The 114,560-nt window shown below is 42.3% G+C and overlaps 2 protein-coding genes across 4 annotated transcripts; both read left to right on the top strand.

Moving 5' to 3' along the window:
* Positions 1-6,821: 6,821 nt before the first annotated feature.
* Positions 6,822-76,460, top strand: PARVB (parvin beta). 3 transcript variants are annotated; one of them, XM_082076405.1, is made up of 13 exons: positions 6,822-7,289; positions 33,190-33,279; positions 36,146-36,216; positions 45,815-45,917; positions 48,966-49,106; positions 49,976-50,091; positions 56,167-56,225; positions 57,956-57,975; positions 59,682-59,743; positions 60,824-60,892; positions 63,077-63,178; positions 66,528-66,600; positions 71,535-76,460. In XM_082076405.1, exons 1-13 carry the CDS (start codon positions 7,175-7,177, stop codon positions 71,609-71,611), a joined length of 1,098 nt encoding a protein of 365 aa, XP_081932531.1. In that variant the 5' UTR covers positions 6,822-7,174; the 3' UTR covers positions 71,612-76,460. The 3 variants fall into 3 exon arrangements, with proteins under 3 accessions (XP_081932531.1, XP_081932533.1, XP_081932532.1); XM_082076407.1 differs by lacking the exon at positions 6,822-7,289 and adding an exon at positions 22,041-22,178; XM_082076406.1 differs by lacking the exon at positions 6,822-7,289 and adding an exon at positions 30,444-30,575.
* A 2,613-nt stretch (positions 76,461-79,073) lies between these two features.
* On the top strand, positions 79,074-104,177 carry PARVG (parvin gamma). The gene is made up of 13 exons (XM_082043063.1): positions 79,074-79,250; positions 84,135-84,236; positions 84,744-84,808; positions 87,901-88,003; positions 89,083-89,223; positions 89,619-89,734; positions 92,160-92,215; positions 93,104-93,126; positions 95,113-95,174; positions 95,279-95,347; positions 96,483-96,584; positions 100,450-100,522; positions 102,469-104,177. The coding sequence occupies exons 2-13, from the start codon at positions 84,158-84,160 to the stop codon at positions 102,546-102,548; spliced, it is 969 nt and encodes a 322-aa protein (XP_081899189.1). The 5' UTR covers positions 79,074-79,250; positions 84,135-84,157; the 3' UTR covers positions 102,549-104,177.
* The last annotated feature ends 10,383 nt before the right edge of the window (positions 104,178-114,560 follow it).

Here is a 114,560-nt window from a genome sequence, read left to right as displayed (position 1 = left end):
AGCAACTGGTGTTTGATAATACTACTGTTCCAAAATACCTGTTGGTTTTGTCGAAATTGCTGTCCACGTTGTGCCCTTTGAAGGAAGCATTCAGGGTCTTCCTCTCAGATGGGCGATAAAACGTACAGACCCACAGAGAAGTAAGCAGGGGTCAGGTTGGCTCTGCCTTCTCTGGGGTGTGTGAGCAGTTACTCAAATTAAAAAGTATAAATTTTTACTGTGATGTTACAGAGAAAAAGAATTATTCCTTCGTGGGAATATTAAGGAGTTGGTCAGAAGTCTGGGAGATTATCCTGAACTTTGTATGGGATAACATAAGAAAATAATTCTGAAATTATAGAATCTGAGTGTATGGGATTGTAGGTTTGTTGTACCGTTCTTGTCTTTAGAAGGGCTGGAGCCTGGTGGCTACAGCAGTGGTGGATCCTTTTCAGAAGGGCTTTTACACAGTCTCTCCACCATGGAAAGGTTTTTGAAATAATGTAATTGAAGGCATGTTTGATGACAGCAGTGCTAAATCGCTGTTAGCAACTGCAGTGCTCTTAGATGATTTAAACTTAATTGGGACAGGACTTTATGCTGGATGTATTCTGTGCAAGCTGGAGCATTTGGCATTCTTCCATCGTTAAGCAAAAAATGCAGCCCGGTCTGCAGCTGGTAGAGCCAATGTCTGCACAGAATAAATGGTATTTTTAAAAGTTTTTCAGCTAAATAAATTATTCTGAAGCAAATTAGTAGCATCAGGTAAGTGGTACATTTCTACCTCAGTACTCTATAAGTAATATTATATAAAACAAAACACCAACCCCCCCAACACATTTTCACTCATTTGGTAGATCAGGAAGAAAAATCAACTGTAACAATGTCTTGTGACAATAAGGTATCTATCATCTTAGAAAAATCAGTAAAGGTATTATAATATTAGAACAGGACTGTATGTAATGATTTTCTAGTTTAAAAAGTGGGTTGTTTTGCTTTGCTGCAATATGTGAAGAAGAGACCATACATTCAACGTCACCGTTATTTTGTGATGCATCTAATTACACTTATTTCGTGAAGTCTAAATTTTGAATACAGTAAAATTATTATAAGGCTGAAGTAGGAGAAACAGAAAACCTTTATAAAAAAGAAGGCGAGCAATATCAAAAGGAGCAAATGTGAATTCAGACTTAAAAATGTTCAGCTAAATATTAAAGCTAACAGTTTAGGGCTGAAATTAAAAACAGATTTTGAACTAGTTTTAGTCTTTCCAGTGTAATTCTCTGTTTCTGAGAAGGCATGCTTATGTGCTCTGATAGGTTTCTTAATGAGCATACACTCACAGGAATCTCATCCCTGATGAGAGGTGGGATACCAGAGAGAATTTTCTGGGATGGAAGGTGCTGGTATGGAAGGTTTAAAGGACTAACGCAGCTGGCCACCTTCAGGCTTGTCTTTAGACAGAATACGCACTTCAAACCAAAGGCCATTCAACTCATGCGGCAGCAGCTGTGTCACTTTCAATGGCCATCAGCCAGTTAAGTTATTAAAGACTAACACACATTTGATGGAAGTACTGATACGAGCTCTTCATTTCCTACTTTGAAGAGCACTGTTTGTTTGAACCACTGTGATGTGGCTCAGAATGTCTCCAGGTTTTGTTTTGTTTTTTTTGAAGTGTAATTTTATTTTCTTTTGCCATAGGCTCCTTCTTCTTCTCTCAAACAACCCAGCCGCCTTCTGCTTTGCAATACGCTGACATGCTTTTTCTACTTAGGCTACAAATTTAAGCATTTCTTTATAAATACATAGGACATCAAAGTTAGAGGTGAATGGATCTATCTGTGTGGTTTTATTTCAATTATTAAAGGATACTTGCTTGTAAGTCATTACATATCGAGTGCTGTACTTCAGTCAGTGAAGCTTTATATGCTGTTTGGACTGTGTGATAGCTTGTGAACCAATTTCTGTGTGTTCTTGCTTGAAGATTGTACTCATGGATTTTCTGATTACAATTTCATAAAAAATTCAGGTATGAGGATTGATTTTACTTTTTTCCACAGAGGTTGGATAAAATACTTTTTCCACACTGGCTTAAGGCTAAATGTAATCTAAGAGTTCAGTATGAATTTTATGAAATGAAAACACCCACCCTGCCAGTTCCTGTTGCAGATCAACATCTATGTGTGCTTTAGTGTTACTAGTGTTTTTCATACAGATTCAGGTTATTTTTGATGCATTTAAAATGGAGCTTTGAATTTCTAAAGTCTCTCATTTGGCTTGTGCCAGCAGAATGCAGTTGATGTCCTTGCTAATTATTTAATTTTGCAAAAATGTATAATAACGTTAAATGAAACGGGCAGTTTAACCAATTAAAGTCTTTCTGTGTACTACTTCAGCATAATTAAAGCTATTCCTTTGTTATTTATTTATTCCTATTTTCCTGACATATTGATTGTAATGTTAACTTAAAGCGTAGAACGAATTGCAGGGAGTGCTGTTCTCTGTAGATGGAAAGCGTGTCTCATCTTTATCTGCGCACATTTGCTGCATGGGAGTTGATTTTGTCATCAGTGTTTGTATTGTACACACAAGACTCACACGTTATAAGTTCCTGTCTATGAAGATTTTAATAGCATTCCTCCAACAAGGTGGAGGAGCTGTATTTGAATTAAATTACTTAAGAAATGATGCAACTTTTTAACATTTGCAGTACTGGCACTCCTGCTGTTAAATGCTGCAACAACACACTTGACTAACAAACCCGGTACTGGAGCAGCATGACAGCTGTGGTGCTGGACATGTAGACACAGAACTGTGTGAAAGATGCAGGTATTCATACCATATGTGCCTCTGTATGGCACATGGGGTGTGCATCTCATTAGCAACCCGTGAGGCTGCACCTCGAATCCTGTGTTCAGTTTTGGGCCCCTCACTACAGGAAAGACATTGAGGTGCTGTAGGGAGTGCAGAGAAGGGCAACGAAGCTGGTGAGGGGCCTGGAGCACAAGTCTGATGAGGAGCGGCTGAGGGAACTGGGGCTGTTTAGCCTGGAGAAAAGGAGGCTGAGGGGAGACCTGATCACTGTCCACAACTCCCTGAGAGGGGGTTGTAGCATGGAGGGAGTTGGTCTCTTCTCCCAAGTAGCAAGTGATAGAACAAGAGCAAATGGCCATGAGTTCCACCAGGGGAGGTTTAGATTGGATATCAGGAAAATTTATTCACAGAAAGGGTTGTCAGGCACTGGAACAGGCTGCCCAGGGAAGTGGTGGAGTCACCGTCCCTGGAGATGTTCAAAAGACATGTAGATGATGCTCTTAGGGACATGGTTTAGTGCCAGTGTTGGGTTAATGGTTGGACTTGCTGATCTTTAAAGGTCTCTTCCAACCGAAAACAATTATATGATTCTATTAAATATTCACTAGAAAAATGTGTAATAGTTGAAGTGTAGGTATTTGAATAAAGTAGAATAGCTAACATTTTTTGTATGCTAATCCATTTTTTCCACCAGCAAGAGCCCATGGAAGAACCCTCTCCTGTGCAGGAAATCAACATAAAACATAATTAGGTATAGCCTGAAACCTCAAAATCATTTAAGTGAGAGGCGGATTTGTAACTGGTATTGATCCCAGCCTCAGTAAGTTCTCACAGTCTAAAAGCTTTTGCACATTGTTGTTTCAGGAAATAGAATTCTTCCAAAGAAGCAGTTTCAATAACAAGTAATCATCATCATTGCCTTTATGGACAAACACAGGGCAGGCTTATTTTGCTGTGAGGTATAAAGATCCAGTATTTGCAGGGAGGAGGTTATTTGATTAAAGCTGGGACAGTAGGCTGTCTCATTAAGAGTGAAGGTTTTAGGTTTACTGCACCCTCCAAAATCAGCACAGCATAAAGTTCACTGCTTTTTAAAGGCAGTGGTATCTATGAGCTAAGGCAAACATTTCTGCAACAAAGCAAGACACACGTGTCCTAGTGCAGCAGTAACCTGTAAGGAAAATCTATGGTGGTTAGGGAAGAGGTGAGCACATGAGAAGAACATCATTGTGGCCAGTACACAGGAACATGGAGCTGGGATGATGCAGAACAAGACAGTGTTCTCGGGGCTCCTGAATGGAGGTCAGCAGGGCAGGATCACCACTTGGCACCCTGGCTGGTGGGGCAGACCACAAGAAACATGGCTTGTAGGAACTGTTTGCGCAGCCAGTGGGAGTGACCATTCTGTTAAAATCCACAGTACATATTATTTTGTGAGATATTTAAATGATGTGGTAACACATAATGTAATGGTAGTATGGGGTTGGAGGAGATGATGGACAGGGCAATGCTGCTCATTAATCTGATGAGAAATTCTGGTCTGAGCTGCCATCAACGCAGGACTTCTGAGACACAGAAACAGCACTCCCATTTCTTTGTTGCTTTTGCCAGTGATGCACAGCAGTGCTGCAGGTGACTTCAGACCTCACTATGCTGAAGCAGTAGGCAGCTTGAGCACAGGAACATTACAAACTTGACATCTAATCCATTAAATGTGAATATTAAAAACAGCTGCAGGTCCTCCTCCAAACCTGTGACTGACTACCCCTCAGTTCTGTGCTTTGAAATAGTATTTGTCTGTTCACCACTCTGCTGTGGATTTGCAAAACACAACAGCAGGAGCAGAGCCTGTTAGGCAAACCAATGGTTCACATGCAAAAAGAAAACCAAATAGAGAAACACATGAGCAAACATTGTTTTCTTGAATCTTTCATTAGCTGTAGTGTTAAGTATTGCTTTCAATGGGGAAAAGCAAAATATTTTTATACAGGAATTTACAGATTTTATACAAAAATATACAGATTTTAAAATGCAACACAGATAAATTAACAGTATTTCTATATTTAGAAACTACTCTGTATTCCGTTAACTAGAGTTATGAGAGAAACGCAAAACTCTCAGTCTCTTAGAAACACTTTCAGGCAAAATCAAACTGTATTCTGCACCATGTTCCTCTTTGGAAAAAAGCCACATTCCTGTTCAAACACCCTCCTGTTTTGGGTTTGTGCTCTGAAGAATTATCCACAGCTTCTGTCTCATGCAAGGAAAAGCCATTTTCATTAAATGTTGAGTGTTGTGCAGCGTTTCTTTCCTTGCAGTTAAGGGCAGCTCTGTCCTGTTTTGAGTAGTATCATATTCTCAGCAGACATGGTGGGATAGCTGCTGGGTGCAGTGAGTCCCTTGGGCCTGTGACTGCAGGATGAGTTCCAGGCTCTTGATCAAAGCTCCCTGCCGTGCCTCGAGAGGTGGGCTGCACTGCCCACTCCTGAAATGCATAGTTCTTATTAAAAAGCATTTGAACTTCCCCCGTCCGCTGTTTGGCCACTGGCAGCAGCAACATCCCTCCTGTTCTTTGGTACTCTCTTTATAATTGCAAAGCTGGATTAATATGTGTTAGTCCAGTTTGGCACCTTCTTCTGAAAGCACTAACGTTAAAAAAGCAAAATAAAATACAATTTTTGAAAAGTTAGTATTCACTCTGGAAAATATTCAGAGTTGGATCTCCAAAGAATTAATGTCTACTCAGAATAAGTCATCATTCCGTCATATATCTAGCTGCAAGTTATTGACAATCTTTAGTTCATAGAAGCCTGTGCTGCCATTTGAAAGGGCCTTCCCAGCCCCAGTCATATGTTACTACCACTTCCTTTCTGTGGGCACTTGCACTTGGGTGACTTTATGCTCAGCCACACCAAAAACTAGGCAAAGTGATTTTTTTTTAATTATTTTTTTAAATTATTAGTTACCTAAGTGCTTGTAGAAAAGCAACAAGCAGCTGGAGGTGAGGGACAAGAGTAGGTCTTCATGACAGAAAGGATTAGCTCTGGTTAGATCTCAGGTTAAACTACACACTCAGAAGGATGTGTCCCTGCTGCTGTCTTACGCTCTGGATGTGTTTTGTAGTGTTACTTCTGTGTCAGGTCAAGCATTAAAATCTGTCCTGTGAGTGTGGTGTTCGGCTCCTGTGCCAAGTCGTGTTGATCTAAATGCGGTTCTTTGTTGGGGCAAGGGCTGCTGACAGGAACCACTTGCAGAAGCACGGCCAAAGGCCTGTGAATGACTTCAAGTCCCCAATAGTCTCATTAAAGCCAATGGGACCACCTCAGGGGCTTCAAGTTAGGTATGTGTGTAAGACTTTGCAGGGTCAGAGCTTAACGCTATAAACTCTCCAGGATCTGTTTTTAAAGCGTATTCCCCAAGTGCCTTATCACACTCCCAGCTGCTGTAAAATGATAAGTAATAAGAAATTCTCTCTGTGGGATCAAAACCAACTTTCTGGTTTGGGCTGATTTTGTGTTCATACACACCATGCTTATGGTGGCAGCTGTGCTTAAGACCTGGGAGTTGGCGGCTTACCTCTCAGAGGTGCCTCCGAGCTTCAGTACGCATCAGCTTGGCAAACATGGAGCCTCTGGTCCCCTTCTCCTCAACCTCGCTGCAAGGGACTTGCCAAACCCAACAGTACGAGGAAGACGGGGCAGCCCATTCTGATAGAAGAGGTGCTTGGCTGTAAAATTAGGAAGCAAATCTCAATGTATGCAGCAAGTAAGTGCTAAGCAGAGACTTGACAAACCACACACGCTCAGTTTGCCATCCTCTGCTCTGACCGTGCTGGGACTCTGAGCTTTGCTTTTCTGCAATATTTTTTACCCACTTTTTTTCCACCCTCGTGGGTCCAGCCCACCCGGTGGGCTCCGTGCTCACACAGCTGCGGCCCCTCCGCCCCCTTTCCTCATCGGTCGCAGCCGAGAAGGAACCGCACGTCTCCCCGCAGGTGACACCTTCCCGTTCGGCCGCGGCCCGGCGGCTGGCCCTGGGCCCGGGCTTGGCCTCGGGCGGCTGCCCCGGCCGGGTCCCGCCCCGCAGCCCCTCGGCGGGCGCGGGATGGCGCCGCCGGCCCGCCCCCGCCTCCCGCGGACTTCCAGGCCGTGGCAGGGCGCTGTGGCCGCCGGCAGCGGCTCCCAGCCCGCCCCCTGCCCTCCGTGCGGCTCCGGCTCGCACACCCCCCGCCTCCCGCTGCCGGCTCTCCCCGCTCGGTCGCGAGTTCGGTCGATTCACCCGCTGCCGGGCTTTGTTGGGCTCGGCGAGCCGCTCCAGCCGCCGGGCAGGGCAGAGCAGGGATCGGGCAGCCTCCCCCCGTGGCCCCCAGGCAAAGCCCATGTCCGCCGCGCCCGTCCGATCCCCGACGCTGCGGCCCCACAGGATGAAGAAAGACGAGTCGTTCCTGGGCAAGCTAGGCGGGACCCTGGCGAGGAAGAAGAAAGCCAAGGAGGGTGAGTTCGCCCGCGCGGAGGGGAGGCAGGAAAGCGCATCCGACCGGCGTGACTTGCAGCGGCTCCCCCGTCCCGTCCCTCCGCGGGGCAGCCTGCGGGCAGAAACCCCTTTTGTTCGCCAGCCCCCGCGACTGAGGAGGGGGCCGCAGGGGGGGCGGCGTGCCTGCTGTCTGCCCCGGGGCGGTGGGGCACGGGGGCCTCGCCCACCCCGGCTGGACCGGGCAGGGGGGCGGTGGGTGGGCGTTCCGTGCGCCCTGCAGGGCCCCAGGCGCCGCGGGTGGGTGCTTGGGGGCGCTTGGCCGCGGGGGAGCTGCAGGGAGGTCCCGGCACCCGGGAGGTGCCGCCGCCACACGCCGGTGCGGGGTGGCCATTCATCGGGCGCGCCCCACGGCCGCTGCGGGCTTGGCCGCTGGCACCGCCGGCTCCCGGCTCCCCTTCTCCTACATCTGCCCGCTGGTGGGAAGGGAACCCCCATACCCACTGTGAAATAAACTTCTGGTGACCAAGGAGACTGTGGATGTCGTTTTTTTTCCAGTCTGAGGGTTGGGGAAATCACAAGGGAATTATTAAATCCACCCGTGTTTCATTCCAGGGCCGCTTCATTCATTGGCTTCATGTTGGCGTAGGTACTTTGCCCAGAGTATTTTTCATAACCAAATATCCTCAGCAAAACCACCTAGCCTGTGAACACCAGGATCTGGCATGGCTACACTTAAACCGGGTATACCGAGTTCATTTGGGTTGTCACCGCTGGCACCAGCTGCGGAGGGAGGTGTTAGCCCCTTCTTCAGAGCTGGAAGGCTGGAGAAACTTTCTCAGCCCGAGCACAATGGACCAGCACCTGCATTGGGGTGTCTCATCCTCCTTCATGCATCCACCCCTGCTGCTGTGTGGGGCAGGTGCCTCTGCCCTGATCTGCCTTGGCGCTGCCTCCCTGGTGCTGCCTGCTCGTGTGGGCAACGCGTGCGAGGTGTTCTCACAGCCATCTGCTTACACCAGGGGCTGTGCAGAGACAGCACTGTTTACTCTCAGGCAAAGTGACTTTGTTGTTGTTGTAGATAAGGGGACAGTGTCCTGCCGCTAGACTTGATAAAGACGGTCCGGCCCTGTATACACAAAGTGCACCTTTCTCCTGAGTGTTGTCTCCTCCCAGGGTGTCGTCCTGTGCTTTTTTGACTGACCAAATACCAACTTCTGTGGAGAAACTCTTCCTCCACATTATCCACAAACTGCTGCTGTCTGCTAGCAGGAAAATTGGGTGTCCTTGTCTTACGCTTCAAGGCAATTTCGACTTTCTGGCCTTGGTTTTGTTCCTGTGTCTGATGGGTGTAGGGTAGGGATGTAATGTGAGCTTCAGTCTCCTTTCGTCAGGCTGTTGAGTGAGCACATGTTTTACCCATATTGAATCTGTTAATTGCCAGCAACATTTAGAAGGCAGCTTTTTAATATTTAAAAATAAAATATTTGGCCTCAAAACCTGGCTCAAGGAAATTGCTTCCTTTTCCTTCTCCTGGCTGTTTTGGTGTGTCTTACTGGTATTTCCTTTATTATCTATTTTTAATCAAGTTTCTCCAACATAGTTCTGCTGAGGAGCAGCAGAAGCATTTGTGCCTTCCTGATGATCTCATTTGCTTCTGAAGGAAGGTGATGGAGAAAACTCAACTCCAGTAGGGGATGGACCAGCCACCCTTCAAGAGTGTATTTACTTCAAAGGTGACTTCTAAGCTTAAACAGATTGGCAGTGTCCCATCTTAAAATGACAAATTTTGATACCACTAGATGATGTTTGTGAGACAGCCGCTTTTGGCTGGGGCCACCCAGTCATTTTGCTGAGTTTGCCCATTACGTGCCTACTCTTGTGGCCACAGCTTCTCGTGGTGATGGAAGGGCCTGTTGCGGTTACTGCCCTCGGTACTTAGTGGGGAACCGCCGCTGTGGTAATGTAAAGCATGACAGTCACGCTTCTGTCAGCGGGATGGGGAGGAAACTGAAACATGTGACTCGGCTTTTAATTTGGGCTTGAAAATGCAAAGAAAGGACAGTCTGCAAGAAAGGAGTGTTGGGTGTGATGTGCCTGCACACCGCGCTGTGGGGCCGCAGGCAGCTGAGGCCCTTCCTTGTCAGGGGAAACAGCTTATTTACCCTGTTAAGTTTTCTTTGGTTGGAAGTTTTAAGACCTGAGGAAGGCACGTGTCGCACTCTATCAAGTGGGACAGCTCTGAAGCGCAGGCTCTCCAGACCATGGCTGTGAAACTGGAGGGGGGGCCTGGGGCTAAGCAGTGACCATGTGTTGTGGTGAGGTCCACACCAGGGGGAGAGAGGCCGTTTGGTGGCTTGTGGTAGGACCTGGGCAGCTGCTGGAGCACATTTCAGGGCTAGAAACTAAATCTTTATACGTGCGTTGAAGCAGAAGTTAATTGGAAGCTTGAGTGGCATTCCTTCAATGAATTGACAGAACATATAGGAGCCATAGTCAACTTTTCTTGGGTGCTTTGGAATGGCTCTGCCCTTGGGGGATTCCCTGCCTCCCTCCCTTCAGGCAGTTTCTGCTGTTTTTTTCAGAGGGGACCAGCAGAGGTCAGAGTGATCTTCCCAGAGTAAACACGGCCCTCTCCAACAACTGCTGTCCACGATAGCAAATGAAAATTCTGGCTGCAGATTTGCCACAATAAAAAAATCATTCTTGTCTCCTCTGCCTCTGACAGCATGAAAAGTAAGCAAGCCAGAGGGCTCTTCATACGTAACTTTTTGCTTTCACTGCCTGTCTTTTGTATCATAGCATAAATGCAGGCCTGCTATCACCATCTCAGCTGTATTCATATAAAGAATTGCAATCCATTTATATTAATCCTTTTCGTCTTTGCGCACAACTTAGAAGACATGCAGCACAGAGATCCTTATATTGACACTGAAAAAGTTTTTCTTGGTTACTTACGCAGTTTTCTTTTTCTATTCATTGGTGACAGCCATGTCATAAATAAAGATAATGTGTGGCTACAAACCCACAAGCAACTACATTTAAATATTTTTTTGGCTGACTACTTTATAACATGCTGCAACCTATTTTTAGAGAAGCTATGTTGGGAGAGGAGTGTTCATTAGGCTTATCAAGGCGGCCAGCGCAAGCTCATACCATTGCTTTGTGACGAAAGGATAAATAAGGTTCCTAGGTATGCTGGCGATAGTCACTACAGCAGTATTCGAAGTATTTACCATAGCATGTAAACAGCTTTGCTGCTGCTTTTGCTTTAGCAGTATGGCGTGACATGGTGCTTTGCAAGTGAGTGCCGATGGGTGAGGCAGCGTTAAGATTTCAGGTCAAGTTCTTCAGTGTTTTAAGTCAAATTCCCTAAGTTGCTTTACTGTTTGAGGAAGCCTTTAAATTTCTACCTTGAACCTCTGCTTTACACCATTACAGCTTATGTTTCTGAATTTTTATGGCTGAACTGACTTATTAGGCAGCTCTGACTGAAAAGAAGCAGCAGCCACCGTTGTTCATGGGGGAGCTGTTTTTACCCTGGTTTCCTATGGAAGTAAGGGGTGGGTGATCACCCTGTCTGTTTTGGCTCCTCCCTTCCTCTTCCTTCCCAGAAACAGTTTTAACCCATAGTTTGGCTAAATATGCCCCTGAGAGAAAACTACCCATTTTAAGGATTATCAAATGACTGCAGATTATGTTGAAGTGGGTGACCCATGTCAGTATAGGAAGATCTCCATGGAGTCTCACTGCAGGAGAACCTGCAAATGAACTCAGCCCTTAAGTGCTAGCAGGGAGCCCAGCTGGGAGGGAAGCAGCTGGAGAAAGGATGTGTCTACAGGAAGAGCACCGTGTTCTTAAATGTTACAGTCAGTCATGACACATCTTCAGAAAAGCGGGATGTGTTTGTTCCAGTGCTCGTGCAACCCCTTAGTTTATACCCACTGCCCTCACATTAGGCTATGTGGAAATCTGCAAAAATCTAAGTTTGCTTGATGTTACTGTGACATAGAATCATAGAATAGTTTGGCTTGGAAGGGACCTTCAAAGGTAATCTAGTCCAACCCCCTGCAATGAGCAGAGATGTCTTCAACAAGATTCTGTCCTTGTTGCATCTTGGGCTTTCAGGATGTGCCAGATCTGTAATGTGGTTACTAAACTTTAGCACATCAGTTCAGGAGCTCCAAAATCTGCTTTAAATACCCTAGGAAGTTATTGGGGTGTTGGCAGGGCCCATAGCAGGATACAGTTTGTAAGCTAAATGACCCCTTATCTTCCTTTCAGACCTTGTAAAACATATGGTTTCAGATAGTGCTGTGTTTCATCTCCATCTGGAAAAGGAATTAAAAAAAAAAAAAAAATAAAAATCTCCCGTTTTCCTGTCAGTCAGGTGGTGTCTTTGTACCAAAATAAAGGGGGGGGTTGCTGCAGGCTTTGCTACTTGCCCATTTGCAAAGCTTTGCTTGCTTTTCCTCCTAACACACTGTATGAGAGATCCAGGCAACAGGTGTTTGGCTAAATAAACCTCCTATTGTTCTATCTGTGTATTTGTATGTATATATATATAGCCTGTATGGAGGAGTCAAGTGAGAAAAATACAACAGACTTGCTTGCTTAGTGTTGTTTCCCAGTGACACAGTTGAGGGTGTGCACAGGGGTAAGGGAACCACTCCAGAAAAGAGCAATTTATTGTTTCTGATGAAGTCAAGGAGTTGGGGGGATGTGGGAAGATGGCAGGAGATTACACTTTCACAGAGGGCAGAATTATTGTGACAGCAGTTGAATAATATGAAGGTTTTATGCATATCAAGGGAGATTTAAGTGTTGTTCTTGGGGTCTGTGGCTCAGCATAACAGTGAGATGGCGTGGCTGTGAGAAGTTTGCTGTTGTGTTTGCCTGCGGGCACACCAGTTTGGTCAATAGCTTGGTGGCAAGGTTTTTCTCCCAGAGAAAGGTGGCACTTGTTGCTTCTCTTTCACAGGGAGAAAAACTGGAGGGTGAGGAAGCAAAGTGGTTTCTTCAAAGTCATCTGTCAAGCCAGTGGCAAAGTCAGGGAAAGAAACTATATGTCCTGAGGCCTCTCTAGTGCTGTGATCCTTAGTCAAAGGCGCTGCACAATCTGTGCATTTCCCACAGCACTACATATGCTAAAGCCTATTTCCAAACTGTTTAAGTTGGGCTGCTCGTACTGCCTGATCCACTTTGGTTTTCTGGAGGGAAGAACATGAGGAAATAAGCTCAACAGCAGAATTAAATTGGAGGAAACAGTCTCTGTATCATTCCTTTGAAACTGATGGGACTGCTTGTGCAGATGATTGCTCTCTGGAGGGAAAAGAGGTTCAAAACCAGCTCCACTTCATTGCCTTTGTGTTGATGGGCACATCTCAAGTCTGTAAGGCATCCCCTTGAACACAACAGGATAGGAGAATTGGACTTGCTTAGAAAATGTATTTCATCTTTCATTTGAACATAATATACTGAAAATAGTTAAAATATCTTTTTAACGCTGTCTGTTATACAGTCCCCAGAGTTCTATCTGTGTAAACAGACTGCAAAAAATGTAATGTCTCTGTCTCAGTGTGCTGCACCTTTGCTTTGGCCACTGCCTGGTGGCTGCTTGGGACTGCTAACAAATGTATTTAGCTACAAAATAATGCTGGAAGATGCCTGTTCACTAGGTCCTAAAAAGATGTTAAGCTGTAAGACATGCTTAACTCAATCTTCATGCGCCTTGCAAGTGGCACTCATGTTGCTGGTATTATTCATGGCCAGGATTTGTCCCAGTCACAACTATTCTTGGCCATTGCAGATTGTGTTTCGTGCTAGCTGTGCCCATGTATCCTAGTTAATGAACTGGTACGGGTGGCATAATTGCTCTGATCTCTCTGTTGCGGAAGTGGGACTTGGGCATTCACCTGGTGCCTAGAAAGGTCAGGACAGAGGTGTGCTACTGATGCGGTGCCTGCGTTCCTGTGTTCGTCCTGAGGCATGTCCGCATTTCGGCGTAGCGGTGAGGTGCCAGGTAGCCTGCAGGGTGCAGGTCAGTCTTGTGGCATTTCTCACCCAACAGGAAGCTTCATGAGCAAATCTGCCTCTCACAGTTCCTTGAGGTGCAATCTGAGATAAACTTCAACTGGTTGCTTCTTACTGTCTCCTAACCTGACACTTGATTTATTTTTTAAGGCTCTTCCTTTCAGTATACTGGTGTTGGAGCACACTCCCATCTTAACTTACTTGCCATGCTCATAGTATGTGGCAGTGAGTTCTTAGTTAGATGATGAGACAAATCCAAAGTATTTAGGGTCTGATCTGTTGTCCTGGTTCAAAGATGCGTGTTTGCTGCAGCCTGACAGGATAGTTGCCTGGGGAAGTGTGTTTGTGCATCATAATGGGCTACTGCTGCTGAAATACCCAAACAGAAGATGGGATGGGTGCTGGTTAAGCAGAATTACTTGCTTTTTAAGAGAGGAATTTGCATATAATTGTATTGAAGCTACACACTGTTCTAGACATGCATAAATCCATAGACTGTGTGCAGACGTGCAAGTTCAGGTTCAATTTATTATCCTTTCTACTAGTAAATTAAACACAGAGAGATGTAAATTTCCAGTTGGAACTTGAGTAGCCAAATTGCTGAGTTTCTCCTGTGGGGCTCAGGCGTACCTCTGACCAAGTCTGGTTTCAGTCTTTTCTTGCTAGAGCAGTGCCAGTTTGGGTTCTGACACTGTTCTATTCTGGCAAAAGATTTGCTGTGGATATAGTTTGTGTCAGTGTCTCACTTTACATGCACAGGAATCACCCTTTTAATCATGTCATAAATCCCATGTTTTTCTCCTGTAGCTACAGCTGGGTTAGAATGGTTCACCCAACGCAGCTTTAGGCACAGTCTCTCGGTGAGACAATAGAGTTTTGAATTACAGCTGAAAGTTTTCTTCCAGACAGGATGCAGCAAGATATGTGAAATAGCTCTGTAGTTCTTCAGTAGTGGATTGAAAAAAGTGACTTGCTTTTATTTAAGAAAAACAGACATTTTAGAGTTGTTTTATTTTCAGAGTTGCAGTCATTAATGTAAGATGCATTGTAAGGACGTTGTTATGTTGCATCGTAAAACCTTAGCATGGTGGTTATCAACACTTTTAATTTTCAAAGACCCGATTTTAGATTTGTTTAAAAGTACTAATGCAAAGATTTGGAAATGGACTCCCTTTTCTCCTTATAAACGAGTCTGCCATTAGTTTCAGGCACTTATTCAGTGATACCTGTTTATTTTAGTTTCTGCTAAAGGATTTATTTAAATACTAATGTCTTGGGAGAGACTTCTAGGTGTTGGCATCTGGCCCTTTGTTTTGAGGAGTGTGTGGGTGAGCCCTGGGAGACTTTGATGTATGGAGGGCTGCACGTGGATCTGGTATGAATGGGGAGGGCTGCAATGTCATGACTCCATACAAGGCCTGTACAGGTGTTCTCTGCTGGACTGTGTGAAGGGGAGATTCTTGGTCCCACTGGTGGATCTGTGCAGGGAGATCAGGCTGCATTCTGCAATAGATTGTATCATACTGACTTAAATACTTGTGTTTTTATTTTTGAGTTATATTATTTAAGATCTTTATTAATATAAATGCATCGTACTGATTTGTACTTCACCAATACAGCAGTCCAGAAGCTTTAGTGTAGTTATGCATGACAGTGCTAAACGTCTTTTTATGTGCTTTAAGAGCTGCTACAGGCCAGTTGATCAAAAAATGCATGGAGATGATGGAGTTTTCCAATGCATAGCTTTGGGCTTTAGATCATACTTTGCTGTTAGGAGATTTGGGCGATTAGCTGGCAAGCTCTTTCCATTGTGAAAGCATGTTAGAACAACTTGTTGCTAAGGGATCCAGGGTTATGTGGTCTGTGGCAAGACCAGCTCGATGTAGAGTCTGCTGTTTGCAGGAATTGGTGTTTCAGCAGTTACAGCTTTGCTGTTCAACTGGGAAGGAAATTTAATGTCTGTACCTTATGCATCCAGGTGTCATGGACACAACTGAGGAGAGTTTGTAGCAGTAGAACTGCCCATGTAGCTGATACTTCAAAGCTTATAGTGAGGGATTTAGATGCCAGAATGCTGTTAGATTTCAAAGGGAGTTGAGTGTACAAATAAATCTCTTGAGCACCACTGGAAATCTTGGCCTGCAAGTATGCGCCTGTGTCAGGGTTCCTGGTGTCTTAACAGGGACACAAGACTGTACAGAGACACTCACATGTATCATAAGCAGGAGGAGCTTTCTGCTTGTGTTGTAACATCATCTGTTTGTGATCCTTGTCACCCTTGCTGCTGGTGATGAAGGAGGCTCTGTGCTTGCCTCCCTAACCCTGGAGTCTTGTTCTATTTTCAGCATTTTCCACCTGTCCATGATCTTACGGCAGTGGGGCAGGGTCTTCATTGCAGCATCAGACTAACTCCTCACAGTAATTTCAGGAGACCTGAAGGCCAGCAAGAAGGGAGGAAGGGGAGGCCTGTTTCCTGGAGGATTTTCCTTGTGCTGACCTGTGCTCGTTATAGCAATCATGACTTCAGCAAACCCTCAGGTTTCTTGAACTAATGGGATCTGGGTATTTCTTGCGAAAGTGAGCAACTTGGAAGTCAGCCAGGTGGCTCCAGAGAAGGATCTGACCTGTGCCAGTTTCTGGACATGACTGATCGCACAGGCTCTATTCTGGTTATCTGTCCTGGTGTCCACATGCCTTGCTCTGCACAGCCCTCTGATTGAGCTCTTCTGCATGGTGACTTTGGTAGTTCGTAGAATAATAGAATCATTTTGGTTGGAAGAGAGCCTTAAGATCATAAGGTCCAACAATTAACCTAACACTGGCACTAAACCATGTCCCTAAGAGCCTCATTTATATGTCTTTTGAACACCTCCAGGGATGGTGACTCCACCACTTCCCTGGGCAGCCTGTTCCAGTGCCTGACAACCCCTTCTGTGAATAATTTTTCCGTAGTATCCAATCTGAACCTTCCGTGGTGCAACTTAGGGCCATTTCCTCTTGTTATATCTCTTGCTACCTGGGAGAAGAGACCAACATCCTCCACGCTACAACCTCCTTTCAGGTAGTTGTAGACAGCCATAAGGTCTGCCCACAGCCTCCTTTTCTCTGGGCTAAACAACCCCAATTCCCTCAGCCGTTCCTCATCAGACTTGTGCTCCAGGCCCCTCACCAGCTTTGTTGCCCTTCTCTGCACAGTTCCTCAGTGTCCTTCTTGTAGTGAGTGTCCAAAAACTGAACTTGTCCCTTCCCTCATATATCCTCTGCCTGATCTATGAAACATGTTTTATATTGTCACTTTGTTTTTTTTTCCTCAGGGCACAGTGAGATCATCTGATGCAGTTGTCAGTGTTGTTTACTGTAACTTGCAAAGTATGCACGTCTCTGGCAGGTTTTCCCCTGGGGCGTGTATGACATACGCGGACTGGCCCTTGCTTTACGTGCAGTCCCGGCGGCTGCGGTGTACCTGCCTCTTGGTTGTTGTCGTAGGCTCCATCAGCACTTCTTGCCCTGGGCTGTGGGAAGGAGGCATGTGCTGTGCTGAGGAGGAGGGAAGCAGAATGGAAGGAGGGGCAGGGTGAGCAATGGGAGAGCCCTGATTTTCAGGGGGCTCTTCCAGGCTACCCTCAGGATGAGGGCTGGATCTTGGGACCTCTGCTACAGGACAGGCTGCTCAGTGGTGATGCACGCTGTCCCCATCATCGCTGTGTGCAGGGGTTCTAATCCAGCAGTTCCCACGTGAGTGGCAGTGATCCCCAGTTTTCTTTGGGAGTGGGCTGAGCATGGAGGGGTTTTGGGAACAGAAACCTCTGTGTTGCACAACTAGTGGGTCAGTGGCCAAGGGTGAAGCGTGTCCAGTCTGCTTAGGTGTAGATTTCCTAATTTGGCTTCTTCTGTTGTCCAAGTAGAAAGCTGCAACCAGAAATTCGTTACTTCTGTTGTGTATATCTAGTTTAGCTGGAAAAAGTATTATGGCTAACATATGTGGTTTCAGGGTTTTGCGATTTGAATCTGGTTAAGTCTTAGCTTGGAAGCCAGATGTGGAGAGAACATGCACACCTGGCAGCGTCTGCTGGCCTAGAGCAGTGACCACGTACTCTTCTGGCCCTTAAATCACTCTCACTTCCTCATGGAAGAACATATATCCGCACAAAACTTCTAATTATGAATCCTGTACGCACAATTTGTTTCTGTGCACCCGCTGCAGACCCCTCTCCAGAGCCCTTAGGCTGAGAGGGGAGGCCATGGGACAGGATTTGCTAGTGGTGAGCAACAGGATCTTTGGGAATTCTGTTTTACCTCTCAGTGACTGTTTCTCCAGGTTAAAAAAGGCTTCTTTATAATCCCTGAGACCTGTCTGGCAACCATTTATAAACTCTTATAAAATCTCTTTGCAATGTACGCTGCATTTTGGTTATAAAATAAGCAAGCTGTTCTGGCTCCTGAATTCTAGTTCCTCCTTTAGTACTTCTTTCATTGTGTGGTTGAACCATAATGAAATTCACTGTAAAAAGAAATAGTGTATTTTCCATTATAGCTGCCATATGGCCTTATTGCTAATTTTTAATTAGCTGAGATGGTTGCATACACAATTTATCTGGAGTAAGGAAGGAGACCGTGAGAGCTGGATGAGGAGGAAAGCTATTGTGATGTCTACAGAGAGGCACAGTGTCTTGTTTGCTGTCTTTAAATAGAAAAATGTGTAACCCTCAGAAAGTGTCTTTCCACTAGGTCTGCTTGGCAGATGTATGCACGTATGTTACTAAACAGATGCAGACACTTCTGTCATTTTAAAATAGAATAGTGTTTGCTCTGTGGCTTTTCTAGTCCAGCAGATGGATTTAGAGGCTTTAGAGAATCGACAGGATTTTCTTCAGAAATGGTAGAATAGGAGAAAGTACCAGGGCATCCAGGCTTGCATCTTCTGCTTAATATTCCTCCTCAGGAGTAGGGTTAGAAAATTGTCCCTTGGGATTACTGTTTGCCTTCTTCCCTGTGTATGGCGCTCAGTATTTTTACAGTGAATTGATTCTGTTGGAAAATCAGGCAGGCTGTAAGAATGCTAACACTATAGATATATCTTGGATCTGTACTGAATTTGGTCTGACAGGCATCTTAACTCTCTAATTATAATAGGTAATTAAATAAGCATGTGTAATGGAGACCTGTCACTGGGAAACTGGACTTTAATTTGGGACAGGATGTTGTGCTCCCAATGGTCCTGCAGAGCCGGCAGCAAACCAGATCTGCTGCCTCTGTAGCAGACGTGATGCTGTGTGACACACAAACTGATGGGGATTTTTTTGCATGTGGAAAGGGAGAAGCAGCCATGACTGACCTCATCTAATATGGCAGTTGTCCAGCTTCAAGCTGGACCTTCGCAGGTCCTTCCAAGCAACATTTCACTGACAGGGCAGAGGGACTGGTGTTGGAATCCACTATCTGCTGTATGGTTGAAGGCGAAAGGTATATATTTGTTTCCATGGCATGTCTGGGATAACTGGGTTGCTCGTGAGGTTCTTCTCTGGCTGCTCACACAGATTCAGACTAATAGTTTCCCTCTGGACCACACATGATGTGCTTAATTAGACTGCTGTCTCGAAAATGCCCACTTTTACTGCAGCACTGCAGCTGTAGCTGCATTAACACAGTGAGGGGCCGTAGTTCAAATCATCACCTTGGATCCTCAGTATCATTTGGCTTCATATCATTTAGTTTAAAAAACCAAACTGTGGTGGCTGTTGCTCTGCCGACATCAGTAGTAAGGGCAAGAAGGCGGCTAGGGAGCTATGCTTGACCAAGCCATGACTTTGACATTTAAGGTGTTTGTTTGCTTTATACTGTCATATTTCTGATCTCTTAATTTCTGTAATTTACATATTAACAAACAGATCACATGTACCAACATTTGCCAAGCTAGTTCAGCACCTGGTAAAAAGCCTTGCTCTGTCAGCTCTTTAACCAGTGGGCGACACCTGTGGATTTTCTTTTCTGTGGACAAACTGGTAAAACAAATTGTAATTTTTCGTGAGTCACTTTTCTTCCCATGAATGGCATTACATGCAGATGCTGTATGGCCCAGAGTCTTGGTAGGAGGCATCCTCACTGGGTTTCTTCATTTGCTAAACAAACATGTTGTTGATACAGTGATTGGTAAGAGGTTTCTCCAAGAATGCAAACACAACTACCTTGAAACTGAGCTGGGGAATTCCGCTTTTGTACTGAATGCACAGGAGATGAGCACTGTTGTTCCAGGGAGGCTGAGTAATTGGGTGTGTTGCGGCACAGTAGGCCAGGTAAATCTGTGGAGCTGTATTGGGAGTGTGAAAGATTTTATATCTCTTAATACTGAAAGAGTAAAAACAGAGTAACCAATCCCCCTGCAAGAAAAGGTAGAAAAAGATCCTTAATGTCTGCCCGTGGCACTGCCCCTAAGTCGTGTCTTGTGGTCCATCCTGGAACATGTCCTGTTTAATATCTTCAGTGGCCTGGAGGAGGTGATGGAGTGCATGCTTGTATAGCTGACAGATGACACCAGGCTGGGTGACCAGCTGATACACTTGAGGGCAGGGCTGCTGTTCAGGGAGAGGCAGAGAGACAGGAGAAGTGGGCTGACAGGAACCTTCTGAAATCCAACAAGAGCAAGAGAAAAGTCCTGCACTCGGGAAAGATGAGTCCCCTGCAGTGCTGCTGGCTGGGCAGTGCCTGCCTGGCGGCAGCTCTGCTGGGAAGGCCCTGGTGGGCAGCGAGCTGACCATGGGCCAGCAGTGTGCCATTGCTGTGAAGACCAACAATATCGCAGGCTGTGTTCACAGAAGCACAGCCAGTAGATTGAGCAAAGTGATTATCCCCCTCTACTCTGCACTCCTTAGATTCCAACTGATGCACTGTGTCCATTTATGGGCTCCTTAATACAGGAAAGACAGAGCTAAACTGGAGCACCTTCAGCAGTAAGCCACTGGAATGGTGGCTGGAGCACTTGTCCTGTGAGGAAAGCTGAGGGAATTGAGGTTGTTCAGCTTGTAGTAGAGTCTGCTTCAGAAGATCTTTAATAAGCAGTCTGCTGATACTTATGGGATTATTGAGAAGATGGAGCCGGGTTCTTCACTGTTGTACATAGCAGAGGAGAGAGACAACAGGTATAAACTGAAAGGAATGAGGTTCAGTCTGGACAAAGAGAGAAACTTTTGCCTGCTGGGGACTATGAAGCAGTGGGACAGGATGCCTATAGAGTTTGTGCAGCCTCCATTCTTGGAGATTTTAAGACGTGACACTATAAAGCCCTGAGCAACCTGGCCTGATCTCAGAGTTGACCCTGCTTTGAGAAGGAGGTTCAGCTTGAGACCTCCTGATGTCCTTTCCACCTTGAATTATCCAGTCATCTTATGCCTCTTTCTGGCAGCTTAGACCCAACAAAGGCCAGAGTAAGGACATTCCTTAAACAGTGTGAAGCCTGTGGATTAATGATTTGTGAGCATGTGAATACAAGAGTGTGCAGTGGAGCTGTGCTTCTCATCAGGGTCCTTTTACTGGTTTTGCACCAATACACTAGTAAGAAGACAGCTTTCCTTTTTTTTTTTTTTTTTTGGTCTAACCTTTTAGTGAGGAGGAAGGCACGGATTCCAGTGGGCTCTGGCTGCTTCTTTAGCGAGGGTGAGTTGGAGAGGCTTTGACTGTGCAGTTAGAAAGCTATTTTGAGACTGGCCAGTAGCTGAGCTTGAAAGTCTTTAAGATGTCTACCCCACTGAAACACCACCTTATTGGCTCTTGGGACCTGGTATTGTTGGTGCAAAGGCTTTAAAAGAGACCACAGAAAGCTAGAACTGCACATCATGCAAAACTTTCATGGGCTAAGTAAACAAATAATAACAGCTGCAGGTCTTTTTGATACTTGGTGAAATGTGACATTTTCTTGTGCTTTGGACTTGTTTTCATTTGATTGTTGGGCTGGCTGTGTTTCCTGATTGCATTTTATTATCCTATGAGGGCTGTATTTGGGAGACTGGACTGGAATGCCAATCGGAGGCCTGGGCTTCACTCTTTCTACATGGTCTTTAGCAGCTCAGTTAGGATGTGGTGGTGTATATTTCTTACTTAAACCTGTCAGAGTTAAACATCTGAGTCCTTTTATGACAGACACTATCTTCACTGTACCTACCCCCTCATGGAATTTTATCTGACCATGGGCTCGGAGTTCCTGTCTTGCTTTCACTGTGAGGTCTCTAGCGCTTATCACTGCAGTGCTTGTCTTGGCAGGCTCCTCCAGTCCTCAAAGCAACAAGTAAAATAATTTTCCAGATATGACTTGTATGGAAATCATTGAGAAAACGTCTTTGTATTTTGCAGCATCTGCTTGTATAGTGAGATCTTTCAGTTCATTTTCAATAAACTGCTTTACTGCCCTCGTTGCGGGTAGGACACAGGAAAGGAAGAGCTGGACAAGAGTGACCTTAGTATACAGTACTCTGAAAACTCTGTGTTGAGTGTTTAGGATAAAGTTTCTGGTCTGGAGCATTGCCTGTCTCTCCATTGGTTCTGTGCTCTGTTGAACTGAAAACTAATATTTACTAGAAAACCCTCAATGTGTGTGTTGCAAATGTGAGTATTTTTCAGGGTTTTCCTTGTCTTTCTGGGTGACATTTGGGCAACTCCAGCAACTGGGCATGTGCACTTTGTGGTTTGCAGGACCATTTATCTTAGCTTACTCATCCTGTAGAATTATGTTGCACAGCAGAAAAGTTGCTTTTTTGGAATTGCAAGTCATAGCTGTCACCTCCTTTCTATTTGTGTGAAGTTTGTTTGTTGGGGTCTGTACTACCAGCTGTAGAAGACGGTGCCTTTCTTTTACTTCTTGTGTTCTCCTGCCATCACTGCCTTCAGAAGTGAGTCTGTTACTCTGTACTTCTCTTGACATGTTCAGAAGGACAAGCAACATCAAATGTTTTCATATTTGCACAGGAGACTACTTTCGGTGGTGGCTGTTAACCTTTTCATGCCTTTGGAAAGGGGGGCAGAGAATATGGGGAAAGCAGCAAGCTGAAGCAGGTAAAACTGCTTGGGCTGTTAATTAACTAAGGGGGTTTCATTTGGGTATCTAGAAATGAGGTGTCAAACCATGAGAAGGGGAAAGAAGTCAATGGAGGGATGGAAACCAGCTCAGTTCATAAAACGTGTTACCACGAGCGGCAGTAGTGACTTTTTTTATGCTGAACATTCTGCTTGATAAAGTTTACACGGTTGTATTCGTATGTGGGATCAGAAAAAAGAAAGTTTGTAGGAGACAGTAAACTGAAGTGCTGTTTTCTCCCTGATTTCTTCATGATGGAGAAGACAAGAATTGAATGAATGGACTAGGCATTTCTCTTCCAGAGTAATGCTATTAGCTTCTGTTTCTGACAGCTTCTGCTGTCTCTCCCTTGGTGATTTGCTTTGCCCAGACCCATCAAACATGGGTACCTTAAGTGGTGAGCCGATTGTGGTTTCTGGAGTTGCTTTTGGATAAAGGAGTCTTGTTGGTGCTGGGCACCTTGCAGAAATCAACCTGCTTTGTGGGCGATCTCTGACTGTGAGTGCCTAGACTGTGACTGCGCTGTTCCCTACCTGCTTGTGCCCATCAGCTTTGGTTGCAGGAGTACACAGAAGCCTTGGGGAGTACTAAGCACTGTGTAGTAAAATATGGTATTTAACGGAGTATTAATGACAGTAAATTTAAAAAGCTTTGCAGGTTTTCTACTGGGATTGGATACAGGCCAGAAGTTTCCTTCAGTCCTTTGCTCTTCTTATCAGACTTTTTCTTTCCCTTCATTCTCATAAGGTGGATTTGACTCCACCTTATTTCAGGTGGAAGTTGTCCTGGTGCTCATATGGTGTGCTTAGGAGAACATAATCCTCCACCATTGCTTCGTGGAAAGAAATGACCTTTTCTGTGTTGTGATGGAATTGTAGCTGGGTGAGGCTGAGAAGTTATATTTTCCCCATTTTCAAGTAGAAGTTGTGTGCAGAAGGGGGGAGTGTAACTTTCTCTAGTTTGTTTTAGGGTGCTTCCAAGCTGCAGTTATTGCCTGTGATGTTTGACCCAACAGCTTGGCTTTTCCCTGTCAAAAAACTCTGGATTGAAGCCATCTGTTTACAAGGTCAGGACAACACAAGTGCCGAAGGTATGCTCACTTCAGTCCTGAAGTGCTGAAGCTGGATAGTTTTAGTGTGTATTATTTTAGTGCTTAGGAGCACTACATAAGGGATAGATGCTTTAGAGATTGTTTTATTTTTCGCCTTAGAAATAAGATACACACATGAGGGCCTGGGGCCATCTTTACCTGAAACATTTTCCCATTTATTAACAAATCTGTGCAAAAGCTAGTGCAAGGGGCAGGAAACGGGGGAGAAAAGTCTCACATCTGTGGAATGAGAACACATACACAGTGTTAAGTTGTGGGGTCCTGCTCCCAGCCTGGTGCTGATTCCAGACCCCAGAAGGCACAAAGGGTGTAAGCGATGCTGAGCTGTAAGAGCCAGCGAGCATCCCAAGAACACTGCAGCATGTTATGAGTAGCAAATGTGGCTTGTTGACCTCTTCTTGCTCATCCGTGTGAAAGGGAATGTTGTTCTGTTGTGGGCAGGGAGGACAAAGTGTCAGAACTGTTTGCTGGGAGCTGCTTAAAAATTTATGCCTCTCAGGCATAAGGAAATGTGCTTAAAAAGATGTGCAATTTTCAAAGCTGTGGGCTTGCTGTTGTGAGGTCAATGCAGGGAGACTGAAGCAGAGCTGACTAGGTCACTAGGTCAGTATGTCTGCTCACTACCCTACTGGGTGGCTTTTTCTGTACTTGAAAACCTCACTTTTGTAGGTGTAATTTTACAAATACTTTAAAACACCATTCTTGTCCACACTTTTATTTCTGCTGTTTTTTTTGTTTTTTTTTTTTTAAACTTCTCCCCCTTCCCCCCATCATTAGTCTTTGTGTGTCTACACAGTGAAAATTGACCTTATATTTTTTTCCTTTCTTATCTGGTTAGTTTTCAGGCACAGTGTATCCCCACTCTGTGCCACAATGTGGCTTCTGCAACCACTAGTGCCAGCAAAGGGGAAGGAATGAGTGGCAGCTGGGGGTGGAGGTGAAGTCTGGAGTGCCCCTTTGGTGACAGCATGGGTGCCTGCTTGTGCCCGATAAAGACAGCTACATAACTATGGCTTAGGACAATAATTAAATAAACAAGAAATAGGGACTTAAAGCAAAATGATGTATCCCAAGTTTGACTTTTCGTTCCGTACTTCTCTGTAAGCTTTTGTCAAAGTCTGCATCTTGCTTTTCTGCCTTGCAGAACCTATTTCAAAGGATTCCTATTTAAGTATTTGCTGAGTGGGTGTTAGACCTGTTGAATGAGCTGAGCAGAAAGGGACTAAAACAGCTGGGGAGCCAAATGCTGAGCTGAATTCTGGCTCAGTGCTTTTGTAGCTGTGAGGCTTGAATGGGATCAGTACAACTGCTGGAAAGAAGACCCGAATGTGAAATACGGTGGCTCTGCTTTGGTCCTGTGGGCTCATCTTGGCTTTTATCACTGTATTTATGCCCAGGCAGCTGCGGGTCAGCTCCGGCTTTGCCAGTTGTTATCAGAGCCAGATTAATACCACAGGAGGGGGATGTATCCGTTGGGTTTTGTCAGCAGTGTCAGTCCTGCTGTTGTGTTGTCCACGGCTGACTGAGGAAGGTGAGGGTGCCCAGCAGGGCAGTGGCTGGGTGAGGACAGGAGCATCCTTCCTCCTCGTCAGAGCCAGCGCTGCATTCATAGGGCCCTGCAAACAGCTGGAACAAAGAACTGGTTCCACAGTTGCTTGCTTTTTGCAAGCAGGAAACAAAAAAAAAGGGCAAAAAAGCACTAGCTTTTGCAGAGACTTGTTAATAAATGGGAAAATGGTCTCAGGCCCTTATGGGTGTATTTTATTTCTAGGGCAAAAATAAAACAATCTCTGAAGCATCTACCCCTTGCCCAGCTTTCCTAAGCACTAAAATAATGTACACCAAGACTATGTAGCTTCTACATGAAGCAGCTTGCTTTTTGCAGGATTCAGCCTTCTTGCTGAATTAAAGTGGGCTGTGTAACAGGCTGCTTAGCAATTACAGGGTCTGATTTTGTTTGATTGGGTGTTCAGCTGCCAGTGCTGGCGATGCTGAAAGCCGCTGGCTGTGAAGTGCTGGTCTCTCCCAAGCTGCTGCCTCTCTGCCCGCTCCCCTCCTGCCCCAGCGCACCTTCCTCAGTTCAGGAGGGCTGGTACATGTGCAGCTGTAGCAGTGTTAATGTTAGTTGTCTCAACACAGGTCTCACCCACCAAAAATGCAAATTCATTTTTTTGACCAAAATTTAAATCAGACAAACAAAAAACTTGATAGAAAGATAAAATTTTTCATGGGAGAAAACCCAAAAGTGGTATTTCACCCTCATAAACAAAACAAAGCCTCATCTTCCCATAAATACTTCTGACTGTCCCAAGTGTCGAATGTGCTGCTACCGTGTAGATACATATTTTACCCCTGGCAAAAATAAAGGGGAGATCTTTGTTCTGGCAGTCACAGAACATACCACTCATCTGTGTTAAGTTTAACACATCCATATAAGCAAGCGCAATGTGCTCTTTGCAACTAAACATCTGGAATATTGTGTCCAGTCTTGGGCCCTTCATTTCAAGAAGGACAGGGAACTGCTGGAGAGAGTCCAGCGCAGGGCAACAAAGATGACGAAGGGAGTGGAGCATCTCCCGTATGAGGAAAGGCTGAGGGAGCTGGGGCTCTTTAGCTTGGAGAAGAGGAGACTGAGGGGTGACCTCATTAATGTTTATAAATATGTAAAGTGTGAGTGTCACGAGGATGGAGCCAGGCTCTTCTCGGTGACAACCAATGATATGACACGCGGCAGTGGATACAAACTGGAACACTGGAGGTTCCACTTAAATATGAGGAGAAACTTCTCTGCTTGGAGGGTGCCAGAGCACTGGAACAGGCTGCCCAGGAGGGTTGTGGAGTCTCCTTTGGAGACATTCAAAACCCGCCTGGACACCTTCCTGTGTAACCTCATCTAAGTGTTCCTGCTCCAGCAGGTGGATTGGACTAGATGATCTTTTGAGGTCCCTTCCAATCCCTAACATTCTGTGATTCTGTGAAACCAAAAGCATTATCACAGCCCTTTCCTACAGGTTGCCTTTAGCTTTACTCTTCTGATGCTTTAAGTTTTTCCATTTCTTTAAGTGATAGGGCTTAGCTGTATGAGTGCCTTGTCTGCCTACCGAGGCATATAAATGATTTCCTTTATTACCACAGTTCTGCTTTGAACGCAGTCCCTTGATACAGTGCCTTTATGTGGATTTGATCAAGTCTTTGCCTTTGATCTGCCTGGGTTTATTAATTCTCTGTTACAATTAATGGAGGCTTTGTCTTTCTCCTGCAGTCTTTATTAAAAATCTCAAAGCCTTTTGTAAAGGTTAAATGATTAGTAATGTACTAACAGACTCTGATGAGTTGTGTGTGTGGTTTGTCTCTAGAAGAGAGACAAAGAGTCTCAGTGTATCAGTATGCACTACATTTGGGGCTGCTTTTAAGTCTTTCAGGCCTTTCAGTGCAACAGTTTTTCTTGGAAAATACTTTTTTTTTTTTTTTTTTTTTTTTTTTTTTTTAAAAAAAAATGTTCCTGAAAGCCTTACAATTTTGAAGACAACTTTTTGCTAAAAGGTTTTAGGGGTCAGGTAGAAATCCTGCCTCTGTTGGTCTGGAACAGGTTAAGGAACAGACAATGCAGGGTCTTCACCCACCAGGGACCTGTTGCTTCTGACACCTTATGTGGGAATTAAAAGCTCCAGCAGATACTTGATCTTTTATGCAAGGGTTGGCTGTTTCATCAGGGGGATTTGTCCCGTGGCCACATCTGACCTGAGATGTGAATGAATGAGGGTCATGTCACTGGTCAGAGTGGGGTAGAAATGGTCTTGAATGTGGACTTTCTATTTTGCACGGTTATCTGAACTCTTATGAGTTGCTGGCAGGTGGGTCACTGTTTGAAAAAGTGCAGCTGGTTGCAGTTTTCTCTCTGGGAAGAGTAAGGAAACTTGGGCAGCAGTAAGAGATTGGGGGAAGGAAAAGAGCTTCCCGTGCAGTTCGTGTTATATGGTCTTTGCATGTGTCCCTTCCGTGTGCTGTTCCGGCCGAAGAGGATGACAAAGTCATTTGAACAAATCATCTGTAATGGAGCCAAGGGTGACAAACCAGTCTGATAGTTTCCCAAGTTAGGGTTTAGTCACAAGATGAAAGTACATTGTGTGAAAGTTGCGGTCGGGCAGCGCTGCAGCGCCAGCTGGGCACTGGTTGAATGCGGAGGAAAGCACCGTATCCAGGAACCCGTGATTAGCGTCACGACAGCTGCTGCTTTCTGCGGGGTGGGATTCAGCCTTGCAGTCAGAAATAACTAGGGCTAAAATTAAGTAGCATTTACCATCTGTTTTTGTAAGAGGCAGAGGCTTGGGGTCAATTTTTTAATAATAAGGCAGTGAATGGTAAAGACTTAAGAGGTGAACTGTGCTGTTGTTGATATCTTTTAAAATTACTCTAAAGTTATTAAGAGTGAAGGTAGAAAGGATCAAATTGTTGACATCAGCTTGGTCTTTCTTATAAAGAGGAGAAAGCGGCAACTTTTCTTCTTTTTATAGCTCTCCTGCTGACTTTAAAGGCCATTTCCTGACTTGTGAGAAATCCTTGATGGCCCTGGTGGAGCTTCCAGCTTTCTGCAGCAAATTGCCCCTTTTCTGTGCAGTTTGCGTGTAATCCCATGCACCGAGACAGCCTGCCTGGTTTACAGCTGTAGTGGTGTGTAGCATGTGTGTATGCGATCCACTCATTATATTAATTTGTTTGAAAGGCTAGCACAGCTTCCAATGTGACTAAATCATGTTGACTGCTGACATGGCCAGGAGATTGCTAAAACACGGGAGGGCTGCCAGGAGCCCTTGCTGCTTTCCTGGGGACCGGTGGAGAAGTGACCTTTTACCCGTGAATTTAAATTTCTGGTTTAGGGAAGCAGGGTTTTTGCTGAGTGCCTTGGCCACTTGCCCGTCCCTGTTACGTTTGGGTTTTGCAGCTGCTGGCCAGTGGGATACTGAAGCAGTTTGGGAGACTAGTGCTGCCGGTTAACTGAGGGTCAGCTCAGAGAGATCCCAAGCCAGAAGGGAGGGAGGTTATAACAGACATCTGGGAGAAATCATAGCTAATTCTGCAAGATACCTTTCCCAGGCATCATCTTTCTATGCTTGTAGTTACACCTGACTCGTCCTGTGTTAGTTCACAGCTGAGTCATTTAGACAATTGGCAAGTTTTATGTTAAGGCTGTAAGCCTTCAGCAGAGCCTGTGTTGTGGGCCAAGGCGGGTGCAAAACTTGTTTGTGAGCAGGAGAGTGTTCCCTTGATGCTGGGGCTGCTCATACGAGTTCTGCTGGTGTGTCTGAGGGAGACCTCTGCCCTGGAGTGCCCCATCAGGAGCAAACAAACCAGCCCAGGGCAACAAATACAGGAAAGGGAACCAGGGGACCAGCCTTAGACTAAGTGACGCTACCCCAGCCTGTCCTCAATTTCCTACCCCTTCCTGACTTCCCCTAGTGCAGGATTCCTCTGACCGATCTATGAAATTATCAGGTTTTAGAGAAAGATGTTTTACACAGGTCTCATTTAGAGGGCGAAGAACTGTGGCGACACAAGATAGGAAGATGTTTCTTGTGGGGAAGGAAAGGGGAAAGAAGGGAACCTGTGAATGGGCAGGTGGAGAGCAGGCAAGTAGGAGCAGTGCCTCATGTGGGACCTACTGTGACTATAACCTGCTGTGCCAGCACAGCTCTGCTCTGCCAGTAAAGTGCCCTCTTGCATGGATGGCTCATTCAGTGCAGGTATAAGTCGTACAGCGAGGTCACTGTTGCTGACACAAAGTCGGGAAGGTTGGCATTTGACAGCTGAGTCATATCCATAGTCTTTTACAGTACCTTTGGGTTTGTGAAAGCATGGGCTGGAAGCTGTTCTTTGTTGTAAATTTGCTTTAAAACACTTAATCAGGTTCTTCTCAGAAATGAACCTGTTGCTCTATCCTGACTATTGTTTTAGCTATCTTCACTTGCTCATTTGTGGGTTCTCTGTTTTTTTCCAGTATTGGGGCTCGGTTTCCTTTTCCTGCTTCTGTTTCTTTGCTTAGCAGTGATAAGTGAATACTGGGGGCAGCGAGCAGGGAAAAAGTCCTCAGTGTTTGTTCATGCACAGCATGAAAGGTTTCTGGAGTGCAGCAGATGCTGGGACTCTGTGTACACATACGCAGGCACGTCGCAAAAAGAGCCAGAGGCAACGAATGCATTGCAAAGAGCAAGTTTTATTTTAGTTACTTTTCTACTGGGGGATCTCCGAAGTCGCACCTAAGCTCCCAGGTAGAGGTAACACAAGTGGGGACATAGGCACTGGTAAGTTCAGCCCTGGTAGAAGATCACCGGGCCTGCTGAGCTCGCCTGTATTTCAAGGCTTCAGGCAGGCACAGCCTCCCGCTCTTTCTCACAACAAAGCAGGAATCTCAGACATAGTGATAAGGTGCCTAGGGTTTCTCACAGGCCTATGTTATCTAACACAGAGGTTCTACTCATCAAGCACACAAGGTCAGTAAAACAATTAGTGTGATGTATGTGCTTTTTCTACAGACAGGTGCAAGTCACTTGAGCAGATTTACATTTACCTAACCTCCTCACCAATCTTGCACTACATTCCCATACAGACTCCTCTGGCAAATGTATGTTCCTGAGGGCAATTGCTTCTCTGCATGCTGGCTATTGCTCTGTGAACTTGTGTGTTCCTGAGGTGAGCTGTCGGGGTGGGGGACCCGTCTGTGCATTGGCCAGAGCTTGGAGGTGGCTTTCTCAGGAAGCTCCTTGCAGAGGAGCAATCTTTGAGGTTCTTGTGCCTGCTCTGAGGCAACCAGCAGCAGAACTGGCAATGATAGGGAGGTATTCTTGTCTGGGAGTCCATGGCCAAGTGCTGTGTCCTCCCTCCTGGCCCCCACGCCCACATAGCAGCTGGCAGGCTATCTTAGTGCCTCCTCCGATGTCACCGTGCCTGAATTAACGTAGGTTTGGCAGTCCCGAGGTGGCAGCCCCTTATCCAGTTGCTGCCTCTCCTTCAGCATTCAGACGGCCCATGCGGTTCATCGGCGACCTGCGTGTGCCGCTGGGATTGGGATGGCCGGGCTCCTGTGTAAAAGGCGCAAAAAAGGAGGTAGGAAAGATTATGGTTGCAGCGAGAATCTCTTCCTAAGCTGTCTGCCTAGGACCTGGTGTATGAGCTCTCTGTAAGCCAGGCTCTCCTTGGGCAGAAGGCTGTGGGCTTTCTGCTGGCCTAGCTGTGCTTTGCTGGTAGCCATAGGTGAGGATGATTTGGTCCTGTGGGATCTGGCCGGGCTACATGGGATCGGAAGTCAAGTGTAAGGGCTCTATGTGGCTCTTCATCTTGTGAGGGAGGGGGCTTAATACTCAAATCCATGTGAACGTTCTCTTTCGGTTCAGTAAATTGCTCAGAAACAAGGTATTCGTGTTAGGAAGAGTGTGATACTTTTCATACTTTTTAAAAAGTGTATAATCTAATTTAACTTGTAGGAATAAAACCAGTTTTGCTGTATTTCAGAGTATTCTGTCTTGAAATCTGTGCAGTATTTTGCTTATATAGCATCCACTGAAGACAGTACCGTGTGTTCACTGCTGTGAGGAACTTGGCAGCTCCCTTTCTGAATTTCCAGGGCATTAGCAACAGCGATGCCCTGGCCTTATTGAACGCTTGGCATTCCCAGAATGACAGCAATGCTATAGTAATGAAAAGAGTTACATCTAGAAAGAAGGCTGGTACTTTCAAACAGTGTGGTTTAAGTGGAATCTGGGCATTTGTAGTCCCCGCAGAGTTTTAACCAACTTCACCTGTAACGTCCAGTTTCAACATGATTTTTCATGTGTCTCCTGGTGGCTGTTTTCCTGTTGGCATCACAGTGTAGGAGCTGCTTGGGTGAGAAAGCTCTAGTTGGGTGTAAGGCAGGCAGGGCTGGGTAAGGCATGCTGTGAGAGCTGTTGTGGTCTGTTGCATGAGGCCTCGTCACTCCCTGACCTTCCTTTGTAGAGGTTTCCAAAACATGAGGATGAATGCAGCAAAGGGATAATTAAGAGTTTCTTTAATAACGACATTTATTCAGGAGGTTAAATCTCAGCCTGCAGACATTGTATTCTGTTTGCAGTGGAGAATCCTGTTCTGTTCCCGTTGCAGAGGTTAGACAATACCAAAACCAAGCTGTGCCTGCTGCTGCAAACCCCTTCTCCGCAGGCTTGGTGCTGTGTTAGCTCTAACCAGCCACTGACATGGTTCATAAGCCATAAGGTCTCAGAAATATGGGATTGGTTGCTTACTGAACATAAGAACTGCATTTCATAATTGAGGATTTTAGTCATGCTCAATATCATGCCATGAACCAGAATTCAGTACCATCTTGGAACCGCAATTAAGAAATGTGGTAACTTGTTTTAAGCACCTTGTTTTCAAGTATCTGTGAGAGGAGGAGTGGGGATGGTAGTGTATTTGTTGTCCCTCTCCTCCTCTGGGGCAGTAGGACCACTGTTGTTTTCCTCTTCTGTTGCACATGGAAAAAGCAAATGCTGCTACAGGATTTTGTAACCTTTGCAGACTGCAGGCAAATGATAGCCTGTGGTTTGATTTTCCATCTGAATAGGGAAATCGTGACTATTCTTGCAGGAAGTGCTTGTTGAGATACTGTGACTATTAGTCAACTGTTCCTCCTTTTTTTCCCCAGATAAGTTTGTCTTGCAGACCTTATTTGTCTGGAAATCCTTGTGCTTTTTTCCCCCTAAGTATGGGACTTGGACTTCTCCCAGAGAGACTGCAATACCACAAATGCTGCCACAAATTACTTTAGCCCATACTAACACAGAACTGTCACTGAATAGATGGAGTTACTGCAGTATCTTTGTATCGCTTATTTCAAATGCTTGTACTTCAATAGCTTGGCTTATAATAAATAATCATTAACTGAGTTTAGGAGGAAATATACCTTGGAGAGTATAAAATTGCTGCAGCATTGCTAGTGCTTTTCTTACTGTAAAGCTCTGTGAAGATACTGAACAATTATTCAGTACTTTTTTTCAAGTTCATTTCCTCCCATGTGGCAGGATGTAGGAAAGTATTTTAATATCCATTTTATTGATGAAGGATACTTTACTGACTTTCGCAAATGAGAGCTGTAGGTTTGGGATAAGAGCTTGAAATCACAAATTCAAGATTCGGGTTCACCAGATCGTGCTACGTCTATTTTTAGCCAGTGGTAATGGTAGATTTAAATACATTTTCGTCTTTATTTAGTAGGTCTCTCTGGGATTCTCTGAGGCTTTTAATAAGGCCAATAGCAAATTGCAGCTCCTAGTGTTCTGCAGCTGGAAAAGGTGGTGATGAGTGCTGGACATGCTATCAGAAATTGAGTTTGTTTTTACAGTTTGCATCTGCTCTAGATCTGGGCCATCCTGTGGACAAAGCTCACACCCCTTCCTTCTGGAGAAACAAGCACTCTGAGGTTCCTCCTATTACAGAATTGGGTTTCTTGCAAAATATTTTCAGCCAGTAGTGTGGTGTCTCAGTTTTATAAGAACCTATAGAAGGATGTTTCTCTGCTTTTATTTTCCACTGTGGCTGCAATTCTTAATTCTATAAACTGTAGGCCAATTTTGAAATGGATCTACCAGATGTTTTCTCTTACTATGAATGCCCACTTTAACCACTACATGTCTGCAAACTTTGCATTTATTACAGTTTTTCTTTCTTTTTTTTTCCTCCTCTTCAGTGAGTGACCTCCAAGAAGAAGGTAAAAATGCTATCAATGCACCAATGAACCCAAGCGCTGTGGACATCCACCCAGAAGACACACTATTAGGTAAAGTATTCAAGATACAGACCTCAATTAAGCAATTATTAATAAAGGTGGCCACTGTGACCCATATCCATTGCTTTACTGTTGAATGTAGATTGCTTAGTTGAAACTGCAAGAATTGGGCATGAGGATTTAGAACTGTTGTATGTTACATGTAGACTAGAAATTAGACGGGCTAAAGTGAAATTTGAAGAGCAGTGCCAGCTATGTAGATACACTTAAACTAGGTAGTATACAGGAAAATTGACTTGTTCAGTGAATTGGCAGAAAACTTGTTCTTCTGTGGTCACCCTGAAAGCAAACAGAAAGTTGAGATTTGCAAAGAATTAGGTGGAAAATACTGCTGAATTTGTCTGTTTAAGAGTTACTTCAGTTCCATTAACCCACTGGCCAAGTGGATGTCTCTCTTTATTTGTCCTCATGGACATCCTGCTTTGCTAAGGAAGTTGTGTGTTCTCTGTATATATACATTGGAAACTGAAGTGCAAAAGGACCAACCCACAGAAAGTCTGCAGCAGAAGTGTGTGGTTGCTCCTATGGAACCTTTAGACTGCCTTGTCTCAATGTACATACTACACTGTTGTTAACTAGTGGATGCCATGTCCTTCCTTGGGTTATTGCTGCCACATTGCAAGTGATGGTACAAATGACAAAATGGGTCCTGATACTGAATGAACAGATGAGCATTTAGGCTGCTAAAAATAGTAATTAAATGTGATTAGGATAGAAGTATATAAATGCTTTATAGAAAGAAGGTAAATATTCTAATTCCTGTTCTCTCCATTCCCTGCCCTCCCTGAGTCCCGACAAGAGCAGCAACATAATTTAATAGCAACAAATGTTTAAAACTTGTTGAAAAAAAAAAGTTTTCTTCTTTTCTGGCCTAATGTATGGGATTAGCTGAAGCAAGCTGTCATAGAAACAAATAATAAAACAGGAAATTAAAAACTATTAGTCATTTAGATTTTCTGATTAGAAGAGTAGTAGGAACTGCAAAGTGCTGTTCTTCTAAGACATGGGCAAAGTGTTGGTTTCTCTGTGTATATGTACGGATCAGGGGAGTCTCCAGTGATTTCTTCTGGGTACCACTAAAGGTGTATATGACTTCAGAAGATACAGGACCACTCCTGAAGGCCTGTCATGCAAAGACATGGCCACAGGTGAACCTTAAGAAAAGTTCTGTGGTGAATTGTATACCGTTATGGGTCAAACCTTGTTCAGAGTTTCAGTTAGTGGTATTTTGGGTGTGTAGTAGTTGTCATTTCCTTACGACCAGACTGCCTGACTCATCCCAGGGAGTAATGAGGAAGTCAAGGAACAGGGGAAAAAGAGCAGCAAAAGAATTCATGTTTTTTCGTAGGCTTCTGGAAATTTGTCACGTATGCTCAGATATCAGGGTATTTTTTTTTTTTTTTTTAATAAAGATAAGGGGCCCTGGAAAATACCGAACCCAAGTGTTTGGGTGAATTCTAAAGTAACCCAGTCAGATGGTATGGTCTGTCTTATCTCTAGGATGTGTGAGTGTTGTGTTTGTCATCTGGCAGCAGTGAGGTCTGGCTCTGCAGAAGGAAGTCACTGTAGGTTGGTCGTTCTTGGAAAAGGTTCCTCTATGCAATGTGGCAATGGCCTGACCTGTGGTCATACCGAAAAACCCCTCCTTTGTCGTCATGCTGGAAGGAACTGGGAAATCAGTAGGAAAATAGGACTCTGTGCGGCCTGTCTACACTCAGCTAAAGATAAATCCATGGGGGATCTCAATAGTGATTTTAGCTGAAGAGATGGGGATTACCTCCTGTAGCTGTGACACGATCACCTATCCTTGTGTTCTTGCTGTAGTAGCGAGGGTTTGCTCTCCACTTAAAGGAACAGATCTAACCCAGATCGCAGCTACCACTTTGCTACTAAAGGGGCTGACATGAAGGGTGCAAGGAGACATCTGCTACTTAAAAGCAAGCACCAAAATTTAAGATACTAGACTTGCTCCAGCCGTTTCCTAAATGCTGGTATCCATATCTATGGTAACATACAAACATACGTGTGTCCATGTGTGCTGTTGTGAAGATAATTCTGCTAAAGGTTGTTTGGTTGTTGGCCTTGCCAAGCTCAAGTTGATTTTGCTGCCAATGTTTCTATATCAAATCATCCCTTCTAAAAATTATTCTTTATATTCATGCCTCTTGTGGTTGTCCTGCTGGCTTTTGGGGAGCATTTCTCATATCTCTCCATCCCACAGCAACAAAAGAAATAAAGACTGCATGCCTGAGAAATCTGTTTTATGTTCTTCCCTCATGCACATGTACAACTGATGTAAATTGGGGTAATTTTCATTCTGCAGCTTAACCAGAGGTGAATGCGCTCAGGGCCGTGTGTGTGACCAAGTTTCAGGGAACCAGAGAGCGGAGACACAAACTGTCAGCCCAGGTCTCAGCAGCTGCAATGAGTGCAGTGCCATAAGCTTGGGATACTCTTCAAAATGGTGTAATTTGGAACAGGTGTTTTAAAATATAAATTAAACACGAGTTGAGGAGAGGGAGAAATTAGTTGACTGCACTTTTTGGTATGTTGATATTAACATGTTCCACAGGGTATAGAGAACGGTGGTTTTCCTGAGGTATTCTGCAGGGTCTGAGCTGGGGAAGATCAGTGGTAACAAACTTATTTTAGGGAAGTTAGGGCTGGGTTCTCTTTCTGCGTATCTCTAAAATGCCTAACACTTTGTTCATAGGATTTTCCCTTTCTCAGATGATGAGTAGGTACTGTCATTTCTTGATCAGCTGACAGGCCACTTCATGATTAGGAGCTGTTGCAGTATTTCAGCAGTGTATATTTGAAGAGGTTCTAACTAAAGGTTCCCATTTTTCTTGGACAGAAGAGAATGAGGAACGCACCATGATTGATCCTAACTCAAAAGAAGACCCCAAGTTCAAAGAACTGATCAAGGTAGGAAATTACTATTTTTTCCTTCTTCAGTTCAACTGGTAAGATGGTGTAATTGACAAGCTGGTTACCAAGAATACAGTTGAGGAACACAACTTGTTACTGAAGTATGTAATCTGTAAAAATGGAGGTCATCAACCAGGTAAGGCGCTAAAAGCAACGAGAGCAACAAGAAAAGGCTGAACATCAGGGTGCGCATGGTAGTTAGGGGGTAAGGCTCCATTGTCCACTTTTATCTTTGTGATTATCACAGCAAGGATCAGTGCTTAGCTTGAATTTACCTGCAGTCACTGCATGTAAACCTGAGTTTCTTCTGTCTGTGGAAACAGGGAAGGAGCTTTGGAAAGTGTTAGTGAGATTTCCAGAGAGGAAAGAGTAGGGCTGAAATGAGAAAGGGTGTGGTAGGGGACAATGAGGAGACCTTTGGTATTATAAGAAAGTTGGAATTGAGATTCTTCTTGTCCTATATTATGTGGTTGGTTGGTTGTTTTTTAAGAAGAAAAGTCCTCATTATTCTTATGAGCTAGGGCAGGGGCCAGATTGTCCTGAATCTGTATTGTCACTGGAGACACCTGTCGAAGGTGTTGCTAATGGTGTTCCCAGCTGTGCTGATGTGAGGTGTGGCTTTCTGCCTCAACAGTGCTTATCATGGAGGATTTAGTCCTGAGCGATTAGTGTTTAGGAGAACTTTTTCTATGTGGTAAGTTGTTGAGTTTACCAGTGAAAACTTGAGCAGGGTGGGAAGGGCTGGCAGCTCTGAACAAATGTGATCTCTTTCCAAAAAGCATTTGTGCTTGTGTTGCAGTTCCCACTGCACTTTCTCTGTACTATTTTAAAAAATTATTTTTGTTAGAAATGACAACGCAGCTGTAGCTGAATGGGTCTGAAAACTTTGGCTAGTGTATACTGTCCCCAGACAGTGGGTCAAGCTGTGGCATGTTCCTTTCAAGAAACCTTGTGCGCCCTGGCTGCACACAAATGCTTCAGAATGCCTCAGCAAACTGCTCACCTGGTACATCTTTAAAACAAGCCGAGTGATCTGTTAAGACTGCAATAACACGTTTAAGATTACAAAACCACATCAAACTGAGTTTAGCAAGGAGCTGTACTCGAATTTCTTTGTTATTCTAATTCACCTGGAATACATTGTGGTTTTAAATTGAGTGAATCTGCACATTCTTTCTTTGTTAGTACCTAAATCCATTAATTCTCTCAAAAGGTACAGTGGCCTCGCACCACTCTTTCAAAAAATACTGTGGTTTCTTTGATAGTAGAGCAGCAATATTATAATGAATAATTCAGCTGAACCAGAGTCATTGCAGTGAAAGAACCAGATGCACTGTGACGCGGGAGACTTGATATTGAGATCAGAATTGCTTTTAAATTGGGAGTTTTGCTTTTGAATTTAATATGAGTTGGTGTGTCTTCCCTGGATGTCATAGTCTAGCAAGGTTATATTTTCTGGTTTCAAAACCTGAAAACCTCCAGGAGGAATGAAAATCAGTGATAGAGAAGCACTCACACGTATCTGAGTGCACAGAGCACATTGCAAAATCAGGCTCTGGTTCACTACACCGGTTTACACTTGAGTGAAGAGAGTAGCGTGTTACCCGTTGAACCAGAGCAGCTGGTGCAGGGAACAGCATGTAACTGGAGATTGTTGCCTTGGGATCATCCTCAAAGGAGAGATGTGTCCTGTAGAGTGCCTACTTGAAAATTATGCAATTTAAGTAATTGCTAATCATTTGCATACCTCTCAGCAGTTGAAAGTTTTTTACAGATATTCAGCTAGAGAAATATTTAACACTATGTTGGTGTGAACCTGTAAGACAGGGAGAAATTTTAATTATGTTGGCAAAACCTATTTTATGCCACAGAGTTCGGATAATGCAAAAAAAAAATGAGCAATTTATTCCTTGTTTTCTGTTCTTCAGTAGTTAATGACATTTTCCAAGAGCCCCAGCGCTGAATGTGAACTAGCCATGCTAAGTGCTATACAGCAGCAGCCAGCAAAAAAGGCTGCCTGCCCCACAGAGTTTGAAATGAAAGATCTCCGTGGACTAGCAAAGAGTGAGGAGTTGAATAGATAGAGGTTTTTATAGTTCAAAGTGGTTCTCTCGCTTTTCTGCTCGGAGAGGAATGTGTCAATAGCAGCAATAGAGCCTTGTGCCTTTTGAAATTTGGCAGTACGACTTAGTTTAATTGGTGCCAGCCCAAATCTCTTTCAACACCAGAGTTAGACGTGCTAAGGGTTTGCCATCATTGATTTTGAGTGTTTCTGTTCTTTCAGTCACATCCAGTTGGGTAAATGGATCTCAGTGAAAAGAAGCAGCAGAGATATCTGTTGCTGACTCTGCTTTAGTATCTCTTTGTCTCCACAAAATGTTGTTTTAATTTCTGCTAGCCTCATAAAACAGGAATTATATGCACAGTGAAGTGATCAGTGCAAGCTCGTGTAAGCATTTGGAAGTGATTTTGACTGAGCTGTTGTAACTCTGGAGAGACAGATTGTATAGCATTGTGGTAATGCGGAGAGACCAAAAGGGGTAGAACAAAATGAAACAACAAAAAGCCTCATTCCTCACTCTTACTAAAGCAAGAATACAGTGAATCCCCTTGTTGAAGGTTGCTTAGCTGGGGATGCTAAAATACGTGCTTTAAATCCTCTTGCACATATGAAAATCATCAGGAACTAGAATTACACCTCAAAGCATTGTTTGCTATCATCATTGATGGTACTCTAAAAATAGTTGGCCACAATTTGTCAAAATGAAGTGATGTGATCAAATAAGTTCCCTCTGTGGCCAGCAGCCTTTTTTTCATCACTTTATTTGCCCTGTGTAGTCAAACACAGTTTGGTACATGGCTGAACAGACCCAACGCTGAAAACTCAGACCAGGGAAAGAGAGATGAGTTATTGTTTTATTTTTATATAAATATATAAATATGCATATAAATAATTTATTCACAAAATACTCTATCTCTGGTGTCTGAAAGGTGTGAGCTGCTTTTATTCATTGTCCCATATTTGCCAGGTGACAAGTGCACAACTAACTTAAAGTAAGCATTTTAATTAATAGCTTGGACTGGTTTGTGATTGAATACAGAGGTGTCATGTGATATATTGTGTCTTCTTTTATACCTCAAGATCGGGATTCTAGTCACAGAATCACAGAATGTCAGGCATTCAAAGGGACCTTGAAAGATCATCTAGTCCAATCCCTCTGCTGGAGCAGGAACACCTGGATGAGGTTACACAGGAAGGAGTCCAGGTGGGTTTTGAATGTCTCCAGAGAAGGAGACTCCACAACCTCCCTGGGCAGCCTGTTCCAGTGCTCTGGCACCCTTACTGAGAAGTTTCTCCTCATATTTAAGTGGAACCTCCTGTGTTCCAGCTTGAACCCGTTACCCCTTGTCCTACTGTTGGTTGTCACCGAGAGAGCCTGGCTCCATCCTCATGACACTCACCCTTTATATATTTGTATATAGTATATATACATATAGTATAGTATGTATTTGTATATAGTCTGTATGTTATTGTGAATCTGTTTAAAATTCAGTTGCCATTAATATCGAAAGACCCCTAGTTGGTCCATGTCACCAGTTCTAAAGAGTGTTTGAGGGTTCTTCTAGCTCTCTTTTGAATACTTAAAAAAAAGTGGAGTCTGATGCAGGCTTTCCTTGTTCATGTGTGTTTCTTTGTGTATTGGCTGTAAGGGTGGAAGAAATCTTTTTCCCCCCTTCTGATTCAGATACGGTTGAAAGGTAAAAGTTCCAAAAGCTGCATTGCTGGTCGTCATCCTAAAGATAATTAGAGTTAATAGGCTGTAGGAATTGAGTCAGAGACTTTGAAATTACATTTTAAGATTTCAAATGAGTGGCTGATTTCCTAGGGTTGTCTCATGTATTTTGGTAGGAAAAGTATGAAGAAGAGCTTCTATTAATTGAATCCAAAATTTTAGAACAGCAGCTTGCAAGAACCGGGTCCCTTCTGAGAGTGCCTTTCCTCGACAAAAGACAGCAAGCCACAGTTGCAAGATGGTTTCTCTCCCTGCAAAGACTTCTGTAAGATTGGTTGATACTGCAACAAATTTGGCCTTTGAAGCCTCATTTTAAACTGCTGCAGGTCCAAACAGTGCTGCTCTGAAATGAGTGAACAATGCTCATTTGTAGTAAATCATTCGCTGTCCTGGAAAATATCACCTTTTCCATATCTAATTTTATGGCTTTTTTACATTCACTGTGGTGTAGAGAAAACCAAAATGAAGCCGCTGTCCTTTCGTTAAGGTTTCATGTGTGACCAGATGCAACCCTGCTTCCTAAATGCTCTGTGGACTGCATTTGAAAACAAGCAGCCTTCTCTTTCTTTACAGGCTACCCGTGCTTTGTGCTGAGTCAATTGTTTCCAAGTCTGAATATGAATTTTTAATATTAATGTCTATGCTCAACCCTGAAGCCAATTAAACTTTAATACCTTTGATCTCTGCTTCCTTATTCTCTGAGAAGTCAGGGAGGAAAAGGGTCATTGAAATCAGGGGTTTTTCTTTGCTGTTTTTGGTGACTGGGCTTCCTGTTTTCCTATTGTGCCAGATGTGTTGATGTATTTTGTCTTGTTTTTCATTTTGTTCATTACTGTATAGCAGTGAATGTGGGGTCCTTATGCCCTTGAACTCTGCAGATTAACTCCGAATGTGCCTCACCGTCATCCTGCAGAACAAAAATACTTTACTGAGCTGGTGAAATTTGATGAAAAAACTCATCTTGCACAAACTAAAAATAACCAAAAACCAAAAAAAAAACCCCACAAATAACAAACTGGCCAGGCAGACTCATTTTTCCTTCTAGATTTCTAGAACTCTTCTGTTTCAGCTGTCTGCCTCATGGCAAATTTCAGTTTTCAGTCCAGTTTTTAGTAATGCAGTATGGCTCATTTAACTGAATGTATGCCTTTGTCCTAAAAATGATACAATAAATGGAAATGTCAGAATTTAAAGCACCACTGGAAATTTTACAACTACAAATGCATGTGTCTGAGCATTTGAAACACTTCAGAGATGTTTTATATGAGTGTCGATATCCATGAAAGGGCTGACATGATTTTAAGGATATGAGGATATTATATTAAAGTTTTAAAATCATGCTGCTAATCCCAAATGCTATAGAAGACTATAAAAAAGCAGCTTTTTATGAAGGTATGACAAGTTAAGTGACCTAACAAACATTTCTATGCACCTGCATGCTCTTTTGTGGGTCTCAAAGTACCAAAGATGAGTCTCTGGTACATTGAAGACCATTAGCTACACATGGGATCTTGTGGTGGCTTCACCAGCTGTTACATGTAAGGCTGTTGTTAGGGCTGATGCTGGGACAACAGGCTTCGGAATAAAGCTCTTCCTCAGGCCTGCAGTGTTTCTCTTATACCCAATATTTAATGCAGCAAATGGAGCTCTAACTTAAATGGCAATATTGAACAGTAGTTTTATGAAGTGCAGGCATAGAAGTGAAGGAATGGGTAGAGGAGTGTGAGACCAGGCAGAGCCAAGTTAAGCGTATTTTCATGCACAGGAAAAACTCTCTGGCTGTACCTTCTGTCTGCTTCACACCAAGTACTCTGTGCCTATTTAAATTTTTAGGCGTTCGGGTTATTGAATAATTTCTGCTTCTTTCCTTGCATGAAGAAGCAACTGCAAAGAACTGTAGAGCTGATTTTCTGTGAGCAGAGAGTGAGAAAGTATTTCTCCATGTTAGTCATTCCAATAAAGAACACGGTGCTTTATTTCCCTTTTAAAAGTTAAAAAAAAATTCTATGCAGAAACATTTTCCAGACTCCTAATTAAGAGACAATCAGGAAATCAAGAGGTAGGGCAGCAGATTTTTGGGGCTTGTTTGTTTTTTTAATTGCAGCACTTGTCAGGCTTCAAGAGCCATTAAAAAAATTTAAAAACTTGGATTTTTTTTTTCTTAAATATGAATTGTGAATTCATTTGCTCAAGCAGAGCTGGAGTTGTAGTCTGAATACTAAAGAATTTAGAATGTTCTTTGGGATATTTTGCTTTCATTTAGATGCTGAACTGTTTAAATAATAAAACAACTATGGCTAGACCTTGCTTAATTTGTATCTCTTTTGTGTATTTTTTTGCTGAAAGTTTTTCAGTGCTAAGTTTCTCTGAAACATTAAAATTCTTTGTAGTTTAACACCCTGTAGCCAAAGCTGCTTTATCATTCCAGTGTACCTATGCTCTTGGAAATTGTTTGCTCCTACATTAGAAGGTGCTTCCAGATTTTTATTTTAAATTCCTTCGCATTTTCTAGATTCTGCATTCAATACCATTCAGCACAGGGAAGACAAATTGTTAATTTCAGGTTTCAAATAGTTCAGCGTTTTGAGTCTTCCTTAACAAAGCTTCTGGGGCCTTCTGAAAATCTGGCCTCTTTCCATAGGGACTGCCATGGGATCTGGTTATCAAATGATAATTAAAGCTGAACTTGAGATGGGTTTTTAAAGTCTGCTCTGTAAATCTCATGGACAACCCAAATCTTCTATGACTTCGATTTCTTAATTTGCTTTTCTACTGATGTCTACATGTGTCAAACGTGTGTCATTTTGGAACTGGGCAGTCACCTTATTGACAGGCTTCAAAAATCTCTTTCCAGATGATCTGAGACAAGAAAGTATCTCATTATTTAGGAGTCACTTTTCTCTATCGCAGGTGGACAGTTTTTGAGGCCAAAGATGGTATCCCTCTTCTCTTTGTCTCCCAGCTGTGGTAATCCTTTGCTAACTTGTCTAATGTCTCTCTCCAGCCCTTTACCATAAATGTCCTTCTATCCCCTCAGAAAGACTGAAAGAGACAAGAATAGCTGACTGGGGTTTTCTCTCCAAATGCGGTCATGGTTCTGATCTGCTGATGGGTTTATTTAGGCTGCATCTTCTTGCGTGTAACTTTTGCTGGCTGTAATCTCTGATCTCTAATTTCGGTTGGGGTTTTCAATGGAAATCCAAAGGCTTGATGCCCTATGTCTGACGGTAGCTAACATGTGTGAAAATCACAGCTTTAAGTCTAGAGGCGAAAGGCTGGGCAGGGAGAGTTTACCTGACCCAAAGGCTACTCAAGGGGCACCCTGAGAAGGGCAAGAGGATGAAATGCTGGAAGAACAATTGCCTAGACATTTTTCTTTCTGCCCATATGTGATATAGATATCAGGCCCTGTGACACAGGAGCAAGATGTTTTCCAGGGCATATTGGAGCATGTGTCAGGGGACAAGCTTCCCATCATTTCTCCCATGACCACAGCAAAAGCGGGAGGACGACGGTACCTTCCAGAGCATAGTGCTGCAATGTCCTTTTCAATCTAGGCCCTCAAGTGCCAGTGGAAGCTGGTGTGGCAGTGGGCTGGGCTGCTCAGGCGGTTGTCAATTCATTGGCAGTGCAAGCCAGGTTTAGATTGGATATTAGGAAAAAGATCTTCATGGAAAGGGTTGTCAAGCACTGGAACAGGCTGCCCAGGGAAGTGGTTCAGGCACCATGCCTGGAGGTGTTTAAAAGATGCATAGATGAGGTTCTTAGGGACATGGTTTAGTGACAGTGTTAGGTTAATGGTTGGACTCAATTATTTTAAAGGTTTTTTCCATTCAAAATGATTCTTTGATTCTGTGATTCCATGAAGATGCTGCAGCAAGGCAGCATGAGGCAGGGGAAGGAGAGGGAGAAACTGTGTGATCCTTCTGCCCAACAAGTGGCATTAAGAGTGTGGAACTTGTCTGAATATGTTGAAATGGTGGTCGTAGCTGTAACCGCAAAGCAGAGGCCATCTGATTGATAGAGGGAATGGCCCAAGTGATAGATGAGGTTCCTGCAAGGTCACGGGAGCAGTGGGGTAATAATACTGGTGCAGAGCACGTCCTTATATATCCACATCTATTTTCAAACGTCACCTCCACCTTTCCTTTACCTGCTCCAGGGAGGACCACTTTTGATACAAGTTGCTGATAGTGAGTAGTGAACAACTTACCAGAAAACCTTTGTTTCGAAAGAAAGCCCTTTAGAGGAGTAATTTTTATTATTGAGATTTTTCAGCCCTCTGGGCAGCTTAGAGGGCAAAACTGATGTACATATGTGAGCACTGGTGCAGATCATTCATCTCCATGAATTGTCTGGTTGCCATATCTCCCAGCTAAAGTTTGCTGCTTACTCTACTTTTAGAACTGAGTTTCAGCCCTGCACGTTTTCGGCGTGCTTTGAAAGTACTGAAGATATAGGTTAGAGGTATATGATGCATTAGTATTTCATGTTTGGGTCGTAAACTTCTTTTTGAACATAAAGCCTAGCAAAACTTCCTTGAGGTTGGTAGATTCAATGAACCTCAGCAGCCAGGTTGAATTACTTAAATAACATATTCAAATACTCCTGTTTACTTGAATTGCCAAGGTGTGTATTTTCCAGTGCCAGCCTATCTATGCTTTGTTTATTTGCTTTTTGTTTCACAATCTCTTGAATATGAAAAAAACCACAAAATCTCTTCACAATTATGACTGTTGAGAAGAGGCAGAAAAAGTATGGGATCTAATAAGAAGGTGAATTAAAAGAATCTGCACTTTTAAGTGAAGAGAATAAAAAAAATGCAGAATTTTAAAATAAGGCTTATTGCTTTAGGTAGCTTGTTGCTGGATTTTGCATGTCTATGATTGATAATACCCATCTCCCTTTATAGAATCAAAGATTTAGCAGGATTTAACTTTATGTCTCTTCCCACAGAACTGTATTATTTTTGTGAAAATAATTTAATTTTCCAAATAAAAAACTGGAGGAAAACAGTACTGCCAGCTTCAGGCAGTCAAGGCTGTTTTTCCTGTAACTGTTTGGAAATTATTACCTTTGGCATCTGGAAAACCTAACTCAGTTCCTTTTCTTTTTAAAGGTCCTTTATGTTCATTCCTGTTTTGTAGGTGATCAAATGATTTTTATACTTATGGTAGTCAGCATATGGGGACTATTATAAATGTTGTAGAATGTTTATCAGGCGCAGTTAACCAAAATTGTAATTTCAGACTTCTGTATTCTACAATCCCATAACAATAAAATGTCCTGTTGCTAATGGCAGGGATCTAGCTAGTGGGTCTGTTTAGCTCATGTTAGTAGGAGCATTCACTCTTTCCCCTCTGAAGCTCTTATTTGTAGCATACCGCTCAGGTCTCTTCAGGGTAGAGATTAAGGTGGGATCATGGGACTGTTGTCAGCTACTGGCAGGTCTGCCGTTCACATAAAACAATTAAGACCTGAATTTGGGACCTGGAGAACATAGGTACTAGCAAAGATGATTGTTGCAGAGCTGCTAGTTGCTACTTGCTTTAGAATTGGTGCAATAAGGAGACATTTTAATGAGGAAAAATAGAGGGCGCTAAAATTGCCATACTGCAAGACCTGAATTAAAAACAAGAAGAGCAAAACCATCTTTTCGTCTGTTATATCTCTATAACTTTGAAATACATAAATATGGTTACTCCTGCTCTGTTTTATATTCCTGATTGCTGCCTTAAATTGAAGGTACATATTTCAGTGGTTTTTAGACATTTGCCTTTTTTTTTTTTCTGTCCTTCCAGGTTCTTATTGACTGGATCAATGATGTGCTGGTGGAGGAGAGAATCATTGTCAAACAGCTTGAAGAGGACCTTTATGATGGGCAGGTGCTGCAGAAGCTGCTTGGTGAGTTCACCTAAGAGAAGAATACCCCAAGGACTGGAAGGGGCCCAAAGTTAATCTCTTCCAAAGCTGCAGACAACAAGTCTGTGCAGTAACTCACCATCTCACCAGGGATACAGTTTGTTTCACTGATAGCTACGGCATCAGCTTCTCCATCTGTTCTTCTCAGGCTGTCTGCTGAAAGGGGAGGAAATCCAGGTGATTCTTACATATCTGTTTCATGAACTAAAACTAGTCCAGACAACTGAAATATGTGGCAGAGAAAAGGTGAAGAAATTAGTGATTACAGTGGGGGCCCAAGCAGAAGCCATGTCGTCCAAAATTCTGTCTGTATAGTTTTCTTCTGAAAGCTTTTTTGGCTGAAAGCTTTTTTGAGGTCCTGGTAGAATTAATTCTAGGGGAAAAAAATGAGAAAAAGAATGCGTGGCAGCAGGCACATACTCATAATGTGCACTTCTGCGTGGATGATTCAGGAAGAGATACACTCAGTTAAGCAACCATGATTCTGCAACCCACTTACATCTTTGCAACGTGTATGTTCAGGCAAGAAGCACAATGGAGAAAAACTTCTAGTGATGGCACAGTGATTTACAGGAGTGCTTTTAGCAAACAAAGAGACTTGAAGCTTCAAGTGTCCTTGTAAATCCACACTGTTTCTTGGAGAAAGATAGTCAAACTGCTTTCATTGAACCTATGACATGTTTTCAAGAGTGGGCTGGGATGTGGGATGTGTGCGTCAGAGTGGGGCACAAGGACTTGGTGGTGCTAATTCCACTGGTGCTAATGGATGCTGCTTACTGAATTTTCTGCATATATCCCCAAAATAATAGACCTGCAGCATTCTGGTGAACACTCATAAGCTTTTAAAATTGGTTAACAATAATTACTCTGTATGCAATTAAAACTCCTCAAAAATAACTTGAAGAATAAAACAAGAGTACTTTTAATTTCTTGATTAGACTACAGCTGGGACCCTCCAGACATGGTGTGGTGTAGGGGTGTAGAGTTAATTTTATCTGGGGACTATTTGTGTGTACACAGTTTTACTTCTTAACATACAGACATTTCTGCTTCAGCAGGTGGTAGCACATTTTAGTGTAGACATTTGTCACAGATATTAATGGTTTCTTATGTTCCCTGTGGAGGCCATGGTTCCACCGTCAGGCCTGCAGGCATTTAGAAAGTGTTTAGTTATACATACAGACATACCTATATATCTTAGCTGGACTTAGAATATCTTACAGGAGGAAAGGTGGGCATGTGCATCTTGCAGCCTGAGACTTTAACCGAACTGTTTTTTCCTCATTTTCTTCCTGTTGGGCCTCTGACTGGAGAGCAAATGCTTCTCCCCTGACCTGAAGCTATCATGTCTCAGTCTTGTGTTGTCACAAAAAGAATTCTTCAGCGGTGTCTTGGTTTATCCAGCAAGACCTATGCTGTTTAATCTATCCATGTTCCTGCTGTCTCACTGATGCAAGAGGCAAAGCACTTCATGGTTTTGGTGGTGCTCCTGGTGCCTGAGACCTCAGAATTAAGTCGGCTCTCTGTTTTGCAAGTCATCTCTTCTTCTGCCTGCAGGAAAAGCTAGCAAAATAGGGTCATTAAACTTCAAGTAGTAGTTATCATTCCTCATGTGTGAGAGATGTTTCAAGAAGATCTGTCTTGATAGGCAGACACACACAAGAAGATGAAAGACAGCAACTTGTCAGTGGGCTTATTCTGAAGCAGTTTGGAGTAAGAGATGAGCAAATGGTTGGCAGGCTGATTGAGGCAGGCCTCCTTGTTTAGTTAATTTTATCAAGGTACAAGTAGTGCCACTGAGAGAGGCTGGAAGTGGATTGCTACACATGGTGTCAGGGTGGGAGGAAATAAACTTCTGTGTGCTGACTGTCAGCTAATCTAGGCTGAGAATAGATAGGAGCCATAACACGTGCTCAAAAATGAATCTTGTAGGAGATTTTTTTTTTAAAATATCTAAAATAATTTAAAATAATATTTGCCTGTTTTAGTAGTCAGTTTAAAAAAGGCTCAGAGACATCTTGGCTGAAGAACATTTTTCCCATTAATATTATTTAGATGCTGATAAAAATTTTCTACTGTAGATTGATAAAAACAATCAAAACTAGTCCTGATCTCCTCGATTCAGCAGCAGAGTTTGAGTGTTTTTCCTACAGAGAGGAAGTGGAAAATGGATCAGCTTTTCTCTGGTGGATGGAGAACTCTACCTTACCTTCATCAGCTCTCTTAATTGAGAGAGAGAAATTCAGCTCCTGTGTCTTTGGCAAGAGCCACAATGCAGAGGAAAAGAATAATAACTTGTCTATGCCTTTGGCAACAAATAATTATATTACAGAAACAAAATTCAAATTTTAGTAATAGCATTTTACAAAATTTCCTGGATTAATTCATATTTGGAAGTAATCAACCACGATGTGACAATACCATAACAACATGACAAACAAGATTGCACCAACTTCTTTCTTTAAACCAGTTCTACTAAGCCAGTACAAGCCTGTAGGTCATATGAGTATATGACTGTTGATGCTTTGAGAAGGCAAAGTTTGCTTTAGCTTAAATTCGTACCTTCAGCTATCCTGAATAATGCTCATCAAGCTGAAGTAAATGTTCACACAGTATTTCCTTTTTTTTTGGTCCTAAATTGACTTATTGTTAGAAAAGTTCATTAAGCCTGTGTAGATCACTTGTGTAGTGAAGGCTGTATTGTGCCAAATGCTTTTCAGCAATGGAAGAAAATGGAAGACACAATAAATGTTATCATTAACTTGGTGCCTGTATTTTGGCACCTGATTGGTGAACATTTTCGGCCAAATCTTACCAGTTTTCTGTCATGGGTTTTATCGGAACTGACACACAATGATGAAAGGTTTGCTTTCAGCTATTTTGCTTTCTGAAGAAAATCATTCTGTTGGAAAATTGCTAGCAGAGTTCAGCTCTGCTCAGTGCTTTGTGCTCATCCCACCCAGGCCCTGTTTAATCTGGTTTTGCCTGTGCTTTTTGTTGTTCTTATTTTATTTTTTTTTTCAAACGCAGAAAAATTGGCTGACCGTAAACTGAACGTGGCAGAAGTGACGCAATCTGAAATTGGTCAGAAACAAAAGTTGCAGACGGTCCTGGAAGCTGTCCATGATTTACTCCGACCCCATGGCTGGACAATCAAGTGGAACGTTGACTGTAAGGGCTCTATTATACTTTCTGTCTCAGCTTCACAGGCAAGGAGGGTGTGATAATCAATAGTTTGATCATATTCTCTGTGATGCAGTGTTTTTAAAAACTATTTGCGTAGAGGTTTACCACATCCATGTATGGATTGTAACTGGTACCTTCTTCTGTGGTCTTTGTTTAAGGACAGATATACAAGGCTATGGGATAACTGAAGTTCCTAGAAGCATATGCTTTCATTAAAAAGCTTTTTTGTTCACTTCCTGAATTTGAATCCCTATGGATATGAGGAATTTGTTAGTACTAGAGGCTGGTCTAATCCTTCAGGCCACCATGCTGAGAGTCAAAGGATCCTGCACCCTGCTTGAGGATTCATCTTTTGACAGGCTAAACAGAAAGTGCCCTCTGTTCAAGCATGGCCTGTTACAATCGAAAATTGAGAATGGAATTTGAGAAGTCACTTCACCTAGGTAGTGGGCGGTGTTCATCTCTCACAGCCGGAAAAGCTTGTATTAACACTTTGAAAGTCTGCTACAAGCAGAATGGTCCAGTATTCTACCGTACGGTGAAAAGCAAGTGATGGAGTCCTCCTCTCTTTCTTCATTGACTTAGAGAGGGCACTGAAGAGCCTGGACTTTTAATTTGGGCATGTAACTTGACGGGAAGGTTAAATGTAGGCTTTGCAACCTGTAAAAGTATATTGTAGGCTGTGTTAATTTAGGAAAAAGAAGGTAGAGAGGTTAAAAAAAAAAAAAAAAAAAAGACGACTGTTCACCAGAGGCATTTTTCACTGCCTTTTACCTGCCTTTCTCCAAGAACTATCTGTTTAGAATAAGGCCTCAGTATTATCTTATTTGCTTCCTTTTCCTTGTTCCCTGCAGCAATCCATGGCAAGAATCTGATTTCCATTCTGCACCTCCTGGTAGCTTTGGCAATGCATTTCCGGGCTCCTATTCGACTGCCTGAACATGTTTCTGTACAAGTGGTAGTTGTACGGGTGAGTATGAACTCAGAAGAAAATTTGATCAGAACAATCATTATTTATCACTCTGATTTTGTGCTACAGAGCTGTTCCTATTCATTGCTTCCTGGTCTCTTGCCATTTCAAAAATTCTTGGGAATTAAGAGTCCCAGTCCTAGTAATGAATTTTTGGTGTGCTTAAATGTGATCACAAGAGCATCATAGCTTTAATATGTTTAGGTTTACCATTTGCTATTTCAGTATCAAGCTAAAAACATGTGATGGGATTTTGTATAAGGGAGAGTTGTGTCTGTAACTTCTGGCACTTTAGTAAATGGTTTTTGCCTTACATTTTTTGTAGAGAACCCACTGAAACACAAAGAGCACAGAAAGGAGTTTCAGCATGTACAATCTCCCTAATCTGGGCAGCCTGTTACTGATGTTGTTTTTCCCCAATTACTTATTATTCAGACTTAGACATGTTGTTTTCCTTGGCATTCTAATAGGCTTTCATCATTTCTTTCACAGCCTTGTGTTTTTGTTAGCTTTCCTTAGATATGGAGAAGAGGTCTGACCTGAGGAACTCTGACTCCTTCCCTCCTGCCCTAGATATTGTTATAGTTATTCCTTTCTCTGCTTGGTGTTGACCATTTCCTTTCACTCTACAAAGACTCTACTTTTGGAACATATATACTCTTGCTTTTTATCTTGCCTTCTAACCTCACCGAAGCTCCCATGATGCTACAGTCTGTGGCATGTGAACCCAGCTCTTCTCAACAGCTGTTGAAACCCCAGGCAGAGCTGTTCCAGCTGGGACTCTGATCATGCTGAGACATTTGCTGTGGTGCTCAGCACTGTTGTTGCAAGGCAGGCTCAGCTGCTGGCAGCAGGCTGTGGAAATCCTTTCTGTACTTGCCATTTATTGTTGGAGCTGTCAGGCTATAGTAGGTTTCCTTTCAAGAATAAAGAAGATAAAATGATCTTGGACTCCGCTTTGCAAATGTGGATCCCCTTACAAGATGCAATTGCATGGTGGTTGATGAGGCAAGCCTCATTTTGCTTTACATTTAAATAATGGCACTTTCCAGGCTGTCTGGCTGAATGCTCTAGAGGTACAAAGTGTGATATAAATGAGTAATTGATGGATACTCTCTGGCTCACAATAAATGTATGTATTATCTTTAAGACGTGATTTTGAACCGCTTTCAGTCTGCTGTAGTTCTTTCAATTTAAGAACAGTGAGTTAGGTAGAAAGTAACTTGAATGGAAATAAGAGACTGATTTATTTTTAAATTTCTTTTGACTGTCTTGGATAGGTGAAGGGGAAAATGTAGATATAAAGTGGTTTACAGTCCTCTGACGCCCTGATGCTAGAAATATCCTTCTGCACACTATAGTGAAATGTCTTCTGTAACTGATGAGTCAGAAAAAAACCTTAAGTAAATACAGAAAGCTTCCCTTTCCCTGTCCTTATTTCAAGCTTCAGGACCCTCCACCCCTGTAGCAGAAGGAAGGCTGTGGCGAAAATATTTTCACATCTTTTCCTCTTGGAGGGATATAGAGAAGACCATTGAGGCCATCTCGTTCACCAGTGTCCCTGTGTCTTGAGACTATAGACAAGGCTGTGGTGAAGACAGGATGAGATAATGGCTGACAGAAACTGAGGAAAGGAAGGAAGCAAGAAAGGAAGAAAGAGACTCCTGTGTCACCAAGGGAGTCTCTGAAGGTGTCAGAGCAGTGGTACAATGAGGGCTAATTTATGCTCAAGAGGCTGTAAACACTTAGTCTTGGACCTAGAGCCTGGAGTCCTGGAGGTGGTTATGGCAACTGCTGGCTGTGGGCCTACCTCAGCTGGCTTTGTGCAAGAGGAGTCTCATTTCAGCCCCCCATCCCACTGCTAGGAAAAACTTGCTCTTCAGCTTTGTTTATTTAAATGGAAAGCAAGGCACAGTGTAAACTGAAGCATGTTTCTTCTGAAACAGGAAATTTTGCCTTATAGCTTGGTAAACTGAATTTTTGTAGTTCAGCATCCAGAATTAGTCTAAAAATACGTGCTGGTTCAGTAACACAGATCTCTTTAAATGGATTTTATTTAGCCTTTGTTATACTAATAACAAACAGAATGGTAATGAGGTTAATATTGTTCTTAATCCAAGCAAGAAAACTATTATTAAGAAGATTATTGTTATAGTTATCAATTTATTGTGAAATGATCTGTTATTACAAATCCACATAATGATTAGGGTTCTGTCAAGCTAGCTCATAATTAGTATAACATGTCTGCTCTCAGAGGTTTTAGCTTAAATGTTTGAATATGCATTTAAGGGGATTAATCAACGATTTGCTAAGTGACTTTTGTAAGCTTCGCAGAATTGACTCCACAGCAAGAAAACCTTGCAAGTTGTTTTGGGAGTGTTGTGCAAGAACATACCCACATGGAAGTTTTCAAAACTAGTGAAGTTTCAGTTTCATGGGTGACTTTCACATTTAGGATTATCATTATCAAATTTGTTGAGCCATCCTCACACTGTGCAGATGCAAGAGCTGCTTCTTGCCCAGAAGGGCTGTGCTTTCACTATAAAAATAAGAGAGTCATACTGGTTTAGCAAGTTATTGCTTAGCCAAATTGTGTGCATTTCCATAGCCCATCCCAGAACTATGCAGAATATCTTATTAGCTTGTGTAAGTGCTGTGGACTTTTTCTTCCCTGATTTTTAGTGTGCTACATGGAAAGTATTTATCAACGTGTTTTCCTAAGGTGCTGTATTTTTTAAATTAAAAATAATTAATTTACAGTCTGAGAAAAATCTGTAGCTGGATTTTTATCTGTCAAAAAAACACTGTCCTTTTTTGGTCCTGCATTGTGTAGTTTACTAAGAAACCCACAAGCGTTTTAGAGAGGACTTTCTGCTTTGCCTTCCTCTTTGTCTGTCAATATTACCTAGAACAACTGCGAGACTAACCCATCAGAAGAACACTTCTGTTCATATTATTTTATAACAGGGACCGTGAGGTAGCATCTCTCAAGAACAGAGTTTTGGAAACCTAGATACTTTCAAACCTTCTTGAAATCAACCTCCAGAATTAGTTTTCTTGGTGGTTTTTGTGTGAAATAGAAAATCTGAAACCATGGCAATGTACATCCACATTTTACATGATGTGTCCTAGCAGAGCTTAGATTAGGTGGATCCTATTTAAGATCCTGTTGATAGCTACTCCAGGTGCTGAGTTAAGAGTCTAAGATAGTACATGTTTTAATACTGGTGTCACTCAGCATTTACCTCTCGTTCCAGCCCTCCTAAGTGAGGAGAAAAACTTTATTGTTTCAGTGTGTGCTTCCAGTGAGAACTGAAAATCCTGAGATTTTTCTTCCAGCTGACTATACTGCCTTATATTTGAAATGTAGACTTCGATGATGAAGAAATACCCTAATTCAGGGAAACAAAAATGTTCTCAGAAATAAATGTAAAAATTTTCTTAAGGCTCCCTGTGTTGATTATTTTTACAAGGCTCAGCAGTTACCTTCTTTTGAACTTAGCTCTCCTCTTCGTCACTTCTGAAACTGCAGCATGTCCCACCTTGGTGCTGCTGGGAGATCTGACGTATTTTTACAGTCATTCCCTTGTAGTCTGAGTTGCAGACTGAAAGGTCAGAAGAAAGGCAGAGTGAAGAATAAATGTGTCTGGTGGCTGTGGTACAAAGAATACAAGTTTTATCAAATAATGACATTTGCTTTTGGATTGCAAGGCTGAGGGGCCTAGGCTTGCTGTGTGAGCAGCATGTTCAGCTGCCTCAGAGAAATGGTGCCATTTCCATCTTTGGGGGAGTCTGTGTTGGAATCCATTCCTCCTTCTCATCGGGCATTTGGAGGCATTATTCACTAGCCACCACATACTGAGTTTTTGTTCACGGTTTATAGCATCTTCTCCCTGGGGTACGTGGTGTCTGGAAGGTCCAGAAACCTGTGTTAATAAAGCAGAGAAGCGGTGGGATGGAGTAAAGACAACATTGTTTTGCATGCAAGAAAACATTGCCCTGTCAGATGCTTTCTCATTCTTCCATCCATGCTGTCATCCTGGCTTGTTTCACCAAACCTTTTGGCACTGGTCCCCTGGTCCCCCCCGGGGGAGCCAGATGAGATGTGTGCATGAGAGGGAGGTGAGGGGCCTGCTGGCAGCATCCAGCCCAGGGCCCGGCTCATGTGTGGAGCTGTGACAGCACAGCCATGGGAGACCATGGCTCCCCCATGGTGCTTCAGCCAGGCCCCCTGGCTGCTGGCTGGAGAAAGCAATGCTGCCTTTGTTGAGCAGAGAGTAGAACAGCAGGAGTTCTTCTTACTGCTTTTTAGATTGCAATTTTTGTTTCTTAGATTGCTTCTGGGAAGGATGTGTTTCTTTTCAAAGCTGTTCTCCCTAATAAGTTCTTGTTTGGGGTTCAGCTGGTTGAAATGTTTGAGATAGCATATGTATACAGAGCTTGTGACTAGGGGGGGGCAGTTTCCCTCCTTACCTGAGCTGGCGGCTTTATTGGCTATGCTTTCTGGCAGGACCTGGTCCCTAGATGGTAGAATCATAGAATTGTTTTGGTTGGAAAACACCTTCAAGATCATCAAGTACAACCATTAACCTAACACTGTCAAGTCCACCTCTACACCATGTCCCTAAGAACCTCATCTACATGTCTTTTAAACAGCTTCAGAGATGGTGACTCAACTGGGCAGCCTGTTCTAATGCCTGACAACCTTTTCCATGAAGAAGGTTTTCCTAATATCCAATCTGAACCTTCCCTGATGAAACTTGGGGCCATTTTTTCTTGTCCTGTCACTTGTTACTTGGGAGAAGAGCCCAACACCCTCCATGCTACAACCTCCTTTCAGGTAGTTGTAGACAGTGATAAGGTCTCCCCTCAGCCTCCTTTTCTCCAGGCTGAACAGCCCCAGTTCCCTCAGCTGCTCCTCATCAGACTTGTGCTCCAGGCCCCTCACCAGCTTTGTTGCCCTTCTCTGAACTCTCTCCAGCACCTGGATGTCTTTACTGTAGTGAGGGGCCCGAAACTGAGCACAGGATTCCAGGTGCAGCCTCATGAGCACCGAGTACGGGGGAACAATCACTTCCCTGGACCTGTTGGCCACAGATGACTGCTGAGATTTGAGCTCTTTGTGTCAGCTTTTTAAGTATAAAGAAAGGAGGAAAGAAATTCTGCCTTTCAGGCATAAGGCTTTATCCCATAATTTTGTAAGGGACCCATAGAAACATTAAGAAAGTTTCTGACTCGGGTGGAACCACTTCCAGCCTCTGTGAGGCATGTGCTGTGTCTCCAAAACCCTGGAGAGGCTCAAAAACATTTGTCCCTCTCTTTGTCAGGGGACTGTGTCTTAACAGAGCTGAGGCAGCTGTTTTGAAACTGGGTCTTGCTGTATGATGCCTCTCTGTCAGTTAGGAGAGTCCTTATTCATGCAGAAAATCCCAAGGAGAGAAAACCCAGTAACAAGGAAGTATTATTTGTTGTGAGATCACTAGTTGGGCTTTTTATGCTCCCTATGTTTCCTTGGTGGATGTTTTCCTGACAGACACGTGGCTGGTGACCTCAGTAATGTCCCTGCTCTAGGCGAGCTGCCCTCATGCCCGCAGAGCTTTGCCGGCACACTGGAGCCCTGGCCTGGAGCAGCCATCCGTGTTATTTCAGCCACGGAGCTCTCCGGAGAACCAGGCTGCCAATTATGTCGAATTGTTGGTTGATACTGTGACATGAACAAGTGCTCTTGGGGAATTTAAGACAGGTCTGACAAACTCTCTCTAATTTGTGTTCCAGGCACGATGTTGACTCTGGTCTCAGGAGGAGAATTGTTAGTGAGTTTGTTGGCTGCAAATATATATCTATACACACACATTTCCCAAACATCCATTTGGCTGTCAGCCTGATAAATGCCACTGTTCTGAGAGTGAGCCCTCCTGTGTCAGCTGTTTCACCTCTTACCTCTACGAAACACAGCGAGCATGCTTTATCCAGATTTCTACTCTGGGATTCTGAGACACTGAATGCTGCAGAGCCCCTAATGAGTTTCTTCTTTACTAATGCCATCTCCGTTTTAAACTCTGTCTTGCTTTCCAGAAACGCGAAGGCCTCCTTCAGACAACTCACGTTACAGAGGAGCTGACGACTACAACAGAGTAAGCACAAAGTTCTTTAGCTTCAGCCTGTGCTCGTGGTGCATGATGTGAAACCTTTTGCAAAGACAAAACAGAAATGTAATCTTCCTCTTGCTCCTGCCAAATTAACAAAATCCCTTAACATGGTGCTTTTTTATCTATATAGAAATAACTCGGGCTCTGGAAATATGTCACAAAGGAGAAAAGTGTTTTATTGTCATTTTTGTTTTATAGGAGCATTTAACTGAATAGTTCATTGAAAGTGACCTTTGTGGGCCCTTTCCCCACCCTGCCTTCTGAGGGTAGCCATGTATAACTAATTCTGCCCAGTGCTGTTGCCTCTCTCAAGTAAATCATAGAATATCAAGTTGGAAGAGACCACAAGGATCATCTGGTCCAACCTTTCTCGGCAAAAGCACAGTCTACACAAGCTGGCCAATGTAGATATTTTGGGGAAGAATTATCTTGACAAAAGGCAATTCTTTGAAATACCGCTCAAAACTGAAGTGATACCCTGTTAAAATTGTAAGGAGAATCTCTGTTCTCATATAGTACCTCAGGACTAGAGCTCAGCAAAAATAAATAAAATAATTAAACCTCTTCCCTCTGCAGTTTTGCAACAGCTTTGAGTTGCTTTATGTTTTTGTAGTCCTTTGTATAAGGAGAAGGCTAGGCACGCACTTTGGCTGCAAATAAAAGCTGAGATTTTCCTTCGCATGGCCTGAAGGCAGCTCTTCTAAGAGGGGCTTACGTGAGCCCTCCTTCAGTTTATCAGTGTGTTGGCTCAGCTTTCCTTGACTTTGAAGATAAATGAAGTACCATGTGGCTAGCTCAGTGGGGAAGATCTTTCAGATGGAAGCACTCAGAAATGAGATCATAACATCCCTGTGTAGACACTGAAGATCTCATAGTGGTTTTTTGTAGGATCAGAGCTCTGCCACAGGATTGTGGGCCAAAATACCTCCCTTCACTTCTGTGCTCTTGAATAATGTAGTTTTCTTGTCCTCTCCTTCAGATGTGGTTTGTAAGATGTAATCTGTGCAGCGGGGTTTAGACATTTTTTAGCATGAAATACATTTACAGATTTGCATGTATGTTTATGCATTTGTTTTATTAAGTTATTTAATATTACGCAATATTAAGAGGTTTACCGTTTAATGTGTTGTGTACCCAGATATAAGTATAGCTACAGAAAATGCAATGATCAGCAGAATCCAGCATTCATTGAATACTTTCAAATTCCTCTGTGCAAATCAGGGCCTGATTCTCAGCGGATAAACATCTGCAATATGTCTGGTGATGTCACTGGCTGTGTATATAATTCATATGTGGCAGTTTATTTACATAATATCCAAATATGATGTATGTTTTCTTTCTGCAGAGAAAGCAGATTAAAGTGAGATAGATAGCCTTGCTACTTCTGAGCTGTGTGGTGTAGCATCTGATGACTATATTTGTAGAAACTGCATTCAGAAGTACATTTGTTCATTCACTCTTGAATAAAAATAGTTATGCATGAGAAATCATGATTATGTGTAAAACATAATTATGCATTTCCATTCATTTCAAATGCATCTCCCTGTTCCTGCAGCAGGTTGGATCTGGTCTGCAGCATACTCAGCCTCCTGACCTGATAGGAGTGGTTAGCCCTCGGCATCTTGCAGGAAAAGGCCCGTTAAACCCATGGTCTTGTCTTTTCAAAGTGATTATTCATGAACTAACCTGATATTTTTCAATGCTCTGACTTGCAGGATGATGATGGGAAGATTTGGTAAGTAACAAAGTTGACTCTGATTTTTTTTTTAAATTCATGTCAGGCACAGAAATCTTGTCTGTTTTCCTTCAGCACATCAAGACAATGGATTGAGCAATCCCATGGGGTTGGAATGCATTGCGGGGGCAGGTTTTGTTACTCCATACAGATGTGGAGCATAATTGGTAGAACCAGATCATCCAGTATACTGCTTGTGCTCTTTGGGCTGGTCTCTATTGATTTGTTTTCTTTTGTAAGCAGTGAATAGCAAAAATGCTGCACAGGGCAATATTCCCTAGTACTGTTGTTAGTGGCTTTCAGGTGAAAATCTTTGCAACTCCCAGCAATGAAAGTTACACCTTCTTCATAATGTGGCCATTTAGTTTATATATAAATGAATACATGAAAATTACTGAAGCAAAAGTGTATGGTACAAGGTCTGAGAAAGTTCTGCTTTTCTGTTTATTTTCAGTGACCATTCGTCCTTTTCTAATTCCTTTTCATGGAGTGTCTTATCTCTTCCATGTTCACCAGATTTAGAGTTTAGACCTCACCAACCATAGATCTGTTCTTCTAAAGAAAAAAAAAGTTATTTTGGTGTCACTGCCAAGAGACTTCTCTTTTTGTGTAGAGTTTTGTTAGTGGCATTGAGTAACCACTTCTTACCTTTGTGTGATGAAGAACAAGTCATTTAGTTTCTCTGTTCCCCAGTTACACTACCATTTCCCCTTTTGCAGAGTATCAACATTAATAATTAATAAGGTACTCAGAAAACAAGTAATGTCAGGGGGCTATAGGGGCTGGATAACATATCTTCAGGTACCAAAGGAATTTGGATAGTAAATGTTTATTTAACAATAGAAACCTATTAAAATGTGTTCTGTAAATAAAAATAATTTGAACTTGGAAAAACAGTTGAAAACCATGGTGAAAGTTAAAATGTGCACACTTTTCCAGCATTTTTTATGTTTGTTTTTTTTTTTAATGCAACTGCAGTCAAGTTAGATTTCCATTTTTTTCTTGTTTTACCTGATGATGATAGTTGTCGTCCAAAAACTTAGTGTTTGGAAAATTTCAGTCAACCCAAAGCTGCCACAATATGAAATGTTGCACTAATATAATAAATCTAGTAGATTTTAGTTTGGCTTAGATATTGTTATACAATGCTTTGAAGGTCTAAACAGAATTTAAATCTTCATACTGTATGTAAGCTTTGCTCTTCATTACTGAATCGGATTTCACTCGTGTTCAGTTTTAAGCTTTGCTGAAGTCATGGGTACTACCAGTAATTTTAAATTAACCAAGTGAATTTCTGATTTTGATGCTGAGAGGTGGACGCAACCATAGCTATCATTGTAGCTGTAGTGCACCAAAACCAGGTGATGTTCCAGTGCCTCACCGTTTAAGGTAGGATTGGGGCACAGTCAGAACTGGTGTTGCATTTTAATGTTTCCTCCACCTAGATGTTTTGTTTACCAGTTATGAATGGCAGAAAAGAGCAATCAGAGAATGATATGTTGATTTTCTGTTACCTATAAAACTCCCAGGGGAGTTCAGTCTGGTGTTTAGTTAGACACCAAAACAGGGTGACAGCTTTTAGCCTGAGTCTCTGTTTTGCAGTTTTCTGAGATGGACCTGTAAGCCTGTGACGCATAACCTGCTTCCCATACTTGGCTGTTGGAGGTCTATTAATTTTACCTTTTTTTTCCCCCCCCTAAAACCAGAGCGTGATGCCTTTGACACACTCTTTGATCATGCACCAGACAAACTCAGCGTAGTCAAAAAGGTAAAAAAATGAAATTCAAGTTTTATTTGCTACATTGCTTTTTTTCTTACGCTTTTTGAAGGATATCCAGAAATATCTGGAAAATTGCAGAAGAGATCTCTGTGCTAGACAAAGTGGAGGGGTAAAGTAGCTGTTGATCTCTGCCAGCTCTTGTTAGTCTTAGAGAACACATAATGAAGAGACTCCACATTGTTCCACCAGTTTGTTCCAACATTGATGTTAAGCTATTTAGTATGTTAAATAGTATGTGAAGATCACTGTAATTTGTCCCTTTGCTTTATATAAAACAGATGATGTATGCATTTAAAGTAATGCTTTGAAGTCTCTGGAAGGTTTTATCTTTCTGATCTGAAACACCTTCTAGAAGAGTGTTCTTAGAGTTGATGGAGAATGAAGTTAACTCTGTCCACACAACAGAAGTCTTAACACCCTATCTGTGTCAGTTCCGGAAGTGATGTCAGGAGGCTGGCAAATCTCTGCGCTTCAATACGTGAGCATGTCTCTGTCTCATAGTAGCAGGATCTTGCCTGTCTGCTTCCTAGGGGAAACAGAAATGCCAGACCTGGGTTACAGCCTACCTGTAATTTGCTAATTGACATGCACACATCACTCCAGGAGCAGAGATGTGTGCAGGACTGTGTGCTCTTGGCATCTTCTCCTGGGAGTTCTAGCTCAGTGCTGCTGGTACCTTGCTCTTAGGCAGTGGATCTTCTCAAGGAACCTGAAGAGATTAGTGTGAGCAGTAAACGAATCTCCTTGCTTCATCTTCACAAAGAACCTGCAAAAGAACCAATGTCATCACAGCTTTTTCCCATGACACTAAAAAATATGTGTACATGCCAGGAAAAATAACTTATAGTAAGCTGTGTGTAATAGCACCATCTGGTGACTTCTGGCATATGGTGCAGCAAAATGACTGTATGACTATTTTCAGTTTTCTGTACTTATTTATGCAAAAGCAAATAGCACATATGCATATTTATTAAGCTTAAAAAATGTCTTAAAATATTATGTTAACCCTTTCATGTAGGCACTGACTGTAGTTTCTAACATCACTGGTTCTGGTGTTTTCTTTTATAGTCTCTGATCACCTTTGTGAACAAACACTTGAATAAACTGAATTTGGAAGTAACAGAGTTAGAAACCCAGGTAGGAGACTTTGTCTTTTTGTATGTAATCTAAGTGTGTAAATGGGAAATCTAGGCCCTTGCTCCATAACACCTTGTTATGGAACTGTTTGTCTTGGGCATGTTAATTTATGGGACTGGGGATCTGTCTTTTCAGTATCAATGACATTATGCTTGTTTCCTTTACTCATGTTTACATGTACTTCATGTGGCTTTTGACTTGTGTCAGGTGAAATTCCTGAGTATTCAATGTAGCCATATAAATGACTGTAGAATACAGCTGGATTTCAGGGGAGCTTGTCTCTGGGATCAAAGCAGAGTGCTGCAGAGCAGTTGCTGCACTTATGGGTGGGTGATGGGCTGTGTCTTTTCCGGCTGTGATGGTTCCCAATGAACTGGCATGAGCTCTGGACCGCTGGCTGCATGGGGGCTGGAGTGTGCAGTTCATCATAGAGATATCAGCGTGAGCTTTGATCACATCAAAGCGGGCCTGGAAACAATTTCGCTGTGGCAGCAAAGGCCTTTGAAGGCCTCTTTACCCTGCTATCTTGAGAGTGCACGCACTGTGCTTGCTCCTCAGCAACACAGATTAACGACTCGAAGCTCCTGTGCTGCGGTGGCTTGGCTGCCAGCAGTATCCAGGTTGTTTTGTTTAAAGCTGGTGGAGGTGACTGTCAGCCACCTCTGTGTGCTCAGAGGAGTTCTGTCCTGGAAACTGTAAGTTAGTGTGGATTTCAGAGTCACTGGGGTAGTTCTCCTTTTACAGGTAAAATTAAGCCATTTTTGGGTATGGTCTTGGCTAAGCAGAAGCAATGATTGTTTTCAGATGTCACTGAACTGTGCAGAGATGGTTATCTTATTGTCCTGGCAAAAAAAGAAGCATGGCATCTAGAGAATTATACAAGGGCTATGGGTAATTGGTCTGAGCCTGGCTTAGTTTAATACCAGTCATTCACTGCTATTTTATATCTTTGCTGGAATAAATGGGTGACTGGATCTGATCTGTCACAAGAAATTGTGGCTTAATGCCTTGGAAGTACCCAACAATTTATTTTTGAGAAGATTAGAGAATGTTGCAAATGCCATATCAGGATCACAACTGAGAAGTCTGTTTGAAATACATAACATTAGCTGCCCCCCGTAGCCAGTAGGTAGGAATACCAAACAGTGTTGCTGAAAGTATTTATTATGTTCTTTAGTATTTACTGAAACTGTAAACAATCTATTTTGACTTGGAAACCCGATTATTTTATGAAGTTAAACTTCCTTCCTGTGATAGGGGAGACAATTTCAAGTTCTGATTAAGGACAGGGATTTGAATGTCCAATACAAACGACTTAAGAGGGGTTGTGGTTGAAATGACCAGGTGCTGTAGCAGTAGGACTGGGAGTATATAATGGTTAAACATGTTTCCCAGGAGGCTGTTGTTGTTGGTGTTGTGTGTATGGGTTTTTTTCCTTTTTTTTAAATCAAAAAAGCTTTGTTAAATAATGTAGCGAGGTTGCCAGGATTCCTCAGGCAAATAAAATGAGCATGAGGAAAAGCAAGAGCAGACATATATACTCTAACCTAACCCCAAAGTATTCAATAGCCTCGGAAATAAATAACTGGCTGGGGATAATACTGTGTGCAACTAAGGAGTACAAATTGTAGATAGCTCCCAGGTGAAATGCTTTCAGCTTCTTTTGCTTAAAGCTATTTCCTCTGTGTAAGTAATATAAATAGTCATTGGCACATGCTCTTGCATGGGTTAATGCTACAGCAATAGCTGATGGGCTTCCTTGTTTTGCTCAGGAAGTGAGTAGGGGAAATAATGCTACCAGATATAGGGAGAAAGCCTTGTATCCTGTGGGTTTTTTTCTTTTCTTCAGAGAACTGGCAAGAAAGCAGCTATATCAACAGGCTCTTAAGAACAGACTGATTGAGCTTGCTCAGCTGCACTGGTGATTGCAAAGGTAGAGGGAAATCCAGGGTGCAGATGAAACAAAGACCCTAATGCTTGTTACACTTGCTGTCAATTCCTTGCTGTGCCTGAAAGGAGCGATCTGTGACTCCTGAGCCATGTTGCATTTCTGTGTTAGCGAACAACAGTGGTAGAAATCAATGCACATGATTTGGGCCAAACATTATTTGTCCTGCTTGCTTATGAATGCTTATTTGAAAACAGATGTTTTCACGTAGGAATGTCATCACTATTTCTATTTAGTTCGCAGATGGTGTTTATTTGGTTTTGCTCATGGGTCTTCTTGAAGACTATTTTGTTCCCCTTCACAACTTCTACTTAACACCTGAAAGTTTTGATCAAAAGGTGGGTAAAAATCCCAGGTTATATTCTTTTTGCTTTCTTACCACATGGTATTTTCCAATCCTTGTGTCTTTTCTCTTTGTGCCCAGTAAATCAGAACGTGGTACATTCTTCTGTTCAGGAGCTGTAGCAAAGATGCACCAGGTGTGACACTTGACAGTTAATTAATACCACTAAAAGTTGCTTGTGAAATGAATGGGTAAATTCCCCGTAGTTAAGCAAGAAGGGTATTCTGGTACTAGCATCAAGTGACACATAAAGCTCGTGAATATCCAGAATGAATAAATCAGTAATAAGTGTTTTGTACTGTATAACACTTTGCATAATCAAAGTGACTTATTAAATTGCAGTACTGCCTGAAGTGTTTTTGTGTGCAGGGATGCCTTGTGCTAGACAGCAGAGTTGATGTCTGGCCCTGCTTAATAGGTACTATGCAAAAACAGGCGAGAAAGACAAAAGGTGAGAGATGGGAAACTCTGCTTTAATTGCATTCTATACACTGGAACTGACATGGAGATAGTGCTTCTTCTCAAAGTCACAGAATGTCATCCCCAAAAACTGCCCCCTCATCTCATTAGTATCGGTTACCTAATACCCATTAGTTCTTTTTCTGTAGTTTATTTAATGTTCCTACAAGGAACAAATATAGTTACTTGAAATGTAAATGAGATACTGTAGTAGAAGAGGTGCTACCTGGGCCATGGTTTTTGGTTGATCTGGCGTTAGAAACTATATATTGCTTGCTCACAGGTAACATGTTTTGGAGCTGATCGAAACCCAGGATGGATGCCCTGATCCTGCCAGGAAGGGAGCATGCCAAAAATTGCCTGTTTGAAGCCAATTTGTGAGGACAGACTTCTGGTTCTGTGTCCAGGATCATTGCCAACATTGCTGACTTTAACTTGAGAGAATGCTATCTTGACTTTTTTTGATATTTCTTTCTGTTTAGTAAGGAGTGAATGACTTGCTGCCAAATAGCGCTGAAACAAGCTTTGAGGAAGAAGAGTGGATTCTTTGCAGTCTTAGATTGTCTTACTCTTAGGGTATTAGAGATGGAAGGAGACAAAATAGGCGTTCTGGTTTTAGCCCCACGCTTGCTCCATTGTCCCATGTTCTTTCTAGTGTTAATGATGAGAAGAGTGCTTAATACATATTTTGTTGTCATGACCAAAAGTTTGCTTCTTTCTGCAGTTGTTCCTGGACATGCACACACACCTGTGTGTATTCAGTGCTTGGTATCAGAATACTCTGAGCTTGGTTGTGCTGGAGTAATGCATCAGCCTTCTGCATTTTATTCTGCCAGGTTCTGCAGTGGAGAGGATGCAAGTATTGTGTTGGCTGAACTGGAGCAGGAGATGTCTAGGTCAGTTAGGAGTGGAAACCCTGGCAAAATTTAAAGATCAGATGCTTTGTAAGGCAAGGGCTGTTTAAAATGGTGGGGTTTTCAGTGCAGATTTTCAGACTTCGGAGCAGATTATCGCTGTCAAGCAGCCCTCAGTAAGAGTACCTGCTCTCTGAGAGATGGGACTTCATCACTGGTAGAACATCCCAGCTTTGCCCAGGTGGGTCATATCAGCATTGCAAGAGGAAATGGAGCTGCACTGAATGAGTGCTGTTACAGACCAAGGCTAACGTGCTGAGCCTGCTGGTTCTATAGGTTATACAGGGTTTGTTGACTTCCTCGGGAAGTGAGTAGTTGCTATTTGGGAGCTTAAAGGGGCTCCCTGAAGGCAGGAAATAAGGCTCTGGTAAGAGGATCTTCTTTAGGTGTTAAGTTTGTGGGTAAGATGGGGATTAGTTCATTCCAAATGTTGTATACTGCACAGGAACTTGGTAGAGCAGTGGGAAAACGGTTATCTGTTACGTCTTATGCAAGCTCTCCTTTATAACTTTCTTTTGCTGTTCTATCCTAGTATCTTGAATTTTTCCCCTTGTAGAAATGCTGAGTTTTAGCCGGCACCTGTTCAGTCATGATTTTGTTGTTACCAGTTTAAATTAATAAAATTATCTGGTATTCCTGAAGTAATGTTGTGGTTTTGTGTGGAGGCTCTGCCTTGAGGAAAGGGAATTTGTAAATCAAAGAAGAATATGGAGACTGTGTTTTTGGGAAAGGAAAAAATACTTTCATCTGGAAAGTTTTTGTCACAATGAATGAGGAGGAACTGTAGCAGGTAAAAAATGATTAATGAAGTCCTGAGCAATAAGCACCAGTGAAAAGGGCCTTTCTGCCTTATTGCAGGTGATCTCTGGATGTGTAATTCCCTGATTTTCAAGATGAGTAGCTTTAATTAAATCGTTTCCCCTTGCTGTATATCTCCAGAACTGTCATTTGCAGCAGCAAAAATGCACAGAATTCATAATCCAAATTACTTTGCTTAAATTTTGGTAAGCATGGATAAGAAAGCTGCTATACAGATCTCTTCAAACCATAATGTTTGCTCTTCAGAGGAGAGATGAAGACACCCACATTCTTGCATTTTTCTTTTTTGTCCAATTTCTTTACTCTGACTGCATGTTTGTGGATGATCCTTCGTGGCTTGCTCAGGGAGCTCTTTCTGCACAGTTGAGCCCAGCTTATTTTGCAAGTTCACTGCACAGTCTGTCCAGGATCTGCCACCATGAAGCCTTTTGCTAACCTTCATTAGAGGAACTTAATTTGGCTTTTATCTTTGTTTTCAAGTAGAGGAGACCAAAGCACCAAGAGACTAAGGGGTTAGCACAAAGCCATGCAACAAACAGCCTGACTCCTTGGTGATGTGATGTTGATGTTGCTTGATATGCAGCTGATAATAATGCAGAAAAGACTAATGTTGTTTGAAAATAATTTCATTTAGTGTCCTTATTTCTTCTTTCTTATGCACCCATATGTATTTTCTCATCTTTGTTCAGTTATGTCACTTCTGTTACATTCCTTGTTGCCTGGGTGCCAAGTGATCTCTTGCCTTGTAGTCATTAAAAAAAAGGCTCAGGAAGAACTCAACAAACTGCAGCTTTGCTGTAGTTGTTACTGGGAGCTCTCTGGCCTCAGCCATAGAGACTGAGATCGAGGCTGTATGGGGTTTCATGGTTAATGTGGTACCCAGTCACATTTTTACACTTCAAATTTGGAAAGCTTAAATTACTTCCTTTGTATCAAAAAGTGAATATCAGCCCTATGCGATACCAGATTTCATTTCTTAATCACCCACATGTACTTTCTGCCATGCTTGAACATGTGAATGTTTAATATTGATTTAAATAGAATTGTCATTCTATATGTCAAGTATAGGGAGAATAAAGCATTTAAAAAAATTGATTAAAGGCTTTTAATGCCTACATGACTTTGAGATTCCAAATACTTTACCTCTTTCAGGTCCATAATGTTTCCTTTGCTTTTGAGCTGATGCAAGATGGAGGACTAAAGAAACCAAAAGCTCGCCCTGAAGGTATGGATGTTCTGTGTAGCTTTAAACTGTAAATAAAGACATAACAGTAGGTGCATTTCAAGTGCAACTCCATTTGGGACAGGAGCAGTTGTACTACAAAGTGGAGCTGTAAATGCTGCTCTTGACAGTTTTCTGAAGGATTCGTTGTCTGTGTTTGGGGGTACATCCTTACCTGTTTCTTGTCTGGAATAGGTTCACTGAGGTGTTCAAGTCTGGCTTTAGTGAATGATACAAGAGCAGTTCAGTGCTATATTATAAATTCAGCTGGTATTCTTAACAACAATCCAAGCAGGAAGTTTTTCATTATCTAATTCTCATACTTCTTACAGTTAGCGCTAGTTTGGACTCTTGTGATCAAATTTCAGTGATAGGTAAGAAAGGCTTTGGTTGGGTTTTTTTTTTTTTAGAACCAGAAGCAAACTCTCTTCTTGATGTATGTGGACTTGGGAGTCAGAATTGAAAAGTGTAGTAATATAAACAGAGTTTTCCTTTAAAGTCTCTGAACGTTGAAATTAGTTAATGATAAAGTCTGCATTGATATTTGCATCAGGGATAAAAAGAGGGATTAAAACTTTACGACTGCTAAATGAGCAATTTTTATTCCTGGTGTTACAAACTACGTATGTGTTAGAGGCTTCTGCAGAAAAAAGGAAAATAAGGAACCTCTAAGAAATGTTCAGTCTGACTTAAAATGAGCCAAAGTTGTGATAGTAAATAGACTGACAAATCATGGAGCTGGACATTGTTGAGGAAAAAAGCAAAAGACGTTGTTAAATGCATCTGTATCTTGTCAGTGCTGTTCTTTTAAATTTGGGGATGAAGAGTGCTCCTGAAGAATGTGGTGAGACAAGACACTAACTTAGGAAAATGAAGGACTGTTCTGAGTATTGGAGCTGAGTCAGTGGGTGTATGACGAGGACAAGGAAGCTAGAGAAATGTGAGTGTAGGATAAAGAACAGCAGGTTTTTGAGTGGAAGGATTAAAGAGATTGCAGTAGGAGACCAGGTAAGCTAGATAAGCCTGTTTTGAGAGAGAGAGAAAATGTTAAAAACCTAGGAGAAGACTTCTTTAGTTGAAAGCTTGTCTTTTGTTTTCACTGGTTGATTTAACAGAGATTACCTTCCCATAAGGCTATCTTATATCCTTACACTATCATGAGTGGTACAACATGATAGCAGATCTTTTGTTTGCTCCAATCAAGGTGTGTAGATTCAGTAAGCAGCAGAATATGTTTAAGTGTTTTGCTGATTGAAAATTTAAGTATTGATAGAAGTTAGAGAGCCAAATTAGCTAATAAAACTTTCCTTTTCAGTTTTTGCGGCTGCAGGATGTATGGTCTCTTGTGTGTATTCCTTCCTTGTGTGTATACTGGAGAGTGTCCACAAATTTGGTGAAGGTTTTAGAGGGGGAGCCGTATGAGGAGCAGCTAAAGTCACTTGGCTTGTCCAGCCTGGAGGAGACTGAGGGGAGACCTCATGGCAGCTACAGCTTCCTCACAAGGGAAGGAGGAGGGGCAGGCGCTGAGCTCTTCTCTCTGGTGACCAGTGACAGAACCCAAGGGAATGGCAGGAAGATGTGCCGGGGAGGTTTAGATTGGACATTAGGAAAAGGTTCTTCCCCCAGAGCATGGTGGAGCACTGGAACAGGCTCCCCAGGGAGGTGTCACGGCCCCAAGCCTGACAGTGTTCAAGAAGAGACTGGACAACGCCCTCAGACACATGGTGTGAACTGTGGGGTTGTGCTGTTCAAGGACAGGAGTTGGACTCGATGATCCTTGTGAGTCCCTTTCAACTCAGGACATTCTATGGTTCTGTGATTCTATGATTCCTCTTCTGTGTGTGTTTCTTAGAAGAAGAATTAATTTTGTCACAGACTCTGATCCCCTGCAAAAGGATTTGTGTATAGTATACTATGTTAATACCATATTGATGTATTGTTTTTTTCTAAATAGTCTGCAAGACCTGTTAGGTGAATCCATGTCCTTTAGTGTGAATTGGGTTGTATGTGCCTCTTGAATTGGTTGTAGGATTTGCATGTAAAACATTGTGTAGAGCAGAACATCACAGTTTTTATTTCTATAGCCCATGTTTTCTGCAGTGCATGCAAGGAAGAGGTCTTGTTTAATATTTTAGTGTGTCTTTGTACAGGTGATATACAAAAACAGGAGCATACAGGACAACTTCTCTTCTCTGCTCTTCCAGCTCATTTCAGTAGATTGAGCCAGCAGCAGCACTTGGTGCTGAGTTATTGCTGCAAAAGTATGTTGTGGTGGATTAATTTATTAGCCTCTAATGGGGTTATGGAGTGTGACTGTTTTAAATTAATGGAATATTTTAAACTATTTTGATGATTTATGGCCACTTTAAGTTAACATTTTATTAGTTGGTTTTGGTAATGTAATGAATGTGCATGCTTCATCTTAAAATAAGAAACAGGAGGCTGAGAATATGCTTATTCCTGGGAATGCCTGTTAGACACCGATCAGGAAGGAACATTGTAATTGCCCACACAGAGAGGATGTGTCTCATACTACCACACTCTTTAATGCAGCAAACAAAGGCATAACAAGGTCTGAAAGTTAGGAGAACATCAAACTAGATTTACAGTATAACTTTTGCAACAGTGAAGGTAATTAATTATCAGTCTGAATTGTCAAGGGGTGGAGGTGGAATTTCCACCATTGAAAAATGAAAAAAAATGCAATGTTAAGTTTGTTTTTTTTTTTAATCAAGCACAGCTTGGTTAGTAAGCTCATTACAGGATTTCTACTGTAAAGTTCTTTAAGGACTGTGTTGTACAGAAGGTTGGACTAAATGACCACAATAGTTTCTTCTGACCCTAAATGTACATGTCATTACGCTGCCAAATAGAAGAACTGGGTCCATTTCTCCTTTTAGCGATGGGGCCTCCCATACCTCTCATTCCTCAGGGTAATTGCCAGGGATGATCAGCAGCAGGTACCTTGCTCAGATGGCTGTTGCAGAGCAGCAGGAGTCAGCCTTAGATGCCTCCATGAGGACAGATGGACAGTGCCTGTCCAGCCGGGGGCTGCAGATCTGGGCCCCCTTCCAGCTCCTGTTTGGGCTCCTCCTGATGCCTTTGCTCTTGCTCCGGCACTTCACTGCCTCTTACTCCCAGCTGCTCTCTCCTTGGGCCGTGTCCTGTTTTCCCAGCTGTCCTTCTGGCTTCCAGTGATGTTTCTGCTTCTACCCTCTAGATTTCTGTTTTTCTCCACTGGCACCTTGATCTTGGTTTACAGCACAGGCAGTTCCTGTCTCTGAACTGAGGTCAGCTGGAGGCAGGAGCTGAACCCTGCAAGACTTCATGCTGTGGCAGCTGAGATGGAGCTCATGGTGGCTCAGGAACAAGACCCATCCTGCTCTCAGTGGGAAGGTGGAAATAGGTGCCATGGGGAGAAGAAAACTATTTGGGAGGAATGGGGCAAATACATGCTACAAACCTCCGTCTACTACAGAGCTGGCTGCTTGGGCCAGGGTTTTTTTTTTGGCGTTTTCAAAGAGACAGCACTATTATGTTTAATTGTTTAGCAAGCAAATGTGGCTGCCAGCATCAACAGCTCAAATTTGCTGGTAGTTCTCTCTTATCCAGTTATTTGCCTCAATTTCCCAGCTTTAGAGATGTGTGGCTGTTGCTAAGTGTTGATTCCCATGGCTGAATTTACATTTTAAGTCTGTCTCTGAGGGAACTGGATCTTGGTGCAGGGGAACCAATATTGATTCTGCCTGTTACCTTACTGAGAATGTTATGGTAGTAAGAAGCTTCCTGTGATACTTGGAAAACTTAAAAATGTTTCATATTTCAGTTATCCAGGTATGCCAATTTTTTTTTCAGGGTGTATCACTTCACAGTAGTTAGGAACTTTCCTTTACTTGGGGCAGCAGAAGATTCTTTTGTGTATGCAAAATACAAAACCGTAATGGAAATATGTAAAATAATACATAAAGAGGAAAGAGATAGAAAGAAAAATCTGTGAGTTTGCTGACAATATGAGATGAAGTGGGGAGGTTAGAGTGTTATCCAGTATGGGGTGGTAGGGAAGGGTGGAGAGGTCCTGGAAATGATTCTTCCAAACAGACACTAGGTGTTTCCCCTGGTCCTCACATTAATTATACTTAGTCTGTTAACTGCTTGCTGTCTTCCTAGTTCTTTGAATTATTTTTCATTATCTGTCCTTCGTTACTTCTACTTCCATATATATGGTTTCCTGTGTATTTTTTGCTTCCTCCTCCTTCTTTCTTATGTGTTTTACCCAACTTTTTTTTCCAGTCCTTCAGCCTTGTCTGTGCTTTTCCTTCCTCCATAGTCCCTGGGTTACATGTCTCTGGTATTTCCTGACATTTTATGACAGAAAAGGTTGGGAGGTGCTGGCAGAAAAGCTTTCTGTTGAGAACTGTTCCAGACCTGTTCCCTGGCCTAGCATGATAAGAAGGGATATGAGAGAACACAAAGTTTTGAGTCTGCTGAGAGAATTCAGTCTTTGTTTATTCATGGACTGTATCATTTCGGAGTGGTGGGCATGTGAGGTTCAATATCTCGTGTGATGTGTGTGGCTACTTGCTTGCTGCTTCTGTGGCCAGTGAAATAATTGACACTTTTTCCCAAAGCCTTTATCCCAGGTCTCAGACAGAAGTAGACTTTCTCTGTAACCAGTTTTAGATGAGGAAGGGAATTATCTTTATTTCATTACTGAGAGAAGTTAGCTGTGAATGTATTATTGTGAAGGACTTTTGAAGTGCATCATATGGGAATTTAAAAAGCTTGTTTTGAGGAGATCAGAACTCTGTGTGGTGGTATTTGGTTTCTTTTGGTTTGGTTTGGTTTGGTTTTTTTATTCATGATCCCGCTGGGTCAGAGATGAGGAGAAATGAGGGAGAACAGAAAGCAAATTAAGGATTTCTCCTTTTCTTCCACAGATGTTGTCAACTTGGATCTGAAGTCCACCCTCAGGGTTCTATACAACCTGTTCACAAAGTACAAGAATGTTGAATGACCCTGGAAGCTGCTGAGGCCTTCATCCTTCCAACCTCCTTAGGCTGAAATCACAATAAACACACCCTCTGCACGCTCCCTTTGTGCCTTATGCTATATTCCATGCATTCTTTCTACAGTTGATATGATCTCTCTGTAGCTGTTTGTATGACAATCCCACTAAAAATAATGCATGTGTATTCTCTAGGTCACTTGAAAATGTGTAGATATTTCACACTTTTACCAGAAGATACTGTTGGGTCTGTTGTTTGTTATAGTCAACAAATGTTCTTTTGATAAAGGAAATATACCACTAGCTACTTTAAAAAGCAGGGAAAACACGAGACCTTCCTCATGGCTGGAGACTCTTTGATTCTCTTTTGCATACTCCTTGGTTGCCACTGGCATTTGATAATTTTTCAGGCTTAAGTGTTAGCAATAGGAAATCAGCATTGGAATTTATTTAGAAGCTGAGCCTTTTCTGTTAAATAAGGTTTTATGTGTCCTCTTGGGTGAGTGGGGCTGAGGGGAATTACAGGCACTATCTGAAGCTAATGGCAAAAGTTTCAGGTTTTGTGTTAACCTCATGCTACTCAGTGTTATTTCCATTCAGTGTTTACACAAAATAAGTCTTGCAATGGGATAACCAGCTACTCTTTTGATGTCTGTTTTTTATTTCATCTCCTTTCTAGGATAAAATTGATTGCTACAGCCACTGCCGTGCGTTAAGCATGCAGCTTCCATCTGGTCAGTCAGGAGATGGTCAAATAGGCACAGGCTGGATTAATGCATTTTGCAGTTGGTCCTTTCTGAAACAAACACGGGCAGTAATGAGCTTGGCAGTTTATAGGCTGACTCTTCATTTCATGTAGCTGAGTGAAAGGTTCAGATTCATTCCTGTTGGGGTTGCTGGCAGCTGTACAGTTCTGGGGGTCAGGCGTTTATAAACAGAGTTTTATATATTTTCTTTCCTGAAGAGCAAAACTGAATTCCTGTACAAATAAGAGCTTATGGATTGCACTGGGCTATGCAAGACATGGTATACAAAGTGCAAGCCAATGGTTAGCACTCAGATGTGAAGCTCTTCAGTAATCTGTTATGCTGTAAACTAATTTCATGAAGTTGCCCCTGTGCCATCCCAAGACATACTCTGCTAGCCTCTGGCCTAGTAGTATTTTTGTAGAGTCATAGAATGGTTTGGGTTGGAAGGGACCTTAAAGATCATCTAGTTCCAGGGACACCTTCCACTAGACCAGGTTGTTCAAAGCCCCATGCAACCTGGCCTTGAACACTTCCAGGGATGGGGCATCCACAACTTCCCTGGGCAGCCTGTTCCAGTGCCTCACCACCCTCATGGTGAAGAATTTCTTCTTATATCTAATCCAAATCTACCCTCTTTCAGTTTAAAGCCATTATCCCTTGTCCTATCACCACGTGCCCATGTAAAAAGTCCTTCTCCAGATTTCTTGTAGGTGCCCTTTAGGTACCGGAAGGCTGCTGTAAGTTCTCCCTGGACCCTTTTCTTCTCCAGGCTGTACAACCCAAACTCTCTCATCCTGTCTTCATAGGAGGAGTGCTCCAGGCCTCTGATCATTATCATGGCCCTCCTTTGGACTTGCTCTAACAGGTCTACGTCCTTACACTGGGGACCGTGGGGCTGGATGCAGTACTCCAGGTAGGGTCTCAAGAGTGGAGTGGAGGGGGAGAATCACCTCCCTTGACCTGCTGTTCATGCTTCTTTTGATGCAGCTTAGGATATGATTTGCCTTCTGGGCTGCAGGCGCATGCTGCTGAGTCATATTGAGCTTCTCATCAACCAACACCCCTAAGTCCATCTCCTTAGGGCTGCTATCAGTCTGTTCTCCACCCAGCCTGTATTTGTGCTTGGGATTGCCCCAACCCACGTGCAGGACCTTCCAGTTGGCCTTGTTGAACTTCATGCTGTTTGCATGGGCCCACCTCTGAAGCACATCAAGGGTCCCTCTGGATGGCATCCCTTCCCTCCAATATGTCGACCGCAGCACACAGCTTGATGTCATCAGCAAACTTGCTGAGGGCGCACTCGATCTCGCTGTCCGTGTTACTGACAAAGATGCTAAACAGCACCAGTCCTAATACTGATCTCTGAGGAACCCCACTTGTCACTGGTCTCCACTTGGACATCAAGCCATTGACCACAGCTCTTTGAGTGCGACCATCCAGCCAGTTCCTTATCCACTGAGTGGTCCATCTGTTGAACCCACGTCTCTCCAATTTAGAGACAAGGATCTTGCATGGCACAGTGTCAAATGCTTTGCACAAATCCAGCTGTTGTGGATCTCAGTGGGAATCAGTTTTTAAAAAAGGATTGCTGGATTTATCTGGTAGAGTCTCGTTACCTCAGAGTACTCAAGAGGTTTCATCTGTAGGGCTGTTCCTGGCAGGTGACGTGCAGGTGCAGCTGTGTGTACAAGGAGGCTGTGCTGGAATGTGAGCTGAGTAGGTTTTTGAAGAGAGCTGTGCAAAGGAAATTATATCACAATTTCCAGAGTAAATTGTTTCTGTAATATGTATATAATAGCAGCCCTTTCCTCGGGGTGCACAGAGGAGACATTTGACTATTGCTTTTATGTATCGCAGCAGCAACTTTTCTTTTACGGGCAGCCATGATTTTGTGTGAAACATTAGGCTGAGTCCCCCAAGGAAGAGGCAGGCAGCATTGCTCTGCTCCATGGGCTCACTTCAGTCCAGCTGTAAGCAGGCACTTTTTTTTTTTCCCCTAAAAATTGATTTCTTATAACAAACTTTACTTACTCTCCTGAGTTCAAGAGGAAAAGTGCTGTTTGAATGGTATAATTTACAACTGGGAATTTCTCCTTCCCTCCTTAAGTACTTCGTAATCTCAAAGGGAGATAAATGGGCCTTTTTCTTTATTTCATATTTTGGGGTTCAGAGTTTTAGTACTGAGTTATTTGGCACCTCCCCTCACACCTCCAAAACGAAGATAGAAGGAAGCTGCTGTTTTCTTTCCATGGAAAATTCACATCTCATGTGCTCGACAGGGCTCTGTGGGGAATCATTGCTTGTCTGTACTTCAGGAGGGAGCTGACCTCTTGCTGTTTATACAGAGCCTGTGACCATTGGGCCCAAATTTCACTAGACTCTACCACAATGGCAGCAATTACTACAGCGAAGACCTGCAGAGGCAGTAAGGCCTGGTGGGTCAGCTCTTGTGGCAAGTTAATGAAACTGCTCTTTCATGCTGTGAAATAGGGGTAGCGTGAGTCTGGAAAGTGAACTGAAAGGTGTCTCAAACTTTTAGTTTAATGCAGTGTTTCTTGTGAGAAACCAGTCTGTTAAAAAGCTGTCATTCCACCCACCTCCCTTCAGCTGATGTGGAAGTGTCGATGCTGTTTATATTCTCAGAGGTGCTGGGAAAGACCTCCAGAGAAATCTAGTTTTTGAAATGGCAAGCAATATTGATATCAAAAGCAAAGAGAAAGTAGCAAGAAGAGACTGATGAGAGTAGCTTGGCTTTGGGAGGGGGGATGGCTGTTTCTGAGGTGGGGATTTACAGCTGGCATCCTCGCTGCATGAGAGCATATGTGAGCATACCACCAAGTTTTAAGGCAGTCTCTGTAAAGTTCAGTTAAGTGTTTCTGGTCGCTCTGCAGAAACCAGAGTCCTTCCTCTACAACCTGAGGCATGGGTTCCTTTGATTAATAACCCTGTCAGTGAAGACTGCAGGTTTGATGCCCTGAACACATTGAGGGCAGGTGTCATACCCTGTTTTGTTGCTTTTAAGTCTGTTGGCAAATGTTGCATAGGGAAAAAAATATTTTTCATTCTTTTGCTCCTTGCTATCTAGCCAGGTCACTGTTCACATAGATGCTGTATTTATTGTTAACCAGACTGGGAGCAGGGTGGTTTTAGCTGGACCGGAGCTACAAGCAGTTCAGTTTATGGGAAGAGCAATGTAGGTGAAGCTTCTCTAACCACCTATTTTTGTCATGCTTTTCTCTTACAAACTGGAACACGAGAGGTTCCACTTAAATTTGAGAAGAAACTTCTCAGTGAGGGTGCCAGAGCACTGGAACAGGCTGCCCAGGGAGGTTGTGGAGTCTCCTTCTCTGGAGACATTCATACCCGCCTGGACACATTCCTGTGTAACCTCATCTAGGTGTTCCTGCTCTGGCAGGGGGATTGGACTAGACGATCTTTTGAGGTTCCTTCCAATCTCTAACATTCTGTGATTCTGTAATATGCATGATACTTAAGTTCTTTTCCTCTAGAAAAGATTAAATCAGTGTTTAAAATGTTATTCATTAATTCTGTTACGGGAGCTTTAGGTATGTTTCCTGACTGCCTGTTGAGTTCATCTGGAATTCTGGATGCTCAGCAGCATCAAAACTTCCACATTTCTAAGTACTCAATGAATGCCTGTCTTTTCCAGCCCATACGACTTGCCTTTTAGGTGCATCTGCTTGACATACTCGGTTCCATTGAGCTATATTACCACAAAAAGAAGCCCAGATACATCCTGTTTCTCAAGATGAAAATTCAACAGTGGCAGATTTTTTTAAATCAGTTTAAACTTCATAGGGCTTCTTACCTCTCTTCCCCACACCCCAGTGCTTTCAGTATTAATGTATTTTTTAAGACTCTTTTCTACTGTTTTTAAGTGTTTACTCTGGATTTCTAACTACTAAAAACCAGCCTTGCAGATAAAATTCTGGACTTGTCATATACTGGAGACATCCAGCTTTATGACAGGAGTTGTGTACTGTAAGCAAGTTACAATGCAATGCTATGTTTGCTAAAAATCACAGCAGGAGTGTTGAGCATTGTTTGTGACAGTTGTACTATTTATTCAAATAAATAAATGATGATCACTTGGTTTTCTACGTCTTTTTTTTTTTTTTTTTTTTTTTTTTTTGCTAAATGGACAAGTCTGTGGGAAGAACTTTTACTTTTGAAAGGAAGGTGATCTTCAGTCATCTTCTTCATCAAGTGTCCTAGATATATGATGATCTATGTAGACCTAGAAAAGCAGTGATCTCAGGTTTCTGGCCCTGGTACAGGTAATGAGATTCTATGGTGTCGAGGGTTTTGATTGCGGGGTGACAATAAAACCCTGGCAGATGTATTGTTAACCTCCTCTCCCCACCTTCCCCCATCAGCCCCACCCTCTCCCCGCTTCCCACTAAGGACAGGGGATCGGGAGAGAAAGAAGGACAGAGAGAAGAGAGTTGGAAAAATTAACAATGTTTTACTAATGCTACTGATAAGAATAGAGAAAATAATACAAAATATACAAAACCAATCTTGAAAGTCTCAGCAACTGCAGAGCCGGCAACCAAAATCCTGGACTGGTCTCTGCAGCCAACCGGAGCTGGATTCAGTCTCTCACTAGGCCTCGGTTCACAGGGATGACTAGCAAGGTCCTCTCCTAATGTCGGCCGTAAGCAAAAGGGAAAGAGGAAAGGGACGAGATCCTCATGATCTCCCACTTTTATGTGAAGTATTCACGTGAATGGAATGTTATACTCAGTTGGTTAGTTCCTTGGTCACTTGTCTCTTGTTGCCCCTCTCGCGAGATGTCCATCCATGCTTATCAATAAGTTTGCATTCCATTGCTATGTTTACCAAAACATGTATCTGGTTCTCCAGGAAAATGCAGCTAATATGAAGGCTTTAGCTGACAGGCAAATTCACTAAAAGAGAAACTTGTTTTTAGCAAAACCAGGACATATGGTCAGCTACAAATAAGCTCTTCTGTAGGTTTCATCAGCCATATTCTCCTGCTACTGGACCTGATCAAGCTGTTTACCTTTTTCCTTCCACAAGAGAAAAGTAATGGTATTACACCCTCTGATAATGTTGGAATATTTAGGGCCCAGTTCTCCTGCAGGGGCACAAGAGGGAAGCCTGACGTGCCAAAATCAGTCTTGTGTGGGTTCACAGAGCACTTGGGAAGCCAGAAGTCCAAGTAAGTCTGGAGTAACTCTTGAAAATGCCTATGTGCTTCCCTTTGCTTTTGATATGAAGGGAGCAAAGAGTGGCTCTCCAACAAAAGAAGGCCGTGTGAGGAAGCAGGAAAATGCCTTATCAGAACATGTGTACTGTTGATTCCTTGAATTGTTCTTTAGTGGCTATTTTTATGTGAAGGCCAGGTGTGTGTGTGGGGTGTGTGCATGAGGTGTGCTTTGGGAATGTACAGAGAGACTCTGGTCGGGGGGGAGATGGGCATAAAATCAAATGCAGCTCTGATACAGAATTTACTAAATGCTGTTCTACACAAGACAGGATACTTCCTGCATGGGTGGCAACATCAGTTTTTGGAGAAGATGCATTTCAGATTTGTTCTTTTAGTACTGGCACACTGTATTGCGAATGAGGCTTTCCAGAATACATTCGAGTTGCCAGAGATCTAGTAATTACAGATTAATTTCCCAGCGTTTAATTCTTCCTGTTCCCTCTGCCTGGTGATATGAAACTGACTTTGTCCAAAGTTTCCAATAGCATTTCCAACTATACCTTCCTTTTTTTTTTTTTTTTTCTTTAATTACAATATTTCTAGGTTGTGGCATGCACTTCTACATAGGTAAGAAGGTTCTCTGGGTCTTTCCTAATTTTGTCGTGCTTGTTACCTGCTTAGAAAATGCAGGTAAGTTTGCCTGTTGGTGAAGAATTTTGGGTTAAGTACTCAGTTACTAAGAATTCATGGCAGCTGTAAATCTGTTTGCAACCCACTTTCCTTTATCCCATTTAGCTCGTGCTGAACTATCCATTCTTCTCAATAGCATGGAGCTAACCACAGGAGTCAGTCCCTTAGCAGTGTCAAACCAGACCAGCCTAATTAGTGCAGCATTTACTGTCTCATCCGGGGATTTCATGGAGAACTCAAGATTTGCTTTTTCTTTCTGGAAGAGCTGACGAGTTTAACTGGTACCTGAAGGAAATGTTGAGGGCGGGTGGTTGCTGTAGGGAGCTTTCCCTCTGTAATGGATGATGGAAAAGGGAGGGCAGAGCAGCAGCACTGCCTGGTGGAGATCACTCTGTTCTCAGGCGAGTGTTTTGGGCCCCGGTGTGGCTAACTAGCTCTCTAAGGACAAATGAGTTAATCTCCTCCTTCCTAGCTTCCTCCTTGTACCAAGTAGGTAGAGTAGTGCTGGTCTGTTTCATAAAATGCTCAAAGGACCATGAGTAAAAGGTGTAATGCAGCATCATGACTTTGTCTGTTGTTGACTGTTTTATTATTACATGCAAAAGTGCACTGTGAGTTGCCCCAAAGACGCAGACCAGCAAACAGCCACGCTGTTCAGTACCATGGAAGAACGATCATATCTTTCCAATACTTTCTGCTGTTTCAGGAGTTGCAGGGTTGCATGCTTCCTGCATTTGTGTTTCTGTTTATCTTAGTCTCCAGCAAGGGACCAACCACACAGACAATTAAGTTCCGGACACGACTGTGGTTTCGTTTTTGAGAGCAGTGAGTACCACACCGAGCAACTTCCCTCTCACACACTCTGTTTCCCCTGCGCCGCCCCGCATGGGAGGCTGCAGCCTCGGTGTAGGACGCTCCGAGCCACGGCGTCAGGCCCTTCTCCCCCAAAACTTCATTGTGCTTGCTGCAAAAAGATCTTGGAAGAGCTTCTGGAGAATTACTACAGAAGAGAATAGTAAGTTTGTGAAAAAGGACTCTTTTGGCTGCTTTTATTATTATTTTTTTTAAAACTGTAAGGCTTTGTGTCCACGTGGATTGTTCTTGCTAAGGCAACATTTCTTCTAATGCTAATGAGCAAAAATGGCTCTTGAAAAGTCCAGTACTAAACAAGGAAGTAGAAGTAAGTTTTAAAACTTGGACTCACAATGCTTATTCTCATTGTTTTTCTGATTCATTTTTTTAATTCTGGTTTTCTGAAGGGAGAAATATTACTCTTGACATCAACATTCCCACTTGTTTTTTTGTTCCCTCCTTTGTGTGATCTATTTGGACAACTGTTCCTAGGAAATGTATTTAAGCTCATGCGGAGTAGAGCTTTTGTCTTTTAAAACAGGAACTAAGTTGAAAGGATTTGGTAACACCGGTAAGTGCCTTGTGTATGTTGTGCAGCTACTTCGTATGCCAGAGACCCCTGGTAGCTCATTAATGCTTTATATTGTTTATCGGGGATACCTGGGAGCTAGACTGTGTGAAGAATCCTGGAGGAAAAGGGAACTCGTCTGACCCACTTAGAGAAGTAGTTGTTTTATTGGTGGTTGTTGCATTGCAACATCATGCAATCGTCTAGCTCTTGGCCTCAGAAAAAGTCACTTGTTGGCTGCCTCAGCAGGTGGCACAGGAGAAATAAAACACCTCTTGACTTTAAAACAGACAAGCCTTGACATCTATGATGTTCTCAGAGAGTGAAGGACCAAATCATGCTGTTTCATCTGAATAGTCAATAATTAAACCTCAGTTTTATTTTAAAATGTCATAATTAAATACCTCTACAATCAGTATTCAAGCAGTTGTCTCCTACAATGATCTTTTCTCCAGGTACTGATAAATAATGACTGTGGGAGGGGGGAGGCAGGAAAAAACAGCCTGTCACTCACAGCTCTGAATGGCAACTTTGAGCAATGGGCTGCAGAGGCTGGTTGTGGCAAACACAGAAGCTTGCATGTGAGAACCAAATCTCCTGTCCCTTCCTATTTCTCATGAAACAGCTAACCCCAAGAAGGAGTCCCAACCCAGTCATGTTCCATTTGTTTCCGCGGTATGTTATTCTTTAAAAGGCTGCTGTCTAGGATCAAGCCTCACAGAAATTAAAGTTGCCACATGAACGCTTGCGAATGCTAATTATTACTAATAAGCAGCATGTCTATTAAATGCTAAGGAACTGCAGTTCTCAGGCTCCGAAATGGCTGTGGGAAATCAATGTCGATAAATGTGAGGTGAAACACATGGGGGGAAAAAACAATACTAGCACTACAGATAAATGATGGGCTCTGAGTGGTGTGTTGCTATTTAGGAATAAGATCTTGGGGATATAATAGATAGCTCCATTGAAGTGTCTGCTCGGTGCTCAGCAGTGATCAAATAAACAATGTTGGGAGTTAGAGGGAGGGGAATGGAGAATAATGCAGCAAACACTGTGGTGTGCCTCTCCAAATCCAGGTGCATATGCAGGTCTGGTTCCCAGCACTTCAGAAAGGCCGTGACAGTGCCAGAGAGAGTTCAGAAAAGGGCGACCGGGATGACCGAAGGTATCACCGAGTGGCTTCCCTGTGAAGGGTGGCTAAGACGTAGGCTGTGCTTCCTCAGTTTTGGAAAGATATGACTGCTGAGGGAATAGGATACTAACAGAGTAGTAAACATGGAGTAGTAAGATGGCAACGTGAGGAGTGTGAATCAGTTGGTTTCCTTTGCACCGTGCTTGGTGGGGAGTGTCAGGGGAAGCTGGCAAGTGGCATACTCCAGCAAACAACAGGAGGTGCTGCCTCACACAAGGTAAGGCCACAATCTTCAGCCCCTAACTGCTGAACCTATTCAAGAGCTGGTCAGGAACTTCACGGGAAGTAAATACATTCACTGCTTCTAGTTACCAGGGCCCAAGTTTTGGTTTAATAAGGCTGAGGTGCAGGCTGATGAAGCTCAGGAGATTGTTTTAGGGAAGTATCTGTAAGTGCATGCTCTGTTTATGTTTTGTGGTGTGTGTTTCGTGGTCGTTGTTTGTTTTGGTTGGTTGGCTGGTTTTGTTTTGTTTGTTTGTTCTCCCCCTAAGCTTCTGCTTCTGGGTACTGCAAGGGACTTAGACACTAGGCAAGCTAGTCTTACCCAGTATAGCAATTGCAACGCTCTGAGGAGGACAAACAGGACCGAGGCCTTAGAGGATATTAACTTATGCTATTGCAAGTTCTTAATATCAGGCCCTTTCATACAGACTACTATATTTTAAAGAGCAGCTTCTGGTTCCTTGGCCAAACAGAGGCCAAAAATGTGGCAGGCAGTACATCTGAATTTTTGGTGTGTAAGTAGTCAAAGAAAGTTTAAGACATACACAAGTTGTGTATTGCAGCAAAGCTGAGCTAGCATAAGTTGTGGTTTACACAGATGATTACAGAAGACTTATAAGCAGGACTTCCCAAGGCATAACAGCTGTCAGAAACTTAATTTAAAAGTAAGCCGTCCTTAGATTGCTCTATATTAATTAAAATTTTTCTCTCAGTTAATTACATCTGCACAGTCTTATCTCAGATAGCTTGGTTGTTCCTCAGGCACTAAATGACTCAATTTCTCCTATCTTGTTTTACCAAACACTGTTTTAGAGACAACATTCAGTTTTGCAGCCACCATAATGAAACTTACTCTCTTGTGACGCTTCCCCCTAGTGGTGTCCTGGGAATTTTATATCTAATTTGTTTTACCAGACTGATGTGCAAAAGCATCCAATCACTGTTTTCTACCAATATCCTTGGCTTGTCAAAATCCATGTTAAAATCCATGTTCGTAATGCACTTTGACTGAAGCCTTTAGTAAATATGTGAGGGCTTGCAGAGCAGCACCATATTGTTTGGTGTATAAAGCTATCAATGAGAGAAATGTCACTTTGAAGACCTTCCACAGGCAGGCAGTTGCATTTGCAGCAACTCCCTTGTTCCACTGTGCTTGTGGGGCTGGGTCATCTCACTTCGGGCACCTGTCTTGGCAGCTGAGGCTGCCTCTTTGGGATGCGAATGAAGGGGGTAAGTGAAAAATGCAAGGCAGGGGTAGACCCTCGTTTAAATGCTCTGGATTGCTCTTTAAAGAACCACAGAATCATAGAACCATTTTGGTTGGAAGAGACCCTTAAGATCATCAAGTCCAACCGCAGAGGTGCATATCCATGTCCACTCATTGCAGAGGGAGGCTAGAGAGAGAGGGGTCCTAATACAGGCATCTCTGGTAGACAGTAGGAGTCCTCTCCCGTGTGAGCCTCTAACATGGACATCTCACTTTCTGTCAAAAAAGAACAAAAAGAGTCTGACTGCCCTCTCCTACAGTGGCCCTGCAGCTCTGAACTTCAGAGAGAAGTGAGAGCATTTCTCACCCGTGAGGAGGTATTACACCAGGAACCCCATGTCCAGCAGCAGCTGGGATTTGATGACTCAGAGGGGTGTAAAAAGTCTTACTGGTCATCATATTATTGTAGCCTTTGCTCTGGCTTTCACAGATTTTAGGACTGTTGAGAAAAATGAGATCTCTTACTCGTGCCACTGCAGATGCTGCCGTGACACAAACCATTGTCCAGGCCTCAGAGCTGTGATCCTTCTGTAGTTCCCTTCACCTTTGCAGACAACCATTTGTTGGTACAGTTCCAGTATGTAACCCTGGTTGCTTGTGCTTGAATAAACATACATTTGGTTTAATAAAGAGCCATCCTACTTCTTTCATCATTCTACTAGCTGTAATTCTAGTATTTGCCAAGCTAAAACATTCTTGTTCTCTTAGTCTTCTGCACTTGACTGAAAAACCTTTACACAAACATTAAGATTGCAAAAGCAAGCACTTAAAACTGAACATTTTCTACCATGTAAGGTGCCTGTAAAACCTGGCTCTCTCCTGTGTTGCCTGTGCAAGCAGCATGGCACAATCTTACATACCCAAGGTTAAAAAATCAGACTAATCTCTGCTTGAACTGTACTTTGATTCACGGCTTCTAGAAGACTGGGAGATACCAATGCCAGGCTCTTATTCATAGATAGTTGCTGACAATAGAGATGAACTTCATCTGGGACAGAACACATGGATGGCTATGTAGCCTCTCCACCCAGCTCCAACAACCCCATTCCTTTCTCTGACTTCTGCTGTCCTCCAGCTGGTTTGGAAAACCTCACCCTTAGTTTAGTGTTTGCTGTCAAGGTATTTTCACCTCTGTATGGAGTATTGTCATTCTGCTTTCAAGAACATCTGGGTCGGAAGGAAAGTCGTTCTCCAATCTGTGTTTAAAATAAAAAAATCTTTTAGAAGCCGTGCAACTTAATCTAGTGTGAAGATGGGTTTAGCTACCCAGAAACATATCATTGTTTCCCCATAGCTATGCCAGCTGGTCTGGTAAAGGAAACTGCTTATAAGCTTGTCTCAGTAATTTAACTGCTGTATTCCTGCTTTAATACTTAAGTATCGGTCATTTTTATAGCAGATATTGATATCTAGAAATTGAAAGTTTTTTAATTTCAGTTGAAATAGGATTTTACTAATATAATTCAATTGAAACAGAATTAGATGGATTAAGGCAAGTTTTAGTACTTCAGGGCTTTTTTCCCCTGCATTTTTATGATTAACAGAAAAAAAATGGAAGATATTTTTAACATATTTTTCTTTACACACATTTAAATACCTTTTCAGGTGTTTTTGGTTTCGTGGGATTTTTTTTGTTTGTTTGGGTTTTTATTTGTTTGTTGGTTTGTTTTTAAGCAATCCATCAGACATGAAATAGTAACCAACAAAAACCCTGCAGCTTGTTTGTTTTCTTCTTAGTACTAATTTGGATCTTTACGTGCCTTTACTCATGTTCCTTTTCGCACCTTATTTTTACCAGTTTGCCAGGAGTGAGAAAAGACAATGAACTCAGACTTCTTAAATGTGTTTACACAGCCTGCTGCACTTAATCAATTCCTGGATGAGATTGTCATCGCTCAAGGTATGTACTTTATGACCCAGGACAGAAAAAGGCCCAAGGAATGACCTGAAGAACTAAGCAGAAAATGTGCAGTACAAATGAATTGTGTATTTTTCAGCAGTGGTCCCATGGTTTTGGCAGCAATAAGTAAGCTCTGTGTGTGTAATTTGGCTGCTGACTCTCTACAGGCGGATCATGAAGAAGCAACACAAATTCTAGCTGACTCTTTAACTGAAATTTAAATTTCACATAAAGGATCTGATTAAGTTTGTTTTCTTCTTTCCAGAATGGTCTGTCTAGGTCTCACTGATTTGAATTACATTGAAACATAATTTCCAACAGCAATCTTAGTAGTCTGACATACAATTTTCTTAATTATAAGGAATTAGTTGAAATAAAAAATGACAGTGTTTCTACATATGGCAATTAGTGATATTGGGTAATATTAAACTGATAGCAGATTTTACAGCAAATTTGCATTAGTCATATCTGATAATTGTAATGGATCTTTTTTGCTTCCTTTCACAGGTGAGAAGAAGAAAATCATAAAACCGACCTCAAGCAACAATCCCAAATTGGAAGAATTAAAATCGGTACCATTTCTTTTACTGTATTATTTAACCCCCACCTCAAGTTGTTTTAACCTGTTGTGTTGATGCTTAGCCCTGTAAATTACTCAGCTCTTTGCCCCCAGCCCCTCACTCACCATGGATGGGGATAAGCTCTGCTTTTGGCACTTAAGCTCCACACAGGTAAACCAAAGCTTTTGCTTAAGCACAGTGAGAGAGTGCCTGAGGTTGTACAGGACCATGCTTAAAATGCTCATGTCACCCAAAAGTGGTCACTACTGAGGGTAAAGTGAGGTGTAGGTTTAAAAACCGAGTTTCTTCCTGTATAATACCTCTCCTAACTTTGGACATGTGAATGAGTCACATCAGAAGTACCCAGCTGCTAATTCATTTGCAATAGCAAAGAGAATCCATCTGGAGCTGCGGACCATGACTGAAAGCAAACCCACATCAGCATTTGCTGTGGCTGAAGAGAGATGTTTGGATACATGAAAGCTTGCTGTCCTGATCTCATGGCAACAAGGTTTAGGGTTGCTGTGCTGATTTGCAGTGGTCTTCTGTCTTGTTTTCGACCTCCTGTCTGCCAGTCACCAGTGGCACCTGGCTCAGCTGGGATGAGGCTGCAGAGGATGGCACAGAGCAGAGGGAGAAGGGATGAAGGGTGTGTGTGCGAGTCGCCACTGGAAGTCAGGAGAAAAGCTTTCAAGTTGTTGCATGGTACATTGTCTGCCTGAGGTAACTGTGAAGGATGAATCCTATTTCATGGGAAAGTACTTTATTTCCAAGTAATTTTGAAAATCTCCCCCGTGCATTCAATCACCGTGTTTCTCTAATGGCACAGCCCAAGGGAAGGCGAGCACACTGAAATCTCCTGGAAGAAAAGTGGCATGTCTCTTTTGAGACCAGCACTTCTTGTGCTACAGAGATACTAAAATTGTTATAAATTTTATGAAAACCAGCTTAGGCTATATGCTGATGTGCATATTATATGACATTCATAAATCCATAAACATATATGTTTCTATATTACGTTTTCTTAAACCATTGTGCACATTTGATCAAAGAGATTTAATTTTTGTGTCAGGCTTTCATAATGTTTTTTATACAAAAGAGAAAATCTGAAAGGTGATGCTGCAAAAAGCAATTATGTTGTCTACAGAGACACTGAATTTGTTCTTTCCAGACTGCCAAAAATGAAGAGCTTTCCTCAGTTTATGAAGATTCCTGTGAGCTACAGTGCTTAATCCATTTCCTGTCAGAGACTCCTGAAACAATGTTCTTCCCTGTCTAATTTCTCTTCTTTCGATGATGAGGAGGTGGAAATTGGGTCCCAAGGGAGGCAATCCTATGGGTGCCACTGATTGTCTTCTTCATCAAAAGAGTTCATGGCTTCTCTAGAGAAGAGATTGGAATGGAGGAGGGGACAGGGAGGTGTCTTCAAGGGAAGAATAAGGGATGTAAAGAAAGTCACTTGGGAGAAAGACTGTGTTACACCGTGTTTTCATTTTGACGTGGCTTTGGGGAACTAGGGAATGTGAAATGGCTCACTGCAGTTACTATAAATATCAAACCACATGTAGAATAGAAGGCGGTTATGTTTGGAAGCCAGGAGCAAACTTCTTTAAGTATTCCTTTTCTCCTTTCCCTACTTATTCATTTTTAGACACAAAACCCTGCTCTGCAGCTGAGTGGGGCCCCCAGAGCTGGACTGAAAGCAGAGCTGGGTGGCTACAGGATGGGGAAGGAGGCAAGAGAGCAAATGAGGGGTCTCATGGATCTGTACTCAGCAGCGCTTTCTGCTTTTCCAGCTTCCACCTGGTTGTACCGTCATGTTTGGGGTTCCGCTCTGTCCCTCGCACGTCTAAAGCACCGCCAGGTCTTAACCTGCAAGCATTAGTTGAAGAGCACAGATTTCTGCTCTAGAAAATTCTTGTTACTTGGTAGCTGAGGAAGTACATTACAAACCCTTCGACAGCTTCTCCTTCACACACGTGCCAGAGCCAGGCATTTTTTTTTTGTTGTGAGGTTTCAAGCATCTCAAACGTATTTTTCTTGAAACTGTTTTTTTTTTTTTTTTTAACAATTTTGGCTAATTTACAGAAATCTGCTATGAATTTTCTCCTCTGTTTACAGCAAGTACGGATGATATTACAGCAAACTCCAGATATTCACTTGTAGCAATAATAGCGATACGAGCAGTACCCATCCCTCTTTCAAGAGGTTCTCATTAACAGCCAGCTGGGGCTACTTCTTTTCAGTTCTGCTTCAGCAGGTCCTCTTTCCTTTTTACCAACATGTGGGCAGAACACGTGGTCGGGGAAGTGCTGAGGAGCTCCTTTGGTCTCCTCTGTAGGAGTTCAGTGCTCAGGGAAGGGGCTGCAACGCTCAAGGGATGTAACTGTGAATGTGGTTCCTTTCCAGCCAGCCCTTGGCTTCCTGAGCAGCTTCCCCTTGCAAAGGCAGGAAGGATATTGGAAAGGGTGATGGAAGGACTGTCATGTAAGAAAGTGAAATAAACAAAACACTTTTCTCCCCGCTACCCCCCCTCCAAAAAAGAAAAATAGGTATTTGGAGGCAGATTAGTATAAAATTGAAAGAAAAAGAAAACAAAAATAAGAGAGGAAAGGGAGTAGTGCTAGTAACATGGTTGACTACAAGAAACAGCCAACAGAATGAGTGAAGCCTCTTTTCTTACAAACTTTTGTCTGACGGTTGAATTTATGTGTGAATTCTCTGGTGTCAAATAAAGGCAGGGCTTGGGAAGTGAACTCTGCAGCCTTTTCCCTGATGGAAGTGGGAATAGGGTCTGTGTCTCCACCTGTATAACTATTTCTACAAAATTAATAAGTGTATGACTTGTGAGATGTCTATCTCACTTGAAAATTTGCCCCAAATTGGCCAATGAGCTCTGTATTGTTAGGAAGAACTAATGCTTAACTTGTCTTTAAAAACAAACAAGCAAACAAACAACAACAACAAAAAACCCAACCCAAACCAAACTAACAACAAAAAAAAGGGACTAAAGAGAAATGTGAAATGCAGGAAGTATAACATTGAATGCTATACTGTCTAAACAATAAGAATATAATTGCCAGCTGCTTTGTCTTCCTCCATAGGTATTGATTGACTGGATTAACACATCTCTGAAAGAGGAACACATAGTAGTTAGAAGTCTGGAAGAAGATCTGTATGATGGGCTGGTACTTCATCATCTTTTGGGTAAGCTGCTGCTTTGAGTTTATCTCACAAACACGTTATGGAGGAACTTCCAGATCAAAGAATAAACCTCACAAATCACAGTCGCAGTGATCTGCTGAAGTCCCACTTCTGACTAATGGAGAAAGCGGGGCACTGTGAGCCATCAGTGATAATGGCAATTCTGAACAAATGCCCAATGATCCACTGTTGTTTTTATATAATTATTTTTCTTCTGAGAAAGTCTTTTTAGCTGCTAGTTAACATACTAAAAAAGTTAACTTTGAAGTGTGAAATTACAGTGCCTCTGAAGAGAGGAAGGCCTTCATTATCCAGGAGCACAAAGGTGACTTGTGATGCTACCAGAAACATTGGATGGAATCAGCATTATAGTTTATGTGTTTTTCTGCTTGGGGAAAAAAGAAAAACCCAAAACAAAAACAAAAAGGAAAAAGTTCTAGGTCTAAAGTACTGGGCTGGAACTGCTGAAAATCTGAGAGGCTCTCTACACTTTGAGGTGCTTGTATAAAGATGTGACCTTTTGGAACAGCCTGTTGGTTCATTTCTATTTCTCCATCTCTCCTGTCCCTACTTCATTATTCTCTCCCCTTTCACTCTCTTTGGCAAGTCTATCAAATCATACCTTCTTTTCGCCAAGGCTGAGGACAGCAGTGCGAATAGGATTGGCTTATTTTCATAGTTTACCTGCCTGAGTAATGAGCTGGGATTTCTTCTGTATATGTGAGCTGATATTACTTTTGTGCACTGTCTACAGGAAAGATTCACTCATTGGATTCCTGTAGCTTCCCGTAGGAAAAGGAAGAACGTGGCGTTCTAGGGTTGGGGGATGATGCTGCAAGGAATGGCTTGAGGGCTTAAGTCCTCTCCCTTTTGCAGAGCTTCACTGATTTTACTGAGGCTTTCAGAGAGCACAAGAGTTTAACAAGGTCTAAAGCTGTGGGTTTGTGGAAGCTATTGAGTTATAAAACATTTAAAACAACACTTTGGATACTTTGCTGTTATTTTATGCTTCTATTTTTTTTTTTTTTTCCCTATGGTGGTGTTAAAATACATCCTTCTTCTTCATGTGGACTCTGTCAAAGAAAAACTAGGATCTCTCAAGCTGGATGTTGACAAGATTGCATTAACAGAAAAAAAACAGCGACAGAAACTCTCTGTGATTCTGGAAGCTGTGGCCAAGTGTTTGCAACTGGAAGAAAGTCAGCTGAAATGGAATGTGGAATGTAGGTGCAGAAGAAAATTGTCCATCATGGGGCCTCCTCCACTATAAGACTGCCAAGAGGCAAAGGGGTGCCAGAAGAGTTATTAAATGGCTTGTTTTCCATTACTAGTTGAATCACAAGTGAGATACAAGGAGTATCTTACCTGACTGGGTCATACAAGCTGCATTCTCTAAGTGTGTGGCTTATGGAACACTTAATGCCTTCAGCATCCATATGTCTCACAAAAAGGACTTTTAAGGTGTAGTACTGCTGAACTGTGATATTATATAAACCCTAATATGCATTGTGACCCTTCATAACTTTGGGATCCTCTACACAGGGAGAATTTAGGATATTAGAGTGAGGTTTAATTGTTTTGCATGCTAAACATTGTTTTCTTTCTTTGCATGGAATAGCTATCTTGACAAAGGACTTACTGAGCACACTACATCTTCTGGTTGCAATAGCAAAGCACTTCCAACCCAACCTGGCAATGCCTCCAAATGTTCAAGTGGAAACAATCACCGTTGAGGTAAATACAGTTTTAATATTTCTTACAGTAGATCCTAGAGACCTTTCGCAATACTTATTTTGCTTAGAATTAGGGAGAAATGTGTGTACAGCAGCTTGACTGTGCCTTTTAATTTCTGAGTTTGCTGGACTAGACTCTCATTTTGGGCTCAGTTCAGATACTGTATCTTTAGAAGGGTAGAAACACTATGCTGGTGTTATTCCTTGATCCAAGAAAAAATGGTCCAAACTGAAAACAGCTGTTGATTTCTGTAAAGAAGAAAAAAAAAAAAAGGAAATTCTGCTGTTATGTCTCTACATGTTTTAAATTAGGAGCCTGCACTCTTAAATCATAACACTGGTTTAATGCTGAGGATTTATATCTTTAAGGGAAGGAAGTTTTTACCCCTTCTGCACTGGGGTCACATTTTGTTGTTTTTCTCTACAAGCAGAGATCCACATGCTTTCTTCCCATATTTTGTTTCTTAAAGTCAACTCTGGGACTTCAGGACAACATCAAATATCCCACCGCTTGGGATATAATTGCAAAAATTAGCACCACTGCGTTACAGGGTTGCAATTCTGTTGTGCTGGGAGGCCAGCAAGTGGTTTGTATGGCATGACCTAGTGTTCTTCCCTTTTCAGAAGATCATAACTGGGACTGAAACAAAGTGTGCACTTGAGCTATGTGTCCAGAGGAGGGCCACAGAGATGATCAGAGATCTGGAGCACCTCTCCTATGAGGACAGGCTGAGAGAGTTTGGTTTGTTCAGCCTGGAGAAAAGAAGGCTTCGGGGAGAACTTATTATGGCCTTTCAGTACTTAAAAAGAACTTATAAGAAAGATGGGGACAGACTTTTTAGCAGGGCCTGTTATGACAGGCCAAGGGGTGATGGTTTTAAACCAAAACAGAGGAAATTCAGGCCAGACATGAGGTGACATTTTTTACAATGAGGGTGGTGAAACACTGGCCCAGGTTGCCCAGAGCGGTGGTCAATGCCCCATCCCTGGAGACATTCCAGGCCAGGCTGGACGGGGCTCTGAGCAACCTGACCTAGTTGAAGATGTCCCTGCTCACAGCAGGGGGGTTGGACTACATGAGCTTTGAAGGTCCCTTCCAACTCAAATTATTTTGTGATTCTATCCTGGAGGGACAGTTTATTCTGGGACTTGGTTCTGCAAAGGTTGCTGTTGTGGCCCCGTCCCAGCTGACTACTCCAGCAGAGGAGTGGTCTCTCTGGTATCTAATGGGAGTCCAAACTGCACATTGCTGCCCATGCTCCTGTCATGTGGGTCTGACTGGTGGCAACCCAGACTGAGGAAAGCAGCCCCCCATCTAGTGCCTTATGGGGCTGTGAGTTCCTCAGCTGCACAGAAATCAGGAGGGATTGTCCATGAAACCACAGCACTGGAAAGGGCTGTTAACCCTAAGAGAGGGAGGAGCGGCAGTGTAGATATGGAGTTGTGGTAGAGAGCTGGTTTCCCGTAAGATATATTAATGGGAATGATAGTCATTAAGTCAAAAGTGAGGAAAGCCCATGAAGGCACACCTCAGAAGAGGGGCTGAGGGCAGGATTGAGAAATGTTGAGGAAGCCCAAGGGAGACTGGAGAAGGCCTGGGCCTTTCTGTGACATGTGCCTGCAGGAATGACCTGCCTTGCCCTGGTGGGGCAGGTTTGGTCCTCTTCAACCGTGAGTTGACCCAAAGGAATTGACTCAGTGTATAAACAGAGGGTGTTTTTCACTGACTAAAAGGGGAGAGTGGCAAACACCAAAGACTTTTCTGTAAGAGATGTTTGCCGGGTGCCTGAATAAAGCAGCAGGCATGCCCATCCTCTCCTATCTCTTCAAACTGTCAGCTGGGTTGAGGCACTGGTTTTTGATGCTATGTGGAGTGCTAACTTTTATACAAAGGAAAAAAAAAGATGCAAGGACACAAGCAGAGATCTCAGGTGGCTTCAGGAATAGTAAGAATTGCTAACCTAAATCTAAGCAACCCACCAAACCTAGGTCCTCTGCATGAGGGATCCGATGGGTGGCAGGCCATGACACAAGGTTATTATAAAGCAGAAGTGACCACCTCCAGTGCTGTAAAACTGAAGAGTCCTTAGCGCAGTGAGGTGCACAAGAAAATCGCTGCTTGCCCAAAGCAGCTTGATGCATCATCGAAACTCCAGGTGAACATGTCAACCTCTGAACTTCACCAGCTGAGGCACCATGTGCTTGTCCTTTAGCTTCCTCTGATGGAGAAGTATGTAATTTCTGGTTGAAGAGTGAGGAGAGCAGAAGGGAGCAGCAAGATCCAAAAGTACTAATTGTACTGAATTTCTTGAATAAATGCTCTCTGGTAACCATTTAAGGCAGCAAACAGGTCATGAAAGTCTCCTTAATGCTTACGGGTTTTTTTTGTTTAACAAAACCAAAAATATTTATTGTCCTTTCAACAGAACACCTCCAGAGGATTAAAGACAGTAAATGCGGTGGAATATATCACAGAAAACAAGTAAGAGGAGATATATCTGTTTTTTACACTGTCAATCAAAAAGGAAATATTGTGGGTGTTTTCCCCCTTAGAAAAAATAGCTGTGATCATGATGATGACAAAAAGCATAAACCCAAGCATGCATATGCATGCAAACCATTTCTCTGATTTCTTTCCTTTCCCCCCCCCCCCCCCTTCAGATTCAGTATTATGCTATAATGCCCTTCTTTATATAAACTTCTCTAAAATAATGTGTATGATTATTTCTGAGGCTTAGTATTTGCAATTGCCATGAAATATAATGACAAATATAATAATAAAAATACAGTACTGTAAATTTACCCGTCCCAGACTCAACTGGAAATTTTCTAAAGTCACAGTGGTTTAAATCTATTTTTAATTTGTTGCTATTGCGACATTAAATAAAGAGAAAGGAGGCAGTTCTTATTTTACTGTGAGAGAAAGGTTTGAGCTTGCTAAGTTCATGAAATACTGTCATTATTAAAGGAGTTAAGTAGTAGGATGCCATTTACGTACTGAGAAAATATGGACATAATTCCGAGAAGTAGAAATAGATTTTCCTACTATCATTGTTTATATACTAGAACATTTTCTAACTCTAATATCATGAGTAGCTTATTGGAAGACAATATTAAGGACTGTGTTTATAAAATAAATGTTCATTAGTCTGTGGGCCAGTTGAAATCTCAAATACTTCCAAAAACCTACACAAATATACAGTATACTTTAAAATGTCTGTTAAAAAGTTACTCTGTCATAAAGTTAATGGCACTTTGTACTGTATCTCTTGCTTTGCAAGATAGCTGATGGCCCAGATAAACTTTGCTTGTGAATAAGATTAGTTCTGCTGAATGCTTTTTCTAATTCTTGCTTTTTATTGCATTACAGGGAGAATTTAGAAGCGCAGTCAAGTAAGTACTAGCATTGCCAAGTTCAGTGTTTCACTATTATGTGCTATTATACACCACATTCTGATCCATTTTTGCTTCATGATAAAATCAGTATGCTCCTATTAGAGTTAATGGAGATTCCTGGATTTCTCCCAGTGTTTTTCTCCAAATGCCTTCTATTAATATCTGTTCATATGAACACTATACAGTTTGGGAATTAGATGGTCACTTTGCCCATGGACTGCAGGAAACAGATCGGAGGTGAGACAAGAGATGACAGAGTAGATTGATAACCCAACAGAGAAGACCTGACTGAGGGACAAAGTGTATCTTGGATTTATGCCTTGACCTCATTCACTGTTGGAACTATTTATGAGCATAATGGCTTGAGAATTGTGCTTCTTGTTGCTACCAGTTTCAATGCTTTAATAGTTTATCTTCTGCAGTTTGAAAATGAGATTTTGATATCTACTGGTTCTTGATTACGGACGGCAGCTCAGTAAAGCCAGTGTCCCTTGAGATTTCACAGTTAGGGTTTTTGAGGACTGTGAAACACCTGAGGTGAAAAATGTCCTTGTGTGCAGAGCCTGCAGAAGGCCTGGGCGCTGCCCAGGCTTCAGTGTGAGCTGCCCTTCCTTGCTCCAAAGGAGCATGTTGCATCCCCAATGAATCAATAGAACTGTTTTAATTCTCTGCTGTGCCCTTTATGTTAGCATTTTCATCCTTTGCAGAGGTGCAAACGATATCATTTAATACATATTTGCCACTTATTCCACTGAGTGGCTTCTGGTGTGGGCTGAAATTGTGAAAAAAAAACCAACACAACAAACCCAACCCTGTAATTAGGTGTTTCTTCCAGTGGGCTGATTCTGCTGAAAAGAGAAATCTGCAATTCACTCTTCAAAATGCTCCCTCTGTCTATTTTTAACACAGCTTGCTTAACAAAGAGAGAAATCCCGAAGCGTGGCTCCAGGAGAGGGCTCTCTAGTTTGGGAGATGGTTGCAGGTTTCAGACTGTTGCTCTGTGATTTGTTTGATGGATTCACCTATTCCCTGACGTTGCTCCTGCAGCAACCCCCTAACAGGGAGAACGGAGAAGCCTGAGGAAACCCGTTTGCAGCAGAGGCTTCTCTGTCGCTGGCTTTTGGGAGGAAACTTGCTTAAGCAAAGCTGCCTTTGCTTTCCTGCACCGTAGAAATTGTTTCTCCGCTTAGTTATGCTGCCAGAGTACCCTTGATTTTTAAAGGTGTTTCAAATGCTTTGTTCATGCTTGAACCAGAGCAGACTTGTGGCCAGGTTACTGTGATGAGATGTATCCTGCTCTCGCTAAACCTGGGCTGAAAACGGAGGTGGAGGCGGGTGTTCACAAGGACATCAATGGATCTTTTTTCCTTTGAAATCTTTAAACTCATGCTAGTTGTCTGGTGCAGATTTGCTGGCACAGGCTTGGAGCTTGCCTTTAAACTGGATGGCAGTGCTGGTTGTTTTTGAAGTCTGTGAGTTTTAAGAGGGCAGTGTCTCCAAACCCGATATCTAGTTTGCTTTTTTTTGAAGCAAGGTTTGCTTGGTTTTTTTTTTTTCCCTGCAAATTTGATGTAACTGTCATTTCTGTTGGGGAAGAGCAGTAAAATGTATAGCTCTTCTCCGCTTGCAATGTTTTATCCCAGAAGTTCAGGGTTAAAAAACATACTGAAAAGAGGTAAACTGTAGCGATGTGAAACTTAGCCATTTCTCAAACTGGTGGCAGCACAAATCTTGAGAACCTCTGAAGGCGAAAATTACAGAGCTGAATAAAGTAAATTGTTTTCTCTGATGTAGTGAGGCTGAAGGGAACCCTGTCACCCTGTCCTCTGATAAATACAAAACCAGGATTTTTCCCTGTCTCCCTGTGATGTTTTTCCCTCTTGGCTTATTAAGGTGTGAACACCTTTCTCCTTCTGGAGCCACTTTAAACTTCTGCTCTGACAGCTATTCCAAATAATACCAATTACTTTTGTTTTGATACAGAAGATGATGCCTTTGATGAATTATTCAGCCGTGCTCCAGATAAACTGGATGCTGTAAAAAAGGTAATTTACTTTTTAACAGACATCAAAATTTGTAAGGTAAAGCATAATTCATTACTTCACTGAAAAAAGTTCTCTCTTCTTCCACCCTCTTCTGTTTTCTTTAGGTATTTTTGCAGTTTGTCAACCAGCATGTTGGAAAATTAGGATTGAATGTGAAAGACATCGAATCTCAGGTAGCCTGCTCTAAGCTGCATGTTAACCACGCTTTGTCATCTGAGTGTTTCCTCTCACCATTAGGATTCCTCCTTTTTGTTGTAGTAATTTGAAACTTGGCAACATAACAATTCTTTGTAGCTTCAGGTTAAGATATCAGGCTTCAGACTCTGACATTTCTGAAGCTAATAAGTAGTGAAGAAATGTGGCTTTGTGTTGAATGCTGCCCTTGTAATGCTACAGGGGGTAGTTTTCAGAGTCTGCCCAACTACTACGGGTGCTCTTTTTGTCAGGATGGAAATAAGGGTGTTCTGACAATTAAACTGGAAGCCAAGTTGGTCGCTGGTGCTTAGTGATTTTTAGTGTTGGATTTGCTTCACGGTAGAAAGGCCTGATTGTCATTGCATTTCCAAGTCCCATCCTCTGAACGCTGAGCTTCTTTAGAGTTCATGAAACTGCAGAAGAAGTGCTCATGAGGCAACTTGGCATCACCTGCCCCAGTGTGGTGGAAGAGGCACTGCAGCACCTTGGTGGCCGTTGCCTCCGGGGAACTGCAGCATCGTCTCCACACCTCTCCAGGGAGCTAGCGAGCGATGGGAAATGAGCTCAGGGACTTACGTCCCTCCTGGCTTCTTCTTCGCTGCCTTTGCAAACATGCAGGCAATAACTGCAGGAGAAATCAACCCACGCCTCTTGCTTTGCTCCAGGCACTCAGGACCTCGGAGCGGTGGCGGTCGCTGCGATTTATGCCCCGTGGATGAAAAGTGGAGCTGTGCTCTGGTGCTCTTCTAGGTTTTCGTGGTGGGCAGCTATAAGAAAGGAAGTCTTGCAAGTGTTTTGTTATAAATCTCAGACGCTAGGCACAAGTTACTTTTATTTATAGGTATATGCTCGTTGCTTGTGGTTGTCTGAAGTCTCTTCACATCTGGAATAGTTTTAGTAGCTGTACTTTCACAACGTAGTATTTTTACTAATATGAAGTTTGGAGCCTTGTGTAACTAAATATGATGTTCACTGTAGAAGAGGCTGAGGAGCTGAGTCATTAGGTTGTCTGCTTGCCAGTGTACCATTTAAATTCCTTTATTGCTAGAATGGCATTTATTGGAGTAATTTACTAAAAGCTAACATAAGAAATAATGTTCATTCTTCATCTAGTTTGCAGATGGAGTTATCTTACTTCTGTTAATTGGACAACTGGAGGGTTATTTTCTGAATTTAAGGGATTTCTTCCTGACTCCAGCCAGCAGCACAGAGATGGTAGGTTGTTATTTAATTACTTAGAGCTTGAGGCTTCAGACTTCTTGTGTGTTTAATGCTTCTGTCTGTCAGTGAAGAGCTCTGACTCTTGCTCTAGCTCTCACTGCTGCATATGAAGTCGTAAGCATGCACAGGGTTTGCAGGATGGTGGTTTGGGACACTACAAATGCATGTACTTGATGCTGTAAAAATACCTTGGAACAGGTCAATGCCTTCTCAAAAATTAATTATTTTCTCATGGGAGGAAATCTATTGTTACTTGCATTTGTTAGGCAAATACATGCTTCTGAAGCCTTCCAGTGAAATACAGAGGCTCTGTGTGAGAAGGAATTGGTATGCTATGTCCTGGAAGTCTGTCCTGCAAACAACATTTTTAAATGGTTATCACCTCTTGCATAGCAGAACTGGATCTCTATAGGCTTCCTTACGCTTTTCTAAAAATATACCTTAATCAAGACATGACCAGAGCTTTTTGAAGTCCCCCTATGGGCTTAGAAAGCTCTTGAGAATTTACATCTTTTTCCTTCCCAGAGGCAGGGAGCTGTAACCTACCCAGCCAGGCTTGCTTGACTCCTTTACCAACCTCCATCAGGCAGATTTTATCAGTCCTTTAAAAGAGAAGGGTGGCATCAGCCAGTAGGTAGCGTGTGATGGGCTGCTGATGTAAATGCCTCCTCCACAGATCGAGGATGTTGATATATTTTGAGATATTTGAGATATTTTCAAATTGGCTCTGGTGTGGGTAGGGATTTTTCATTTGGGTCACTGAATAGCTCTGAAAATCTTGAAACTGTTAGCTATTTTTCCTGGGTTATATTCAGTTATATTTCTAAAAGTAAAATGTGTCAAATCCTTTTTGCTTGGGAGCTGCCTGAGAAGGGAATGTCTCCTCTGGTGTCATTTGCATTACAGCTTCCCCACACAGATGAAGCTTTTGTTTGATTCCCAACCTCACCTCAGTTAGTGCACCTGGACAATATTTATTTGTAATTAAAATTCTCAGAGGTCCCATGTTAATTAATAAAGACTCCTGTGGAGCTTTTCATCAAAATATTTAAAATCATAATTGCTTGAGACCTAGGTTCAAAAATCCATTGCTATCAGTTGATGACTGTTTAAGGTATTAAGAAAATTCAGAATTTTTTTATATCTAAGATGAATAAGAACTGGTAAAATATATTTTGAAGGGTTGAATCAAACAAAATCAAAGCATTTCCTTAGAATCATAGAATCTTTTCAGTTGGAAGAGACCCTCAGGATCATCGATTCCCACCGTAACTTAACCTACCTCTAGTACTAAACCATGTCCCAAAGAACCTCGTCTAAATGTCTTTTAAACACCTCCAGGGATGGTGACTTCTTGCAGTTGTTTTTCTTCCCTTTATCCTCCTTTACTCAGTTTTCAAAATTGTTTGCTCCTGTCCATTGACTTGGAAATAAATTTTTAACATTTTAATTAACTTTATTCAGAGGAAGTAAATTTTTTAATTTGTATTTAGAATTTCATAGATAACCTTTTTCTTTTTGCATCAGCCCTGTTCAAGCCTCACAGATATCTTTCAAGAAATTAGTTACCGCTACATTTTAGGTACAAATCAGAGCTCACACTTTCTAGTTCTTACCCTGGACATGCTGGTCACTGGCCTTGGAGAAGTATATAATGGAGTTGTGTACTGGTTCAGTACAATTCTCTACATCCTAGTAATTTCTTTTAGCAAAGTTACTTTCAAGTATTGGACTTGTTGTTGAATGGCTTGCAGAAGTTGTATTTACCATTTGTTTCTCTTCTGGTGTTCATTACAAGATGAAAAGCATGATGCCAATATAATTAAAAATACCAAGTGACCATAGTTCAGCTGTCATTTGTACATAAAATGTCTTTCAATTCCTCTGTGCTTTCTAACTCCCTGTCATTTTAGACATTAATTGGTACAGTAAAGTATGAAAATGTAACCTTTGCTGAGATTTAAAACATGTAATTTGTGTTGTAAAAATGGTGACAACTACACACACCATTATGAGTGGTGCATCAAATTCCATTCAAGTGGAAAGCGTGATGTTCATAGCTGGTATGTACACCTCATGAATCGCAAGGAGGGGAAATTGGGATGGAAGCAGTGATAGTGAGGAAGAAATAGAAACAAGAAATAAGCATGGCAGAACCTCACGTTACAGGGACAGAAGGGGTGAGGAAACCAGAAATTTGGGAGATGACCCACGTACAGGTTCAAGAAGACAACACGCTGTGTGGGTAGTTTTGTTGCTGGTTTTCTGGCTGTTTATTGAAATTAAAAAAAAAATGACTAATTAACTAAGAAAGTCCAGCTCTGGGCACTCATTTGTGTAGAAAAGTAAGTATTCTGGGGCAAAGAATATAATAATGAAATAGATCAGGCTGAAATTAGGGGTGAACTTGTGTGTTTGGGAGATGAAGATGATGATGAAGGAAAGTCCTTGTGCTTATCACAACTGTGCAAACTCAGTACTTTTGCGAAAACAGGCCCAGACCTGAAAGACCCTACATGTCCTGACCTCTGTTCAGTCATAAATCCCGGAGAATCATTGGGCTCTTTTGAGTCTGGAAGCTCAGCTAGATGAAATGACTGATTTTTCTGGATTGCCTTTCTTTAGTAATTATCACTATTTCTGTGTGAAGATTTGTTTTGAAATGTGCACACTATCATTCCTTGAAATCTCATCTACGCCAGAGAGAGGGAAATGTGCCCTTTTTACCTTTACTGGTTCATTAAGGACTCATTTGATGTATTCATTCTGATCAGAAAATTGTGTAGATCTGTATGAGCTTAAGTTCTCCTGTCTGCTGGCTATCAGAGGAAGAAAACAAGCCCGAATCTGAACTGTCAGTCTCAGTTACTTGTAAACCACAGAACCAGGTAAAACATAAATCTATCACCTCGCTTCAGAGCACACAGTTTTTGCTTGGCTTATGCGTGGGGGACCCCTCTGTGCTTATTGTCAGAAGATAATAGGGAACAGCGCGGCAGCAGTTATGACGTGCCTCCCAAAGGATAAACTGCTCAGTAGCCTAAGGAATGTATGAAGAGACAATTTGAAGTTCATTCAGGTCTTGTTACTTCATTAGAGGAAGGGAGCTTGCTAATTACCAGCTAAGTAAACAACTGCCCTTAAGCTGTTAGAAGCTACTGATGGGATGTTATATTACTTTAAAAAAATAATTCCTGACTGCTGCATATGTGTATGATGCTGCTTTTATGTGTGGAATGGAGAGAAAAGCAAGTGAGGAAAAGACAGGAAAAAACCCCAGCCTTCATTCATAGACATAAGTTTAATTCCTCATGAGTAATTAAAGGATATCATCACTACTATTATCATTCATAGACATCTTTGTATGTTTAAGCATAAACTTGTAGCTCAGAAATATAGCTGATGGGAAGATTTCCAGTCTTTGTAATTCTGAATGTAATAGAGAAACCTTTTTCCTTATGTATTTTTCGTTTGTTCCAAATGTGGTAAGCATATGGACATTGTTATAGAAGGAGAAATAATTTCCATGCATCTATTAGATCCAGTTATGAATCTAACCTATTTCCCCTGTAGAAACATCCATTAACACAAGCCTTTCACATACAAAGTCTGTTTTTAAATAAATGGATTCTTCTACCCACCTCATGGGATACATTTTGTTGGAGATGGATTTTATATGATAATTGGTAGATATTCTGAAGAGTACTCCATCAAAACGAAGGAGATGAATATGAGTACATGTTTATGAATCGGTATCTTACTTCAGCAACTAGAGAAATAAGTTTTAAAACCTCCTGGCCGCTGCACCATTGGGTGGAAAATATCTTCTGTTAAGTTGATCTCTCTCTCTCATTGACAGCTTCACAACGTTAACCTTGCATTGGACTTACTGACAGATGGAGGTCTTCTGAATTTTTCTGTGAACTCTGAAGGTGAGTCATGACACACAAACTTGTCTGGAATAGAATGGCTAATATCCTGGTTGAGCAAAAGTTAGGGTAATTGAAGAAGGTAGGTTCTGCAGTGTGACACTGACACATTTCATTATATGGCTGTTCCATAGCTCCTCATTCAGAATGAAGAGTAATAAAGCTGAGAATTGTTTTGGACACCTGATATTTCTATACTAAAAATGTTGTATTTTTATAAGTTTAGTAACTTTATACTAAACTTAAACTGTTTAGTGAGTCAGTATTTGTTAAAGATTTAAAATAGCGGCCGCTCCTAGGGACATTACAGCAGCTGAGCTGGAGGGAAAGTTATTTTCCTATCTTATAAAAAGTTTTAGTGCATTAAAAACAAGCTTGTTCCTGTGGTAAGATAACTCGCAGAATATGTTCCGAAAATCAGAAACTCAAACCCAGATCAGCTGGTGGGTCGGTCTCCTGAATGTGAAGTACCTAGGTTTTAGGTTGCTATTCTGTCTAGTTCAAACCTGGGAGCTGAATGTTGATCTCCTGCCTCCAAGTGGATGCTGAGTTAAAGTCCATACATGCTGCTTTCTCTTGCCTCAGCACAAAAAGAAAAAAGAAAAAAGAAAAAAGAAAAAGAAAAAAGAAAAAAGAAAAAAAGAAAAAAAGTTTCCTTTGGAAGAGTCCAGTTTTCCAATTATAAAAATGCACCACATAAAAATTTACCACCTCCAAGTGGGATGAGGGATGTGGCTGCATTAATGGGTAGTTTTGTGACTTCTCAGCCTGACCTCTCACAGGGCACATAACCTCAACCTGTCATTCCTCCACCAAGTTCAAAAGCTTGTTGCTGAATAATGAATTAAAATAAATTTTTAAAAGCAGAAAACATCATCACTTTCTCTGCTAGTTATTCATAAGCAAGGGGGTGCATGTGTTCAGTAAGTAACCCGTGACATCATGGAGAAAGAAGGGTAGAATTTAGGACTTTTTTTGCTTTTTCTTTTGTTTTCTTTTCCCACTAATGATTTGGTGATGTTGGAAGTTTGCATGATGGGCATGCACAAATTGTGGGCTTTTTGCCATATGGCACAGAGCTAGGAGATTGGAAAGCTATTTGTGTTAACTTTGGAGTAATCTGTGCAAGCTCAGGTCTCCATGCTGAGATCCACCTTTGGAAAATAAGTTAAACCCATGCTTGCTTTCCTTCCATCTGGCCATTCTGCACTGCCTCAAATATGGAGTCGATCAGTATAAGGAATACTGGTGCCAATATCTGCAGGGCCTTTAGCTTCACTGGGAAAATCCTCAGCTAGTGATTGAATTTAATATGATTTAGGGGTACTTATTACAGCTATAATATTTAGACTGTTCAAGGATCTCATTTACTAGTGTTTCATTGTTAGTCTTTCTCCTGGTGATTTACAGCACTGTAAGAAAAACAATGCACACTTTAAATCAGTTACTCTCTCCCATTGCAGTTATTAGATATGAGAGCAGTTTGTTTAGCCAAGAACATGCAAGCTAAAAACTAAATGAAAAAAAAAAAAGCAACCAACCAACAGCAGCAAAACATGATGGAAACATTGCAACAAAAAAATAAAGTGTCAGGTAATTCCCAGCATGATTCCTGTCATAAAAGAGTCATAAAATCTATAGCTGTAAAGTCCTTTTAAATTATCTACTCTGTTCTCTGCTAGTGAAGAATTATTTCTTACTATGAATTATTTATCCTGTCTTCTAGCAAGATAGTGCAGTGAAGGTCCTTTTTCCTAAAGTGCATTTAATAAATAAATAATTTTCTAGCTCTATAGTTCCTGTTTTGCTTCTTGTTACAGCTAGATTGTCTACGTTCATGTTATAATTGGGGAAAGGTGGAAGATTGTCTTTGGCAGTCGCAGTCTCTTTCTGTTCCAGGGACTGCTAATACTTCACATCTGGTTTTGTTGTTTATTGTGTATCCACAGATATTGTGAATGGAGATATGAAGACTACAATGCGTGTTCTGTATTGCTTGTATTCCAAATACAAGACCAAAGAAACATGAAGAGCAAGGCCAAGAGCTTGGGCTTTTTTTTTTTTTCCCTAGCATGTCATGCTCTGATTTTTGGTTTCGCAGCTCTGTTTGCCACTGTTTATGTGCATGCACTTGTGTTTGACACTTGCTGTTTTAACATTGTATATGCAACTATGTATTCATGCAAGGCTTCACAAATCAGTCTGCATAACTGTAAGTATGTGTGTGTCCAGGTCCAGTGCACTGTGTAATTCTGTGGCTGTAGCTCTTGCTCCAGCCCCTTTCTCTTATTCTCTCTGAGCCCCCCTAAAGCTGCAAAGTGGTGCAATGTGTGTTTATTGTGAAGTCTGGATTCTTTGCTTCTGGAGATGAATTTGGAAGCTGTTATTGCAACCTCCCTACTTTCCTGCTTCTGATTCACTCTGGAAACTAAAGGAGTGAAAGACCACTATGGCGTCTCTGGAAAGACTGAAGACACGCTTGAATCTCAGGTTCAAAACTTTCTGTAGATGGGTGGCCGGCTGTTGTAAGAGAAGAGCACATCGATTGGACACCAAATGAATAGGTAGCAGAAATGAAATTTGAACTTGCCAAGTGCTTGATACAAGTTTTACCATTTACGTGCTGGAGTATTGAAAAGGGACACAGAATAACATGCTGATGTGAGACTGCGCAGTAACAGAGGGATCTCCTGCACAGTTGTGGCAAGATGTCCTTATTTCCTTGCGAAGCTAACACCAAACTGTGGCCAGCTCCAGCCTGTTGCAGCCCTAACGTAATGTGTGAGTAGCAGGAATGCTGATTCCTGTGTCAAGCAGCATATGGGAGCGAATAACACGACCACACTTTCTCTCTGGTAAGAGGCGGATCGATGCTGGCTTCCTGCACAGCTGGTAGAAGTAGAAGCCATCACGGATGGCAGTAAGGAAACTCTCAGTTTTTGTCACTTCTGACAGCAAACTCACACTGTAGGGATTCTCAAACTCCTCTGAGACTTTCTTAGCTGAATTTGTCCAGCTAGCATCCCCAAACATCTCAGAAGCCTCCTCTGGATGCAGCAAGGCTAGCCGCAATTTGTGTTAGCTGTCACTGTCAGAGGTCTTAAACCATAATTCCTTCAAAACCTCCATCTACTCCCTTGGCCTGAAAATGATGTCATGTTTGTATTGCATAAAGCTTGAGATGTGATTAAAAAAAAAAAAAGTTTTGATATTATTTTTGCTTCCTTCTAAACTGATTTAATTTGCTGTTGTCAGTGCCTCTGACATTTGATCTCTTGTCTGATCCTCCATCTGTGTGTTAAGGGGAAACCAAAGCTTGCCTTGTGTGAGTGCTGGCATTTACAGAAGAGAATTTGTTGTGTCTGCTTCTGGATCACATGGCCTAAGACAGATCCTTAGATAGTAATGCTGAAAAGCCTTTGAGTCCTGCCTTTGAAAATGGCAATACTGCACAGCTGCTGGAGGAAAGAGTTCTGCAATCTGTCCTGGGCCTAATCCTTTTTGTACCAATGATCAGTTTGTTAAGTTTTTACAGAGAAAAATCCAATGTGTGGTCCAATGTGGATCTACAAGAAGTTTGCTTCTCTAGCAAATGTTAGTTGTGTGTGCTGTTTTGAATGATTTAAGTGAGAAATACATGCTTTTTTGTATGCAAGTCTCCATAGGTATCTTGCTTTATTTCTTAATGCGCTTCCAACAATTGACTGGGAGACCTGAGAAGTTTGTTCTTGCTTCGCAGATCCCTGCTGCCGTTGCTGTAACATGGCAGGTGGGTTGTAGAATCAATCATTACTGAGCAGATAAAACTGGGATGTGGCTTGTGGAGAGCAGGAGGGCATTTGGTGGTGTCACGGTGACAATGTGGCCGTTTCCACTGAGGAAGCCAACCTGAATCTCTGTCCTGGTTCTGGTCACTGGGAGTTGCTTCCAGTGCATGACTTCAGGCATAACCTAGAGGCCATGAAAAAGTCTGTGGTGGGGGGGATGGGTGGGTGCTGCCTGGGTTGGATGGTTATTACTGCTCAAGGAAACAGCTGGATTTTCCTCTATACGTTTTGAGTTTTGTGGTCCACTCCTACCAGTAGTAGATCTGGTGCTTGTACTTCTGCAGACTCCTGGCAGGGAAGGCAGGGAAGTCTAGTTCTTGGTATTTAGTAAATGAAAGGATCATATTCCCCTTCCAGCACCAGCTTGCCTAAACCTGTTTTGAACAAGTCATTCTTTTGAAAACATACAGGGGAAAAAATGACAGCTAATGTGCTTGAATCAAAAAAAATATAACGAAATCAAAATGGAATGTTTTAATCTGTTTTTTATGCTGCGAGGTAATTTATAACATGCATGATGTCTCTGAACACTTTGATAAAGAGCCTGTGTTTGATTCCTAAAACACGCTACAGAATTTTACTAATCCATCATACAGGCACCCACTCCATAAATTAGTGTAGAATATACAAGTGCACTATTTACATTTGAGATGTAGTCACAGTCTTGGCATAGTTTTAATAGTAAATATAAAGTGTCAGAACAAAAAAGAATATTTCAACAGTATGAAACCAGGGAAAAAAGAAATAGATATTATTGTTCTCATATATTACTTTTTCCTTGCATCAAGAAAGCCTGTTTCTCTTTTATCTTATAAATACAAGTTAATGAAAAACAAAGCTGCAGTAAGTGGTAAATTAACTACGATATTTTGAATAAACTAAGCTCTCTCTATGTGAGCTGTTCATTGACACATAATTAAGTTTACAGTTTTCATGTTTAAATCCTTGACAGGAAGGTGTTTGTGATGGATAAGTGTGATGGTCTATTAAGGTGTTGGGTGATTTCATTGTGCTGTGCAGGTAGGTATGCAAGTTTAACTGCTACGACTGTTCAGTTTTCCAACAGCCATTGACCAACTGTGTCTTATTTGGTTTCCAAGGAAGAGCATGCTTCCTGTTTATCTTTTAAATAACCAGTAAATGGTCCAAGAATGAGCTGGAAAAGACCCCTACAGGAGCTTCTTTTGTTATCCTTATCTCAAAGACAAGTGGCACAGTGGGTTCTCAGCAAGGCAATGTCTGGGACATGGAACAGATCTGAAGTGTTTCTAACTCCTGCTTGCTGTCCTCTTTTTGCTGTCCTCTCTTTCCAAAATACATGGCCTCATAACTATAAAGATGTCTGTCCAAAGGCAGAGTGAGAATGGTCTGTGGAGAGAAGTGCAAGTGGAAGAGGCAGAGTTACCACGATGACTTTAAGGGAAGCAGTGGGAGCACAAAAGATTTTGTCAATGAGATCAAGAGACACAACGTGGGTACTGACAGTAAAGCCTAGGAAAGCAAACTGGGGATCTGTTCCTGCTGTCAAACCCCCTTCTTCTCCTTGGGAGGAGGATTACCTTGCCAATTTTGCATGCATCCATTTGGCAACAGCCCTCTAATTGGGACCTTGCTGGTGTGCCTCTCTGGATACTGGCCAGTTAAACTCCAGAGGGAAAACACTGACAGCCCCCAAATGTGCTTGCCAGGTGGAAACAGCACCTGTACTCCTCTGACGTGGAGCCTATTCTTAGTGCCCCTCCTCTCCCTCTCCCGTGCAGTTCAGATGCTTCATGCAGTCCCTTCACCTGTGTTCCAGGTGACCATCAGGCTTTACCTCCTAGACAGAGCTGCAGTCTGCTCTGAGCTCTTCCTTATGCTGTAGGGAGCACATTTTGGGAAATGGAGCCTGACTGTGGAGTTGTACCCATGATAGTAAACGGAAAGTTGAAATATATAGACTGAAATGCCTTTGGTGTAATGGGAATATGTTCTTTTTCCATCTTTGTTAATCTTTTCCCCACTTAGCTCCCCCTCCCCATCTATTTCCCATCTAAATCCCAATTTTCCATTGGAGAAGCATTTTATTTTAGTGGAAAATATCGAGCATAACATCCAATCACCACTGTCATACCAAGGCAGTCAGTGTCTCAGGATCCTAAACTGCACAGCATCCTTCCAGTGAAATGTCCACATGGGTAATGGTGGCTGGTTCGTCCCGGGGCTTGGATGTCTTTTACAGGGCTGCCTGTCATATAATGCGGTTGCCAGCCTGAGGCCAGTGGACACTATGAATATTTTAAAGTCTGTAAGCACAGTGCTAGTCAAGCTTCAAGGGACCAAAAGCCAAGAAAAATAAATCGTATAAAGTAAAAAAAGCCACAAGTTTCAAAGTAGTTCTTAGCATGGATGTTTTTAGTAGATATACTGTTGCAAGCATATTGTATGACTTTAAATGCATCTAAAGAATGCACTTCTGTTATGCGATAGAAAAGAGTTTAGATCGTTTGGTCCACACTAAGTTATTATACTGTCCTAGTAAAATAAGGAAGTCTTGGTAAAATCAGATATATATCTTTCATCAGATTATTCTGTAGACACACCAACTAAAATTATGCAAAGAAAAAAATCAACCTAATTTTACAGTATCCTTCTAGCATCCAACTTCGCTATGTGTTCTTCCCTCTGCATATTTTGGTACTTGGGCATTCTGACTCCTTGCTCCCCCAATTTTCCTCCTTCTTGTGCCCCCCTTGTGCTGCTGGCCCAGATGGCCACACAGCTGCCTTTCCACAGTGCCTCCCCCTTCCCCTCTCCCTTCTCAGAGCTGCCTGTGTGTCACTGGGAAGGCAGCTTCTACAGAAGACATATTTGCAATGCAAAAAAGCTGTGAAAAAATCTGGAAACACCAGCTGGCTGCTGTGTGTAAGATTTAAAAATGTTTCTCAGTGGTATGCAATAAGAATTCCTTTGTCCTTCCTCCAATGTAAAAAAATAATGATCAGAGATCAAGATAGCATTTTGACTGACCCAGTATGTCAGGGATGCACAAGTATATCCAGATCACAGAAAGGAGCTAATTTCCCATCCACGTTTTACCTTTCGATGCAAGGCAACTAGGATGTGTGTGTGTGTAGTTCTCCTGGTTTCCCTTTGTGGCAAGAAAATGTTGAACAGGGAGGTTTTGAATGTTTCTGAATGTTTGAGAACTCCAGCAGATCAGACTCCTCTTATACAGTTGTTGTATGCTGGGATTTTTTGTGATCATGCGTGGGATTTCTGAATGCCAGTCTCCCCGCTGGCACTCGTGGGTATGTACCCTCTGCTGTATTGTCATGTGTAGCAGTGGAACTTCTCCTGAACATGTCAGAGTTGCAGTGTGCAAATAGAATTAGGTATGTGTAGGACATACCTTGTAGTTGCAACACCGCAGATTTGCTCCTTGTGCACCCTGCAAGTTTTGTACACACACTTCTGTTAAAAAATAATGTCGTGACGATGGCCTTCATTGATGGCAAACAGTCACAGAAGGCTGGACATCTAAGGCAAAGGCTGGAGGCTGCTTTTGGGACAGCTACAGTACAGACAAGAGGAATACAACTCTTACACGAAGACTCTTCCAGATTAGTGTATCTTAGGTAAGAGAAATTTAAGCATGTAATTTCTTGACACAAATACCTGTAAAGGTTGCATCCTAGTAGTGTAATGGAAGTTGAAAAGCCACAGGTTTGATCTCAGTTCTTTCTTAGTCCTTACAGTTACTCATGAGATCACCAGCAAGATATGCTTTGAAAAGACTTTTGGTTCTCCTGGTGGTGTAGAGTCTGAAAGGGCAATGAAGTCTATACAGAAAGGGATTTTCTAGGATCTTGGACATGAAGCCAAAAGGGCAAAAGCTTTTGATAGAATTTCTTATAGGGGATCCCCACTGTAGAAATGTTGACTCTGGCTCACTGCTAAGTTTAGAAACCATGTAAAACATGTACTATGCACTTTATACAGAGCAGATGGTACAACAGGCTTTACTGGTTGCGGTGTGTCAAATAACAGATTGTCTAGAAAAGTTTGCTTGCTTTTGGCAGACAATTTAATTCAGCTCATAGCATGTTACTGAAGTTCACTGCACATCTCTGCAAAAGTAGGCAGCTAACACATTTTATGTCATCTGTTATACCAAAAGTTTCTTAAATAAGAAAAAAAAATGCTAGAAGTTGTGTTGCTACTTGTTCTCTTGAGTGGAGGTGGGGAAAGGAGTCTCAAGTGTGTGAGTAGAAAAAGCAATCTGAAATCCATGAAATTGATTCATATTCCAAAGCCACAGTTTCCTTCCAGCTGGTACAAAATAATATTTTCATTTTCTTTTCAATATACTTCTTGAAATAATTCCTCCCTTTATTCTAGAATGGGAGAAACACAAAAATCTCAGAATTCACTGTAAAAAAAAAAAAAAGTTTCTGCAAACTTTTAATGTCTATACAGAAGAGTCTATTAGATTTGGTACCCACTATGATCACACAGGTTCAATAAACCGAAGTATTGTTTAATCTTAACAATAAGAACTGAATATAGGCAAACATCAGCGTTGAAGTACTAATAAAGATATACGCGATCTGTGTACATCATGATCATATTAACCAGGATCACATTGCAAAGGGATCCTAGGAAGGACTAGCTTCTTCGGGTCTCTGTATGTCATTACATGTTTTTCTTTTCTCTGAAAAAGTTTCTCAAAAACATTGTAGTGTAATCCAGGCAAAAGTACTTGGTTGAGCTGCTGTCACCTGGACTGGGTTGGTATGCTCAAGCAAGCAGGTCAAGGATTTACATCCAAGTGACTTGCTCTTGCAGTGCTCTTCTAGTTTTGTCGGGTGGGTCACAATCTGAAACTATTGTCAAGTTACCTGCTTTCTATTAAGCTGAGCTAATATATGGAGCATCCCAAGGACCAGGTCACTGGATAGTGTTTACTGGTGGTATCAGAAGATATTAAAGTCCTGCATACTGTTGTTGTATGTGATCTCAAGGGGTGGTAATGTCTTTAAGATGGACTTTTTCTTTTAAAAATATATCTGTAGCTGTGAATCACTATGCTTGTTTCACATTTCATTCCGTTGTTGCACATCTTGCATGTGAAATCCATTTGCCAAGGTGTGTCAATGTGGCAAACTCAGAGGATGAGAGTCAGTAATATTACTGAGCTCTTTAGTGTGAGCCATAGAACCTCCTATTTTTTTGCTTCTGTAGACCCCTAGTCCAGTCACTGCCTTGACCAAAGTGGTGGCCAGCACTGTGTCAGATGCTGTGACTTGTCTGTAGGTGCAAGGTAGGACTTGTGTGGGCAAGGACAAGGTTGGGGGAAGGAGAGGGTGTGCTGACATCCTCTCTATACACAATTCCTACAGGCCTCTGAGTTTTTCAAGACACAGACGACAGCAGGTTCCCTCCCCGCAAATCCAGCCCACTGACAGACGATGCTGTTGCCAGCTGGCATGGTTTTATTATGACTTTGTTATTAATCATGATTTGCCAGTTTTCTCTTGCTCAGCCTAGCTGCCATTTCTCGTTCTCACCAGTGGAGCTGCCAGTTTTTGGTACCTCTTTGCTACAGTCATCACCATCTCTTAGGGTTTCCAGGGAGAGTGAAACATACCTGGAGTCCATAGCTCTGTAAGTGAGCATATGTGATCAGCACCTCTGTGAGAATGCGACCTGTGAGGAGAGGCAGAGACCCCATGACGGGTGTGAATTGTGGCAAGGCAATGAGGAAAGTGGACTTAAGGGCTGCAAGACATTGTAGGGAAAGTTCTACCTGGAGGAGGAGAGTAAGGGGGCACAGGTAGCCTGGAGGAGGAAGAGACTTGGCTAGGACTAAAAGGGGAACCTGGAAGGTGCACAAGGAAGATTCATGTTTGCTCAGCAGTGTCACGGGTCCTCATGTCTTACCTTCAAAGGAGGTGGTGACTGCAAGAGGAAACAGTAATATAGGCAAGAAACCTGCCCTAACCTAGACCCAGCAGGAGCAAGCTGGTTGGTTGGGAACCTTCCAGTCTAGATCCCTTAGAGCAAAGGGCTCAGTGGCCAGAAGGCTGAGCACAGTCTGCTTTTAATGTCAGCTCATGCCAGCTACTAAGGTCCTAATCTTGTTCTGCTTCTGCTGGTGCAGAGCCTGAGAAAGGTGCTCTCAGACCTGAGTCTTTGCGGGGACCTTCCCGTATATATAAGTTGGCACTTACATAATGGGCTTACAACATCATTTGGGGAAATTATGATAGGCAGCCGGTACTTATAAAGAAACTTTTTAATGGATTGGTAATTAAATATATAAAAATCCATCAGCAAACAGCCTTACCGAGCACAGTGGAAAATTTTCTGTTCTCTGACTTCTCACTGCCTTGCTCCTTGTGAGGCTGTTCCTACAGAAACTGGGTACGAAACAGTCGTGATAGACAGGCAGCGCTGCACAGGAGCAAGAGACCACACAGTATTGAGGGCAAAAGAGAAAAAGGTTTCTTAGGGGCAACCGTGTGTCAGGAGAGGTGGAGCAAATGCTGGGGGAGTCAATGCCCTCCCTCCTACTCCCTCTACCCAGAGGAAACATTGACACTGTCCAAAATTTTTGCTTTCTGGGTCCTGTGGACTTTTTTTCTTTTTCCCAAGACGCCCACCGCTGACTTAACTGTAACTTCAGTGGGCATTAAGCCAAATTAGAACATTTCAGAAAATCCTTTCCAAAATATGCAGTCTGCCATTCGTGGGGGTGCTGCCTGGATGCCTTCCAGCGCAGCTCCCAGGCCGAGCAGGATCGTCGCTGTGCACTCGTGAGAGTGACAGTCTCCACCTGTGGGGTGCAAATGGAAGCCAGTGTGGGATGAGTGTGGGCACTTGGGTGCCGACCTGTTACAGGGAGAGCTACGGACGTGCGTGTCACAGGTGATCCTGCCTCCTGCTCACAACTTTCCTCTGGAAAAAAATCTATTATAAAGGTAGTGGCTCCAGAAAATACATTTCTTGCTGGACTGGAGCCAGTCCAATCAAGAAATGCTCCTTCGCAATCCTAGTAGCAGTAGGAAATGTTCACTTCAATTTTGCTCATAAGCTATTTTTGATTAACTGCAGACATTTGTGCTGACTTTTCAGCAGCAGCCTCTTCACATACTTAGCCATATTTGCATGTAGAAAAGGATATTTGAGCATGAACTAGGATATTTCCTTATTACTTTCTGTTATCTTGGATTTCTTCTCATCCGAGTGCAGAAGCAAATCTGTTATTAGTGGTTTAAGAATTAATTGTCTAGCGGGGAGCTGAAGCAAACAGTTTATGGAAATCCTGCTCGCATTATCTTTGGAGAAATGACTGTGGGCAACCAGTATGTCCCAAGGGAGTGGGTTGGTTTTTTAACTGATTGATAATCAAACGTGGCAAAATCTATCAGCAAATAGCCTGACTTAGTGTACTGGAAAATGAACTAATAGCTGGAAGTATGCTCCTCTCTGAAATTATTCTTCTGTGATTTGACAGCTCTAATAATCCAATTGCAGTGAGTTTAATTTCATATTTATCTTTCTGTGGGGATGTGTTTTAACAGTTGCTTTGGCTTGCTGCCCTTTAATGAGGATTTTTATCTAAAAAAAACCCCAACAAACGTGCTTTGCAAGCTACATTGATTTCATAGCAAGGAAAGCCAGTGTTTCTGGATGAGGTGATACTCATGCCCTGCTGAGCAGTCGTGATGGGGAGCTGCCACGTGCTGCAAGTGGGTACATCTCATGGTGGTCTCTGCAGGGAAATGTCCCATCACAGCCCCACGGCAGGGGCCAGGCACCTCTTCTGTGGGGTGGATGGTGACTCTGGGGAGATTCTTCTGCTATGGGGTACCCTTGTGGGCCTGGCTCTGGGTGGGGATGAGGGAAAGAGGAGGGCCGCTGGGGCGAGAGCAGCTGGAAAAGTGTGAGCATGGTTAGCGTATCCCTTGGGCACTGTGCTGCCCCAATCCTTACTTGGTTTTGGCCGGGACAACCTGGTGTGGCTTCCTGACTTGGGAACAAAATAATGGGAGTGTTTGTGGGGGAGAGGTGGAGGCAGCCCCAGGGAGCAGCCCTCCCACCCCGTTCCCTGACCAGCTGCCTCCCTGAGCAGCTGTCATCATCTTCCTCATATAAGCAAGCTAAGTTCTAACCAGGAGCATGCATTCATGGAGGTGTGTGATTAATCTTGTTGGGTCTGCTAGTAGGGAAGGCGGCAGGCTCAGCCCACTGCTCCACAACACCCACCTATGATGGGGATCAGCTCTGCTGCTTTGGAGACTTGGGATAAAGCTCCTGCAACACTTTCTACCTCTGAAATGGCTCTTAAAGTTATTGCTTCTTGTTTTCTCCTTGGTTTATTTTTAAATTTCTTTTGATTTTGGCTTTTCCAAAAGTCTCTACCTTTGGCACACAAGCCAGCATTTGTTTTGCTCTGCAGTGAACAACCGCCAAGGCTCAACATTTCCGAAGCCTTGGCCGGGGTGAAGACATCTACCTAAAGCCACTGACACATCCCTGGAGCACAGTGATAGTGAAGCTATTTCAGAACATGACCAATTATCCTAGACAGAGCCACTATGGGTCTGCACATAGAGCATGGTCCCGGCAAGCCAGCCTGGAGGGTTTATCTGGGTAGGATGTGAATTTTCCTGGTACATGGGGTGGGGGACAACCACCAGCTTGGGAGTCTTGATGGGTGCACACAGAAACAGGTCAAATAGCTTTTTTTACGTGTTTTTTTTTTAGGCTCTGTTATTTTTTATTTTAAAATGCTCTTCCACTGGATATCTGTCATGTCTGACACTTTGTATGGAGGGTGCATGTACGTGTGCTCATCTGGCTTTCTGCATTCTAAATTCTGTAAAAAATTCTAAATGAATACAGTGACTAAATTGTGAATAATCCAGTAAATAAGAAATTTCAGTAATCATTTTCTGATGCAGGAAGTGAGAATGTGAACAGATGCATGCTAAATTAAATAATTTTTCTTGAGGGTGGGAGAGAGATACCAAGTTTACTGTAAAGATTATATTTAGTTGCAAATCCACATCTCTCCGTGATTGCAAGTCAAGGCAGAGATACCCTTTTTATTTGCAAAGAAAAAGAAAAAAGTACTAATGTGAAACAACATCTCCAACAGAATTGCTTTTCTATGACTCTGTGCTAGATACTTGGAGGACAGCTATATTTGGGTAAAATCTCCTTCCACCCTTCAGCGATGAGATGCTTGTGCACTGGCACATGAAAGATCATGAATCTTTCAAAGCAAACAGTGGTTGCTTGTGAAAACAACCCCCTGCAAATAAGAAATGAAGACAGTCCAACTATATATAATAAAGACAGAAGCAGAAAGCTCTGCAACCTGCTGAGATAAATGTTTTCAAGCCTGGGAAATTCATAAGGCTGGAAATACTGTGAAGTCTAAGCAAGCTGATTGAGACAGTTAACTACATGAAGATTATTTTCTTTTAAGGCACAGTGGTCACACTTCCCACCTTTCTTCTATTTTCCAGATTCCAGTCTCTGAGGTATATTCTGATAATTATAATGAGAGTCATCGTGATAGTGGTACCTCTGTATTTTCTTATTAAAAAACCCAAACAAACAAACCAAAAAAAAGCCTTTTAAGTGGTGATTGAATTTTATTTTTGTCAATAAATTTCTTCAATGATTGCCTCAAGTAGGCTGGGGGGCAAGCGAAAGCAAATCTCAGATAATGGACCTAGAAAAATAATAGCATTAGCAACTTGCTCCCAGTAATTCCTAATAGAAATATTCAGGCTTATTTTCTTTCAAAGCATATGGCACTGGTTTGCTATTTAAAAAAAGGTGTGGAGGGGACAAAAGCTGCTAACGTTTCTTTCCCACTCAGTGTCTAATGTCATTATAAAATTATTTGTGTGTGGGCTTTTTTCCCACTTTTTCTGTTTCCACTTCCCCTTAAGCTTTGCACCTAATAGTAGACACTGCAACAAATACACTAAGATGCATAATGTGGCTACAGATTTTTAAATTTTGCCTGGCTTTATCTTGTCCTTCCCTCTCTGGTGCTGTGGGGTCTGGGGGCAGGGGAAGAAAGAGAAGTGGAGATGTGGAAGAGGAATCTCTGACATTGCTGCTGTCATCCTGAGCTCCCAGAGCTTTTGTGAGGCTGAAGAGAGGCACCTCACCTCTTTCGTGCCTCTGTCATTTTAGAGCAAGAATTGTTC

Source organism: Streptopelia decaocto (genome assembly GCF_964273445.1).
Source record: "Streptopelia decaocto genome assembly, chromosome: 1".
NCBI lineage: Eukaryota > Metazoa > Chordata > Aves > Columbiformes > Columbidae > Streptopelia > Streptopelia decaocto.
The sequence above is the reverse complement of the archived record's forward strand: the minus strand, read 5'-3'. Positions and strand labels throughout refer to the sequence as shown.

Bases quoted from the DNA above. Each gene is read 5' to 3' on its own strand.
- PARVB (XM_082076405.1), top strand. From the start codon at position 7,175: ATGTCCGCCGCGCCCGTCCGATCCCCGACGCTGCGGCCCCACAGGATG. The intron at 7,290-33,189 runs GTGAGTTCGCCC...CCTCCTCTTCAG, and splicing joins GAAGAAGAAAGCCAAGGAGG to TGAGTGACCTCCAAGAAGAA. The intron at 49,107-49,975 runs GTAAGGGCTCTA...TGTTCCCTGCAG, and splicing joins AATCAAGTGGAACGTTGACT to CAATCCATGGCAAGAATCTG.
- PARVG (XM_082043063.1), top strand. From the start codon at position 84,158: ATGAACTCAGACTTCTTAAATGTGTTTACACAGCCTGCTGCACTTAAT. The intron at 88,004-89,082 runs GTAAGCTGCTGC...ACTCTGTCAAAG, and splicing joins GGTACTTCATCATCTTTTGG to AAAAACTAGGATCTCTCAAG. The intron at 96,585-100,449 runs GTAGGTTGTTAT...TCTCATTGACAG, and splicing joins CAGCCAGCAGCACAGAGATG to CTTCACAACGTTAACCTTGC.